Source organism: Ranitomeya imitator, chromosome 10 (assembly GCF_032444005.1).
Source record: "Ranitomeya imitator isolate aRanImi1 chromosome 10, aRanImi1.pri, whole genome shotgun sequence".
Lineage (NCBI taxonomy): Eukaryota > Metazoa > Chordata > Amphibia > Anura > Dendrobatidae > Ranitomeya > Ranitomeya imitator.
In genome coordinates, this window is record NC_091291.1 from 121,583,395 (window position 1) to 121,727,573 (window position 144,179).

The 144,179-nt window shown below is 43.4% G+C and overlaps 1 protein-coding gene across 1 annotated transcript; it reads left to right on the forward strand.

Annotated features, from left to right (window-relative positions):
* Positions 1 to 22,091: 22,091 nt before the first annotated feature.
* LOC138651050 (nicotinamide N-methyltransferase-like) lies at positions 22,092 to 50,699 on the forward strand. Its single transcript, XM_069740991.1, has 4 exons — positions 22,092 to 22,165; positions 22,393 to 22,563; positions 47,625 to 47,832; positions 49,098 to 50,699. Exons 2-4 carry the CDS (start codon positions 22,407 to 22,409, stop codon positions 49,516 to 49,518), a joined length of 786 nt encoding a protein of 261 aa, XP_069597092.1. The 5' UTR covers positions 22,092 to 22,165; positions 22,393 to 22,406; the 3' UTR covers positions 49,519 to 50,699.
* The last annotated feature ends 93,480 nt before the right edge of the window (positions 50,700 to 144,179 follow it).

Sequence of the window (144,179 nt, forward strand, 5' to 3'; positions counted from 1 at the left end):
GATCCAACTTCAGTGGAAATGCCTCAAGCCAAGGAAAGGATGCTCAGTAGTGTGTGGCCTCCACGTGCCTGTATGACCTCCCTGCAACGACTAGGCATGCTCCTGATGAGGCCGTGGATGGCTTCCTGAGGGATCTCCTCCCAGACCTGGACCAAAGCATCCACCAACTCCTGGACAGTCTGTGGTGCAACGTGACGTTGGTGGATGGTGCAAGACATCATGTCCCATATGTGTTCTATCGGGTTCAGGTCTGGGGAACAGGCGGGCCAGTCCATAGCTTCAATGCATTCATCTTGCAGGAACTGCTGACACACTCCAGCCACATGAGGTCTGGCATTATCCTGCATTAGGAGGAACCCAGGGCCAACCGCACCAGCATATGGTCTCACAAGGGGTCTGGGGATCTCATCTCGGTATCTAATGGAAGTCAGGCTACCTCTGACAAGCACATGGAGGGCTGTGCTGCCCTCCAAAGAAGTGTCACCCCATACCATTACTGACCCACTGCCAAAATGGTCATGCTGAAGGGTGTTGCAGGCAGCAGATCGCTCTTCACGGCGTCTCCAAACTCTGTCACGTCTGTCACATGTGGTCAGTGTGAACCTGCTTTCATCTGTGAAGAGCACAGGGTGCCAGTGGTAAATTTGCCAATCCTGGTGTGAGCACAACCCCCATAACTTCAGGCACTCAGACTATCCTCATGGAGTCGGTTTCTAACCGTTTGTGCAGACACATGCACATTTGTGGCCTGCTGGAGGTCATTTTGCAGGGCTCTGGCAGTGCTTCTCCTGTTCCTCCTTGCACAAAGGCTGAGGTAGTGGTCCTGCTGCTGGGTTGTTGCCCTCCTACGGCCCCTTTCACGTCTCCTGGTGTACTGGCCTGTCTCCTGCTAGCACCTCCAGCCTCTGGACACTACGCTGACAGACACAGCAAACCTTCTTGCCACAGCTCACATTGATGTGCCATCCTGGATGAGCTTCACTACCTGAGCCACTTGTGTGGATTGTAGAGTCCGTCTCATGCTACCACGAGTGTGAAAGCACAACCAACATTCAAAAGTGACCAAAACATCAGCCAGAAAGCATTGGTACTGAGATGTGGTCTGTGGTCCCCACCTGCAGTACCACTCCTTTATTGAGTTTGTCTTGATAATTGCCAATCATTTCCATCTGTTGTCTATTCCATTTGCACAACAGCATGTGAAATTGATTGTCAATCAGTGTTGCTTCCTAAGTGGACAGTTTGATTTCAAAGAAGTTTGATTTACTTGGAGTTATATTCTGTTGTTTAAGTGTTCCCTTTATTTTTTTGAGCAGTGTATATATACACTCAGCATTCCATCAATTTTTAACACAACTGTCTACCTCACAAAGTGTGTGTTGAGAAAAAAATACATTGTTTTCACACTTCCACTTCATAATAGTCCAATATTAGAAAAGTGCACGCCACATGGATATAGCATTTCAAAAACCTGACCTGCACATCCAAACATAGACTAAATGTGAACAGGTGCTGAACCCAGAGTCGCCAACTCGCATATAGTTAAGTAAATAAGGCAGCACACTGCAGCGCTAAAACATGCAAACTTGAAAACACGAAATTTGAACTGCATTACTGCACTAGAAATATGAAAAATGAGAGCTTTTAGCGCATAAAAATGGCCAATTTTATGTGTACCTGGTAGCATCTTTACGGCATCTCTCTTATACCAGGTCCTACGCTTGACCTACCTCACTGAGAATTTTAGTCTAAGAAGAGGTTTCACATGTACCCATTCAGATGGAGACGTTTATTCTCAGCGAGGTAGGTCAAGCGTAGGACCTGGTATAAGAGAGATGCCGTAAAGAGGCTACCAGGTACACATAAAATTGGCCATTTTTATGCGCTAAAAGCTCTCATTTTTCATATTTCTAGTGCAGTAATGCAGTTCAAATTTCGTGTTTTCAAGTTTGCATGTTTTAGCGCTGCAGTGTGCTGCCTTATTTACTTAACATGGATATAGCAGTCTGGTGCAAGTGCTTGCTTTTGGCTTGTGAACCTACCTGGCTTTTCATGTCCTTTCTTTTTGGTAAAGGCCAGGGGTATCATTTTTATTTATTTTCTTTCGAAAGTGACACATTTTTAGTTTTTGAACATCTGTTTTAATAGTCTAATTTAGCAACCGTGCATTCCACAACTGGGCTGCATGCCATTGTAGCACGCACGCTTCCGGACGTGAACTTATGTGTAGCAGTATAGCATTTTAGCTTGTCTGTTGCATTGTTGATCAAGCAGGGATGATTAAAAAAAAAGTCAAAAGTTTTTCAATTGTTTTACTTCAGCTGGAAAAAAAAAGGTGAAAGTTATTGGAATTTGTTTAGTTTTTTATTTCAACTTTATTCTTTATCTTTTAGTTCTTCTAGGGAAATCACCACAGTATTGCATTACATTGTTAAAATACAGATATCCAAGAAAGCAGGAGTATAACATAGGAGTGCCAAGATGTTTACGACGGATCGTGGTCTTCAGAAGGTCCCTGGTGGCCGTTGCAACCTATTAGCACTCTGCAATCACCTGACGGGAAGGCTGATCAGCACCCAAATGGATGACCGGCCAGGATCGCTCAAAAATTTGACAGCGACATTTATGGAATTTTGCAGCAGCGATTGGAGCCAGCTCTCATCACTGCTGTTAGCGGCAGATGCCAGTTGTATAACACAGAGCGCTCTCTATGCACCCACCCCTGCTCTGTGACATACTAGCACGTCATTGTGCTATAAGGGGTTAAAATCAGCAGTTGCTGCAGTATTCTTATGTCTCTATAAATTAGGGCTCTCGTTAGCCTGCAGGCTGCTTCATCACATAGCAGCTCTCCATAATACCTGCCACGTGGTTCTCCCGCTTCGCGCTCCTCCAGGCTCTGACATTTTCTACACATTGCACGCTCGCTGGGACCTGCAGCCATCTGTGACCGGCTTCGTGCATTGGATGCCTTTTTTTAATAAAATCTAACATTACAAATTGCCTACAGTACATTACCGGACATGAGACGTTGATGCAGGGATTTATCCCGATCCCCGTATTTAGAGAGGAAAAGGAATTTGTCTTCTTTATGAGGTTTTTGCCTTTTTCTGGATCAGCGTATAAGGATCGTAGGACGGATTTGTGTCTTTTTTTCCAACCTTATCCACTGTGAAATCAGAGTTACACCCAGACCTCAGGTTGGGGAGATGGCTGCTCCTAACGCCTGTCAGCTTGCACATTCATACAGACCCCTTTACACCTCCTGATCAGACCAAGGAATATTGTATCATTGTAACGGAGTCATCTATTAACTACAACCCTATAATAAATCAAATTTTTGAAATTCAAATGTGCCAATTTTGTCCGGTGAATTGCAAGTTCTGCCGTGCCTCCGGATGCCCTGAAATGATGTGTGTAACACTCTGAGGTCTCCTAGGACTGTATCCATCTCCTTTGAAGCTCTTTAATGCAAACACAACCTTACTTGTGACCTCAGCATACTGTACATAGCTATAGGTAAAGGGATGGTAATCGTTCTTCACTGCTGTGCTGTCTCACCTGATCTGTACATTTTATTCCGGTGTCTTATGGTTTTGTCTTCCTAATTCTATGAAAAAGCTCCAAGCTTTGACGTACTCTTGCTAAACAGATTAATCCCAAAAATGACTGCTGCATTCCCTGCCTCAGCTTTTATACAGTCTATAACATACTGCAATACTATATGACGTGTAGTACTATACAGACTATTATAGTCCCTCCTGATTGGCTGTGCTGTACCATAATATGTAATAGCTGCAGTATGAGGAAGCCCGTGAGGCCGCGCCTAAGGTTATGTGATCCCTCTCTGCAACCTTCTGCAGTGTGTGGTGGCAGCAATTTTAGGAAACTGTAATCTCAAAATAAATTAGATTCTAGTTGAATTTTTGGGCCAAATTCAAACAATAGGCCGAATTCAGATTTCAGAAGGTGTGATCCCATTCACAGTCAAGACTCTTACAAGCTATAGTAATGCTGACATAATAGGACCTATTTTTACCCACTTACAACCCTTGATGATCGCGCTACGCTCAGATTGTCATGAATGACTGGATTCTCTCGTGCGCATTCAGTCCTCCACTCCTTCAGCTTTTATGTTATTTGATCGTAGCCAGGAATTGCCCTCAGGTGAAAAATACTTAAGCAGATGTTCTTAAAAAAATATTGAATAACTAGCAGTTTTCTCTTGTCTGTTCACTTACTTACAGAAATGTATCACAGATTGACTCTTTTTTTTTTTGTACAGTTATTAAAATGATTAAAAATGTAGATCAAATTATGGTAAAACTACCAAAGCCCGGGGAAAGAAATATGACTCAGTGTTAACAGAAGCACCAATTACTCTGTGCAATGCGAGAAAGGAAAGTGCTAATGCCCAATGGCACCGAAATAGCCACCGTGATCGGGCAGGAAGGTGAGGTGGCATCTATGGACAGGCACTGCTTTCAATATTAACCTTGTCCTTATGATGTGAATAAAGTTGAAAACTGCGGCAGAGCAGAGAGCCATCGGCTCCCTGCTCCACTATTGCTTTAGGTTTGTGGACTGCAGGGAGGCTAACAGGCAGGGCAATGACATTACATCATGGCGCTGTCTTTACCAGACAGACTGCAGAACAAGGAAGGACTGGGAAGTAGTATCCATCACCGCGGGAGGAGTGGGGTGAGTTGAGTTTTATTGTACTATGTATATATACACATACAAATATATATACAAAGTATACAGTATATATACAGTGGGACAAAAAAGTATTTAGTCAGTCAGCAATAGTGCAAGTTCCACCACTTAAAAAGATGAGAGGCGTCTGTAATTTACATCATAGGTAGACCTCAACTATGGGAGACAAACTGAGAAAAAAAAATCCAGAAAATCACATTGTCTGTTTTTTTAATGTGGCACCCCTAGGGGTATTTGCCACAAAAATAGTTACTGACAGTAAGTACAAATACTAAAATAGCAAGACTGCACTACCACCTCCGGCCAGAAGGGGGAGCTCCAGAGACTCCCCTTGATCCATTCTGGTCTGAGAGAAGAAATGGCAGTTGGGCCAAGGAGCTGAAAGTGAGAGGTCATACAGTTGAATCTCTAACAGCCCTGTGACTGTTACCAGGCCTAAATCACCGGCCTGAGGAGAAGAGGGATAGAGAAAAAGGACATTGTGAGAACCGGGTAGCATTAATCACTACCCAGAACAGGCGCAAAGACGGATACCGGATCCGTGGCTGTATTCATTATATATAATACAGCAACCGGAAAAACGTGAGGTGATATCAGCTTCACTAGGGCCGGATGCAGCAACAGACACAGAGTTCAGCGGTACTCCCAGAGGGGGTAAACCGATAAAAGGACTCGGGTTGCCCGTCGAACCAGGACCCGGAGGGGACAGATTGGGCCGGCAGCCAGTTCACATACAGCAGCAGGGCCACACAGAAATTGCGCACAATAAGAGGCGAAGACCCCGGCAGGGTCAAAGTAACTCAGAGTTCCCATACAGACTCCGGTGACAGGACTGGTTGTAAATCCTTTTATGTTAAAGTAAACTGGTTAAACGTTTCAGTGCCTCAGTCTTTCATTTGGACAATAGCCATCTATCCAGGATCGAGATCGTCACCGCTGGGAGAACCTGCTGCTGATCAAGTAAGTGCCTGTCCCCTCATGATACCCCTTACACTGTGCATTGCCTGAGGCCACAGCACCGGGTCAAGCCACCCGTGACATCCCCCTCAAGAGACAGACTCCATTGGTCCGGTGCTGGGTATCCCGGTCTCCTGGGCGTCACAATTGGCGTCACGAACAGGATCTAGCCAGCCCGTATACCGGGTATTGTGTGCCGTGATTGGAGCCCAAAACTGTGAAAACTGGGATGAAAAATCTTGAAAATTGACTTTACTAAAGAAAAATCCATTCCCCATTGAAAACTATTGAAAGTGACTTTTCCCCATTGGTTATAATGGAGTAAAGATGGCCGCCATCCCCTGAGGTAATCACTTCATAACCGTTAGGCACGAGACTGTTAATTGAGCTACGCCATCACCTGAGCCCCAGTCTAACTGAAAAACTTCAGAATCCGCCATTACAGAGCGCGGTGGGTGGGAGCAGCAGGGGGCGTGTCATTGTGGGCGGCACCAAGCTGAGCGCTCTGACATCAGAGCAAGGGGAAAATCGATCCTGCTGCACAGCGGAACGAATCTACACTATCCCGACGGAAGCGGAGGACCGGAAGGGTCCGGATTAACTAAGGGGGCACAGTATGTCGCAGCACGGAGACGCCGCAGCACTCGGCAACGCTAATGCAGCTGAAAGACAGAGTGTCAATAGAGAGTCCGGCAGCGCAGCGGTGCAAGGAGTGGCGCCCATCATGCCGGTGCTGATGCCATATACCCCGGGTGGCCCATGGCTTCCAATGTATGAAGGTGAGCCTAATACCCTTGACGATTTCAGAGAAAAGATGCTGGCCCATTTTGACATGTTCCCTGTGGGTGAAGTTCAGCGTGTTAGTCTCCTGATGATGCAGTTAAGTGGCCATGCTAAGCGAGAAGTCACAGCATGGGCAGCTGATCTAAAAGGCACTGTTGAACGCATATTTGCTGGATTAAAAGCTACATTTGAAACCACGGCCAGCAGCAAAGCTAAAATACGATTCTTTAATTGCAAACAAAAAGCTAATGAGGGCGTGAGAGACTTTGCCTTAAACCTGCAGGAAGCCCTTAAATCACTTACACTGGCTGAACCCATTTTTAACAACGGAGCGGATAAACTGCTAAGAGATCAATTTATTGAGGGACTCTACACCCCTTCTCACCGGGGGCATGTGAGCATGCTTGTTTTTAAGAACCCTGAATTGACATTTGCCCAATTAAAGGAGAGCGCTATACGTCTCCAGCTGGCAGAGGCACCTCGGGATCAGGATCCTGCGCAACTCATGGCAGAGGCTCCTCAACAACATGGAGTGCCAGTGACATCAGCTATGTCTGGGGCCATTGCTAAGCCCCTGGGGCCCAGTACTAATGAGGCTCTTCAACAAAAGCTTGACTCTTTAGCTGATGTTGTTGCTTCAATGGCTAAAACCATGCAGGAGATGAGAGGACACAAGATGGAGTTGGCAAACTGTAGAGAGGATGTTCCATGGATGAGACCCCGGAGATACCCGACATGGAGAGGACGACCCCGCGACCGCTACCAACCGGATGGACAGCCCATTTGCCGCCGTTGCCAGCAGCCGGGCCACTTTGCACGAGATTGTGATTTAAACGGGAATCCCCTGGGAATGCGGGCCGCTTCGCAGGAATGAACTTTCAAGGCCCAACACCCTGGCACGACAGGTACATCGGAGGACGACCCATTATCCCTATCGTGCTGGACGGAATTCCCCTCAACGCTTTGCTGGACACAGGTTCCCAGATTTCATCTATACCGTATATCCTTTATAAGAGGTACTGGGCTGATGTAGATATTGATAAAGGGCCCTCTGATGTTGAACTAGATATATGGGCCAGTAATGGTAAGTTGGTACCGAAACTAGGATTCAGGGAGATGACCATAAAGATTGGTAAAGTAGAACTGAAGAAACAGGGTATAATTGTTGTTGATGTTGACCGGCGGAACTGTGAACCAACTGTATTGATAGGAATGAATGTGTTAGAGAACTGCTTTTCCGAAGTCATTTCTGTCTTACAGCAAATTGCTGAAACTGCCCAATCCTGCCAGCAGAGAGTTCTCCGGAGGGAAATAAAAGTATTGATGTTAAGGCAACAGGTAGAAGTTGCAGGTGGAGAAATCGGCAGTGTGAGGGTAAGTGATCCAACGTCTATTGTAATCCCACCAAAAACAGAAATGCTGGTATGGTGTAGAGCAGCCATTGGTACTAAGGGACGAGACTATCAAGCCTTAATAGAACCAGTGTACACCGACAGCAGGCCCACTATACTCACAGCACGAGGGATAGTCGAGGTACACCGGGGACGAGTGCCGGTACGACTTTTGAACTGTGGAGAGGAAGAGGTCACTTTGCCAAGGTATGCTACAATGGCAAAGCTATATACTGTTGACAACAATGCCATCACAACCATTGAGCCCTTAGAACCAACCTGTCAGGTGGAAGGCAATGGCTCAGATGGAGAAATGGAGGATTGGTGCCAACAGCTACACGTGGGCATAAATTCAACACCTACCCATCAAAAACAAGGGGTGTATAGGCTAGTGACGGAATATGAACAAGTCTTCAGTAAACACCCATTGGACTTCGGACGGATAGAAGGGGTAGAACACACAATCCCCACAGGTGACCATCCCCCAATAAAAGAAAGATATAGACCCATACCGCCCGCTCACTATCAATGTGCAAAAGATATGCTGAGGGAAATGAAACAGGCCGGGGTAATAAGAGACAGCTGTAGCCCCTGGGCGGCCCCTCTAGTGATTGTCAAAAAAAAGGATGGAACCATGAGAATGTGCGTAGACTACCGGAAGATTAATAACATCACCCATAAAGATGCCTACCCCTTGCCTAGGATAGAAGAGTCCTTAACTGCTTTGAAATCTGCTAATTATTTTTCCACCTTAGACTTAACAAGCGGGTATTGGCAAGTCCCTGTGGCTGAGAGAGATAAGGAAAAGACGGCATTCACCACACCAATGGGTCTATGTGAATTTAATCGCATGCCGTTCGGACTCTGCAACGCATCCGGTACCTTCCAGCGGCTGATGGAATGCTGCCTCGGACACAAGAACTTCGAGACCGTCCTCCTGTACCTAGATGATGTGATCGTCTACTCAAAGACTTACGAACAACACTTAATAGACCTGGCAGAAGTGTTCGAAGCCTTATCCAGGTATGGCATGAAAGTCAAGCCATCCAAATGTCACCTTCTCAAGCCAAAGGTACAGTACCTGGGACACATCGTGAGTTCGGAGGGAGTAGCACCAGATCCCGAGAAAATAAGCGCCATAAGGGATTGGCCAAGACCTACCAGCGCAAAAGAAGTGAGACAATTCCTGGGATTGGTGGGTTACTATCGCAGATTTATAAAAGGATTTACCAAGTTGGCAGCACCCTTGCAAGACACCTTGGTAGGGCAGACGAAGAAACCTTCAAACCGAAACCCTCCTTTTCAGTGGAACGACGAAAGGGAAGACTCCTTTGAACAACTAAAGAAGGCACTAACCGGAGAAGAGGTTCTGGCATACCCAGATTACCATAAACCTTTCATCCTCTACACCGATGCCAGTAATGTGGGACTAGGAGCGGTGCTGTCACAAAAGCAAGAAGGTCGGGAGAAAGTCATCGCCTTTGCAAGTAGAAAGCTCCGGCCTACTGAAAGAAATTCAGAAAATTACAGCTCCTTCAAATTGGAACTACTGGCAGTAGTTTGGGCTGTGACGGAGCGTTTCAAACACTATCTGGCCGCTGCAGAATTTATTGTCTATACTGACAACAATCCGTTGACCCACCTGGACACAGCCAAATTAGGTGCGTTAGAACAGCGATGGATAGCCCGGTTATCTAATTACAACTTCATAATCAAGTATCGAGCAGGTCGCAAGAATGGAAATGCCGATGCCCTATCCCGGATGCCACACTTGAGAGATGTAGAAGAGGAAACAGGGGAGCTTGAAGAAATTGAACTACCAGCCTTCCATCGTCCCAAGGCAAAACATCATCAGTCAAGTACCTATCAGAAACAACAAGAGGTGAATTTTAATCCGTTAGCACACCATAGATGGGCTGACACCCAAGACAGCAATCCGGCTGTGAAGTTGGTGAAGGAACTGTTGACTGAGCAAAGTGCATATCCCTATGAGGATGCCCCAGAAGAGACGCATCAACTCTGGAAAGAGAGAGGCAAAATGTTCCTGTATCAAGGGAAGCTCTGTAGAAGATACATCAATCCGAAAACACATGAATTGGTTTGGCAGATTATTGTGCCTAAACAAGATGTGAAGATGGTCCTCGAAGCTTACCATAATGGTGCTGGTCACTTCGGTTGGAAAAAGTTAGAAGTACTTCTAAGAGAGAGATTTTATTGGGTCGGGATGAGAAAATCAATCGAACAGTGGTGCAGAAATTGTGGCGCGTGCAACCTCAGAAGAAACGATCAAAAGAACCAAAGAGCACCACTGCAGCCCATAATCACCAAACAACCACTTGAACTTGTAGCCATGGACCACGTGAAGTTGACACCAAGCCGGTCCGGCTATGTCTATGCCTTGACCATCGTGGACCATTATTCACGTTTCTTGGTAGTAGTACCCGTAAAAGATCTGACAGCAAAAACAGCAGCCAAAGCGTTCCAAACGTACTTTTGTAGACCCCATGGATATCCGGAACAGGTTCTCACCGACCAAGGTACAGCCTTTGAATCAGAGATCTTCAGAGAATTCTGTAATATGTATGGTTGCAAAAAGATCCGGACGACGGCCTATCATCCACAAACAAACGGCTTATGAGAGAAGATGAACCATATTGTAATAGACCTACTAAAGACTTTACCTGAGACAGAAAGGAATCAATGGCCAGAGAAATTGCCTGACTTGGTGGATCTGTATAATCATGTCCCGGTGAGCTCCACCAACTGCACCCCAGCTTACCTTATGCGTGCAAGACCCGGCCAATTACCAATCGATCTAGAAATGGGAATTCTGAAACCAGACGCAGAAGTTCAAGACTCCAATTGGGATATCATACGGCAAAAGCAGTATCGCCAAGTGCAAGAGAGTGTGGAAAGAAGCCTTCAGCAAACTAGAGAAAGACAAGAGCGAACTTTCAACCAGAATGCTCTAGCGACCCCATTAAGACCGGGTGACCAAGTGCTCAAGAGAAATCGTCGAACCAATAAACTGGACAATCAGTGGGAAGCCGTACCCTACACAGTTTTACCAACAAGAGTGGATAATCCTAAAATGTGTCTCATTAGCAAAAACGGAGGCTTAACATCTGTACTAGTGTCAAGAGACAATCTTAAATTATGTCCGGAAGCATTGAAAGAGCCAGACGTTGTCCAGCCAGAACCAGAAGTTATTCAACCCATACAGGTTCAACCAGTAAAGGAAAAAGAAGAGGAAGTGTATCACACCTGTATAGGAGACTTTCCCAAAACCCTACTAACATACCATGGTGCAGTAGTGGTTCCCATGGTGGCCTTTTACCCAACACCGAACCCAATACCAGAAGTCCCAAGACAGGAAGAGGCTGACCCCGTACTACAGGAGGTTCCAGGCCAGGAAGAACAGATTCCTGGTCAGAGTAATCCCATTCACGGTGGACTTGCCAACTCCATAGTCGTGGAATTATCTTTAGCAGAGCGGGCAGATACTACATCCGCAGTAGACAGTAGTACACCACATGAAGAGACACCGCTATTACGTAGATCACAGCGTAGTACCCAGGGTCAATTACCGGCCAGGTATGCAGATTACCAACTATAAAGCTCATAATGTGAATTGTATATATGTTATGCCGTATATAGTTAAACAGAAAATGTAGTATAGTCATTGCTATCAGTCTGCAACGTTTAAGCCCAGTGCCTACAGAGACTTGTCTGTATGAACTTATTGCATATTCTTGAACTTTTTATCAGCCCGGAGGCACTAAATCAAAGCTCCGGAAAGACTGCTTTTTGAACTTTGCTTTTTGCTCTTTTTGAACTTTCTTTAGACTTTATATTGATAACTCCGTTGGAAAAATGGAACTAAATTCCTGGACACTAAGTACAGTGCCGTTCCTAATACCTTCAAGGATAGAACTGTATTAATGGACGCTATTTGAAGTGACTTTTTACAGAACTCTATTTTTGTTTCCTTGAGTGGTTTTTGTAACTTTTCATTTTTAAGACTCTGTACATATTAATTGTTATTTCAAAATGTTATTGTCCCACAGTCCCGGAGTACTGTTCTTAACTAAGGGGGAATGTGGCACCCCTAGGGGTATTTGCCAGAAAAATAGTTACTGACAGTAAGTACAAATACTAAAATAGCAAGACTGCACTACCACCTCCGGCCAGAAGGGGGAGCTCCAGAGACTCCCCTTGATCCATTCTGGTCTGAGAGAAGAAATGGCAGTTGGGCCAAGGAGCTGAAAGTGAGAGGTAATACAGTTGAATCTCTAACAGCCCTGTGACTGTTACCAGGCCTAAATCACCGGCCTGAGGAGAAGAGGGATAGAGAAAAAGGACATTGTGAGAACCGGGTAGCATTAATCACTACCCAGAACAGGCGCAAAGACGGATACCGGATCCGTGGCTGTATTCATTATATATAATACAGCAACCGGAAAAACGTGAGGTGATATCAGCTTCACTAGGGTCGGATGCAGCAACAGACACAGAGTTCAGCGGTACTCCCAGAGGGGGTAAACCGATAAAAGGACTCGGGTTGCCCGTCGAACCAGGACCCGGAGGGGACAGATTGGGCCGGCAGCCAGTTCACATACAGCAGCAGGGCCACACAGAAATTGCGCACAATAAGAGGCGAAGACCCCGGCAGGGTCAAAGTAACTCAGAGTTCCCATACAGACTCCGGTGACAGGACTGGTTGTAAATCCTTTTATGTTAAAGTAAACTGGTTAAACGTTTCAGTGCCTCAGTCTTTCATTTGGACAATAGCCATCTATCCAGGATCGAGATCGTCACCGCTGGGAGAACCTGCTGCTGATCAAGTAAGTGCCTGTCCCCTCATGATACCCCTTACACTGTGCATTGCCTGAGGCCACAGCACCGGGTCAAGCCACCCGTGACATCCCCCTCAAGAGACAGACTCCATTGGTCCGGTGCTGGGTATCCCGGTCTCCTGGGCGTCACATTAACATTTTATTTGCATATTATGGTGGAAAATAAGTATTTGGTCAGAAACAAAATTTCATCTCAATACTTTGTAATATATCCTTTGTTGGCAATGACAGAGGTCAAACGTTTTCTGTAAGTCTTCACAAGGTTGCCACACACTGTTGTTGGTATGTTGGCCCATTCCTCCATGCAGATCTCCTCTAGAGCAGTGATGTTTTTGGCTTTTCGCTTGGCAACACAGACTTTCAACTCCCTCCAAAGGTTTTCTATAGGGTTGAGATCTGGAGACTGGCTAGGCCACTCCAGGACCTTGAAATGCTTCTTACGAAGCCACTCCTTCGTTGCCCTGGCGGTGTGCTTTGGATCATTGTCATGTTGAAAGACCCAGCCACGTTTCATCTTCAATGCCCTTGCTGATGGAAGGAGGTTTGCACTCAAAATCTCACGATACATGGCCCCATTCATTCTTTCATGTACCCGGATCAGTCGTCCTGGCCCCTTTGCAGAGAAACAGCCCCAAAGCATGATGTTTCCACCACCATGCTTTACAGTAGGTATGGTGTTTGATGGATGCAACTCAGTATTCTTTTTCCTCCAAACACGACAAGTTGTGTTTCTACCAAACAGTTCCAGTTTGGTTTCATCAGACCATAGGACATTCTCCCAAAACTCCTCTGGATCATCCAAATGCTCTCTAGCAAACTTCAGACGGGCCCGGACAATGTACTGGCTTAAGCAGTGGGACACGTCTGGCACTGCAGGATCTGAGTCCATGGTGGCGTAGTGTGTTACTTATGGTAGGCCTTGTTACATTGGTCCCAGCTCTCTGCAGTTCATTCACTAGGTCCCCCCGCGTGGTTCTGGGATTTTTGCTCACCGTTCTTGTGATCATTCTGACCCCACAGGGTGGGATTTTGCGTGGAGCCCCAGATCGAGGGAGATTATCAGTGGTCTTGTATGTCTTCCATTTTCTAATTATTGCTCCCACTGTTGATTTCTTCACTCCAAGCTGGTTGGCTATTGCAGATTCAGTCTTCCCAGCCTGGTGCAGGGCTACAATTTTGTTTCTGGTGTCCTTTGACAGCTCTTTGGTCTTCACCATAGTGGAGTTTGGAGTCAGACTGTTTGAGGGTGTGCACAGGTGTCTTTTTATACTGATAACAAGTTTAAACAGGTGCCATTACTACAGGTAATGAGTGGAGGAAAGAGTAGACTCTTAAAGAAGAAGTTACAGGTCTGTGAGAGCCAGAAATCTTGATTGTTTGTTTCTGACCAAATACTTATTTTCCACCATAATATGCAAATAAAATGTTAAAAAAAAACAGACAATGTGATTTTCTGGATTTTGTTTTCTCAGTTTGTCTACCATAGTTGAGGTCTACCTATGATGTAAATTACAGACGCCTCTCATCTTTTTAAGTGGTGGAACTTGCACTATTGCTGACTGACTAAATACTTTTTTGCCCCACTGTATATATCATTTTTTGTTTACCAAGAGGGCATGGAAGTACTATTCTATAGGGGCACCGAAGGCTGAAATGAGCACCCTAGCTTTGTTTGCAGATTGCGGATAGCATAGGTATGCTTTACTCTCATCTATTCCGTTAAAGGGAACTTCTCGGGTCCCCCATACCCTCCAACCCAGCAGCATTCACATACAGTACATATGACAATTCTTTTCATGTTATCGTGCATATCTCTTTCATGTCCAGAAGTTGAAAAGAGCTAACTTCAGATCTGAACTTCCGGTCATGCGCAGTGCGCCTCTGGAGCCGGGAAGTGTAGACCCAGCTGCGGAAGGCGCAGCGACGTTGCCGAAACGAGGGAGCGAATTTGCGAGATTTGCATGATGCCAGCTCATGCAAATTATGTTATCATGCCCATTAACTTGGAAAAAGGGGCTGACTACTGTAGTCTGGGGAAACTATCGCCCCCCATCGACTAGTCAAAGCCCTTATAAGTATAGGAAAAGCGAAGGTTCTAAATGCTTTTTTTAAACATTAATTAAACTGTATAACATTATTCAAGGCTGGTTAGGCAAAGAATTTAGTCATATGTAGGTGAATGCTGCTGAGTTGGAGGCATGGGGAACCTGGCATTTCCCTTAAGCAATGTACTATGTATGTAGATATACAGTATATATATCTTCAGTTCTACGAGTCTTTTCCTGCTCTGCTGTTTGCCTTTTTTTTACATTTAGCCATTTACTTTCTTAGGAACAGGTTTGGTGGGTGATAATGATAGGCTCGCTGTGTACTCCATCACAACTGTCTGACACATACACCACCATACCTGGGACACAAAAGCTTCCATAGTGATGTACGTTGTTGTTGTGATCCCCATTACTACCTGCTCCTAGTCACATCATATACTACGGAATATTTGCCATTATAAACCTTGTACAGTGTGAGCCTTTGATGCATAGTAATGTCTGTGAGGCAGTGACAGGTGTTATATGCAAGGGACGGTATGTATCCCCCAGGATGCACATAGAAATGTATTAAGACCGCTGGAGTGCATTGCAGTCACAGATATAGCTGTGATTGCAGTGAAAAATAAAAATAAGTTTGGTCTTGGGCAAGCTATTTGTCCAAGGTAGATTTAAAAAAAACCCGGCATGGGCTTTTTTATTTTTGGAGCAAACTACAGGATGGTAGTGGTGCCGACCACTTCCTCCAGGCCTACGGCCACAGATTCCATTTTAAAAACCCTGCAGCAAAGGGTTGGGTGTGTCAGTTTTGGTTTGCAAAGTTGCAGAGCAGATGGCTCTGCAGAGCTCAACCGGTGTAAAGTAACACGGAGCCAAGAAAATCCAAAAGGCCTGGCACCCCTCAGTGTAGTACTGTGGTGCAGTTGCCCACGGCAACCAGTCCCGGATACGTACTGTCTTGATTTCCGGCTCTGATCTGGAGGATACCATTTGTTTTCTGTTTGTGAGTGCGTTGGGCATTAAAGAGACTTTGTTTTGAACTTTTCCTGTAGTCACTGCCTGCCTGTCACACTGCACCAACCCCACTGCACTACACGTCCCACACAGGTATTTCCAGACTAACTGTGGAAAAGGCAGAAATCTCATAGGAGATTAGTAAGGTGTGAGTAACATGCAGCCAAACCAGTACCACCCACAGGAGGTGTGTGGGAGAGAGTGGACCATTGATACAGTTTATGCACATGCAGTCTTTCATATCCTTTGACCAGACTGTGGATAAAGTGTCTTAAAACCATACAAAACTTTTGGGATTCCTTTACAATGCTCCAACAATTACAAATGAATTGATCTGGTGAAATTTGAATTCAAAGTTCTGCAAATTTGATTATTTGATGACATTTGCTATTAAAAACCTTAAAACATTTTGAATATACACTGCTCAAAAAAATAAAGGGAACACTAAAGTACCACATCCTAGATATCACTGAATGAAATATTTCACTTGCAAATCTTTATTCATTACATAGTGGAATGTGTTGAGAACAATAAAACATAAAAACGATCAATGTAAATCAAAATTAATATCTCATGGAGGTCTGGATTTGGAATGATACTCAAAATCAAAGTGGAAAATCAAATTACTGGCTTATTCAACTTCAGTGGAAATGCCTCAAGATAAGGAAATGATGCTCAGTAGTGTGTGTGGCCTCCACATGCCTTATATGACCTCCCTACAACTCCTTGGCATGCTCCTGATTAGGCGGCGGATGGTCTCCTGAGGGATCTCCTCCCCGACCTGGACTAAAGCATCTGCCAACTCATGGACAGTCTGTGGTGCATCGTGACATTGGTGGATGGTGCGAGACATGATGTCCCAGATGTGTTCAATTAAATTTAGGTCTGGGAAATGGGTGGGCCAGTCCATAGCTTCAAAGCCTTCATCTTGCAGGAACTGCTGACACACTCCAGCCACATGAGGTCTGGCATTATCCTGCATTAGGAGGAACCAAGGGCCAACCGCACCAGCATATAGTCTCCCAGGGGTCTGAGGATCTCATCTCGATACCTAATGCAGTCAGGCTACCTCTGGCGAGCACAGGGAGGGCTGTGCTGCCCTCCAAAGAAATGCCACCCCACACCATCACTGACCCACTGCCAAACCGGTCATGATGAAGGATGTTGCAGGCAGCAGATCGCTCTTCACGGCATCTCCAGACTCTGTCACATCTGTCACATGTGCTCAGTGTGAACCTGCTTTAATCTCTGAAGAGCACAGGGCGCCAGTGGCAAATTTGCCAATCCTGGTGTTCTGTTGCAAATGCCAAGCATCCTGCACGGTGTTGGGCTGAGCACAACCCCCATCTGTGGACGTCGGGCACTCAGACATCCTCATGGAGTCAGTTTCTAACCGTTTGTGCAGACACATGCACGTTTGTGGCCAGCTGGAGGTCATTTTGCAGGGCTCTGGCAGTGCTCCTCCTGTTCCTCCTTTCACCAAGGCTGAGGTAGCGGTCCTGCTGCTGGATTGTTGCCCTCCTACGGCCCCCTCCACGTCTCGTGGTATACTGGCCTGTCTCCTGGTAGCGCCTCCAGCCTCTGGACACTACGCTGACAGACACAGCAAACCTTCTTGCCACAGCTTGCATTGATGTGCCATCCTGGATGAGCTTCACTACCTGAGCCAGTTGTGTGGGTTGTAGAATCTGTCTCATGCTACCACGAGTGTGAAAGCACAACCAACATTCAAAAGTGACCAAAACATCAGCCAGAAAGCATTGGTACTGAGATGTGGTCTGTGGTCCCCACCTGCAGTTCCACTCCTTTATTGAGTTTGTCTTGATAATTGCCAATCATTTCCATCTATTGTCTATTCCATTTGCACAACAGCATGTGAAATTGATTTGTCAAACAGTGTTGCTTCCTAAGTGGACAGTTTGATTTCACAGAAGTTTGATTTTACTTGGAGTTATATTCTGTTGTTTAAGTGTTCCCTTTATTTTTTTGAGCAGTGTATAATACTAACCTTGCATAATCATTGCTTTGGTGCAATATCCCAAGTCTTGTGCATGATAGCAGTGCATTTAGATTTTGATATGCATGTTTCAGACAAACAGGGTTTTGGTTATCAAATTAAATGAAATGGTTTATGACTTTAGTGTTACCATCAATCACTTTTTGTTGCCTAAGATATGCCAGGCATACACTACATGTGCTGCATGCAGAGACTCAAAAATATATAAAATGTATCATTTAAATGTGACAGTTTGAAATCCGCTCATTATTCAAATTTGAAAACCATTGATAACAGCTACAGTTGCATTCTGGAATTTCTATTGGATGAGGCTTATCCTGCAGGTATGAGGGTATAGTTACACTTGGATGCAACTATATGCGTTGTAGGAATAAGCATCAGCAATATATCCCAGATTTGGGACCATGTTTAATCAGTTGGGCATTTTAGCAACAGCACTCACCGCCTGTGCAGGAGCTGCTGATTCCTCAAAGACGTTTTGCCATCAATTATTGTGTCGTGCTGCTGTCAGAAACACGGTTCTACCTTTGTCTTCTCTATCTTGAGGCCTGACTGATTATTTTGTAGGTACCGTAATGGGTGCACAATTTATGCAACAAACTAAATAATGACAATAATTTCATGCACTGATTGTTGTTAGCAATGTGGGATGATATATTGCTGCTGAAAACTTGAGCAACAACATACTAAGTGTGTAGACAACTAGGCCAACAACCAATTTCCATTGATGAAGGGATCAGTTTGATCTACAGACAGTGTTGTTCACTGTAACCAAGCATTAATATGTGTGTAAATAAACTCTTGTTTGGCCATTTTGTGTGCCATGGCTCATATATGTTGGGAGACAAACACAGCTGGCCTACTATTGTATTTCACAATGTAAACTAAACAGAAACTATTTATTTTTTTAACTTAATCCAAAAACAATAGCTTATCATTACACATAAAACAGGAAATAGATTAGGTAAGTGCACATAAATGTTATTTTTGACATTTTACATGGTTAATTGAACCCTACAGTTAAATAAGTAGAATCACTTGTAGGTTGTAGGTTGAGGGTTTCGGATTGAGGTTTGGGAGGGGGTGGGTAGGACATATGAGTGGCCCTGAGGGTGTAGCACAGTCTCAGCATTAGTGTCTAAACTTTGGTGCCCATAACTGCGTGGCAGTCAATGGTGTCCATTTTAATAACTCATGTGAACCTAAAATATGGCTGATGTTTCTGTGGAGGTGGATGTGGCTGTTAGTAAGGAGGGTTATACCTTCCATATGGGGGTACATTGCCATGTGGTGCCAAGGGATTGTATGACTCATACACGCTGTGTAATTTTACAATGCAGCCAAGGAGGGGTATACAGTCATTAGGGAGTGTGATGGTTTCCAATACGCTCATCATGGCACAGTGCACAAGTATTTGCATTGTGCAGGGTACTTGGCGCAAGAATAAGACAAAAGATTTGAGAAATTCCTGAAAATCATCCTTGGGGGTGGTATTTCCTAATTTAACACCCACACCTTCCGATCTATTTCTTGGGCGAATTGCTCTTCAGGCTTGCTGCTCCTCCTTCTGTGTTTGCATCCACTGACACAGCTAGACAGTTCGTTCTTACGGTTCTTAAGTTGTTTCTCTCTCAGTTTGGAGGTTAGAAGCAGCATCTGAATTGGGACCAACTTGCCTCCCCAAGGAGGTATCCCTTGCAGACATTTGCTAGGAGCTCGAGGGGCCAGCAACAAGCTCCTCATCCACATCTTCATCGAGATTGTCATCTGTTCTGTTGATAAATCAATAGATGGTTTGAGTTCAACAAATAGAGTGAAAACTATTAGTTAAAAGAAAATATTTTTTGGCATTGCCATCGTCATTCTTAATGGGTGCTCTGCTAATAAGTACTTCTGGATTGCACATAATGTTTGTGTGCAACCATCACATGGCCAGTGTCTTCAAACTAATTCATGGAGGTTGTTCCAGAGGTGATTACAGTCCTCCTATTTCAGATCAAGAGGCAGTGGTTAATATGTGCACCATGCGAAGGTCCACTCGTTTACCAATGGGTTGTGAAAGTCTCGCATTTCACATGCATAGGAAATGAAGAAGAAAATGGCAAATCAGCAGTGTGGTTTGATGCTAGGTAGTCGTGCGGGACAAGCACCATCGCTGTTTGTGCATTTATTTTCCTCATATACAAGTGAGAAATGGATATGAATGTATCTCCAAAAAACATGATGGGAACAAAAAAAAGTATAGACAATGTGCTTTAAAGCAGTCCACCAGAGGCAAAGACCTAAACAGGTGCCATAAAGTAACATTTAATATGCGTGGTCTTCAATAAAAGTATTACTAAAACATTACTAACAGTACTTACTAACGAACAGTACTAAAACATTCCTTATTAGCTTTTCTACATAGGACTGATGCAAATGAGTCCGGCTCCCCCAGGATTGGTCTCCACATCTCCGCCAGTGCAGCTTTACAAAATGGACAGTATACAACATACAAACTGTTTTTCAATATTGCAAATATGAGAACATTTTTTGTATCACAATCATAAGCTAATAGTAAGCAAGCCACACTCATACGTGATGTAGCCAAATAAACCCCAACAATAGGGACTAGATAAATGTTACACATGACTTAATCCTGTTTAAAAATCAATAAAAACACACAATCAAAAATATTCAAACATCTTAAAAAAATAAAAGGTCGATAACAGAAAATTCAAGAGACAAGAACAACAGTCAGTGGCAGATGCCAAATAACACCCAAAATATTTGAAAGTAAAAAAGAAAAGATGCCAAAAACACAGACACACAAGACACAACAGGGACAAAAACAACATAAAGAAGGTGTATGTTGGCAACTACTGTCGTCACTACTACTGCGTCATCCCAATCACCAGGAAAACTCCCTCTATTGATATCAATTAATGTCCAATCATGGTAGCCCTGACACCTGTTATTTCAAAGTTTGGGATGACCCTTCACCAGTGATATCATGGGCTCTACATCTAATGAGGGCATGGCAATGTTTCTGTGCCATAGAGATGCAAACAAATGCAGTAACCTGCTCCAGTCAATTTCCTGAAGCGAAAACATGTGGATACTAGTAGGGCATCTCCCAGACATCTCAGAACAACAGGTCAAATCGGAAAAAGTCAAATCGGAAAAAGTCAAATCGGACAGCATTCACAGATGGCATCTAAGTGATGTCCAACTTATTCACCGACCCATAGACTTGCACTGGAGAGTTTGATCGGACACTTGCCTGAATATCGGACAAGTTTCCATGCTTTTGTATGGACCACTCAGTCCAAGTAAAAATTGAACATAGAGTGTTCTTCAATTCCAGTACTCAAGAGCCACCAACTGGTCATTTTTCAGGATTTCCTTAGTATTTCACAGGTGAGGATTGCATGACATGCACAGCCAATAATTCCTCACCTGGGCAATACTATGGAAAACATGGTCAGGGCCGGAGTTGGGAACACTGAAATAGACCATCATCCGTGAAAAACGGAGAGCACTCATAAGAGACAAACTGATGTCTGAATGAGCATGAAATGTAACAGATTCCACTCCTAATAATCACTTGCAGGTGCCGACTGTTGCAAAGAGCCATCACCCATCTTCTACTTCTAACAATCACTTGCAGGTGCCGACTGTTGCAAAGAGCCATCACCCCGCTTCTACTTTTAACAATCACTTGCAGGTGCCGACTGTTGCAAAGAGCCATCACCCAGCTTCTACTTCTAACAATCACTTGCAGGTGCCGACTGTTGCAAAGAGCCATCACCCAGTTTCTACTTTTAACAATCACTTGCAGGTGCCGACCTTTGCAAAGAGCCATCACCCCGCTTCTATGGCCCAAATCAGAGCAAATTTAGATCCCTGTCATTCAGCACCTTAGATGCAGTGGTCAATGATATATGTGGTATCAAAGTGGTTAGCTAGAAGGGGTAGGCTAGCTCTTGTACCCCCTAAGAGCTAAACCAAAAATAATTGAAAAGGTTATGACTTTCACATTATAACAACACAAAAAATATTATTTATTTCAAGTTTTTAAATTGCGCAAAAGCAGTAAAAAAAGATATAAAATTGGTCCCAGCAAGATCTTACTGATCCATAAAATAAAGTAATTAATTATTTACAAAATAAGATAAACATTAGCAAAAAAATAGAAAAAGAAAGAAAATAATGAAAGAATTTGGTGAGGACAGTGATGATGATGAGGCAGGTTTTTCTGGACTGGGCTGGCCTGTTACCATAACTCACATGAAAGTAGTGAGGTTTCTGATTACAGCTCTGTAAGGAAGGTGGATTCTTACAAAAGTGGATCAGGTTGCAAGGTAAAGCCTGTTTAGCAATTCACAAGCGGAGGATCTGCTGAAGGTAAGGAGATCATGTCATCCCTTTTCCAACACTATGTGTAAAGAAAATGATACTTGCAGATAAAGGTAAGATTCTTAGATGCAGATTACTTAGTAAGATGCAGCTGTTTGTCTGGTCCTGGATCCATCGTGAGGTCTGTGCAGGAGTTGGGGTTCAGCATAGTCTGTACAGTACAGTGTCAGGTAATGAGAAGCAATAAATGGATCTTTCTCACCTTTCACCAACAGGTTTGTAGCAAAGGATGGAGATTGTGCCCACGTCTCATAACCATGTTTATGAAAATAAGTTTAATGCAAAGAAATATCTGGATACCTTCTATGCAGTGGACCCCGAAACCCAGGAAATCGATAAAGAGTCAACATTCTTGCTGACATTTCTGAATAATGTTTTCTCTTCAGGTATGTAAGACTCCAACCAGCCATTCGGATGTTCACAGAATATACTGTCAAGGTTCAATGGGGTTTCTAACCGTAGAAAGTTTGCAGTGTTGTATAAGTGTGCAGTAAGTGTACATTACATTATTACTATGTATACTAGGTGTACATTACATTACTATTATGTGTAATAAGTATACATTACATTACATAACTATGTCTAATAAGTGCACATTAGATTACTACTATGTGTCATAATTGTACATTACATCAGGGGTGGACACTGACAGCTTGGAGCCCCGTTGCAAGAAATGTGTCTAGGCCCTCCTCTATTTATGGCAACAAAGCTACCGGTATATTATATTTATACATATTAGTCCTTAGAACCTCTATTAGAACACATTCAAACAACTGATCTTACCCACAGGCCCACAAGAATCTCATTCAGGGGACAGAATGTTTAGTTCAGAAATATAAACTTTATTAATATATTTTATAAAAACATAAAATACAAAAACTTATGCAAGTACCTCTATTCCAAAAAAGACCTTGATGTGTGCTTAGTAATTGAACCCAACATTGCATAAAAATGCTATATATGTTTTAGGTATCATATTGTATGGTGACTGCTTGAATGTGAGCTCTCTAAAGTGCAAATGTGCTAATAATTTGCGTGCTAGGGTTTAGCTGCAAAAGAACTATCATAGTGCCATGCATAAATATACAAGAACCGGTACATACCGCAACTTCTGTGGCACCTGCCTCAACAGAATATACCCATATAATGCGCACGTACTAAACTTAACAAGATGGTAAGTGTAGAGCACAGAAAAGCATATTCACCTCACTACAGCACGCTCAAGGAAACCCCTACGCGCGTTTCGATCGTATCTTCATCCGGGGGCGCCCCCGGATGAAGATACGATCGAAACGCGCGTAGGGGTTTCCTTGAGCGTGCTGTAGTGAGGTGAATATGCTTTTCTGTGCTCTACACTTACCATCTTGTTAAGTTTAGTACGTGCGCATTATATGGGTATATTCTGTTGAGGCAGGTGCCACAGAAGTTGCGGTATGTACCGGTTCTTGTATATTTATGCATGGCACTATGATAGTTCTTTTGCAGCTAAACCCTAGCACGCAAATTATTAGCACATTTGCACTTTAGAGAGCTCACATTCAAGCAGTCACCATACAATATGATACCTAAAACATATATAGCATTTTTATGCAATGTTGGGTTCAATTACTAAGCACACATCAAGGTCTTTTTTGGAATAGAGGTACTTGCATAAGTTTTTGTATTTTATGTTTTTATAAAATATATTAATAAAGTTTATATTTCTGAACTAAACATTCTGTCCCCTGAATGAGATTCTTGTGGGCCTGTGGGTAAGATCGGTATATTATATTATATTATATATGCATATATATAGCCACACACACATACATGTACTGTATATATTACATAGTCTCCTTTATTATGTATATTACCGTCCCTTATCACACAGTGCCCTCTCTTGTTTTGTACAGCACCATCCCTTACATATCGGATTATATAGAGCCCTGTCTTTATTACATAACATCCTCTTTTGTTAGATATATAATGCAATGATGGCTGATGGAGCATGGGAAAGCCTCTTTTCTCATGGAGGAGCTGATGGACTGGTCATCTGGTCACTGGCTGCTCCATCGGCAGTCATTTTATATCTAACAAGAGAGGGGACTATGTAATAAAAGAGGGCGCTGTGAATAACAATAATAACAAGAATACAAAATGTAAGAGACAGCACTGTACATAACAGCAGAGGAAGCTATATAATAAGGGATGCCACCATATATAACTAGAGAGGATGGTATGCAATAAGGAACAGTGTTATACATAATAAAAGAGGAAACTATGTAACTAAGGACTGTGTTATACATAATAAGTGAGTACACTATATACTAAGGGACTGTGATATAGATAAGTGAGTTCACTATATACTAAGGGACTGTGCTATACATAATAAGTGAGTACACTATACACTAAGGGACTGTACTCTACGTAATAAGTGAGTACACTATATACTTTGACTGTGCTGTACAGAATAAGTGAGTACACTATACACTAAGAGTCAGTGCTATACATAAGTGAGTACACAATATATTAAGAGACTGTGCTATACATAACTGAGTGCACTATATACTAAGAGTGTGCTATACACAATAAGTGAGTACACTATATACTAAGGGACTGTGCTATACGTCAGTACACTATATACTAAGGGACTGTGCTATATATAATAAGTGTACTATATACTAAGGGACTGTGCTATACATAATAAGTGAGTACACTATATACTAAGGGACTGTGCTATACATAAGGCTACATTCCTGTATACGTGTGCAGTGTTGGTGTGCTGCCCGCTTTTACAGATGCATTGAGCATGTCCTATTCTGATCCTCAAAGTCAGATCAGAACAGAACATTCTCTGACCCTCACAGATCTCATTCTCAGATCCGTGATTTTCATGTATGTGTGAATAGACCTATAAAACTTTATGAGCCCGTTTGCCATCTGATTAAAAAACCTGGAAGCACACGGACATTTCACACAAATGTGAGAATGTAGAATAAGGGATTTTAGAAAAAAAAATTATCACTCCAAATCACACAGTGGAGATACAGAATTCTATTTACATCCAGGCACTTACCGCTGATGTCTCGTCTGGTTAGAGTCGCTTTCACCTGTTTCTTCTCCATCTGGTTAGACCTTCATGTTGACATCTCCTAGTCACGACTCGTCTTGTCACAACGATCTTCACAGCCCTGAAAATAACAAGGTCACAATGTATACATACATGTGTCTCCTCCGAATACAAATATGTACCCCACCATTAATATTCTATTAGCCACGCACCACACACATTAGGACATACAGCAGAATTTTCTCCTGCAAATCCTGAACGTGTGCACATAGCCTTAGTCCCTGTCCTGTGCCCCACCTCATTCATTGTAAGCCCTTAATAGTGTCGTAGTTGTTTTCGTTCTGACCCAAATGTCAGCTGACAGATCACCAGTGAGACCAAATTGTGGAATTACGCCCGTCATTTTACAAGCGCGCTTGGAGACAAAGGACACCTCACTCATATTTCTGTGAGCAAGTCACTTTTATCTGAAGCAATAGAGCAAGAAGCAATATTTTATACCATTTACAATAAATGTAACTCCCCCACCATCACCCAGGGTCATACTGACCTTTATTCTCTCACGTACCAAATAACATGTTGTGACTGAATATTGAGAACATACATGATAAGAAGTGTAGTCTCCTTGAAGCGGAGACACTAAGACTACTGCATCAACAAATTCTAGTAATTCTAGCAATTAAAGGCAAAAGGCACTTGAAGGCAAACTATTAACCCTTCTATATCAATTTCCCCTTTTTGTAAATGGTATAACCTCCGCCACCGGGTCAGCTGATGTCCACAAAGGAGCTACTGTCTCATGGGTCTAGTACCCATAAGGGGGCTTTCTACCTGCTTCGCCCATCCACCCTCAGTGTGGACATTCGCCTCCCCTGTCAGCAGTGGCTACACAAGGCCTATGATACACTACAGAAGGATCAGCCTTAGATTTTTTTTTTTTACATACACTCTTCGATAGCTTAGGTAATACATATATTAGCGCTTTTATGGCTACATAAAACAATAAGCAAAGGAACAAAATTTGCATATAAGTCTGTAAAATACCAAAAATAATCCATCCCGCTAGGCCGCTAAGCCAATTGGCTGGATTTAAAAAGGAGTCTCTATATTGTATTAGTCTCATTAAGAGCCTTAAGGAACCTAGAAAATCTGAATCCAAGTCTCATTGTATATGTGATGTGGTGTTAATACCTTCCTTGGCTCCAGGGGTAAGGCTAAGTACAGCATAGTCCTTGCAGATACTGGGCTGTGTATGCAGATCCAACAGTCCAGCAGTTTTTGTCCTTCCGCGTCTTTTATAAGAAAAGCAAGATGTTAAATAAGTTGTTATCCTTGTCAACATTTAAAAGTGTATCCAGTGTCTCTGTAAGGTGCAAACATCCTACCACTGCCAGCAAGGTGATTAGGAGGACAGTCATTCTGCTGGTGGAAAGATCTTTTTGCAGTGACTGGCATGGATCCAGCTGGGCTTTCCCTCAAGTTTCCCTGAGGTGAATGTGGTCAGCTGGACTTTAAAACAGGCCGTCAAACCGTGGGTCTAGGCTCCTTCTCACGTGTCTGTGTGTGACCACCAATCACCTGGATTCAGCTGATGTACGTCTGCACTGGCATTAGGATCTGGAATGGATGAAAACACATGTTTATGCACCACATTAAGTCTTTTCTGTAAGGCCTGGACATGGGCTGTCATAGCACCGTGTTGCATTTGTAGCACCTGTGGGAAGTACAGACCAGTCTCTGGCAAACTACCAAACAGGACTTCAAAAGGACACAAGCCTGTCTTTCTATTTGGAGTGTGTCTGACTGACATGAGTGCAACAGGCAAGCACTCTACCCCGCTCTTTCCTGTGTCTGCCATGGCCTTTGATTTTTCAGTTTACGTGTCCCGTTTAGTCTCTCCACTTTCCCACTACTTTGTTGTCTATATGGTGCATGATATGCTTGCTGTACTCCCAGGGCCGGCATGACTTCCCTCGTTATTTCTCCCATTAAGTGTGTCCCTATCGCTCTCTATGGTTTCTGGGACACCATACCTGCAGATCAGCTCTTTCATCAGTTTGTCTGCAGTCGCTTTAGTATTTGCACATTTTACCGGATAGGCTTCCACAGCCTTCTATTGAGGTGTGAGTGGGGCCATGTGTTGCTTGTGCCATAATTAGGAACAGGGACCTTGGTATATACGATTTATCCCATACTCTTTCTGAGTTCAGCTCAGCTCCCATTCTCTCCCAGCGTTCCTTCTCTGTTTGGGCAGCTGGAGGGATTTCAGGACATCTAGGCTCAGTGTGGCTGGAATACGCTGACTTCCCGCCACTGTCCACTGCTCCCTAGGCCGCCTTGCTGCTACTTTAGCAGCCTCGTCCGCCCTTCTGTTGCCCTCTACCTCCACAGAGTCACCGTTCGTGTGTGCTTTTACCTTGACGATGCCAACCTGAACTGGTAACATCAATGCCTCCACTACTAATTATTTCACCAGCTCTGCATTTTTGATGGGCTTACCGGCTGATGTAAGACACGTTCTGCTTCTCCAGATAGGGCAATAATCATGGGATATTCCCCATGTACAATTCAAATCTGTGTAACTGTTAGCGACTTTACCTGCAGCAGCTCTACACGCCTAAGTGAGTGCCTTCAACTCTGCCTCCTGCACCGACATGTGAGGAGGGAGTAGTTCAGCTCGGATTACCTCATGTGAGGATACTACTGCATATCCAATGTAGAAGCGCCCATCCTGGTGGTATCTGGAGCCATCTACAACAATAAAAAACCTCAAAATATGCATTAGGAACAGGTTTTTTCTTCCCACCAACATATGTAAAACCCACTGTCTCCTGACTCATCAGTTCTTATGCAGTCATGTTCGTGTGTCATGTCAACGTCATGTCATGTTCTCTTTCCCACCTGCCAATGCTGTCACCAATTCCCCCTTTTCTGAATCCACAGGCAGATGAGTGGCTGGATTCAGAACATTATGTCTTTTGAGGGTGACGTATTCAGGAATTAGTATTAGAGCACATTCAAGTATGATCTGTCCATCCTTAGACAGGTGTTTTGGTTGAACTTGTATGAGTATGGCATTAATGTCATGTGGGGAACAAATTGTCAAAAAGAAAAAGTCAGTGTGATTGCACATGCCTAGCAGTAATACAGCAGCTCTTACAGCACGGACACACGTAGGAAACCCTCTAATCACTGAATCTAATTATGCTGAGTAATAAGCTATCAGTCTCTGTTTCTCTCCATGTTGTTTTGTCATTACTGTGGTAGCATGTCCACCCTGCTCTGTGCAAAATATGAAAAATAGCTGATCATAGTTTGGAATCCCTAAAGGTACCGTCACATTTAGCGACGCTGCAGCGATATAGACAATGATGCTGATCGCTGCAGCGTCGCTGTTTAGTCGTTGTGTGGTCGCTGGAGAGCTGTCACACAGACAGCTCTCCAGCGACCAACGATGCCAAAGTCCCCGGGTAACCAGGGTAAGCATCGGGTTACTAAGCGCAGGGCTGCGCTTAGTAACCCGATGTTTACCCTGGTTACCACTGTAAATGTAAAAAAAACCAAACAGTACATACTCACATTCCGGTGTCTGTCCCCCGGCGTCAGCTTCCCTGCACTCCTCCGGCATCCTGTGTAAGCGCCGGCCATAAAGCAGAGCGGTGACGTCACCGCTGTGCTCTGCTTTACGGCTGGCCGGCGCTGACACAGTGCAGGGAAGCTGATGCCGGGGGATAGACACCGGAATGTAAGTATGTACTGTTTGTTTTTTTTAACTTTTATAATGGTAACCAGGGTAAACATCGGGTTACTAAGCGCGGCCCTGCGCTTAGTAACCCGATGTTTACCCTGGTTACCAGTGAAGACATCGCTGGATCGGCGTCACACATGCCGATTCAGCGATGTCAGCGGGTGATCAGCGACCAAAAAAAGGTCCTGATCATTCCCAGTGACCAACGATCTCCCAGCAGGGGCCTGATTGTTGGTCGCTGTCATGCATAACGATTTCGTTAACGATATCGTTGCTACGTCACAAAAAGCAACGATATCGTTAACGAAATCGTTATGTGTGAAGGTACCTTAAGGCCGGGGCTGACACAATGAGCAGCTTGAGAGAGTGGAAGGAATCAATTGCTTCTTGGGTGAGATTGTAGGGGTCTGATGGCAAACAGTCATAGAGTGGGTGCATCATTTGTGAAGCAGACCTTATCCAAGGCCTACAGTAGGTCACCAAACCTAGAAAAGTGCGTAGATGCTGGTGTGACCTGGGTAAAGGGAGATTTGTATTGCCTGTTTTCTGTCTTCAGTCAGGTGTCATGTACCTTCAGCAATACAATGTCCTAAAAATGTCACCTTTTGTTTGCAATACTGTAATTTGTCACGTGAGGCCTTGCAACCCTTTTCTGCCCCAAAAAAACACAGCAAGGAAACTGTAGCTTCCTTGCAGGACGTCTGGTCTGGGCAGCAGAGCAAGAGGTCATCAACGTACTGTAATAGTACAATCTGTGGAGGAGGTGAAGAATGCATTTGCCAAAACAGTGATTGTGAAACATTTTGGCGTCGCTGGGATCTGTGACCGTACGGTGTGTGTATTAGGGACAGTTGAGGCCACACTCACTGTAACATCATTAATAGCCCGTTAGTCATGAACTATTCTGTAAGCACTAGGGGAACCCTTGGGTCCTTTTTTCTTAATGGGATATAAAGGGGTGTTGCAGGGGGAATATCTCTGCACTAGAACCCCTGCCTTAACATACTCTTTAATACTCTGCTCAGGGCAATTGATTTGACTAGACTTAAGGGGTATTGTCTTAATCAAAGAGGAGTGGTCCCTTCTTTTAATTTATCATGACAGGGGGAATGGGCAGCCGACCCACCTCAGATTTTCCCCTTGCCCAAACGGTGTCTGGTACCTGACTCTTTTCCCTGTCCTCAGACATTCTGGTGTCAGGTGTTACTTTCACTACTCTATCCATATACACTATTTCTGCTATATTACTCAAGTGTTTATATAAGTCACACATTAATGTCCAAATATTTATACCCGTATTTGATTGGGTAGAGTATCCCTTAAAAAAACTAAATTTGATTCACAAAATGTTACCAAAAGAAAATTATATATACGAATATATATATATAATTATGAAAGATACTGAGTCATAAAACGGGGGCGCGCAATGCCATAGGCCACAGCAAAGTACAATTCTAAGAAAGTAGCAGCCCTATATAAATACATAACTAACAGTTCCAAATACAAAAAGAAGGGATTTGAAAAATACCAAATATCGATACCAGTTGCTTGCGATAAGGTATAAGAAGTGGAATAGACAAATAAACAGTGACTATGGTTTGAGCCAATATAATGAATGGCTAAAAAACTATATATCATATGAAGACAACCTAGAAATACACGGTAACTATACCATCTTGTGTAAAGAAACTACTAAACTGGCAAATGAATGGAATTAAGTGTAACTATAATAGGGCATGATTTACCTGTGGTATAATGTGCACGTGGAAGACCCTGGCGTCCCTCTGCCCCAAGTGTTTATATGAAAGGGGACTTGTGACTGTAATACCCTCATGAGAGTACTGTATAGTGGTCTAGACAGCACTCAACTCTGCTCCCAGAAATTCATAGGGGTATTGTCACTAACAATAAGTCTGTAAGCACCTCTTGGCTGTCTCGTGATTCTAGTCTTATTTGTTTAGTCATAGGGGCTTCAGTCGCTTGTCCCATACCACAGCCTCATCAGTAATCATGTCTGGCAGTATCAAGTCTTTGTGTACCACAGTTCCGGCTGCCCCAGTGTCAGTCAAGAATTCTGTCTCTTTCCCTCCCGGCATTGGTATGGTGGTCATCAAGGCAGGACCAGGTCTGGAGGGGACAAGAACAGGGCACACATTTGTCACTGAGTTGTCAGTTTCCTAGTCTGAAGGTGAAGGAGGTGAAAGATTGGTCTGAGTGTTCATTTTCTCCACAATTCCAGCACTTCACTGTTTCTAAGTCCTTAGGTCCCTTACTACGTCTCTACTGTTTTCCTTGTACTCCAGCATACATGACACGTCGTCTTATTGTCCTAGTTTCTTCAACTCCTGATCAACCTTCACGAGGTCTTTGGATCTACATTTCTCCATTTAGGTCTGGCTGTCTGTACTGCGTCTCGTAAGACTTTTTTTTAATAACGTCAATGAATGTATTTACCAATATTTTAACATCAAGTGGGTTTACTGGACTGTACCCCATGTCTACCCATTTCAGCTGTAACCGTCCAAAGTACATCTCCACACTCTCTCCTTTTTGCTATGTCACGTCGGTCAGGAGTACAGACTGTTCTGATTGTTTCACTGTCGCCCATTGTTTTAGTGACTCACAGTACGTCTCCCCAGACCGTGCAGATTTATCATCCATGCCCCATGCTTGATCTTTTGCCACATCTGTATGTGTCTTAATTATGTGTCCTAATACGTCACCTGCTTTTGCGCTCACCAACTCTCTAGGTCTGCTCAGGTGCACTTATACGTCCATCATATTGTCTTTCTTCGTCTGTAAAAATGGGAAAGGTTGGTTCTCAGGGTCAGCCAATTGTTTTAGCGTAGCTAGCTAGTCAGAGGGCTTCCAGGGATAATACTCCTGTATCTGTCTTACCCTACCTGTTGTGGTTGGTTCTCTGGTGGTGGGGGTGACTAGATGTCTGGTTGGGGGTGACATGACATGCTGGTCTACAGCTCCTTCCCAAAAGGATTACTGTTAGCTTTACTCCCAAAAGTTAATGTCCCCACTAGGGTTGAGCGAAACGGGTCGAAAATATTCAAAAGTCGCCGACTTTTGGCAAGGTCGGGTTTCATGAAACCCGACCCGACCCCTGTGTGGGGTCGGCCATGAAGTCGGCGATCTTTTGAATCTAGAATCGGAATTCCGATACCGATTCCCGATATGTTTAAGATATCGGGAATTGGTATCGGAATTCAGATTTAAGTGTAAAATAAAGAATTAAAATAAAAAATATTGCAATACTTACACCCTGACGCGCCCTGGTACTAACCGGGAACCTTCCTTCCTTAGAATCAGCCTTCCAGGACCTTGCGGTGACGTCGCGGTGACGTCGCGGCTTGTGATTGGCCGCGCGGCCGCCCATGTGACCGCTCGCATGACCAATCACAAGCCGCGACGTCACCGCGACGTCACCGAAGGTCCTGGAAGGGCTGATTCTTAGGAAGGAAGGCTGCCGGAAAGAAGCAGGGCGCGTCCGAGGGTGAGTATATACCTAATAGGAATATACTCACCCTCGGACACGCCCTGATTCTTTCCGGCAGCCTTCCTTCCTAAGAATCAGCCCTTCCAGGACCTTCGGTGAGTATATACCTTTATGGGTTTATGAGAAATCGCTCCTGTCAAACCAATCTAATCAGTTTTTATGAAGAGGTAAGCTATAGGCTGGACAACGGTGAGTCATTGGACGTGGTATATCTCGATTTTTCCAAAGCGTTTGATACCGTGCCGCACAAGAGGTTGGTACACAAAATGAGAATGCTTGGTCTGGGAGAAAATGTGTGTAAATGGGTTAGTAACTGGCTTAGTGATAGAAAGCAGAGGGTGGTTATAAATGGTATAGTCTCTAACTGGGTCGCTGTGACCAGTGGGGTACCGCAGGGGTCAGTATTGGGACCTGTTCTCTTCAACATATTCATTAATGATCTGGTAGAAGGTTTACACAGTAAAATATCGATATTTGCAGATGATACAAAACTATGTAAAGCAGTTAATACAAGAGAAGATAGTATTCTGCTACAGATGGATCTGGATAAGTTGGAAACTTGGGCTGAAAGGTGGCAGATGAGGTTTAACAATGATAAATGTAAGGTTATACACATGGGAAGAAGGAATCAATATCACCATTACACACTGAATGGGAAACCACTGGGTAAATCTGACAGGGAGAAGGACTTGGGGATCCTAGTTAATGATAAACTTACCTGGAGCAGCCAGTGCCAGGCAGCAGCTGCCAAGGCAAACAGGATCATGGGGTGCATTAAAAGAGGTCTGGATACACATGATGAGAGCATTATACTGCCTCTGTACAAATCCCTAGTTAGACCGCACATGGAGTACTGTGTCCAGTTTTGGGCACCGGTGCTCAGGAAGGATATAATGGAACTAGAGAGAGTACAAAGGAGGGCAACAAAATTAATAAAGGGGATGGGAGAACTACAATACCCAGATAGATTAGCGAAATTAGGATTATTTAGTCTAGAAAAAAGACGACTGAGGGGCGATCTAATAACCATGTATAAGTATATAAGGGGACAATACAAATATCTCGCTGAGGATCTGTTTATACCAAGGAAGGTGACGGGCACAAGGGGGCATTCTTTGCGTCTGGGGGAGAGAAGGTTTTTCCACCAACATAGAAGAGGATTCTTTACTGTTAGGGCAGTGAGAATCTGGAATTGCTTGCCTGAGGAGGTGGTGATGGCGAACTCAGTCGAGGAGTTCAAGAGAGGCCTGGATGTCTTCCTGGAACAGAACAATAATGTATCATACAATTATTAGGTTCTGTAGAAGGACGTAGATCTGGGGATTTATTATGATGGAATATAGGCTGAACTGGATGGACAAATGTCTTTTTTCGGCCTTACTAACTATGTTACTATGTTACTATGTTACCTAATAGGAATATACTCACCCTCGGACGCGCCCTGATTCTTTCCGGCAGCCTTCCTTCCTAAGAATCAGCCCTTCCAGGACCTTCGGTGACGTCGCGGTGACGTCGCGGCTTGTGATTGGTCGCGCGAGCGGTCACATGGGCGGCCGCGCGGCCAATCACAAGCCGCGACGTCACCGCGACGTCACCGCAAGGTCCTGGAAGGCTGATTCTAAGGAAGGAAGGTTCCCGGTTAGTACCAGGGCGCGTCAGAGGGTAAGTATTGCGATATTTTTTATTTTAATTCTTTATTTTACACTGAAATATGGATCGCAGGGCCTGAAGGAGAGTTTCCGCTCCTTCAGACCCTGGGAACCATGGAAACCCAATGCACTGCATTGGGTTTCGAGTTTCGGCCGACCCCGACTTTTTTACAGGATCGGCCGATTTCACTCGACTCGACTTTTGAAAAAGTCGGGTTTCGTGAAACCCGACCCGATCCTATAAAAGTAAAGGTCGCTCAACCCTAGTCCCCACTACCCACTAACCACAATCCTGTGTCAGCTTCTTATGTCACTACATGTGATCTTGTCTGGACAGGATACAGTGCAATTCTCTTAGGTTGGGTTGCAGCATGGATCATACAAGTATTTCTCCAGCCTGGGTTTGTCTGACCACAGTGTTTACAAGTCCATCTGTCTTGTCTGGGTCTCTGGTTATACAAAAGTATGACCGTAGCAGTAATGTGTTGGTCATAGTCGGACTTTTGAGCATCAAAACATTCATAATACACCTTACTTCCGTCCTGCTGCACTCTCTCAGATGCCATTTATTCACTTGCTATTTTCTTCCCTTGTCTGTGCCTCTTTGTACATCCAAACATCCACACACTGGCATTTTTGCCTTTTTCAATATTGGTCTCACATCTTTCACTGCTTCCTTTTTCAATCTGTACTACGGTTCTGGATCCCATTGGGGGCCCTGACTGCACACAGAACAAGTTGCCCATGGCTTCAACTTATTCGCTCAGACAACTCACCTCTAAAAATGCCCTTTTTTAGTGTGCCTTGCCTTAACCAGGCGGCCACACGTGACAAGTCAGAGCGAGTGTCAAGATTTAGCGGGAAAGGTTACATCCACCTATTACCCGATAGACCTAAAGGATTTAGCGGGGAAGGTTACAACCACCTACCACCCGGTAGATCAGCTGGCTAGCACAGCTCCATGGAACGGCAAGGTTACGTCCACCTATGTGCCGTAAGCTGACTGTAGCAGGAAGACTCTCTCCTACTACATCAGCCATGCAGTTGGCTACCTCCTCTGTTGATCCTCAATTTGCTATATATACATATCAATTACTCAACTTGAAGCAGGTGAATCTTTTACCGATCTTTCAATCACTTACAAATTTCCTCTAAAATAGGCACAGTCCTTTCACTTTCATTGTCCAACTTCAACTTACGATATTTCTTTCTACTTCAATACATACAGTACTATTGCTTTAAACTCAAATCTTACAGCGCGTACTTCACCAAGGACAGAACATTCAGAGCACAATATTCTTCAGTGCAGCTCTATGCCCCCCCCCCCTTCCTCTGGCCCGCAGCACAAAGAGGAGAAATTACAAGCAATTCGCGCAGGGGTTCGCCCCTCCCATCAGGTATAAACACAGATAAGAGCTTGGTGTCTTAAGGTACCGTCACATTTAGCGACGCTGCAGCGATATAGACAACGATGCCGATCGCTGCAGCATCGCTGTTTAGGTCAATGTGTGGTCGCTGGAGAGCTGTCACACAGACAGCTCTCCAGCGACCAACGATGCCGAAGTCCCCGGGTAACCAGGGTAAACATCGGGTTACTAAGCGCAGGGCCGCGCTTAGTAACCCGATGTTTACCCTGGTTGCCATTGTAAAAGTTAAAAAAAACAAACAGTACATACTTACATTCCGGTGTCTGTCCCCCAGCGTCAGCTTCCCTGCACTGTGTCAGCGCTGGCCGGCCGTAAAGCAGAGCGGTGACGTCACCGCTGTGCTCTGCTTTACGGCTGGCCGGCGCTGACACAGTGCAGGGAAGCTGATGCCGGGGGACAGACACCGGAATGTAAGTATCTACTGTTTGTTTTTTTAACTTTTACAATGGTAGCCAGGGTAAACATCGGGTTACTAAGCACGGCCCTGCGCTTAGTAACCCGATGTTTACCCTGGTTACCAATGAAGACATTGCTGGATCGGCATCACACACGCCGATTCAGCGATGTCAGCGGGTGATCAGCGACCAAAAAAAAGGTCCTGATCATTCCCAGCGACCAACGATCTCCGAGCAGGGGCCTGATCGTTGGTCGCTGTCACGCATAACGATTTCGTTAACGATTTCGTTGCTACGTCACAAAAAGCAACGATATCGTTAACGAAATCGTTATGTGTGAAGGTACCTTTACACACACAGAAACAGAATGCAGCAGTTTTCAGACTTAATCTCTACAAAACATTCATCCTCTCGGAATTAAAAACAGTTTCTCTATACAGGCAGATCACTGCACAACTTGAATAAGCTGATTCCGACCGCGTCTGGCCAGAACACATATAGAAACCTATCCAATATCAAACCATATATAACACGGGTTTCACTGAATCTCAGATGTAAATTAAATGTACATTAAAAATATCCACAACTCATTCATCCTGGACAATTAACAACAGTTAGATAAGTAATGATACTTATGTGATCACTCATACATACATGCTCATTCAGGGATTGTTGTTTCTTTTCCTTTCACTTTTCAGTTGATTTTTACAAGAAGAAAATCCCTTATCTCAATCACTCCACCTAATTCAGCTCAAACTGCGCTGAATAATGTCTTCTGTCACATACAGAGGACCACACCTAACGGGACCCCTAATCAATCAGGGATTTATGTTTATTCCTTATACTCATTTACTCACCTGTCATCTCATTCAGAGTTTCTCATAGACATACATACATACAAGGTTCACACAGCCTGCCTATTTTGCACTTTGGAATTAACACAACTCTATATAACAAAAACTGCAGCAGTGTCTACTGATACTCTGAAAACACTTTAAGGCCAAACAACAAAAACCACGGCCTTATACCAAATACAGCTTCATATAATGTGCTGCCAATCCAAAATGACCAAAATAACAACACTGCACAGAGTCTATCCCAGCTCTGTATTACACACACACACTAAACAAATACACAACCAATTAGGATATTGACAAATAATACAGATAACAATTATCACCATTATTACTCTATTATTCAAATCTCATACGGACATAAACAGACAAAACACAAAACTCACTGGTGATGTGGATTCTTTGAACCGTGTTCGCAGCCCTTTACCCAGAGGTATGGAGAGATTCAGAAGAGAGATTGCAGGTGCAAAACAGATTGTAAGAATAAATTTCTCACCTTGCTGCAGCTGGTGTTTTGCATGTCCAATCTCCCAGAAAGCTCCCACATACGGATTCCGAATAGACTGGTCACACGGCCCCAGTCGGGCGCCAAAACTGTCGTAGTTGTTTTCGTTCTGACCCAAATGTCAGCTGACAGATCACCAGTGAGACCAAATTGTGGAATTACACCCATCATTTTACAAGCGCGCTTGGAGACAAAGGACACCTCACACATATTTCTGTGAGCAAGTCACTTTTATCTGAAGCAAGAAGCAATATTTTATACCATTTACAATAAATGTGACTCTTAATGCAATTTCATGTAGCCCCCACCATCACCCAGGGTCATACTGACCTTTATTCTCTCACGTACCAAATAACATGTTGTGACTGAATATTGAGAACATACATGATAAGAAGTGTAGTCTCCTTGAAGCGGAGACACTAAGACTACTGCATCAACAGATTCTAGTAATTCTAGCAATTAAAGGCAAAAGGCACTTAAAGGCAAACTATTAACCCTTCTATATCAATAGCAACATAGTGTCTTCTCCCACTCCTATATTCATTATCAGGTACTGAGCATCCTCTGCCACCTCACAATCCATTACAAGTCCCTGACAGCGTCTTCTCCCACCTTTCAGTTCATTATGAAGGGTCCTGTGCACCTTGTCGCCTCCTCTCCCACTTCCCAATAAATTTTAGGCTCCCAATACCATCACAATGAATTGTGAGATGGGGGGATGGACACTATCAGAGGCTTAGCACCTTCCTCCACCACCCAATTCATTTTACATCCATATCTAATGTCCTCCTCCCCTGTTCGTAAATCCATTCAAGGTTCCCCTTCCTCCCATTCCAGTCCCCTGCACCAGTCATTGTGTTCTCCCCCTGCATCCCATCATTGTCCTCTCCCCACATCCATCATTACTCTATCTCACACTCCCATCATTGCCCTCTCCCCCACTCCAATCATTGCTCTCCCCATCACCTTATCAATGTCCTCTCCACCACCCCCATCATTGCTCTCCCCATTACCTCTACCATTGCCCTCCTCACCACCTCCATCATTACCCTCACCACCACCTCAATCATTGTTCTCCCCCTCCACCCCATCATTGTCCTCTCCACTACTTCCATCATTGCCTTCACCCCACTAACCCCATCATTGCCCTTTCCACCACCTCTATCATTGCTTTCTCCCCACCACCCCTACAATTGACCTCTCCACCACCTCTATTATTGCCTTCTCCCCACCATTGCCCTTTCCATCACCTCTATCATTGCTTTCTCCCCCACTACCCCCATCTTTGCCCTTTCTCCATCATTAACCTCTCCATCGTTTCCATCATTGTCTTTTCCACCACCACGCCATCGTTGCCCTTTCCACCTCCTCCATTATTGCCTTGTCCCCCACCACCCCATCATTGCCATTTCCACCACCTCTCAATCAGCTCCAATCATTGCCTTCTCCCCCACCATCCTCATCATTGCCCTTTCCGTGACATCCTTCATTGCCTTCTCCCCCACCACCCTCATCATTGCCCTTTCCACCACCTCTATCATTGCTTTCTCCCCGACTACCCCATCATTGCCCTATCCATCATCTCCATTATTGCCCTCTCCATTGCTTCCATCAATGTCTTCTCCCCCACCACCCCATCATTGCCCTTTCCACCTCCTCCTTCATTGCCTTCTCCCCACAACCCCCATCATTGCCCTTTCCAACACCTCTATCATTGCTTTCTCCCCCACCACCCCCATCATCGCCCTCTCCACTACCTACACACACCACTCACCTCTCCTCACGTCACACAAACACACACAAGCACAGCACCACTCACCTCTCTGCACATTCCCCGCAGCACTGTTGTCGCCAGCAGCTTTCTCTCTGACACAAAAGCGTGCTGAATGTTGACATCATCCAGCCGCACTGCTGTGTCAGACAGGAAGCACGGGCAGAATGTGGAGGACGGATCTCTGCAGCTCCGCTCCGCTTACTAATATGTGTAATAAGTGTGTACATGACATTGCTATGTGTAATAAGTGCACATTACATTATGTGTAATAATTGTACATTACTGTGTGTAATAAGTGTACATTACATTACTATTATGTGTAATAAGTGTACATTACATCACTACTATGTGTAATAAGTGTACATTACATTACTACTATGTGTAACACGTGTACATTACATTACTACTATGTATACTAAGTGTACATTACATTACCACTATGTGTAATAAGTGCATATTACATTACTACTATGTATACTAAGTGTACATTACATTACCACTATGTGTAATAAGTGTACGTTACATTACTTATATGTGTAATAAGTGCACATTACAATACTATGTGCAATAATTGTACATTACATTACTACTATGTGTAATAATTGTACATTACATTACTGCTATGTGTATTAAGTATAGAAACAGGAACACATAGGCTACTTGCACAGTGAAAAAGTCGGTATAAAAATGTTCACACACCACCAAGAAACTTGAAGACACAAAAGAGCATAGTAGAACCAAAAACACTCAGTTTAAAAAAATCACAGTAATCCGCAAGTGCTAGTAAAAAGATGTAAAAAACAGGGTATTTGGTTGATACGTTTTTTGCAAAAAATGTATACTAAGCTGCTCCACCAAACGTCAAGGTATACCCATATCAGAGCAGTCCTAACTAACTGATGTATGCAATCCCTGTGTGATGTATTTAAAAACCTGATCATCTGTATATTACCTGTGTGAACAGGGTTCAGAGAGGAAAAATCCATGTGGACATGCTGAGTGGAACAGCTTTTGTGCAGATAGCCACAATAAGTGTACATTACATTACTACTATGTGTAATAAGTGTACATTACATTACTACTATGTGTAACACGTGTACATTACATTACTACTATGTGTAATAATTGTACATTACATTACTACTATGTGTAATAAGTGTACATTACGTTACTACTATGTGTAATAAGTGTACATTACATTACTATTATGTGTAACACGTGTACATTACATTACTACTATGTGTAATAAGTGTACATTACATTACTATTATGTGTAACACGTGTACATTACATTACTACTATGTGTAATAAGTGTACATTACATTACTATTATGTGTAACACGTGTACATTACATTACTATTATGTGTAATAAGTGTACATTACATTACTACTATGTGTAACACGTGTACATTACATTACTACTATGTGTAATAAGTGTACATTACGTTACTACTATGTGTAATAAGTGTACATTACATTACTAATATGTGTAACACGTGTACATTACATTACTACTATGTGTAATAAGTGTACATTACATTACTATTATGTGTAATAAGTGTAGATTACATTACTATTATGTGTAACACGTGTACATTACATTACTACTATGTGTAATAAGTGTACATTACATTACTATTATGTGTAACACGTGTACATTACATTACTATTATGTGTAATAAGTGTAGATTACATTACTATTATGTGTAACACGTGTACATTACATTACTATTATGTGTAATAAGTGTATATTACATTACTACTATGTGTAACACGTGTACATTACATTACTACTATGTGTAATAAGTGTACATTACGTTACTACTATGTGTAATAAGTGTACATTACATTACTAATATGTGTAACACGTGTACATTACATTACTACTATGTGTAATAAGTGTACATTACATTACTATTATGTGTAATAAGTGTAGATTACATTACTATTATGTGTAACACGTGTACATTACATTACTACTATGTGTAATAAGTGTACATTACATTACTATTATGTGTAACATGTGTACATTACATTACTATTATGTGTAATAAGTGTAGATTACATTACTATTATGTGTAACACGTGTACATTACATTACTACTATGTGTAATAAGTGTACATTACATTAATACTATGTGTAATAAGTGTACATTACGTTACTACTATGTGTAATAAGTGTACATTACATTACTACTATGTGTAATAAGTGTACATTACATTACTATTATGTGTAACACGTGTACATTACATTACTATTATGTGTAATAAGTGTACACTACATTACTACTATGTGTAACACGTGTACATTACATTACTACTATGTGTAATAAGTGTACATTACATTAATACTATGTGTAATAAGTGTACATTACATTACTACTATGTGTAACACGTGTACATTACATTACTACTATGTGTAATAAGTGTACATTACATTACAACTATGTGTAATAAGTGTATATTACATTACTACTATGTGTAATAAGTGTACATTACATTACTATTAGGTGTAATAATGTACATTACATTACTACTATGTGTAATAAGTGTACATCACATTACTACTATGTGTAACATGTGTACATTACATTACTATTATGTGTAACACGTGTACATTACATTACTACTATGTGTAATAAGTGTACATTACATTATTACTATGTGTAATAAGTGTACATTACATTACTACTATGTGTAATAAGTGTACACTACATTACTACTATGTGTAATAAGTGTATATTACATTACTATTATGTGTAATAAGTGTATATTACATTACTACTATGTGTAATAAGTGTACATTACATTACTATTATGTGTAATAAGTGTATATTACATTACTACTATGTGTAATAAGTGTACATTACATTACTATTATGTGTAATAATGTACATTACATTACTACTATGTGTAATAAGTGTACATTACATTACTACTATGTGTAATAAGTGTACATTACATTACTATTATGTGTAACACGTGTACATTACATTACTACTATGTGTAATAAGTGTACATTACATTATTACTATGTGTAATAAGTGTACATTACATTACTACTATGTGTAATAAGTGTACACTACATTACTACTATGTGTAATAAGTGTATATTACATTACTATTATGTGTAATAAGTGTATATTACATTACTACTATGTGTAATAAGTGTACATTACATTACTATTATGTGTAATAAGTGTATATTACATTACTACTATGTGTAATAAGTGTACATTACATTACTATTATGTGTAATAATGTACATTACATTACTACTATGTGTAATAAGTGTACATTACATTACTACTATGTGTAATAAGTGTACATTACATTACTATTATGTGTAATAAGTGTACATTACATTACTACTATGTGTAATAAGTGTACATTACATTACTACTATGTGTAATAAGTGTACACTACATTACTACTATGTGTAATAAGTGTATATTACATTACTACTATGTGTAATAAGTGTACATTACATTACTATTATGTGTAATAATGTACATTACATTACTACTATGTGTAATAAGTGTACATTACATTACTACTATGTGTAATAAGTGTACATTACATTACTATTATGTGTAATAAGTGTACATTACATTACTATTATGTGTAATAAGTGTACATTACGTTACTACTATGTGTAACACGTGTACATTACATTACTACTATGTGTAATAAGTGTACATAACATTACTACTATGTGTAACACGTGTACATTACATTACTACTATGTGTAATAAGTGTACATTACATTACTACTATGTGTAACACGTGTACATTACATTACTACTATGTGTAACACGTGTACATTACATTACATATATGTGTAATAAGTGTACATTACATTACTACTATGTGTAATAAGTGTACATTACATTACTACTATGTGTAATAAGTGTACATTACATTACTACTATGTGTGCTAGTTGCACATTACATTACTACTACAACTACTAAGGGTGCATTATTTTACTATTATTTTTTTTAAGTGTACAGTATATCACTACTATGTGTAATAAGTGTACATTACATTACTATTATGTGTAATAAGTGTACATTACATTACTATTATGTGTAATAAGTGTACATTACATTACTATTATGTGTAATAAGTGTACATTACATTACTATTATGTGTAATAAGTGTACATTACATTACTATTATGTGTAATAAGTGTACATTACATCACTACTATGTGTAATAAGTGTACATTACATTACTACTATGTGTAACACGTGTACATTACATTACTACTATGTATACTAAGTGTACATTACATTACTACTATGTGTAATAAGTGCATATTACATTACTACTATGTATACTAAGTGTACATTACATTACCACTATGTGTAATAAGTGTACGTTACATTACTTATATGTGTAATAAGTGCACATTACAATACTATGTGCAATAATTGTACATTACATTACTACTATGTGTAATAATTGTACATTACATTACTGCTATGTGTATTAAGTATAGAAACAGGAACACATAGGCTACTTGCACAGTGAAAAAGTCGGTATAAAAATGTTCACACACCACCAAGAAACTTGAAGACACAAAAGAGCATAGTAGAACCAAAAACACTCAGTTTAAAAAAATCACAGTAATCCGCAAGTGCTAGTAAAAAGATGTAAAAAACAGGGTATTTGGTTGATACGTTTTTTGCAAAAAATGTATACTAAGCTGCTCCACCAAACGTCAAGGTATACCCATATCAGAGCAGTCCTAACTAACTGATGTATGCAATCCCTGTCTGATGTATTTAAAAACCTGATCATCTGTATATTACCTGTGTGAACAGGGTTCAGAGAGGAAAAATCCATGTGGACATGCTGAGTGGAACAGCTTTTGTGCAGATAGCCACAATAAGTGTACATTACATTACTACTATGTGTAATAAGTGTACATTACATTACTACTATGTGTAACACGTGTACATTACATTACTACTATGTGTAATAATTGTACATTACATTACTACTATGTGTAATAAGTGTACATTACGTTACTACTATGTGTAATAAGTGTACATTACATTACTATTATGTGTAACACGTGTACATTACATTACTACTATGTGTAATAAGTGTACATTACATTACTATTATGTGTAATAAGTGTAGATTACATTACTATTATGTGTAACACGTGTACATTACATTACTACTATGTGTAATAAGTGTACATTACATTACTATTATGTGTAACACGTGTACATTACATTACTATTATGTGTAATAAGTGTACATTACATTACTACTATGTGTAACACGTGTACATTACATTACTACTATGTGTAATAAGTGTACATTACATTAATACTATGTGTAATAAGTGTACATTACGTTACTACTATGTGTAATAAGTGTACATTACATTACTATTATGTGTAACACGTGTACATTACATTACTATTATGTGTAATAAGTGTACATTACATTACTACTATGTGTAATAAGTGTACATTACATTACTACTATGTGTAATAAGTGTACATTACATTAATACTATGTGTAATAAGTGTACAATACATTACTACTATGTGTAACACGTGTACATTACATTACTACTATGTGTAATAAGTGTACATTACATTACTACTATGTGTAATAAGTGTATATTACATTACTACTATGTGTAATAAGTGTACATTACATTACTATTAGGTGTAATAATGTACATTACATTACTACTATGTGTAATAAGTGTACATCACATTACTACTATGTGTAACACGTGTACATTACAATACTATTATGTGTAATAAGTGTACATTACATTACTACTATGTGTAATAAGTGTACATTACATTACTATTATGTGTAACACGTGTACATTACATTACTACTATGTGTAATAAGTGTACATTACATTACTACTATGTGTAATAAGTGTACATTACATTACTACTATGTGTAATAAGTGTACACTACATTACTACTATGTGTAATAAGTGTATATTACATTACTATTATGTGTAATAATGTACATTACATTACTACTATGTGTAATAAGTGTACATTACATTACTACTATGTGTAATAAGTGTACATTACATTACCATTATGTGTAATAAGTGTACATTACATTACTACTATGTGTAATAAGTGTACATTACATTACTACTATCTGTAATAAGTGTACACTACATTACTACTATGTGTAATAAGTGTATATTACATTACTACTATGTGTAATAAGTGTACATTACATTACTATTATGTGTAATAATGTACATTACATTACTACTATGTGTAACACGTGTACATTACATTACTACTATGTGTAATAAGTGTACATAACATTACTACTATGTGTAACACGTGTACATTACATTACTACTATGTGTAATAAGTGTACATTACATTACTACTATGTGTAACACGTGTACATTACATTACTACTATGTGTAACACGTGTACATTACATTACTACTATGTGTAATAAGTGTACATTACATTACTACTATGTGTAATAAGTGTACATTACATTACTATTATGTGTAATAAGTGTACATTACATTACTATTATGTGTAATAAGTGTACATTACGTTACTACTATGTGTAACACGTGTACATTACATTACTACTATGTGTAATAAGTGTACATAACATTACTACTATGTGTAACACGTGTACATTACATTACTACTATGTGTAATAAGTGTACATTACATTACTACTATGTGTAACACGTGTACATTACATTACTATTATGTGTAATAAGTGTACACTACATTACTACTATGTGTAACACGTGTACATTACATTACTACTATGTGTAATAAGTGTACATTACATTACTACTATGTGTAATAAGTGTACATTACATTACTACTATGTGTAATAAGTGTACATTACATTACTACTATGTGTAATAAGTGTACATTACATTACTATTATGTGTAATAAGTGTACATTACATTACTATTATGTGTAATAAGTGTACATTACATTACTACTATGTGTAACACGTGTACATTACATTACTACTATGTGTAATAAGTGTACATTACATTACTACTATGTGTAATAAGTGTACATTACTATTATGTGTAATAAGTGTACATTACATTACTACTATGTGTAACACATGTACATTACATTTCTACTATGTGTAATAAGTGTACATTACATTACTATTATGTGTAATAAGTGTACATAACATTACTACTATGTGTAACACGTGTACATTACATTACTACTATGTGTAATAAGTGTACATTACATTACTACTATGTGTAACACGTGTACATTACATTTCTACTATGTGTAATAAGTGTACATTACATTACTACTATGTGTAACACGTGTACATTACATTACTACTATGTGTAATAAGTGTACATTACATTACTATTATGTGTAATAAGTGTACATTACATTACTACTATGTGTAACACGTGTACATTACATTTCTACTATGTGTAATAAGTGTACATTACATTACTACTATGTGTAACACGTGTACATTACATTACTACTATGTGTAATAAGTGTATATTACATTACTACTATGTGTAATAAGTGTACATTACATTACTACTATGTGTAACACGTGTACATTACATTACTACTATGTGTAACACGTGTACATTACATTACTACTATGTGTAATAAGTGTACATTACATTACTACTATGTGTGCTAGTTGCACATTACATTACTACTACAAGTACTAAGGGTGCATTATTTTACTATTATTTTTTTTAAGTGTACAGTATATCACTACTATTTGTATCACTATACCATATATTCTGCGCCCGTAGGCTTCAGCAGCTGATGGACACTCAGTGTATAAACCCTTGTTATTACTCCTTTTACTATAATTGTTTGGCTACAAACATTCCCAACTGAGAAGCCCTAAGAGAAGGACAGTGGTTGGGGCTCAGGTGAAGGAAGAAACCTTTACCATATCTAATATACCTACATGTGACTTTACTATAGGATCCTCGGCTCCACCGCTGGAAGGATAAAGGCAATGGAGGCTATAATAATGGGGTTAGGGTCCCGTGTAGGATTAGCCCCTTCACAGTGGTCACAGAACAATTCGAGATGGGGGTAATAGAGGAAGAATTCTGATATGACCGATTACTAATTATCAAGCATTATATCAATGAGGGAAATGTTATATATTATTTGTATTCAGCTCAGTCTTTGAGCAGGACACCAAGGTTTTGATGAAATTTATGTTTTTTTATACTAAATGTTCTACAGTTTCTTACAATGCATTTGCATAATTTTTAGATTTCGCCTGGCACACAAAGTTTCAGTGACTCCTTACTACAGACACGTGCCGCCCTCCATTGCAGCCAGATCTTCATTCATGACTTCTGGGACCCAGTCCTCAAGAAAGATGGGGGTTCCAGGAGGATGGGGGACTTTGATCTTTTCGATACATATGGCATTTCCTCTTGATAGATGCCCCATTATTTATTAAATGTTTACTTGATCATTTGCAGTGATTTAATTTGCAACTCCGTAAATGAGATCTTCATTTTTTCCCATCAGGTCGCGCTAAAGGACAAAGTCTCATCGAGATTGGTGCCGGTCCCTGTATATGTTACTCCATTTCTGCATGTGAAATCTTTGAAAAGATCTATCTGACTGATTATTTCCAAGGGAACCTAGACGAAACCAAGAAATGGCTAAATAGTGAAAAGGATGCTTTTGATTGGTCTCCTTATATCCGATTTGTATGTGACCTTGAGAATAACGGGTAAGTAATGCACAATGGTAAAGCGGCAAAAGAAAAGCCCGTTTCGCCCTGTATGTTCTGCTGAGAGGTAGAGATATCCCAATTATAATGGAGTCCAAACATATCCCTGGATGCATCTTCTTCTAACCGTGGTACAATGCCTTCATAACCACGGAACATTATATAGACTTAGATATGTGGAGAAAAGTATTAGGACGCCTCCATATTATACCTTCTGCTTTCATTCCATCCCTATCTAAATCCATAGACTCTGATGACCTTCTTGACAGGAGGCCGGGATTACAATCTCCATTATAGGTTGGGGCGGAGGTCCTGGCTCTGTGCTCATGTTTTACCCTCCATGTCTGTATGGACCTCGTGCATTGGGCACAATCATGGGGAACAGAAAAGGGCGAATCCCAAACAGTTCCCATAAAGCTGAAGATACAATTGTCTACAATGTCTTGTGGTGAAGCATTAAGATTTCTCTTGACTGACGTAAAGGGCAGAGGCCGCCCCCTGATAACAGCTCATAGCATTATCCTCCTCCACGACACTGTACAGGGGGCACGATGCAGTCAGGGGGTAACGTCCACCTGGAATTACCAAACCCAGACTCCTCCATCAGACGCAGATAGAGAAGTGCGATCATCCGTGGTGATGGTCGGCCATGAATCTCAGAGCGGGGGCGCAGTGTACCTGAGGAGGTCTGCAGTTATGGGGTTGAGAGGCCGGAAGTTATAAAACGGGGACTATGGGGCTGGATGTAAAACACTGGGAGACGATAGGGCCAGATAATATATACTGGGGCCAAGGATTTGGATGTTATATACTGTGTGGAGAAGAAATGAAACCAGATGTTATACATTGGGGCAATGGGGCTGGACAAATGGACAAGCGATCAGCGCTACAATCCTCTGACGATCAATTATTCCTTATTTATCAGATGATCGCCGGCCATGTTTACACAGGCAATGATGGGGAACAAGCACTACTATGAAGATTCTTTCCCATTTATTGGCCCATGTTTAAGCATCTTTTTCACTAAATTATTACAATTCCCCAGTAGGGACAAAACGGGACTAGGAGATCACATATTGACCAAGGTTATCAGATATCTGACAGCAGTTGATTTCCTGCTCCCCAATAATAGAAGCACCCAATTCCAGACAAAGCCCATGGACGATGAATGTGCATAAACTTGTATTGGTGAAGTCGGATAAGATAAATGGATACAATGGTTTATTCACCCAACTGCTAAAGTATTCTCCAACTTTCCATTCCAGGTCAACCCCGGAAGGAAAGGAAGACAAGATACGACGCAACGTCTCTCTGATGAAGTGTGATGTCACCTTGAGTAACCCATTGCAACCCAATTCCCTTCCACTGTCAGACTGCGTTTTAAGTATGAGCTGCCTTATATGCGCTTGCAAAACTTTAGTAGACTTTAAAATTGGCCTTAAGAACATTGTATCTCTGGTCAAACCAGGAGGACATCTGGTCATGACTGACTACTTAGGAGCGTCACATTACTTGGTTGGAGAGGAAAGGTTTACACTTTTGTCAATTGATGAAGACTTTGTCCGAGAAGCGGTGACTGAAAGCGGCTGCAAAATCGAAGAGTTTCAAATATTTCATGATATTACCATTCCAAAGGAGCTGTTCGAATGCAAAAGTGTATTCTGCCTGCTTGCCCAAAAAGTTTAGGGCCTCTGGAAGAACGGAGGCAGAAATTTGGTGTTCGATTTACCTTATGTATCTAGGAAGACACATTTATTAATTTAACAATTTATTCCCAACATTAAAAGTCCAGAGGATACAAAGTCCCGAGAATGGGGCTGCAAAATGCCCCATCGGATTGGTGGCGCAACTCATTGGTTGTCCTTGGGACTGTCGGAAACTTTTTTCCAGCAGTCCCAAAAATGATGAATAAAGAATTGGTGAAGACGTGCAGCCTCCCTTGAATTCTAGTTGGGCCATTTAGATTGGTGCAGGTCCCACCTGCCGAACACCCCTGAGATGTAAGTTATTCCTATCCTTTACGTTGGTGATACTTTTTTTTGTTGTTGGGAGCCACCCTTTACAGTTATGTTTATTGATCTACCAATGTAGCAAACTCCAATTTTTCAGCCCGTTGGGATTATATTGTAGACAGCAATCTCGATAGTGTCCCAACTGAAAAAGGAGTATCAACAAGTGGACCCCAAACGCTGCAAATTACATAAAGGAACAGACTCCTCGCTGCTGCTCTGGTCTCAGTGTACTGGCTGCAGCGTTGTCGTCACTTTGATGATGCACATCACCGCCGCAGCCAGTCACTGAACTTAGCTCCTGTGCCACGGTAGATGACACGAGCCACCGAGCTCAATGATTGGCTACAGCGGGGATGTGCACCGTCCATGTGATGTCACTAGAGATGAGCAGATCAGGAAAAATTTGAATTCACCCACTCGCGCGGATTCGATTCGCAGAGGAGTTATTTTCCGCCAGTTGACTGTCTATTACTATACTCTAGAGTCTCTGCAGACACCAGAGCATAATAAACATAAGATGTAAAACAATACTTATACTCACCTTACCGCTCCTGTGTCACCGCATCATCTTACCAGCGCACTCAATCCCCAACAACATGATATTCTTGGGGTCCATTTTCCTAAAACCCATTAAATCCATCAAGTATTGTAATACCAGGTGTAACCTCATGGTGCGATGTTTGGAGGAATAAATGTGCAAACTGACAAATTTCATAATGAATACTCTGCTGGCGGAAAGGTTTTAGGGCAATAATGGACATTTCTGCTGTGCTAATTATTGTACAATGTGGTCTTTTTCTCTGCCAGGTCCAAAACGAAAAAAAAAATAAATGGAACATCCAGATTTGTTGTTAATTTGAAGCAAATAAGTGTATATTATGTGTATGAATAGAAACTCGTCCCTATTGAGCTTTTTCATGCTACATTTGCTGGATGAGTCACATGAGGTCTCTCGGTACTTCTTATTGCCTAAGTGACCGAATCAAATTGTAAGTATAATGTATAACGCGGATGAGGATTGCAACGCAAAGCTCGGACTGGCCGCCGACTATCCCGACCAAAGTGTGAAAGCATTAGTGATGAGCGAAAGTCCTGGGATAAGGTGTTATCTGAGTATGCTTAGGTGCTGAGTATCTTCGGCGCGCTTGACTAATATGTTCAAGTCCCCATGGCTGCATTTCTCCCGGCTGTTTGACAGCTGAAACACATGCAGGAACTGCCTAACAAACAGGAAATCCCTGCATGTGTTGCAGCTGTTGAAGAACTGCGAGACATGCAGTCACGGGGACTCGAACATATTAATCATGCCAAAGATACTCAGCAAAGCATGCTCAGATAACACCCTATCCCAGCACTTTCGCTCATCACTAGACAGCGTGTATTTTTGTGCACAGTCACGGTCAGGTTGGAAGAGCCGACGGCTAGTCCGAGCATTGCGTTGCGATCCTCGTCCGAGTTATACAGCCGTATGACTTCTCCCTAAGGCTGGGGCTGCACCGCTGGGACTTTGGGTGAAACACAAGGTGCATGACCTGAACTGCACTGCAATGAAGCAACGGAAGATAGTGAACCTCGGCGATGCAGAGTCTTAGCCCTTGTGAAAGGGTGACTTGGCGAAGTGGCGCACAACACTAAAATTGCACGGTCACATATCAACATGGCATCTAATGATTTCCTAATGATACAAGAATGTTTGGTCAGTGCAAAGGACCGGAACGTGACATTCTTTCCAAAGACCATACAAAGCACCAGGAGCCATCCCGGCATCTACATAGGAAAGGGTTCTTTACAGTTAGAGCAGTCAGACTGTGGAATGCCCGACTATAAGATTTAGCAATATCGATACTCAGAATTATAAAAGGGCTGGACGCTTTTCTCATACCTTATGAGCTATAAATAATTTGCTGTGTTTTATTTATTTTGGGGTACAATTAAGGTCCTACTTATTCTTTTGTGAAATTCTGAAAGATTTTAGAATCTCCCGATGTGCTCGAGTTTTTTTTTTTTTCCAGGATTTTTTGGACCAAATCTTTTCCAAAATCCTCCTCCAAAAACTATTTCTATTGAGTCTACGGGAACCCCACTTTGCTGTTCATATGACAAGTTTATGCCACTTCTTTGAAGAAAACCTCTCCATATTAGAACATTGCAATGAACATTATAGGAAAAATGAAAACTTTTCCCAAAATTTAAGGAAAAGGGAAAAGTCCTCATAAAACTTTCCAACAAAGAACATTTCCTGAAGTTGTATTTGCTTGGTAAACAATGTTTTTAAAAGCCTAAAAAAAAAAAGACTTCACGTGAACACAACCATAAGGTTACTGTACACAATTCAAAGATTTCAAACCACTATAGATAATATGCACTAGTTTTATTTTGAGCATTCCTTTGCCACATAGTTTTGGCTGTAACTAAAGTTTTCAGCTTCACCACTTGATGTCAGTGTATTTCCACTATGAAATAACAAAAAACGTGCTCAGCGCTCGTATCCTCAGCCCCCACAAGATGTCGCTCACACCTTTTCTATTCTCCTGTGTTGTAATCAAGCGTTTGGGAATTTGGCGTATTTTTTTTTTTTTAATTTACGTGAATGAAATAATATAATTTTAAAAAGTTCACATACTTATGGCATAAAATGTCATTCATTTTTGTTATATAAATATTACACCAATTCTGCATTGTATATTTGGAAGATGGAAATAATTCACGATAAAGTTTTTCTTTTTACCACTCGTCTGCTGTACCTCTTGAAAATGAGCAAATTGGTTCAAATTTGCCTTGAGTCTCCCCAGATATTGGATAGTTGGGAAGTGGTAAAAAAAAAAACTTTTTCATTGGCCCGGACCTCAATTAACCCTGCTCCAATCTTTTTGTCTTCTCCTATCCGGTCACCAGTGCGATCTCTTAGATCATGACTGGAGCTAAACCAGAAGCGACGACGATGTCTATGAAGTGACCGCACAGGGGTCCGGAGAGAAGAAAATGAACAGACCAGGTGGGACAAGTGAAGGCCGGGTGATTATAATTAATTTTATATTGTTATTATGCCTGGAGAGATCTGACAACATAATCTGACACATATAAATTGCATCAAATTGATTTTAATATCGTCATATCCGCTTCTAAGTAGAGAAATGAAGAAGGAAAAGAACTGAATTGCTGACCTTGTAAATAATGCCGCCATTTCATTCGCTTAAATAATACTACCATGCATAACACCAATAATCTCACCAACACTAGTTATACATACATGCTAGCCACCTTAGGGAGAGACCCAAGTTGGGCTAAATGTAGCGGGACGAAAGAGACCGAAAAGCCCTCTACTTAAAGGAAATACATAGTGGATGCTTTCCTGAAACGGAAAGTACTTGCAAGCAGCATAATACAAAGAATAGCAGGTTTACCCAGAATCCTTTGCAGTAGGCAGAGCTATGCAAATCATCTCTTTCCACCCCTGTCTAATCCACAGCGCTTGGAACCGCCAAGCGTGCAATGCTGCGGATTAGTTTCTAAATTTAGAAACTAATCCGCAGCATTGCACGCTTGGCGGTTCCAAGCGCTGTGGATTAGACAGGGGTGGAAAGAGATGATTTGCATAGCTCTGCCTACTGCAAAGGATTCTGGGTAAACCTGCTATTCTTTGTATTATGCTGCTTGCAAGTACTTTCCGTTTCAGGAAAGCATCCACTATGTACAACACTAGTTATTTCACTAACACAAGAAAAATATCTATCTATCAGTATATATAGTACGCACTATATTATGGGTTACAGTAGCCAGGACAATACAGTACGTTATGACACTATCAGAACACAGAGATGAAACTAAATATAATATCCATGCAGCGTTCTATTATATACACTGTCCTTAATGTTCTTATTATCTCGCAGGTAAACGACTGTTAATGCCTTTATGTCTCATTTTAACGGACGCCACTCTGAGTACTAGGCCTGTCCCCAATGTAGTCTCTGTAAGCTCCGTTGATTGTTAAACTGGTCCTATCTGGGGTCACCGGTATTTCCCGCTAGGCCGAAAGTCATGTAAGTCAATGGGTATACAGTGTGCGTATCGCACTGGCCGTCTCCATTCCCTAAAGTATGGCCCCAACTCACACCCTGTACCGTTCATCTAAGCTGGAAGTTACGGCCGACAGGAAGTCCTCTGCTACAGCTGGATCATCTCCCCAGCCTGGTTCATATGGTCACAGTCTTCTACTTGCGCTGCTCACGCTCTTCTACTTGCACTCCTTATGCTCTTCTACTGGCACTCCTTATGCTCTTCTACTGGCACTGCTTATGCTGGTGTACTTACGCTGCTGACATTCTTCTACTGGCACTGCTTACACTTTTCTACTTGCGCTGCTTACACTCTTCTACTGGCATTGCTTACGCTCTACTGGCACTGCTTCTGCTCTTCTACTGGTGTAATCAGTGCCAGTAGAAGAGCGTAAGCAGCGCAATTAAAAGAGAGTAAGCAGCGCACGTAAATAAGATAAGTAGCGCACGAAAAAGAGCGTAAGCAGCACCCATAAAAGAGCATCAGCCGCGCAAGTATAAGAGCACCAGCAGCGCCAGTAGAAGAACATAAGCAGTGCTAGTAGAAGAGCATAAGCAGCGCTGGTACAAGAGCATAAGCAGCGCCAGTAGAAGAACGTAAGCTGCATCAGTAGAAGAGCGTCAGCAGCACCAGTAGAAGAGCGTAAGCAGCGCCAGTAGAAGAGTGTAAGCAACGCTAGTAGAAGAGCATAAGCAGTGTCAGTAGAAGAGAGTCAGTAGTGCCAGTAGAAGAGCATAAACAGTGCACGTAAAAGAGCGTAAGCAGGAACCCCAAGAGTGGAAGTGCATGTTCCCGGGGAAGAGACTGAAGACGACACCTAGTTATAAAAGACCAGGCCAGGTAAAGAATGGAAGAGTTGGTGCCAGAACCTGACCAAGCAGGTTGTGTGGCCACGAAGAGGCCTTACAGCCACGATCGCCACAGAAGACTCTGAGAGTGGTCAGATGCTGGAGAAGGCCTTAGCTGTGAGGAAGATCAATGCCCAGTGCCAGTAGAAGAGCGTAAACTGCGCCAGTAGAAGAGCGGAAGCAGTGCCAGTAGAAGAATGTAAACAGTGCCAGTAGAAGAGTGTAAGCAGCACCAGTAGAAGAGCATAAGCAGCACCAGTAGAAGAGCATAAGCAGTGCCAGAAGAACAGCGTCAGTAGCACCAGTAGAAGAGCATAAGTAGTGCCAGTAGAAGAGCATAAGCAGCGACACTATAAGAGCATAAGCAGTGCCAGTAGAAGAGTGTAAGCAGCGCCAGTAGAAGAGCGTAAGCAACGCAAGTGGAAGAGCTTAAGCAGTGCCAGTAGAAGAGCATCAGCAGCACCAGTAGAAGAGCATAAGCAGTGCACGTAAAAGAGCGTAAGCAGGAACCCAAAGAGTGGAAGTGCATGTTCCCGGGGAAGAGACTGAAGACGACACCTGTTCAAGTGACACCTGTGTTGCAATTACTAGTTACAAAAGACCAGGCTGGGAAATGAATGGAAGAGTTGGTGCCAGAACCTGACCAGGCAGGTTGTGTGGCCACGAAGAGGTCTTACAGCCACGATCGCTACAGAAGGCTCTGAGAGTGGGCAGATGCTGGAGAAGGCCTGAGCTGTGAGGAAGATCTATGACCAGTGCCAGTAGAATAGCATGAGCAGTGCCAGTCGAAGGGTGTAAGCAGTGCCAGCAGAAGAGTGTAAGCAGCACCAGTAGAAGAACGTAAGCAGCACCAGTAGAAGAGCGTAAGCAGTGCCAGTAGAAGAGCGTCAGGAGCACCAGTAGAAGAGCGTAAGCAGTGCAAGTAGACAAGTGTAAGCAGTGCCAGTAGAAGAGCATGAGCAGTGCCAGTAGAAGAGTGTAAGCAGTGCAAGTAGAAGAGCGTAAGCAACGTAAGTGGAAGAACTTAAGCAGCGCCAGTAGAAGACCATAAGCAGTGCCAGTAGAAGAGCGTAAGCAGCGCCAGTAGAAGAGCATCAGTAGCGCCAGTAGAAGAGCATCAGCAGCACCAGTAGAAGAGCGTCAGCAGCACCAGTAGAAGAGCGTCAGCAGCACCAGTAGAAGAGCATAAGCAGTGCACGTAAAAGAGCGCAAGCAGGAACCCAAAGAGGTCAGGCCAGGTAAAGAATGGAAGAGTTGGTGCCAGAACCTGGCCAGGCAGGTTGTGTGGCCACGAAGAGGTCTTACAGCCACGATCACTACAGAAGGCTCTGAGAGTGGTCAGATGCTAGAGAAGGCCTGAGCTGTGAGGAGGATCCATGCCCAGTGCCAGTAGAAGAGCGTAAACAGCGCCAGTAGAAGAGCGCAAGCAGTGCCAGTAGAAAAGTTAAAGCAGCGCCAGTAGAAGAGCTTAAGCAGCACCAGTAGAAAAGCATAAGCAGCACCAGTAGAAGAGCATAAGCAGTGCCAGTAGAAGAGCGTTAGCAGTGCCTGTAGAAGAGTGTCAGGAGCACCATTAGAAGAGCATAAGCAGTGCCAGCAGCAGGGCATAAGCAGTGCCAGTAGAATAGCATGAGCAGTGCCAGTAGAAAAGCGTAAGCAGTACAAATAGAAGAGCATGAGCAGCGCCAGTAGAAGAGCAATAAGCAGTGCAAGTAGAAGAGCATCAGGAGCACCAGTAGAAGACCATAAGCAGCGCCAGTATAAGAGCATAACAGTGCCAGTAGAAGAGTGTAAGCAGCACCAGTAGAAGAGCATGAACAGCGCCAGTAGAAGAGCATAAGCAGTGCCAGTAGAATACCATGAGCAGCGCCAGTAGAATAGTGTGAGCATCGCCATTAGAAGAGCATAAGCAGTGCCAGTAGAAGAGACTAAGCAGCGCCAGTATAGGAGCATGAGCAGTGCCAGTAGAAGAGTGTAAGCAGTGCCAGTAGAAGAGTATAAGCCGTGCCAGTAGAAGAGCTTAAGCAGCACTGCTTACACTCTTCTACTGGCACTGCTTACATTCTTCTACTGGCGCTGATTACGCTCTTCTACTGGCACTGCTTACACTCTTCTACTGGCGCTGCTTACGCTCTTCTACTTGCGCTGCTTACGCTCTTCTACTGGCACTGCTTATACTCTTCTAATGGTGCTGCTCATGGTATTCTACTGGTGCTGCTCATGCTACCAACTCTTCCTGCTACTATAATTTGTTTTTTACTTTCACTTTTGCCTTTGACCAGCAGATGGTGGTGTTCCCTTGCAGTTACTCAGCTAAGCATAAACTGTACTTGACTTCTCTCTTGTCCATCTCCTTACATTATATCTATTTTTTTAAAATAACATTGTAAATGAAAATTAGAAATCTTGAAATTCTCACAATAGCAACCAGGGCAATCTTAAACTCATACTGCCTGTCCTTATAGCTTTCAACAGTTTCATTGCCATCAGAGGGAGGATCGCAATGACTGATAACACCTTTATATACAGTAGATAACACAGGATCCACCATTCACAATAGGTGATGTCACAGCTCACCTCCTCCTCCTGTACAATAACTGATAACACCTCTATATACAGTAGATAACACAGGATCCACCATTCACACTAGGTGATGTCACAGCTCACCTCCCCCTCCTGTACAATGACTGATAACACCTCTATATACAGTAGATCACACAGGATCCACCATTCACACTAGATGATGTCACAGCTCACCTCCTCATCCTGTACAATGACTGATAACACCTCTATATACAGTAGATCACACAGGATCCACCATTCACAATAAGTGATGTCACAGCTCACCTCCTCCTGTACAATGACTGATAACACCTCTATATACAGTAAATAACACAGGATCCACCATTCACAATATGTGATGTCACAGCTCACCTCCTCCTCCTGTACAATGACTGATAACACCTCTATATACAGTAGATAACACAGGATCCACCATTCACAATAAGTGATGTCACAGCTCACCTCCTCCTCCTGTACAATGACTGATAACATCTCTATATACAGTAGATAACACAGGATCCACCATTCACAAAAGGTGATGTCACAGCTCACCTCCTCCTCCTGTACAATGACTGATAACACCTCTATATACAGTAGATAACACAGGATCCACCATTCACAATAAGTGATGTCACAGCTCACCTCCTCCTCCTGTACAATGACTGATAACACCTCCATATACAGTAGATAACACAGGATTCACCATTCACAATAGGTGATATCACAGCTCACCTCCTCCTGTACAATGACTGATAACACCTCTATATACAGTAGATAACACAGGATCCACCATTCACAATAGGTGATATCACAGCTCACCTCCTCCTCCTGTACAATGACTGATAACACCTCTATATACAGTATATAACACAGGATCCACCATTCACAATAGGTGATGTCACAGCTCACCTCCTCCTCCTGTACAATGACTGATAACACCTCTATATACAGTAGATAACACAGGATCCACCATTCACAATAGGTGATGTCACAGCTCACCTCCTCCTCCTGTACAATGACTGATAACACCTGTATATACAGTAGATAACACAGGATCCACCATTCACAATAGGTGATATCACAGCTCACCTCTCCTCCTGTACAATGACTGATAACACCTCTATATACAGTAGATAACACAGGATCCACCATTCACAGTAAGTGATGTCACAGCTCACCTCCTCCTCCCTTCGCAATGAACTTTTCACACTCTCATTACATGTTTTGTTACAAAATGTTTGGGCAAAGTCATTCAATTGCTGCTAATGTACATGTGAATTTCCTGAAATAACAGGAAGCTAGAGTCTAAAGAGCCCTAGTGGCCAATTTGAGTATTGCAAGATTTCTAATTTACTCATTTTAATACAGAATGTGATATGAAATTTGTAAATAAATACATTGCATGCAAAAACCTGATTTAATCAATAAATCTTTTTTTTATCAAAGCTTTGCTTTATCAAAATAACTAATTGCGCCTTATAAACAGTGTTAGGACAAAGGTGTCCGGCTGCACATCCCAGTATTTATCATACCATATTGTCATCTAATGGTAAACTGATTTTTGCTGCATCCATGGAATGAAGAGTCTATAATCGTTAAGTCATTTTTTGTAATATGTAGATATTTTGCTAGTAGTATTTTATCTTTGTACTAGATATATTAGCAACTTGCAAGGCTGTTGAATGTGAAAGAAATAGCTAGGTCTTTCTTGGAAATCTCTGTGACATTTGTATGTGTCGCTATAACTGTTGTCTTGCATCACTGCTGCTCTTACAGTAAAGAATCCTCACCTGTGATTATGGTGTAGCCATTTTGTCTCTAGACATAGAGTATACTCCCTAGTCATTGTTGCAAGCTGTCCCCATCAGTGTGAGAGAGATGGCTAGGTCTTTCCTCTAAGCTTCTGTAGCATTTTTTTGGAGCATATCAGTGGCCATCACTGTTGTCTTGCAGCACTGGGATCTTGAGCACAAATCCAGCCAAGGACACAATTGGAAAATGCTGCTCTTACAGTAAAGAATCCTCATCTGTGATGATGGTGAAACCATTCTTAACCTAGACATAGAGGATCCATGTCAATGTTGCAGGCTTAGCTGTATAAAAAGGAAAACATCACTGTACAGTCCAATTATAAATTATAATGTATGATGTTTGTAGATCACTCCTAAATCATCTTATTTTCCAAACTGAACTTCTTTTTGATAACTTGCCTTAAAGCAGCACTCCAGTGTTTTGTTTTCTTTCAGAGGTGGAGTGGAGCTTTAAACATAATCCCCCTGACCTGGTTCTTATACTCACCTTCTGGACCTTTACCTCTACCTGACGCCGCTCCAGTCCAGTGGCGCCTTCTTGCGTCAGTAGTCAAAAGTTGCGTGACAAGCTCTCAAAATCCAGAACGAGGCTCTCATAGACTTGTACTGAAAAGTGTATTAAGTAAATACCCTGCAGTAAATAAATAAACAAAAATAATATAGGGTACTTAGTTAACATAATTTTGATTTAAAAAAAAATGCAATAAAACATCCCACCACTTCACGGTGACCCTATTGGGACGGTCCTACTCCTAATACTAAAACCTTACCGTTTGTCAAGTGACATGCATGTGGATAAGGGGTGGGACGGACCGAGCCCACCATTTTTTTAATCAAAATTATGTTAACTAAGTACCCTATATTATTTTCGTTTATTTATTTACTGCAGGGCATTTACTTATTATGTTTCTGTCTTTGGTATTGTCTGTTCAGTGTCCAGTGTGAACGTGCGCTTGCATGCTGCATGCACATGACTTTGTATCCAAGTTCATTTCTTTAGGTTTTCTTTTCAGTCTGTTTGCACCAAGTGCATATAAAGGTGTGACCTGCCTTTTGTTTGAGCTGGACATTATATTGACGTGGTTCCCCATGCGCTTACAAGCACACCAGTTTGTATCCCAGTTCATTTCTTTAGGTATTTTTGTTGTATTGAAAAGTGACCTCCGACGCGCTCCAGCAGGTCACCTATCGCCGCAGACAGACTGGAGCGACGCTGGAAAAGAATGCAGAGGACTTTAGGTGAGTATGAGACATGGGACATTGGAGTTACATTTAAAGCACCACTCTGGCAATGCAATAAAAAAAACGCTGGAGTGGTGCTTTAATAAAGTTGGCTGCCCTCTCCTGCACCTCCTCTGTTACCTATGTATTGGTACATATTGTACACGGCAAATTGTACACGGTTTCAACAGGGAACCTCCGCCATGTTTGGCTGAAGGGACCGTGTTCTTTTCTTTGAATGCCTCTTTTTTTTGTCCTGTAAATTCTATGTTGATGCCTTTGCCCATAAAGCTCTACTTTTGTCTCATCTGACCAGAGAACATTCTTCCAAAACGTTTTAGGCTTTTTCAGGTAAGTTTTGGCAAACTCCAGCCTGGCTTTTTTATGTCTCGGGGTAAGAAGTGGGGTCTTCCTGGGTCTCCTACTATACAGTCCCTTTTCATTCAGACGCCGTCGGATAGTACGGGTTGACACTGTTGTACCCTCAGACTGCAGGGCAGCTTGAACTTGTTTGGATGTTAGTCGAGTTTCTTTATCCAACATTCGCACAATCTTGCGTTGAAATCTCTTGTCAATTTTTCTTTTCCGTCCACATCTAGGGAGGTTAGCCACAGTGCCATGGGCTTTACACTTCTTGATGACACTGCGCACGATAGACACAGAAACATTCAGGTCTTTGGAGATGGACTTGTAGCCTTGAGATTGCTCATGCTTCCTCACAATTTGGTTTCTCAAGTCCTCAGACAGTTCTTTGGTCTTCTTTCTTTTCTCCATGCTCAATGTGGTACACACAAGGACACAGGACAGAGGTTGAGTCAACTTTAATCCATGTCAACTGGCTGCAAGTGTGATTTAGTTATTGCCAACACCTGTTAGGTGCCACAGGTAAGTTACAGGTGCTGTTAATTACACTAATTAGAGAAGCATCACATGATTTTTAGAACAGTGCCAATGCTCTTGTCCACCCCCTTTTTTTTATGTTTCGTGTGGAATAATATCCAATTTGGCTTTAGGACAATTCTTTTTGTGTTTTTTCATTTATGACAAATTAAATTAAGATAATAATACCAAATAATTTGTGTTTGCAATCACTTTCAGGAAGAAAATTAGTATTATAGTGATATAGTGATAGTGAGTGGCTGCTCACTATCCCCAGTCCCACACGCCCGGTGCCTCGGGGTGATCCTCGACTCTGCCCTCTCTTTCAAGCCACATATCCAAGCCCTTGCCTCCTCCTGTCGTCTCAAACTCAAAAATATTTCCCGGATCCGTGCTTTCCTTGACTGCAACACTGCAAAAACGCTAGTGCATGCCCTTATCATCTCCCGCCTCGACTACTGCAACCTCCTACTCTCTGGACTCCCCTCTAGCACTCTGGCACCACTCCAATCCATCCTACACTCTGCTGCCCGACTAATCCACCTGTCCCCCCGCTATTCCCCAGCCTCTCCCCTGTGTCAAGCCCTTCACTGGCTTCCTATCGCCCAGAGACTCCAGTTCAAAACCCTCACACTGACATACAAAGCCATCCACAACCTGTCTCCTCCATACATCTGTGACATGGTCTCCCGGTACCTACCTACACGCGACCTCCGATCCTCCCAAGACCTCCTTCTCTACTCCCCTCTCATCTCTTCTTCCCATAACCGCATCCAAGACTTTTCCCGTGCTTCCCCCATACTCTGGAACTCTCTACCCCAACACATCAGACTTGCGCCTACCATAGAAACCTTCAAAAAGAACCTGAAGACTCATCTCTTCCGACAAGCCTACAGCCTGCAGTGATCCTCAACCTACTGAACAGCCGCACAGCCAGCTCTTCCCTCTCCTAGTGTATCCTCACCCACCCCCTGCAGACTGTGAGCCCTCGCGGGCAGGGTCCTCCCTCCTTATGTACTCGTGTGCCTTGTTATCTGCTCATGTTTAATGTATTTGTCTATATTTGCCCCGTATTCACATGTAAAGCGCCATGGAATAAATGGCGCTATAAAAATGTATAATAATAATAATAATAATAATAATATTATCTGACAGAAATGCAGGGATGTCAATACTTTTGGCCATGACTGTATGGTCATTCATAAGAGGTGTGATAGATTGATTCACTCGGCTGCTTTCAGAGGTAGACACAGGAACGCTTCTTGGGTTAAGCTTTTGTCGTTTTATTAAAACATGGCATAAACCGTTGCAAGATTTAACAAAAGTAGAGTCCATGTGCCTACAGGATTCACCCATTCAGGATACAGTAAGGCTGTGTGCGCACGTTCAGGATTTTTTGCATTTTTTTCGCGGTTTTTCGCTATAAAACGCGATAAAACCACAAAAAAAGCATACATTAAACATCCTATTTTTAGAATGCAATCCGCAATTTCGTGCACATGTTGCATCTTTTTCTGCGGCGGAATGACATTCTGGAAAAAAAACGCATGTTCATTCTTTGTGCGGAATTGCGGGGATTCCGCACACATAGGAATGCATCGATCAGCTTACTTTCCGCATGTGGCTATGCCCACCATGCGGGAAGTAAGCGGATCATGTGCGGATGGTACCCAGGGTGGAGGAGAGGAGACTCAACTCCAGGCCCTGGGAACCATGTATCTGTAAAAAAAAAAAATTAAAATAAAAAATCGTGATATTCTCACCTTACTGTCTGTCTGGATCGTAAATTCTTAGCTGAAGTCTGGTGGGACCAGGATCAGATGTTTACACGGAGCCCGCTCCAGCTACTGTAACGTCTTCTCTGTGTCAGCAGTACATTCGGCCATCATTTATTTGGTACATTTAAGAAGATCCATCAGTGGTGCGGAAATTATCGTGAAATTTGGGATAAACCACCCACAATTCCAAGAAATGCCCTCACCTGCTTCTTGGAAAGCAGTTGTGGCCACTTCTGAATTGCCTCAACCTCATTTATCTATGGCTTGATTTAGTCTCTCCTGGCAATATAGTCTAAGTACTTCCCTATGGCACATTTTCTCAGATTTATGGTAAAGCCTGCTTTTCTCAGAGCATCCAGAATCGCCTGTACCTTTGGTAAATGACTACTCCAGTCAGGGCTGAAGGTAGCTGAGGCCCCCTGCAATCAAAGGACATTCTGGTGTATTGAAAACACCCATCAGGTGTCAAGAAAGCTGTCTTCTCCATGGCACTCTTTCACATGGTCAGTAGCCTTTAGTCTAGTCGAGGGGTGTGATGTACCTCACGGGTCCAAGTCTCTCAATGAGTTCATCAACACGGGGCATCAGATTCGCATTAAAACTGGACATCTCATTCAGACTGCGGTAGTTGTTACAAAACTGCAATTCCCCGTTGGGCTTCAGTACAAGGACAATAATACTTGACCATTCACTTTTTTACACCTCTATCATGCCAAGGTCTAGCATTCTCTTCACTTCATTTGATATTACCTCACAACATGCTTTGGGAATTCTATAGGGCTTAAGGTTCACCCTTACATGCAGCTCTGTCAAAACGCCATGCTCCATCACCTGTGAATGCTTTGGCAACTCCGAGAACAGGTAACGGTTCTGCTGCAGCAGTTTGCGACACTGTTGCTTCAGGGTCGGTGATAGTCTCTGCAGTTGTGACATCCTCCACTTTGGCTTCAGGACGGGCTCCCAGGCAAGGAGCTTCAAGCGACTACCGATCTCAACACGACTTGAGCAAGTTCACGTGGTATTCTTGATGCGGCTCTTTGTCCTGGCTGGTGTACTGTTATGATCTGGTAATTCAGTACCACAATGGACATAGAAGTCAGAGCACATACAGTGACCTGACAATAACCCAAAAACATAGAACGAGCTCTGAGACGTGGGAACTCTGCTGACCGCAATCCCTAATCCTCTCCAAACACACTAGAGGCAGCCGTGGATTGCGCCTAACGCTCCCTATGCAACTCGGCACAGCCTGAGAAACTAGCTAGCCTGAAGACAGAAAATAAGCCTACCTTGCCTCAGAGAAATACCCCAAAGGAAAAGGCAGCCCCCACATATAATGACTGTGAGTTAAGATGAAAAGACAAACGTAGAGATGAAATAGATTTAGCAAAGTGAGGCCCGACTTTCTGAACAGAGCGAGGATAGGAAAGGTAACTTTGCGGTCAACACAAAACCCTACAAACAACCACGCAAAGGGGGCAAAAAGACCCTCCGTACCGAACTAACGGCACGGAGGTACACCCTCTGCGTCCCAAAGCTTCCAGCAAGCAAGAAAAACAAAAAGCAAGCTGGACAGAAAAAAACAGCAAACAAATAGCAAAAGCGGAACTTAGCTATGCAGAGCAGCAGGCCACAGGAACGATCCAGGAGGAAACAGGTCCAATACTAGAACATTGACTGGAGGCCAGGATCAAAGCACTAGGTGGAGTTAAATAGAGCAGCAGCTAACGACTTCACCACATCACCTGAGGAAGGAAACTCAGAAGCCGCAGTACCACTCTCCTCAACCAACGGAAGCTCACAGAGAGAATCAGCCGAAGTACCACTTGTGACCACAGGAGGGAGCTCTGCCACAGAATTCACAACAGTACCCCCCCCTTGAGGAGGGGTCACCGAACCCTCACCAGAGCCCCCAGGACGACCAGGATGAGCCATATGAAAGGCACGAACAAGATCGGGAGCATGGACATCAGAGGCAAAGACCCAGGAATTATCTTCCTGAGCATAACCCTTCCACTTGACCAGATACTGGAGTTTCCGTCTTGAAACACGAGAATCCAAAATCTTCTCCACAATATACTCCAACTCCCCCTCCACCAAAACCGGGGCAGGAGGATCAACAGATGGAACCATAGGTGCCACGTATCTCCACAACAATGACCTATGGAATACGTTATGAATGGAAAAAGAATCTGGAAGGATTAAGAACCTCAGAAATCCTATACGGACCAATGAAACGAGGTTTAAACTTAGGAGAGGAAACCTTCATAGGAGTATGACGAGAAGATAACCAAACCAAATCCCCAACACGAAGTCGGGGACCCACACAGCGTCTGCGATTAGCGAAACGTTGAGCCTTCTCCTGGGACAAGGTCAAATTGTCCACTACATGAGTACAAATCTGCTGCAACCTGTCCACCACAGTATCCACACCAGGACAGTCCGAAGACTCAACCTGCCCTGAAGAGAAACGAGGATGGAACCCAGAGTTGCAGAAAAACGGCGAAACCAAGGTAGCCGAGCTGGCCCGATCATTAAGGGCGAACTAAGCCAAAGGCAAAAAGGACACCCAGTCATCCTGATCAGCAGAAACAAAGCATCTCAGATATGTTTCCAAGGTCTGATTGGTTCGTTCGGTCTGGCCATTAGTCTGAGGATGGAAAGCCGAGGAAAAAGACAAGTCAATGCCCATCCTAGCACAAAAGGCTCGCCAAAACCTCGAAACAAACTGGGAACCTCTGTCAGAAACGATATTCTCTGGAATGCCATGTAAACGAACCACATGCTGGAAGAACAATGGCACCAAATCAGAGGAGGAAGGTAATTTAGACAAGGGTACCAAATGGACCATCTTAGAGAAGCGATCACAAACCACCCAAATGACTGACATTTTTTGAGAGACGGGAAGATCTGAAATAAAATCCATAGAGATATGTGTCCAAGGCCTCTTCGGGAGCGGCAAGGGCAAAAGCAACCCACTGGCACGAGAACAGCAGGGCTTAGCCCGAGCACAAATCCCACAGGACTGCACAAAAGAACGCACATCCCGCGACAGAGATGGCCACCAAAAGGATCTAGCCACTAACTCTCTGGTACCAAAGATTCCAGGATGACCAGCCAACACCGAACAATGAACCTCAGAGATAACTTTATTCGTCCACCTATCAGGGACAAACAGTTTCTCCGCTGGGCAACGATCAGGTTTATTAGCCTGAAATTTTTTGCAGCACCCGCCGCAAATCAGGGGAGATGGCAGACACAATTACTCCCTCTTTGAGAATACCCGCCGGCTCAGATAAACCCGGAGAGTCGGGCACAAAACTCCTAGACAGAGCATCCGCCTTCACATTTTTAGAGCCTGGAAGGTACGAAATTACAAAATCAAAACGGGCAAAAAACAGCGACCAACGAGCCTGTCTAGGATTCAACCGCTTGGCAGACTCGAGATAAGTCAAGTTCTTATGATCAGTCAAGACCACCACGCGATGCTTAGCTCCTTCAAGCCAATGACGCCACTCCTCGAATGCCCACTTCATGGCCAGCAACTCTCGATTGCCAACATCATAATTTCTCTCAGCAGGCGAAAACTTCCTGGAAAAGAAGGAGCATGGTTTCATCACCGAGCAATCAGAACTTCTCTGCGACAAAACAGCCCCTGCTCCAATCTCAGAAGCATCAACCTCGACCTGGAATGGGAGCAAAACATCTGGTTGACACAACACAGGGGCAGAAGAAAAACGACGCTTCAACTCTTGAAAAGCTTCCACAGCAGCAGAAGACCAATTGACCACATCAGCACCCTTCTTGGTCAAATCAGTCAATGGTTTAGCAATACTAGAAAAATTGCAGATGAAGCGACGATAAAAATTAGCAAAGCCCAGGAACTTTTGCAGACTTTTCAGAGATGTCGGCTGAGTCTAATCATGGATGGCTTGGACCTTAACAGGGTCCATCTCGATAGTAGAAGGGGAAAAGATGAACCCCAAAAATGAAACCTTCTGAACACCAAAGAGACACCTTGATCCCTTCACAAACAAAGAATTAGCACGCAGGACCTGAAACACCGTTCTGACCTGCTTCACATGAGACTCCCAATCATCCGAGAAGATCAAAATGTCATCCAAGTACACAATCAGGAATTTATCCAGGTACTCTCGGAAGATGTCATGCATAAAGGACTGAAACACTGATGGAGCATTGGCAAGTCCGAATGGCATTACTAGATACTCAAAATGGCCCTCGGGCGTATTAAATGCAGTTTTCCATTCATCGCCTCGCTTAATACGCACAAGATTATACGCACCACGAAGATCTATCTTGGTGAACCAACTAGCCCCCTTAATCCGAGTAAACAAATCAGATAACAACGGCAAGGGGTACTGAAATTTAACCGTGATCTTATTTAGAAGGCGGTAATCTATACAAGGTCTCAGCGAACCATCCTTCTTGGCCACAAAAAAGAACCCTGCTCCTAATGGCGATGATGACGGGCGAATATGCCCCTTCTCCAAGGACTCCTTCACGTAACTCCGCATAGCGGCGTGCTTAGGCACAGATAAATTAAACAGTCGACCCTTTGGGAATTTACTACCAGGAATCAAATCGATAGCACAATCACAATCCCTATGTGGAGGTAGGGTATCGGACTTGGGCTCATCAAATACATCCCGGTAATCAGACAAGAACTCTGGAACCTCAGAAGGGGTGGATGACGAAATAGACAGAAATGGGACATCACCATGTACCCCCTGACAACCCCAGCTGGACACAGACATGGATTTCCAATCTAATACTGGATTATGGACTTGTAGCCATGGCAACCCCAACACGACCACATCATGCAGATTATGCAACACCAGAAAGCGAATAACCTCCTGATGTGCAGGAGCCATGCACATGGTCAGCTGGGTCCAGTACTGAGGCTTATTCTTGGCCAAAGGCGTAGCATCAATTCCTCTCAATGGAATAGGACACTGCAAGGGCTCCAAGAAAAATCCACAACGCCTAGCATACTCCAAGTCCATCAAATTCAGGGCAGCGCCTGAATCCACAAATGCCATGACATAATAAGATGACATAGAGCAGATCAAGGTAACGGACAAAATAAATTTTGACTGTACTGTACCAATGGTGGCAGACCTAGCGAACCGCTTAGTGCGCTTAGGACAATCAGAGATAACATAAGTGGAATCACCACAGTAGAAACACAGCCCATTCAGATGTCTGTGTTCTTGCCGTTCAACTCTGGTCAAAGTCCTATCGCACTGCATAGGCTCAGGTTTATGCTCAGATAATACCGCCAAATGGTGCACAGATTTACGCTCACGCAAGCGTCGACCGATCTGAATGGCCAAAGACATAGACTCATGCAGACCAGCAGGCATAGGAAATCCCACCATGACATCTTTAAGGGCTTCAGAGAGACCCTTCCTGAAAATAGCTGCGAGCGCACCTTCATTCCATTGAGTGAGTACGGACCACTTTCTAAATTTCTGACAATATACCTCTATCTCATCCTGACCCTGACACAGAGCCAGCAAATTTTTCTCTGCCTGATCCACTGAATTAGGTTCATTGTACAGCAATCCGAGCGCCAGGAAAAACGCATCGATATTACTTAATGTAGGATCTCCTGACGCAAGAGAAAATGCCCAGTCCTGAGGGTCGCCACGTAAAAAAGAAATAATGATCCTAACTTGTTGAACTGGGTCACCAGAGGAGCGAGGTTTCAAAGCCAGAAATAGTTTACAATTATTTTTGAAACTCAGAAATTTAGTTCTATCTCCAAAAAACAAATCAGGAATAGGAATTCTTGGTTCTAACATAGAATTCTGAACCACAAAGTCTTGAATATTTTGTACTCTTGCCGTGAGCTGATCCACACATGAAGACAGACCTTTAATGTCCATCGCTACACCTGTGTCCTGAACCACCCAAATGTCTAGGGGGAAAAAAAGGCAAAACACAGTGCAGAGAAAAAAAAATGGTCTCAGAACTTCTTTTTTCCCTCTATTGAGAATCATTAGTACTTTGGGCCTCCAGTACTGTTATGATCTGGTAATTCAGTACCACAATGGACATAGAAGTCAGAGCACATACAGTGACCTGACAATAACCCAAAAACATAGAACGAGCTCTGAGACGTGGGAACTCTGCTGACCGCAATCCCTAATCCTCTCCAACCACACTAGAGGCAGCCGTGGATTGCGCCTAACGCTCCCTATGCAACTCGGCACAGCCTGAGAAACTAGCTAGCCTGAAGACAGAAAATAAGCCTACCTTGCCTCAGAGAAATACCCCAAAGGAAAAGGCAGCCCCCACATATAATGACTGTGAGTTAACATGAAAAGACAAACGTAGAGATGAAATAGATTTAGCAAAGTGAGGCCCGACTTTCTGAACAGAGCGAGGATAGGAAAGGTAACTTTGCGGTCAACACAAAACCCTACAAACAACCACGCAAAGGGGGCAAAAAGACCCTCCGTACCGAACTAACGGCACGGAGGTACACCCTCTGCGTCCCAGAGCTTCCAGCAAGCAAGAAAAACAAAAAGCAAGCTGGTCAGAAAAAAACAGCAAACAAATAGCAAAAGCGGAACTTAGCTATGCAGAGCAGCAGGCCACAGGAACGATCCAGGAGGAAACAGGTCCAATACTAGAACATTGACTGGAGGCCAGGATCAAAGCACTAGGTGGAGTTAAATAGAGCAGCAGCTAACGACTTCACCACATCACCTGAGGAAGGAAACTCAGAAGCCGCAGTACCACTCTCCTCCACCAACGGAAGCTCACAGAGAGAATCAGCCGAAGTACCACTTGTGACCACAGGAGGGAGCTCTGCCACAGAATTCACAACAGTGAACCTTGTAATTATCCTTGCCCAGTTCTTCCACCACCTAGTATGGGCCTTGCCACTTGGCTAGGAACTAGTTGCTATCAACCATGGGGATACGCAACAGCATGTGTTCCCAAGGCTGGAACTGCCTCAGTTTTGCTGATCAATTGTACACCCTTGCCTGTGCCTTTTGTGCCTGGAAAAGATGTGCCTTCATGATAGGCATCACTTTTGCCATCCTCTCCTGCAACTGGATGACATGCTCTATGATGCTCTGGAGTGGCGTGACCTCAGCTTCCCAGGTTTCCTTAGTGATGTCTTCGAGCCCTTGCGGATGTCAACCATACAGCAGCTCGAACAGAGAGAAGCCAGGGGAGGTTTGAGTAACTGCTGATAGAGAAAAGCAGAAACGGAAGCAGATAGTCCCAGTCTTGACAATCCTTTTCAAGGACCTTCTTGAGCATGGCCTTTAAGGTCTTGTTGAAACACTCTACTAGGACATCTGACTGTGGATGATAGACTGAGGTTTGCAGCTGGGTAATCTGGAGAACCTTACACAACTCCTTTATCACCTAGCTCATGAAGGAAGTTCCCTGGTCCATCAGGGTCTCCTTTGGCAGGCCCGTCCTATCAAAAATATGGACATGTTCCCTGGCTATACTTTTGGTAGAGGAGTTCCTTATTGGTGCTGCTCCTGGGTATCGGGTCGCATAGTCCATGCCCACTAGGATGTATATATGCCCCCATGCAAACATAACTAAGGGACCTACTAGGTCCATGGTGATTTTCTTAAATGAGACATTTATCACAGGTAATGGGACTAGGGGACTTCGGAAGTAAGAAGAGGGAGCGGTTATCTGGCAGGCGGGGCAGGACCTACAATAATTTAGCATTTCCCGGTAACATTTCTGCCAATAGAGCCTCTGCATTATCCTTTCCTAAATTTTCTCTACAACCAGATGTTTCCACAAAACTTGCTAATGGGCCATGCCTAAAACCCTTTGCCAGTAGGGTACTGGAACCAACAGCTGCTCCACTATCTCACCTACCCTCAGTTTGGTCACCCGATATACAGTAATAACTCCACATTAACTGCAAAGTGTAGGAACCTGGTGTCTGCGCCCGGCTCTTGAGCAACCCCGTTACTGATGGTAACATTGTCAAAAGCCCCCTTTAACGTGAGGTCCCTAATTTGAGCAGTTTCAAAGTTCTCTTCGGACACTTCCAAGGCAGGGAGGTGGGGCTCCTCGGTCACCGCTTAGTCTTCCTCTCCAGCAAGCATACACAGGGGAAAAACCTCCATTTTTGATTTCGATGAAGTTTCTTCTCAAAGGAATTGGCTTTTGTCTGACACTCGGTACAGCCCCCTTTTGCCACAAGTCCCAAAATAAGGAAGTATCCCATCCCAAAATGACTGGATGTATAAAGTCCTTTACTACCCCGACCTCATGGGACTTGGTACCGCAGTCTGTTCCCATGGTTACTCTTGCCACAGGGTAGTTCTTGATGTCTCCATGTATGCAGCGGATGCCGACAAACTTGTCAGGGATCAAATGGTAGGGAAGTGGAGTCCAAAAGTCCAAGTACCAGTTCCCCATTAACTGACATGGTACACTCCTGGTCCAACATTAGACTCGGGCAAGCAGAGAAAGTAAGCAGTCACACTAAGGTGCTCAAAAAATGCTCAGATAACATAACTAAGGTGCTGCTGCTCGAGTAGAGTGGCTGCTTGCCCATCATAAGTCTGGACCTTGAACAGCCTTCCCGCGACCCCTTAGGGTCAAGGTCCAGACTTATGATGGGTAAGTAGCCACTCTACTCGAGCACTACATGTTTAGACAGTACATCAGTGTACTGCATAACCTTGTATGACACTTTCTTAGTGATGCTATCTGAGCACTTTTTTGAGCACCTTAGTGTGACTACTTACTTTCTCTGCTTGCCCAAGTCTAATGTTGGTCCTACAGTCTTCCCTTAGTTTACCTGCATGTTTTCTCCTTCCCCCCACTGATTATTGTATCATGTTTAATTTGATTTTTGTCAGATTACTTAATAAAGGTCATTTTTGTATTTTATTATTTAATGATGTCTTTGCTACGCCTTTTTTTCAGTTGTTTATGATGTTCTCTTTATGGTGGCTTTTTTTCAGTAACAGTGTGGTGGTATCACTCAGTCACTATGTGGTTGTACTATACAGTGATAATGAGATGGTATTATTTCTCAAAACTCAGTGCTATTGTTCAGTTTTGCACACAGTTTATTATACAGTAACCATACACCTTATTCTTCACTTACTATGTGGTGGTAATATGTGGTCACAGTGTGGTGGTTTTAATTCTGATTATATAGTTCTATTGTTCATATTAGCACACAGTTTATTATACAGTAACCATACTATGTGGTGGTAATATGTGGTCACAGTGTGATAGCATTATTTCTGATTATATAGTTTTATTGTTCAGCTAAGTACACAATTGTTAACACAGTAACCATACGCCAGCATTATTAACTTACTATGCGGTGGTAATATATGGTCACAGTGTGGTGGCAACATTTCTCATTATACAGTGCTATTGTTCAGCTTAGCACATAGTTTATTATACAGTAAGTGTATGCCGGCATTGTTCACTTACTATGCGGTGGAAATATGTGCTCACAATGTGGCGGTATTATTTATTCTGTGTACAATGGTTTTATTGGTAATATTGGCCTTGGTAAACTGGGTTTGTTCAGTAACAGTGGGGTCATATAAAGGCTTTATATAGTGGAATTATCTAATAATACAAGATAGTTATCTGGAAGCATATTATTATATATTGTATTATAACTATCTAGTTTTGATATTTTTCAGTGGCAGGAGAAGAGAGACAAACCATATACCATAAGACGTGTGCCTTTGGTCTCTATGGACTTAGCTGTGACAATTAAAAAAGTTTGTTCTTTGTTGTCATTTGCTTTTGTTTCTCTTAACTTTTTTTTTGGGGGGTGGGGGGGAGTTCAGTTGTTTTCAGCTTTTACAACGGCAGCTTCCTCTGATCGACCTGTTTTTTTTTCTTCTGCAGAATAAATGCATCCTAAAAACAAATGTAGTTCATTTTGCCTAATGTTTAGTTTGTTGCCTGTATTATGGCAGACACTATTATGTAGCCAGGAGTTTAAAGCCCATTTAAATAGTAATATTACATGCAATATGTGTCAAATGCCATTGTTATATATTGCCATATGCTTTTCCTATTTGTAAAGAGCAAAGTACTAAATAAAAGGTAGAACATAAGCTCAATAGCCTAAAGACTACAGCACTTGTAATTAAGAAGGAAGTGATTTTGTGAGTAGAGCATCTGATAGTAAAACTGGCTGAGCAGATATGAGCCTACAATACAGCAAGCAATGTAACACGTCTGTGTAGATAAAGCACTGCGAGCTTCACATAGAAGGATGACCTCTAGAAGGACACATTCCCAGTCATAGGTGAAGGGTATTTGCCCCAGTGATGGCCAATATCTACCATTTGCCATTCCGGAACCATCCTTTAAATTTAAAGGGAATCTGTCAGTAGGATCAACCCTCCTAAGCGGTCTATACGGGCATGTAGGTCGTAAGAAGCTGAATAAAATGATACCTTGATATTTGCGATCCGATGTCTTGTTCCAGAGAAATCCGGATTCTCAGGGAGATCTATGTCCGGTCCATAGATCTTAACAACTCATTGACATATTAAGAAAACTGCAAATTTCTCTGGAATAAGACATCGGATCGCAGATATCAAGGTATCGTTTTTTTCAACTTTTTATGACCTAGAGGTCTATATAGACAGCTTAGTGGGATTTATGCTACTGACAGATTCCCTTTAAGCTCATAAAAATGTCCCTAAAATGATAGAAACATATTTGGAATATCTACTGGCTAACACGGTACAAAGAGATACATCTTTCCTGTATCTAAAATGATAAAATTATCTGGAATATTTACTCTTTCCATTGAAATGATTAGAAAATGAACCCAGGCAAAAATTATAGCCTTAATATAATTGTAGGAATTTTTGTAGTTACTGTACGTGATTAAGAAACAGACACGTAGGTGTTATGGTTTCTGTTTAGTTTTAATGGGATGGCGGATGAAGAAATTCAACATTTCCGACTTTTTTTCAAGACCATCACTAAGTAGATAGCTTGTTCCATCACCTAAGGGCTCGATCAGTTGGGCGCTTTAAACATCTGTGGGTCGCATATGGAAACTGCACTGACCAATGTAAGTCAATGTGATGGATGTTTTTTTTTTTGCACACAGTCTGAGTGTAAGAAGTCGCAGCACGCTCCACTTTGATCCATTGATCCATATTCCAGACTAGAACCCCCAATTAAAAAAAAAATCATTGGGTGCGCAAAAAAAGGAGAATACATATGGGTTATCATCCATATGTCATGCATTTTTCACCTATTACCATAATTAAGAAAGGAAACTGGATCTGACCTTTATTACTTATTGTGTTCATATAAAAACCTGCTGCCATGCGTATGTAGAAAACGGACCTATAAATTGCACAGGGACCTAAAAGACAGACGTATCAATGCCATATGGATATTAAAAATGGCCATGAAGAGTGCAATATGAATGTAAAGACGTTTTTTTCCCCAGGACGAAAAATAGAAGATTTTTGATATGCTCATCTGAACCAGACCTAAATGAGATCTATGAGAAAGTCTAGAGGTGAATTCATAGAGATGAACAGTGGCTGGAGATAATTTGCAAACAATTGTTGATGAAATGCGAATAAAAATATCAAAAACGTAATCTGTTTCCAAATCTGACCTTACTGGCTGATCAACTGGAAGGTTATCTTGAGGAGTGCAAGGATGTTTAAGTGACTTGTCAATTTACACCAAAGAAGATCTGGACATAGACTTCAACAAAAGCACATTGACCATGTCGAGAAGCTCCATGGATCAAAGTATCTGGAACATGATCTGAGTATTAACAACGTTTCCTTTCCTTTGCGGTAACCCAACAGTAAAGGAATTCCTCGTGATAGTAGATAAGGGTTTGCTTTATTAGCCAGTGAAGGTAAAGCCTGTAAATTGTTCTTTTGTGGAACAAGAGAAGTCATTGTAATCGATAACTCATGGTCATCTTGGTTAGTGGTGAACAAGTAGCATAAAAGATGTAAGACAAGGTATACAGATCCAGAATTGACCTATCCTCACTTTCTTTTGGGTCTTTCAATTATCTTGTATCTTACCAAGGGCAAACTAGAAAGTGACACCATGTGGTTGGTCCCATACCAGTCCCATACCATGTGAGCTGTGGTTGGTCCCATAGCATATCAGCTGTTAGTCCCAAAACATATATAAACTCGTTAGAAAAATGTCCATAGGACAAGGGAGCATAATAATGTTTGTGAACATATAATCCCTTAAAACAGTGGTCCCCAACTCCAGGCCTCGAGGGCCGCCAACAGTGCAGGTTTTCAGGATTTCCTTAGTACTGCACAGGGGCAACCCCTGTGCAATACTAAGGAAATCCTGAAAACCTGCACTGTTGGCGGCCCTCGAGGCCTGGAGTTGGTGACCACTGCCTTAAAACATTCAATTTTATTTTTATTCATTTTGATCCAATACCATATCAGCCTTGATTGGTTCCACATCATATCAGCCACGGTTGGTTCCATAGCATGTCCTCTGCAGTGGTCCAATACCATATCAGCCGTGGTCGGTTCCATATCATGTCAGACATGGTTAGTTCCATACCATATCAGCCGTGGTTTGTCCCGTACTACATCAGCCATGGTTGGTCCCATACTGTATCAGCCGTGGTTGGTCTTATACTGTATCAGCCATTGTTGGTCCCATACCATATTATTATTTATTATTATTATTATTTATTGTTATAGCGCCATTTATTCCATGGCGCTTTACATGTGAGGAGGGGTATACATAATAAAAACAAGTACAATAATCTTAAACAATACAAGTCATAACTGGTATAGGAGGAGAGAGGACCCTGCCCACGAAGGCTGACAATCTACAAGGGATGGGTGAGAATACAGTAGGTGAGGATAGAGCTGGTCATGCAGCGGTTTGGTCGATCGGTGGTTACTACAGGTTGTAGGCTTGTCGGAAGAGGTGGGTCTTCAGGTTCTTTTTGAAGGTTTCGATGGTAGGCGAGAGTCTGATGTGTTGTGGTAGAGGGTTCCAGAGTAGGGGTGATACGCGAGAGAAATCTTGTATACGATTGTGGGAAGAGGAGATAAGAGGGGAGTGGAATAGGAGATCTTGTGAGGATCGGAGGTTGCGTGTAGGTAAGTACCGGGAGACGAGGTCACAGATGTATGGAGGAGACAGGTTGTGGATGGCTTTGTATGTCATGGTTAGTGTTTTGTACTGGAGTGTCTGGGTAATGGGGAGCCAGTGAAGGGATTGACAGAGGGGAGAGGCCGGGGAATAGCGGGGGGACAGGTGGATTAGTTGGGCAGCAGAGTTTAGAATAGTTTGGAGGGGTGCGAGAGTGTTAGAGGGGAAGCCACAGAGCAGGAGGTTGCAGTAGTCAAGGCGAGACATGGCATGGGCATGGACTAGGGCATGGACTAGGGTTTTTGCAGATTCTTGGTTGAGGAATGAACGGATTCGTGAAATATTTTTGAGTTGAAGTCGGCAGGAAGTGGAAAGGGCTTGGATATGTGGTTTGAAGGAGAGATCAGCATCAAGGATTACCCTGAGGCAGCGAGCTTGTGGGACTGGGCAGAGTGGGCAGCCATTTACTGTAATGGATAGGTTCGTTGGGGGGGTCGCGTGAGATGGGGGAAAGATGATGAATTCTGTTTTGTCCATGTTAAGTTTCAGAAATCTAGCGGAGAAGAAGGATGAAATAGTGGACAGACATTGAGGGATTCTGGTTAGAAGGGAGGTGATATCTGGTCCAGAGATGTAGATCTGTGTGTCGTCAGCATAGAGGTGATACTGAAAGCCATGAGATTCTATGAGCTGTCCCAGGCCAAAGGTGTAAATGGAGAAGAGCAGGGGCCCAAGGACTGAACCTTGTGGGACTCCGACAGATAGAGGGCGAGGTGAGGAGGTGGTGTGTGAGTGGGAGACGCTGAATGTCCGGTCTGTTAGGTATGATGAGATCCAGGATAGGGCCAAGTCTGTGATGCCAAGGGATGAGAGGGTCTGTAATAATAGGGAATGGTCCACTGTGTCAAAGGCAGCCGACAGGTCGAGGAGGAGGAGGACAGAGTAGTGTCGCTTGCTCTTGGCAGTTAAGAGGTCATTGGTGACTTTAGTTAGGGCAGTTTCAGTGGAATGGTGTGACCGGAAGCCAGATTGTAGGCGGTCAAAGAGGGAGCAAGAAGAGAGATGGGAGGACAGTTCAAGGTAAACGTGTTGTTCCAGTAGTTTGGAGGCATAGGGGAGAAGTGATATAGGGCGATAGCTAGATACAGAGAAGGCTTTTTGAGGATAGGTGTGATGGAGGCATGTTTAAAGCTTGAGGTGAAAACACCAGTTGTTAGTGATAGGTTGAAGAGATGGGTTAGGGTTGGGATGAAGACTGTGGTGAGGTTTGGGATGAGGTGTGATGGGAGTGGGTCAAGTGCACAGGTGGTGAGATGCGATCTTGAGAGTAGAGTGGAGAGTTGATCTTCTGTAATGGTGGAGAAGTTGGTTTTGGAGGTGGAGGGCTGGGAAATTGGGATATCAGCCATAATTGCTCCCATACCGCATCAGCCATGATTGGTCCCATACCGTATCAGCCGTGATTGGTCCCATACCATATCAGCCATGTTTGCTCCTATACCATATCAGTCATGGTTGGTCCCACACTATATCGGCCATGGTTGGCCCCATACCATATTAGCCCTTGTTGGTCCCACACCATATTAGCTGATGTTAGTCTCACAACATATTAGCTGTTGTTGGTGCCCCACCATATCAGCCATGGTTGGTTTCCTAGCATGTCAGGTGTGGTTGGTCCCATACCATATCAGCCATGCTTGGTCCCAAAGCATATTTGCTATAGTTGGTCCCATACCATATCAGCCATGCTTGGTCCCATACTATATTAACTGTGGTTGGTCTCATGCAATATCAACTGTGGTTGGTCCCATACCATATGAGCCATGGCTGGTTCCATACTATATCAGCCATGGTTACTCCCAAGCAATATCAGCCGTGGTTGGTCCCATATCATATCAGCCATGGTTGGTCCCATACTATATCAGCCAATGCTTGGTCCCATACCATTTGATGACTACCTTTCCCAGAGAAACAACGGCGGTGAACTGACCCAATATTTATAAAGAGAGGGAAAAATTCCATGAAACCAATTTACTAGTCTACTCTTCATCATGTGTTGGCATTCAGGTAAGATGTGCATGATGCAAAAATGATTTGGTGAAAGCCGACTTCCTTTTTATGGAAACCTAGTACCAAAAAGAACTAAAATGGGAAAGAATATTTCAGACGTATTTAGCAATAGGTACAAGTGCTAACGTATTTGGAGATTGTCTGTCAACTGGAATTTTTTGATAAGACTTAAATGAAGTTGGAATATTTTTGGGTGCTGGATCCCATTTAGATGATGAGGAATCGTACATCAGGCAAAAGAACATGCATTATATTGGGGGTCTATATGGACCCCTTTCTTGTGTATATCCCACCACTTCCAATCAAAAAGGTTGACCTTTTTCTCCTTCATTCTCCAGTCCAATCTGATTGTGGCCCGAGAGGCCAGAACATGACTTCCACAATGTATCTCACAGGTGAGACGTCGCAGATTAACCTCTCTGATGCCATTTACTGCTACGATCAGATAATAAATCCTCACTGTGGTTTTAAGAGTGACCTTCCCGTCCTGATTTCTAAATGTTCTGAGTACATTCTGTCTCCTAGTAACTAACACAATATGCTTATGTGAAATTCTACGTGTCCAATGAAAGCAGAGGATTGGGCAACAAACGCAAACAAAATAGCAATTTTTGTGTGTTTGTTAATATGAAAGATTTCGACAATGATATAAATGAAATTCAATGGAGCTAAAGGACAAAGGAAGGCAGAGGACTAATTCATACCCATCAAACTGGAAATAAGAGGAAGAACATCTATAAAACCGATGTGGTCACAGAGAAACAAAGGCATTTGTGTATTATCAATATATTACTACTAGGAAATAATACAGATGTGTCTACCCTTACCCCTTCTTAAAATTTTGATAGGGTCTCTAATTTGTTTTATGATAAAATTAAATTATTATTGCGATATAAGGGGTAATGTTTATCCTTTGTGGAGAGTTAGAAGCCAAGCCTGGCATGTCAGAGTGAGGAGACTTATAGGCCTTGCATGCTCCTCTGGGAAATTAAATGTGCAAATTGCTTCTTCAAAGAAAAAGAAGACATGAACTCTAGTGCCACTTATTGGAAGTAGCAACAGGTGCCACTAAAGTTCTGGTCCTCTTCCTCTCTGAAGAAGAAATTTCCATAATATATTATTGCAAAACTACTGTCAGGCTGTAAAAAATCCACGAAGAAAGGCCCAAAATATTGAATTTTTGCTAAAAAAAAACAGCAAAAAACCCAACACATGACGTAAAACCACTTTTCAAGGGTTGTTCCAAGGGATGTGTAATAATTATCAGATCTGTGCGATTTGAACAGATGGGACCCCCATCAATCCCAAGAACAGGGCTCTGAAATATCCAATCAGAATGATGTTTGCACAGCCACTGCTCCACTGATCCACTATAGGACTGCTGGAGATAGCCAAGTGCTCGTCTCATCTAAGACAACACAACAGTGTTCACATACATGCAAAATTGTTGTGCAGATACAACTTTTTTTTGTCCGGCTAAAAAGCGGATTTCAACTGGATCAGTTTTTTTTTAACACTGAAGTCTGTGAAGAACAGATCCATTAAACAGAGTTTATGGCTTATTGTGGTTGGATAGGCAGATGCTCCAGTCTCTGATTGGGAACTCTGCAGCTCCTTCAGGGTTACCTTTGGTCTCTGTGCTGCCTCTGATTAATGCCCTCCTTGCCAGGGCTGAGAGTTTTGATGAACGACTGTCTCTTGGCAGGTTTGATGTGGTACCATGTTTTTTCCATATGATGATAATGGATTTGATGGTGGTCCCGGCGATCATCAGAGACTGGGATTTTTTTTATAACCCATCCCTGACTCGTTCTTCTCAACAGCTTTGTCCCTGAGTTGTTTGGAAATCTCCTTGGTCTTCTTGGTGCTGTTTGGAAATCTTCTTGGTCTTCATGGTGTTGTTTGGAGATCTTCTTGGTCTTCATGGTGCTGTTTGGAGATCTTCTTGGTCTTCATGGTGGTGTTTGGATATCTCCTTTGTCTTCATGGTGTTGTTTAGCGATCTCCTTGATCTTCATGGTGCTGTTTGGAGATCTTCTTGGTCTTCATGATGGGGTTTGGAGATCTTCTTTGTCTTCATGGTGTTGTTTAGCGATCTCCTTGATCTTCATGGTGCTGTTTGGAGATCTTCTTGGTCTTCATGGTGGTGTTTGGATATATCCTTTGTCTTTATGGTGTTGTTTAGCGATCTCCTTGATCTTCATGGTGCTGTTTGGAGATCTTCTTGGTCTTCATGATGGGGTTTGGAGATCTTCTTTGTCTTCATAGTGTTGTGTAGAGATCTCCTTGATCTTCATGGTGCTGTTTGGAGATCTCCTTGATCTTCATGGTGTTGTTTGGAGATCTCCTTGATCTTCATGGTGTTGTTTGGAGATCCCCTTGGTCTTCCTGGTGTTGTTTGGAGATATCCATGGTGTTATTTGGCTAGTGGTGCCTCTTGTTAATGGTGTTGAAGCCTCTGTGGGCTTTCAGAAAAGGTATATATATATACTGACAGACATGTGACACTTAGATTGCACACGGGGGTGGGGGGGTCCTGTCACTAAGCATGGGACTTATGATGGTAATTGCTTGCACCAGAAAAATTTAGGGGCTGCATAGCAAAAGGGGTGAATACATATGTTAAATTTAAGTTATTTGATGCCATTAATATAATTTGTGCCCATATTTTTCTCACTTCACATCATCAACTTAGACTATTTAGTGCTGATGCATCACACACAAATCAGATTACAAAAATATTTACTCACAGGTTGTAATGTAACAACATAGGCACAAAGACAATGGGGCAAATACTTTTGCAATCATATATATATATATGTTAATGGCAGAAATTACTTAGCACTATATATATATATATATATATATATATATATATATATATGCCTTGTCCATAAAACACCAGCTACAAAACCCATAGAGGAGCTATAGTAAAGTGTAGCGTGCACTATTAATAGTAATGGTGGAAATCATTTAGGAGCTACAAAACCATTGAAATCCCACATGTTCAGTTCTGCACATAACTACAAATTAGTAATAACAGAGGTTTGACACGAATTCAAAAGAGGAAAAAACAAGTTTGGATCAGGTGAGGATCTCGGCAGATGTATATAAACCGGCATTAGCACAAATTCCCTGCAACTATGATAAATGCGTACATATTCCCAGACTGCGCCGCACAGAAAATCACACCAGCCTCCATAAATCGCTGATTTTTTTTTTCCCCCCTTTTAATTCCCCATTTTCTGACGAGTCGAGAAGAGCTGTGAAACCTTTTGCCCTTGAGACTTTAATATTATTTGTTAACATTTTTTATGATGCCAAATGGTCTGTGTTAGAATGGGTGTCGTTCTTTAGCTGCAGAACCATATGGCAGAGCAAGTAATAAATAAAGTATTGTGATAGTTAATGAACCTAATTGCTGGCAATGGCTTTAATACTAGGGATGTGCTGCTGAGAATTTAGCACCGCATTAAACATGCGACAGAACTCCTCTGACTTCTGAGGCTTAATTTAAGTTCTATATTGCAAACTAGAGAAAATAATTCTCAACCCTCCTGCTGGAGTAGCAACCTGCTGGTAGACTGTGATTATACGGAATTACTAAAATCTCAATCAATTTTATACACACTATTAACACTTGCTGTGCTGCCAATATTTTTTATTGACTTACGCTGGTTACTGCCTAGATAATGTTTTAGACACTATTGTGCCATAATTTATCAAAGTGCAAATAAATGGCACCAGATTCACCCCGGAAAACGCGCTTTAGAGGGTTTTATGTCCCTTTTTTTTTTAGCTTTTTTTAATATAATGTATACTAATAATTTTATATATCTATATATATATCTATATATATAATTGTCTAAGGGTTTTTCCGTCTGTCTGTCTGTCTTTCTGTCTGTCTGTCTGTCTGTCCTGGAAATCCCGGCTCTCTGATCAGAGACTGGCACAGCATCGACGTAGAAATCCCGCGTCTCTGATTGGTCGAGGCCGCCAGGCCTTGACCAATCAGCGACGGGCACAGCGACGATGATGTCATAAAGGACGTAGACATCCCGCGTCTCTGATTGGTCGAGGATTGGTCTGTCTGTCTGTCTTTCTGTCTGTCTGTCTGTCCTGGAAATCCCACGTCTCTGATTGCCTCAACCAATCAGCGACGGGCACAATCTGCCGAGAATTCTGGAATCATCATTGTCCATATACTACGGGGACATGCATATTCTAGAATACCCGATGCGTTAGAATCGGGCCACAATCTAGTCTATATATATAATTGTCTAAGGGTTTTTCCGTCTGTCTTTCTGTCTGTCTGTCTTTCTGTCTGTCTGTCCTGGAAATCCCGCATCTCTGATTGGTCGAGGCCGCCAGGCCTCGACCAATCAGCGACGGGCACAGTATCGACGTAGAAATCCCGTGTCTCTGATTGGTCGAGGCCGCCAGGCTTCGACCAATCAGCGACGGGCACAGCGACGATGATGTCATAAAGGACGTAGACATCCTGCGTCTGATTGGTCGAGGCCGCCAGGCCTCGACCAATCAGCAACGGGCACAGCGACGATGATGTCATAATGGTTGCCATGGCGACGATGATGTCATAAAGGTTGCCTTGACCAATCAGCGACGGGCACAATCTGCCGCGAATTCTGGAATCATCATTGTCCATATACTACGGGGACATGCATATTCTAGAATACCCGATGCGTTAGAATCGGGCCACAGTCTAGTATATATATATATAGTTTTATACTGTATCTCGTTAGTAAATGATTTATGAATTAACATATACGACATTATGAAATTAGGGACGTTTGAGCACTTAATAATAGACTCATTTCTGGTGCACAATTTAAGGTGCCCAATAGTCCTCATTTTGCAAGGAAATTCCAAAAATCAGACAAAAAAAAAGTCTGAGTTTTGCCATTTTAAATGGTGGAAAAAAAAGTCCAAAGTTTGTTAAAAAAAATTGCGTTGTTTTCCCCGAGACTGGCAGCGTCTCCATTTTTCGTGATCTGGGGTTGGCTGAGGGCTCACTTTTTGCGTGCCAAGCTGATGTTTTTAATGATACCATTTTGGTGGGGATACGATATTTTGAGCGCAAGTTATTGCATTATTAATTCTGGTGTTTTGACTTTTTTTTCACTACACCGTTTAGCAATTGGATTGATTCTTTTTATAGCTTGATAGATCCGGCGATTCTGAATGCGACGATACCAAATGTGTGTATTTTTTTTATTTTTTTTAAATTGTTTTATTTCGAATGGGGTGAATGGGAGGTGATTTGAACGTTTAGATTTTATGTATTTTTTTAAAATATTTTTAAAAACTTTTTTTTTTTTTTTAACACAATACACACACAAAAAAGTCATTTAATTGTAAAAATCACTCCCCAACATTTACCCTCTTTTAACCATTTATTCTACCGCTGGGTAGAAAATATGGCAAAACTTCCTTTATTGCTCCATCCAGTCAAATCAGAATTTTTGTTAAATTACAATAGATGTGCTTGGGAGATGCAAGTAAGTGATCAATACTGGACTGTTGGAAGAGACATCGAGAGCTTTAAGTTTGTGACTTAGAGGTTGCAAAATACTTGTCTTGCCCTGGGCATTGGCAAAACTCCCAGTACCACTGGGTCATACCCACTACATTTTATGTATCTACAGGACAAATCATAGCGACTGTGGTTGTAATGGAACAACACATGCACCCAACCCGTACAGATGTTACTACGTTATTACGGTAATGTTATTAACTGGACAACAGTCAAAAAGCAATCACACTAAATGCACCATGCCGGCCGTAATTGTGACAGATTTTTCTTACCGCCAACTGCTTGTTATCCCGAACCACAGATGGGAGACTTCATGCAAACTCTTGGGCGACAAAGTTCTCGGGAGCCCCTCTTTGCTTTTGCTTTGAAAAGGTGTATCTTTTATATTTTTTAGGGCTTTTTTTGGTGGTGCTGTACTTTTTATTTGTACCTTTACAGCGTCCATGCGACAACAATAACAGCAATGTTTGTATTGCGCTTTTCTCACAATGGGCTCAACGCGACTTTCTGATCCCTTTTTACCACATTTTTTTAGGGGTGGCAAAAAAATGGAGTTAGTGTCCTAAATTTCTCAGCATTGAGGACACCATTAATCCTGACTAGATTTCCAACTCCATTTGCTGAAAAGCAACTCCAAATGTGCAAGGACCCTCCCTTGTGCTTTACTGGTTCCTGCAGACCCTCATTATTCTCCAGCCTTCTGTTACAGCCAAATTTTTCACATCTTGACACACGAGTCCAGAACCCCTGTAGCCATTTTTCTGCACCTTAGTTCCTATGTTTTTGCACAGATGAATTACTTGGCCATTTTTCCATGTAGAAGGTCTCGGTTTTTGGCTGCATTTCTTCCATGAAGACCCTTATAGCCATAATTTTCTGAACAGTAAATGGTGTAGCTGGGTCCCACTGGTTGCTCCCAGTACTGAGTTGATGGCACTGCTGGACATCTTCTGATTTCTAAGTGAAGTAAACATTATGTGTCTTTCATCTGCTGCACTAAGTTTCCTTGGCTGACCACTGCACCTATGGTCCTCAACGTTGCCCTTTTCTTGGTGTCCTCAATATTGAGAAATCCAGGCAAATACTTATCCATCATGTAATACCATCAGGAAGCGTCAGATTGGTTCAAAATTTATTCTGCAGCAGAACAAAGACCTCAAACATCCAGCCAGTATCATTAAGAACGATCTTCAAGGAGTTCACAAGTGATGATATGGCCACCATGGAGCGCTGATCTCACATCATCTAGTCTTAAGAGGCAGAAGGATCTGTACAAGCCTCATACACAGAAGATCTGTGATCAGTTCCCCAAGATGTTTGGAACAACCTCCTGCTGAAATCCTTTAAAACTATGCATTTACCGAAAAGATTTAATGAAGGCGACGGGCAGTGAAAAATATTGATGTGATTTAGATTTCTCTTTTGTTCATTCTCTTTGCATTTTGTTAATTGATAAAAATAAAATGTTAACACTTCTATTTTTTAAAGCTTATTAGTTTGCGGCATTTTTCCCCACACCTGCCTAACACTTTTATGGGCCTCATAGGACAACATAAAAAAGGTTTCACAAGTGTGATAGTCACAGTCTGAGTTCATCCACAAATCTCCTGTCCCGAATTATATTATATATATACACACACACACACAGGAGTGGAGTACAGTATCTTTGCATCAGACATGGTACGTTAATCTGATATTTCCTGCCTGACTTTTTCATTTGGTTGTTTGGTTTGACATATACCGAAATAATTGGCATTAGATAGATCAATTTAAAAAACAAACAAACATGTTTTGCCATGCGCTGTTGGGAGATGATTATGCTACGTGTGTCTACAGAAGAGACCAAAATTTGGACACACCTCCTCATTTAAAGATTTTTCTGTATTTTCATGACTATGAAAATTTTACATTCACACTTAAGGCATCAAAACTATGAATAATAATAATAATAATAATAATCTTTATTTTTATATAGCGCTAACATATTCCGCAGTGCTTTACAGTTTTGCACACATTATCATCACTGTCCCCGATGGGGCTCACAATCTAAATTCCCTATGAGTATGTCTTTGGTATGTGGGAGGAAACCCACGCAAACACGGGGAGAACTTACAAACTCCTTGCAGATGTTGTCCAAGGTGGGATTAGAACCCAGGACCCCAGCTCTGCAAGGCTGCAGTGCTATCCACTGAGCCACCATGCTTAACACATGTGGAATTATATATTTAACAAAAAAGTGTGAAACAACTGAAATTATGTCTTATATTCAAGGTTCTTCAAAGTAGCCACCTTTTGCTTTGATGACTGCTTTGCACACTCTTGGCATTCTCTTGATGAGCTTCAAGAGGTAGTAACCAAGAATGGTCTTCCAACAATCTTGAAGGAGTTCCCAGAGATGCTTAGCACTTGTTGTCCCTTTTGCCTTCACTCTGCTGTCCAGCTCACCCCAAACCATCTCGATTGGGTTCAGGTCTGGTGACTGTGGAGGCCAGGTCATCTGGCGTAGCACCCCATCACTCTCCTTCTTGGTCAAATAGCCCTTACACAGCCTGGAGGTGTATTTGGGGTCATTGTCCTGTTGAAAAATAAATGATGATCTAAACGCAAACCGGATGGAATAGCATGCCGCTGCAAGATGCTGTGGTTGCCATGCTGGTTCAGTATGCCTTCAATTTTGAATAAATCTCTAACAGTGTCACCAGCAAAGCACCCCCACACCATCACACCTCCTCCTCCATGCTTCACGGTGGGAACCAGGCATGTAGAGTCCATCCGTTCACCTTTTCTGCATCGCACAAAGACACGGTGGTTGGAACCAAAGATCTCAAATTTGGACTCATCAGACCAAAGCACAGATTTCCACTGGTCTAATGTCCATTCCTTGTGTTCTTTAGCCCAAACAAGTCTCTTCTGCTTGTTGCCTATCTTTAGCAGTGGTTTCCTAGCAGCTATTTTACCCTGAAGGCCTGCTGCACAAAGTCTCCTCTTAGCAGTTGTTGTAGAGATGTGTCTGCTGATAGAACTCTGTGTGGCATTGACCTGGTCTCTAATCTGAGCTGCTGTTAACCTGCAATTTCTGAGGCTGGTGACTCGGATAAACTTATCCTCAGAAGCAGAGGTGACTCTTGGTCTTCCTTTCTTGGGGCGGTCCTCATGTGTTGTGAATTCTGCTTTTGGGCTCCCTCCGGTGGTTGTAGGTGGTAATGCAGTTGTCCCTGGCCTGCAGTCCTGGACAGGTGTATCTGCTGATTGCAATTCTGACTGGGGTATTTAGGTTTGGAGGACTCATTAGTCCTTGCCAGTTGCCAATGTTTCTTGGGAAGTGTTGGATCTCTGTCTGGCTTCTCCTGCTTAGCTGCCAATTCAGCAAAGATAAGTGTCTGTTTCTTTTTCTATGGCACACAAGCTGTGCGCTTGTTTTTTGATTGTATTCCTGCTCTGAGTGTAGGAGTCTCTGGAGTTGCAGATATAAGTTCCACGTCTTTAGTTAGATGGAGGAATTTTTTGTATGATCTGCTGTGGATATTTTTGGAAGGGTTTTAATACTGACCGCACAGTACACTGTTCTATCCTTTCCTATTTTAGCTAGAGTGGCCTCTTGTGCTAAATCCTGTTTTCTGCCTGTGTTTGTCTTTCCTCTCCTACTCACAGTCAATATTTGTGGGGGGCTGCCTATCCTTTGGGGTTCTGCTCTGAGCCAAGGTAGTATTCCTATTTCCATCTATAGGGGTATCTAGTCCTCCGGCTGTGACGAGGTGTCTAGGGTTTGTTAGGTACACCCCACGGCTACTTCTAGTTGCGGTGTTAAGATCAGGATTTGCGGTCAGTATAGTTACCACCTACTCCAGTGAAAGTTTTCATGCTGCTCCAAGGTCACCGGATCATAACACTCATGTGAGCCAGTTTTTTTGTAGCGCTTGATGGTTTTTGCCACTGCACTTGGGGACACTTTCAAAGTTTTCCCAATTTTTTGGACTGACTGACCTTCATTTCTTAAAGTAATGAAGGCCACTCATTTTTCTTTACTTAGCTGCTTTTTTCTTGCCATAATACAAATTCTAACAGTCTATTCAGTAGGACTATCAGATGTGTATCCAGCAGACTTCTGCACAACACAACTGATGATCCCAACCCCATTTACAAGGCAAGAAATCCCACTTATTAGACCTGACAGGGCACACCTGTGAAGTGAAAACCATTCCCGGTGACTACCTCTTGAAGCTCATCAAGAGAATGCCAAGAGTGTGCAAAGCAGTCATCAAAGCAAAAGGTGGCTATTTGAAGAGCCTAGAATATAAGACATAATTTCAGTTGTTTCACACTTTTTTTGTTAAGTATGTAATTCCACATGTGTTAATTCATAGTTTTGATGCCTTCAGTGTGAATTTACAATTTTCATAGTCATGAAAATACAGAAAAATCTTTAAATGAGAAGGTGTGTCCAAACTTTTGGCCTGTACTGTATATGTGGATGTCCAATAGCTGAGATGGGATTTGTAGCCTCCTCCGTGGTTCTATATGTGGCTATCAACTTTGCATCTCGTGAGAAATTGCAATTCTTAACAAAACATACAGAAGCATCTGTAGGAAGCAGCAGGAGCTCAGGCAAAGCTACAAGGAATGTAACGGAGGGCAAGCTTATGGTAATGTAAAGTACTTACATAATTACATTATTATATCAAGTGTCAAATGAGAATGAAAGCTGAATATATCATTTAAGTAACCCTCACTGGTCTGTGTTTGGTCCTTTCTGTTCTCCGATCATCAAAACACCCATCTTTATCCCGGGACTGTTCCCGCACCTCAGTCCTGCTCAGGTGAACTACCAGGTACAGACAAATGGATGATGGCACTCTGACAACCCAAAATTCAGATTATTAGTGATAAATAGAGATTACAGGATCTCCTGAAAATCGTCTCGGGCAGATTCTCTCCATTTTGCTGTCAAATTCGATTCAGTCTGAATAAAATTGGTCCAAATTGACAGTGCTTTGAAGGCAAATTTAAATATCCTGCCCGGTTTCTCCAGACACCAAACGTTAATAAATAGTTGGAAAAAGGTTATGATATAATAAAAAATGTATCAATTCTAGCACTGGTGGACACAGTCAGAAGGCGCTCCTGTGCAAGAACAACATATGGGCCCTTTTCAGCCCAATAGATCAATATAATGCACAAATCCGCCTGCTTTGGAGGTGTAAATGGGCCCTCTTACCTCTTGGGCCCCTGTGCACCTGCACAAGTTGCACCAATAATGTGTCGACTCCTGTATTCTAGGCCCTCAACTGTCCGAATACTGCCTCCGCCACTTTCGTCGTTTTCTTCCAGCACTGAGAGCAGTGATTGGCCTCGCGTGGGTCCTGCCATCATTTTTTATGTCAATGATGTGCATTGCCCCTCCAAGTGATGCACATCATCGGCATGAATGAAGTGCACGGCCCTTGTGAATTGCATCGCCATGTTAGGCGAAGCACTGGCCTCAGCACCACAAGGGATCACCAAAAGAACCGACAACTGTCATGGAAGACGGGGGAGCTTGGTCGGCAGCCGAGGCAACGTAAGGAAAGCTGAGGACCGAGATCAGGTGATATTTAACCCCTTCCTAATCCTTGAAAAAGAACAGCAAAATGGCCTGCCACTTGGCTAGCCGGCATTTTGCCAAATTTGATTAAATCGATTCCTAAACATTTCGGAAACACCAAAATCCAACATTTAGGGGAAATTCACAACAAATTACATTTTTTATGGATAAATTCACTCATCCTTAGTGGTAAATCATTAAAAATCTCTATTTTAGCCAGAGAAATAATTTTCAATATCATACAATACATTGTATAAGAACCATAACATCTTGTGCCGATTACACTAAGAGTTATAATGAGCCATTACCAGTATGGTGTAAAATATGCCAGCACCATAACGAACATGTGGATGATATTAAATAATAATATTTCTTGTAGATCCATCCAGTAGTAGAAAACATAGAAATAGAGACGGAATCATCCATCACTATAGTGAGACAACGATGGGAGCAGCCGATAGATAATATCGTAGAATCTCCTCTTTGGTTGTACTAAGTCTTCTTTTCTAGCAGAAAGTTCTATTATTCTCATTTTCTAACTACCTTTTGTTATAATTCATCCTGGCAACTAAAGCTATTGTTAGTAACTTAATGAATTAGCCAGAGAGTTTTAGGCGACTGGAGACCGTTCCTTCAAAAAAAATCAGAAATTCCTAGAATTGTGACACTGTCACCCATTACACGTGAAAAAAATGTCCACCTGGCAACCAAAGAGTTAAACCCGCCCTGCTCTCTCCGGAAAGGGACAATTATACGGATATGTCTGATATCAGTGCACAGCTCGGCGTGTTCGTTTCCAGACTGGTACACGGTGACTGGATATAATTATAGGTGCCCGCGTTGTATTTGTGATAACCAACCATTTGGGCAGTCCCATTGGGAAATCATTGCCTCCACAAACTCATATCCTCTCGTCTGGCTGAGCTCTTGTCCATCTGTTTCGATGGCCCTATGCCCGCTCAGCAAGTCATTCACATCATTGCCCTGGGGCACCAATGCCACTTAACAATGGCTGCAGATAGCCAGCCTCATTTGCACTGCTAATGCCATGCCGTTTCCAAGAGGCAGGACGGCCCGTGCCAAAACAGGCAGCTGGCACTGTGTGTTCTTTTCCTATGGAAACAACCATTCAAGAGCCATAAACCTGCTCCCTATTTGTCGTCTGATTTCTTAATGAGCATTTTACTCATGAAAAAGTACCTTACCAAGATGGATGGTTCCCCACTGTGACTATAATAGCTATTCCAGTAAATATTTTTTAAGGGAAAGCTTGCAGGCTTGCGACGGGGTGACTGGGTGCCTCAATGAAATGGCTTTTGGCACCAGGATCCATGCTGCAAATTGTATCCGAACTGAAGGAACATAAAGACAACGGCTTTAAAGGGCCAGACTGGAGTACAATGACACGCTAGACAGATTAGCAACGCACCCGTCTAATCGTCCCGTTATATTATACATTTTTTTAAACTGTATTTTATTATGCAAATATTTGTTGATTCAATGTAACCAATGTCATAATTAAGGTCTAAATTAGGTTTTCTGAGATTATTAAGAAGCACATCAATTAACAAATCTATTAACCTTGAATAATGGGTGTAAATTTTGGGGTATTTTAATTTTTTTAATCCTATTTATGACAAATATTAAATAATCTGATAAATGAGGATTATCAGTTGACTGTCAATCGTGGATGATATTGTTTGCAACTGGCAAATAATCAAGTATTTGCATTAGTGAGAAAAAAGATTTGCAGTGTCCGGGTACGGCGTGCAGTTCGGTTCTCGATGGCAGCCGGACCAAGGCAGTCTTCACGTCTGCCGCCCAGCATCCTTGGCACCTCTGGTATTTACTATGCACCATAACATCTTGACGTCAGAGGGCCAAGTATACGCCAGAGACACTTAAGATGCTGGGTTGAGGATGCCACATACAGAAGTGAAGACTGCCTTGGTCATAGAAGACCGAACTGGACGCCAGAACAGGGCAGAGTAATGGTTACTCAACTGTAGTTAAAATAGTTTACACAGGGTTTATACAGGGTTTATACAGGGTCATTAAAGGGTTGTATGGCCTTAGATTGACGTACGACTTGCAGCCTATGAGACTGCAGACATCTGAATCCTCATATTCTGCACACTGTGTGCTGTGAGGATTCCTACATGGTGGAGTCGCGACATTTCAACACCACTGAGGTCAACCCTCAGAACCAGTGATTGACCGCATCGGTCCCGTGTCCTGTCAACATCACATCACAGGAATCAAGGACCATGGAAATGTCATCATGGAAACTACAAAGGTAAGGGGGGCTCACATGGGAAGCGTAACGAGTGCCAGTCAGCCATATAACAAGTCCACCAAGACTCACTATATTGCCACATCCAAACAGTATTGGGCCAAATGATCACTAATACGATAACTAGGTCTTCTGATAGTTTGGCATGATTAAGCATGATTAAGCACTAATTAAATGACCTGATCAGCCAGACCGGGGCCATCAAAGAGAAATGATTAGGAACAGAGTGAATAAAAAGACTAACAGAACCCTGGGAGTAACATGGAGTAGCGATGTGGATCAATGGGACCTTCCCTGGTCGTCACTCCAATACTGTGCATCGTTTGTGATTACTAGACCTCTCCACCTAGTAACTAGGTCTCACGAGTTATCATGATGATACAGGTACCTAGTAATCACAAGAGATGCTCAGGATTCCAGTATTGGAGTGCCGGCTGAAGAAGGTCATGCTATCCTGATTCGGCACCAATGTGGAAACCCCTTTTATTCAAAAGACCTATCAATAATAACTCTACAACTGAAGCTTGGGCTGATAAATGGCAAATGAGCTTTAATGGGGATAAATGTAAGGTCATGCACTTGGGTAGAAGTAATAAGATGTATAATTATGTGCTTAATTCTAAAACTCTGGGCAAAACCGTCAATGAAAAAGACCTGGGAGTATGGGTGGATGACAAACTCATATTCAGTGGCCAGTGTCAGGCAGCTGCTACTAAGGCAAATAAAATAATGGGATGCATTAAAAGAGGCATAGATGCTCATGAGGAGAACATAATTTTACCTCTATACAAGTCACTTGTTCGACCACACTTAGAATACTGTGCACAGTTCTGGTCTCCGGTGTATAAGAAAGACATAGCTGAACTAGAGCGGGTGCAGAGAAGAGCGACCAAGGTTATTAGATGACTGGGGGGGTCTGCAATACCAAGATAGGTTATTACACTTGGGGCTATTTAGTTTGGAAAAACGAAGACTAAGGGGTGATCTTTGTTGTGAATTCTGTTGTCGGGCTCCCTCCTGTGGTCATGAATGGTACTTCGGCTGGTTCTGTCCATGGACTTCCTCTGGTGGGTGTTTCTGAGTTTCCTTCCACAGGTGATGAGGTTAATTCGTTAGCTGGCTGCTCTATTTAACTCCACTTAGATCTTTGCTCCATGCCACCTGTCAATGTTCCAGTATTGGTCTAGTTCACTCCTGGATCATTCTTGTGACCTGTCTTCCCAGAAGAAGCTAAGTTCCTGCTTGTATTTTCTTTGGTTTGCTATTTTTCTGTCCAGCTTGCTATTTTTATTGTTGTCTTGCTTGCTGGAAGCTCTGGGACGCAGAGGGGGCGCCTCCGCACCGTGAGTCGGTGCGGAGGGTCTTTTTGCGCCCTCTGCGTGGTCTTTTTGTAGGGTTTTTGTGCTGACCGCAAAGCTACCTTTCCTATCCTCGGTCTGTTCAGTAAGTCGGGTCTCACTTTGCTAAATCTATTTCATCTCTGTGTTTGTATTTTCATCTTTACTCACAGTCATTATATGTGGGGGGCTGCCTTTTCCTTTGGGGAATTTCTCTGAGGCAAGGTAGGCTTTATTTTTCTATCTTCAGGGCTAGCTAGTTCCTTAGGCTGTGCCGAGTTGAATAGGGAGCGTTAAGAGCAATCCACGGCTATTTCTAGTGTGTGTGATAGGATTAGGGATTGCGGTCAGCAGAGTTCCCACGTCCCAGAGCTCGTCCTTTATTATCAGTAACTATCAGGTCATTCCGTGTGCTCTTAACCACCAGGTCCATTATTGTCCTGACCACCAGGTCATAACAGTACAGGTGGCCCAAAGTACTAATGCATCTCAATAGAGGGATAAGAGAAGTTCTGAGACCATTTTTTTTCTTTTCAGTGTGTTTTGTCTCTCTTTTCCCCTTTACCTCTGGGTGGTTCAGGACACAGGTGTAAACATGGGATTCAAGGTCTGTCCTCTTGGATGGATAATCTCACTACAAGGGTACAAAACATTCAAGATTTTGTGGTTCAGAATCCGATGTCAGAGCCTAGGATTCCAATTCCTGATTTGTTTTTTGGTGATAGATCTAAGTTCTTGAATTTCAAAAATAATTGTAAATTGTTTCTTGCCTTGAAACCTCGCTCCTCAGGTGACCCTGTTCAAGTAAAGATCATTATTTCTTTGTTACGTGGTGACCCTCAAGACTGGGCATTTTCCCTTGCGCCAGGAGATCTGGCATTGCGTGATGTTGATGCGTTTTTCCTGGCGCTTGGATTGCTTTATGACGAACCTAATTCAGTGGATCAGGCAGAGAAAATCTTGCTGGCTCTGTGTCAGGGTCAGGATGAAGCGGAGATATATTGTCAGAAGTTTAGAAAGTGGTCTGTGCTCACTCAGTGGAATGAATGTGCCCTGGCAGCAATCTTCAGAAAGGGTCTCTCTGAAGCCCTTAAGGATGTCATGGTGGGATTTCCCATGCCTGCTGGTCTGAATGAGTCTATGTCTTTGGCCATTCAGATCGATCGACGCTTGCGTGAGCGTAAAGCTGTGCACCATTTGGCGGTATTATCTGAGCATAGACCTGAGCCTATGCAATGTGATAGGACTTTGACCAGAGCTGAACGGCAAGAACACAGACGTCGGAATGGGCTATGTTTTTACTGTGGTGATTCCACTCATGTTATCTCCGATTGTCCTAAGCGCACTAAGCGGTTCGCTAGGTCTGCCACCATTGGTACGGTACAGTCTAAATTTCTATTGTCCGTTACTCTGATTTGCTCTTTGTCATCCTATTCTGTTATGGCATTTGTGGATTCAGGCGCTGCCCTGAATTTGATGGATTTGGAGTATGCTAGGCGCTGTGGTTTTTTCTTGGAGCCCTTGCAGTATCCTATTCCATTGAGAGGAATTGATGCTACGCCTTTGGCCAAGAATAAGAATCAGTACTGGACCCAATTGACCATGTGCATGGCTCCTGCACATCAGGAGGATATCCGCTTTCTGGTGTTGCATAATCTGCATGATGTGGTCGTTTTGGGGTTGCCATGGCTACAGGTTCATAATCCAGTATTGGACTGGAAATCTATGTCTGTGTCCAGCTGGGGTTGCCAGGGGGTACATGGTGATGTTCCATTTTTGTCTATTTCGTCTTCCACTCCTTCTGAAGTTCCAGAGTTTTTGTCAGATTATCGGGATGTATTTGATGAGCCCAAAGCCAGTGCCCTACCTCCTCATAGGGATTGCAATTGTGCAATTAATTTGATTCCTGGTAGTAAGTTTCCTAAGGGTCGATTGTTCAATTTATCTGTGCCAGAACATGCCGCTATGCGGAGTTATATAAAGGAATCCTTGGAGAAAGGCCATATTCGCCCGTCGTCATCACCGTTAGGAGCAGGGTTCTTTTTTGTGGCCAAGAAGGATGGTTCTTTGAGACCTTGTATTGATTGCCGCCTTCTTAATAAAATTACAGTCAAATTTCAGTATCCTTTGCCGTTGCTGTCTGATTTGTTTGCTCGTATTAAAGGGGCTAGTTGGTTCACCAAGATAGATCTTCGAGGGGCGTATAATCTTGTGCGTATTAAACAAGGCGATGAATGGAAAACAGCATTTAATACGCCCGAGGGCCATTTTGAGTACCTGGTTATGCCATTCGGGCTTTCCAATGCTCCATCAGTATTTCAGTCCTTTATGCATGACATCTTCCGAGAGTACCTGGATAAATTCCTGATTGTGTATTTGGATGATATTTTGGTCTTTTCGGATGATTGGGAGTCTCATGTGAAGCAGGTCAGAATGGTGTTCCAGGTCCTTCGTGCGAATTCCTTGTTTGTGAAGGGGTCAAAGTGTCTCTTTGGAGTTCAGAAGGTTTCATTTTTGGGGTTCATTTTTTCCCCTTCTACTATCGAGATGGACCCTGTTAAAGTCCAGGCCATTTACGATTGGACTCAGCCGACATCTGTTAAGAGCCTGCAAAAGTTCCTGGGCTTTGCTAATTTTTATCGGCGCTTCATCGCTAATTCTTCTAGTGTTGCTAAACCGTTGACTGATTTGACCAAGAAGGGTGCTGATGTGGTCAATTGGTCTTCTGCAGCTGTAGAGGCTTTTCAGGAGTTGAAGCGTCGTTTTTCTTCTGCCCCTGTGTTGTGCCAGCCAGATGTTTCGCTCCCGTTTCAGGTTGAGGTTGATGCTTCTGAGATTGGAGCAGGGGCTGTTTTGTCGCAAAGAAGTTCTGATGGCTCGGTGATGAAGCCATGTGCTTTCTTTTCTAGAAAGTTTTCGCCTGCTGAGCGTAATTATGATGTTGGTAATCGAGAGTTGATGGCCATGAAGTGGGCATTCGAGGAGTGGCGTCATTGGCTTGAAGGAGCCACGCATCGCGTGGTGGTCTTGACAGATCACAGGAATTTGACTTATCTTGAGTCTGCCAAACAGTTGAATCCGAGACAGGCTCGATGGTCGTTATTTTTCTCCCGTTTTGATTTTGTGGTTTCGTACCTTTCGGGCTCTAAGAATGTGAAGGCTGATGCCCTGTCAAGGAGTTTTGTGCCTGACTCTCCGGGTGTTCCTGAGCCGGCGGGTATTCTCAAAGAGGGGGTAATTTTGTCTGCCATCTCCCCTGATTTGCGGCGGGTGCTGCAAAAATTTCAGGCTGATAGACCTGACCGTTGCCCAGCGGAGAAACTGTTTGTCCCTGATAAATGGACTAGTAGAGTTATCTCTGAGATTCATTGTTCAGTGTTGGCTGGGCATCCTGGAATCTTTGGTACCAGAGATTTGGTGGCTAGATCCTTTTGGTGGCCGTCTTTGTCACGGGATGTGTGTTCTTTTGTGCAGTCCTGTGGGACTTGTGCTCGGGCTAAGCCCTGCTGTTCTCGTGCCAGTGGGTTGCTTTTGCCCTTGCCGGTCCCGAAGAGGCCCTGGACGCATATTTCTATGGATTTTATTTCGGATCTCCCCAGCTCTCTCAAAAGATGTCGGTCATTTGGGTGGTTTGTGATCGCTTTTCTAAGATGGTCCATTTGGTACCTTTGTCTAAATTGACTTCCTCCTCTGATTTGGTGCCATTATTTTTCCAGCATGTGGTTCGTTTACATGGTATCCCGGAGAACATCGTTTCTGACAGAGGTTCCCAGTTTGTTTCGAGGTTTTGGCGATCCTTTTGTGCTAGGATGGGCATTGATTTGTCTTTTTCCTCGGCTTTCCATCCTCAGACAAATGGCCAAACTGATCGAACTAATCAAACTTTGGAAACATATCTGAGATGCTTTGTTTCTGCTGATCAGGATGATTGGGTGTCCTTTTTGCCGTTGGCTGAGTTCGCCCTTAATAATCGGGCCAGCTCGGCTACTTTGGTTTCACCGTTTTTCTGCAATTCTGGTTTCCATCCTCGTTTCTCTTCAGGGCAGGTTGAGTCTTCGGACTGTCATGGTGTAGATACTGTGGTGGATAGGTTGCAGCAGATTTGGACTCATGTGGTGGACAATTTGACATTGTCCCAGGAGAAGGCTCAACGTTTCGCTAACCGCCGGCGCTGTGTGGGTCCCCGACTTCGTGTTGGGGATTTGGTTTGGTTGTCGTCTCGTTATGTTCCTATGAAGGTTTCCTCTCCTAAGTTTAAGCCTCGTTTCATTGGTCCGTATAAGATTTCTGAGGTTATCAATCCTGTGTCATTTCGTTTGGCCCTTCCTGCTTCTTTTGCCATCCATAATGTGTTCCATAGGTCGTTATTGCGGAGATACGTGGCGCCTGTGGTTCCATCCGTTAATCCTCCTGCCCCGGTGTTGGTTGAGGGGGAGTTGGAGTATGTGGTGGAGAAGATTTTGGATTCTCGTGTTTCGAGACGGAAACTCCAGTACCTGGTCAAGTGGAAGGGTTATGGTCAGGAAGATAATTCCTGGGTTTTTGCCTCTGATATTCATGCTGCCGATCTGGTTCGTGCCTTTCATTTGGCTCATCCTGGTCGGCCTGGGGGCTCTGGTGAGGGTTCGGTGACCCCTCCTCAAGGGGGGGGTACTGTTGTGAATTCTGTTGTCGGGCTCCCTCCTGTTGTCATGAATGCTACTTCGGCTGGTTCTATCCATGGACTTCCTCTGGTGGGTGTTTCTGAGTTTCCTGTTATGATAAGGTAATTCAGTACCACAATGGACATAGAGGTCAGAACACATACAGTGACCTGACAACAACCCAAAAACATAGAACGAGCTCTGAGACGTGGGAACTCTGCTGACCGCAATCCCTAATCCTCTCCAACCACACTAGAGGCAGCCGTGGATTGCGCCTAACGCTCCCTATGCAACTCGGCACAGCCTGAGAAACTAGCTAGCCTGAAGATAGAAAATAAGCCTACCTTGCCTCAGAGAAATACCCCAAAGGAAAAGGCAGCCCCCACATATAATGACTGTGAGTTAAAATGAAAAGACAAACGTAGAGATGAAATAGATTTAGCAAAGTGAGGCCCGACTTTCTGAACAGAGCGAGGATAGGAAAGGTAACTTTGCGGTCAACACAAAACCCTACAAAAACCACGCAAAGGGGGCAAAAAGACCCTCCGTACCGAACTAACGGCACGGAGGTACACCCTCTGCGTCCCAGAGCTTCCAGCAAGCAAGAAAAAACAAATAGACAAGCTGGACAGAAAAAACAGCAAACAAAATAGCAAAGTGGAACTTAGCTATGTAGAGCAGCAGGCCACAGGAACGATCCAGGAGGAAACAGGTCCAATACTAGAACATTGACTGGAGGCCAGGATCAAAGCACCAGGTGGAGTTAAATAGAGCAGCACCTAACGACTTCACCACATCACCTGAGGAAGGAAACTCAGAAGCCGCAGTACCACTCTCCTCCACCAACTGAAGCTCACAGAGAGAATCAGCCGAAGTACCACGTGTGACCACAGGAGGGAGCTCTGCCACAGAATTCACAACAATAACCCCCCCTTGAGGAGGGGTCACCGAACCCTCACCAGAGCCCCCAGGACGACCAGGATGAGCCACATGAAAGGCACGAACAAGATCGGGAGCATGGACATCAGAGGCAAAGACCCAGGAATTATCTTCCTGAGCATAACCCTTCCACTTAACCAGATACTGGAGTTTCCGTCTTGAAACACGAGAATCCAAAATCTTCTCCACAATATACTCCAACTCCCCCTCCACCAAAACCGGGGCAGAAGGATCAACAGATGGAACCATAGGTGCCACGTCTCTCTGCAACAATGACCTATGGAATACGTTATGTATGGAAAAAGAATCTGGAAGAGTCAGACGAAACGACACAGGATTAAGAACCTCAGAAATCCTATACGGACCAATGAAACGAGGTTTAAACTTAGGAGAGGAAACCTTCATAGGAATATGACGAGAAGATAACCAAACCAAATCCCCAACACGAAGTCGGGGACCCACACAGCGTCTGCGATTAACGAAACGTTGAGCCTTCTCCTGGGACAAGGTCAAATTGTCCACTACATGAGTCCAAATCTGCTGCAACCTGTCCACCACAGTATCCACACCAGGACAGTCCGAAGACTCAACCTGCCCTGAAGAGAAACGAGGGTGGAACCCAGAGTTGCAGAAAAACGGCGAAACCAAGGTAGCCGAGCTGGCCCGATTATTAAGGGCGAACTCAGCCAAAGGCAAAAAGGACACCCAGTCATCCTGATCAGCAGAAACAAAGCATCTCAGATATGTTTCCAAGGTCTGATTGGTTCGTTCGGTCTGGCCATTAGTCTGAGGATGGAAAGCCGAGGAAAAAGACAAGTCAATGCCCATCCTACCACAAAAGGCTCGCCAAAACATCGAAACAAACTGGGAACCTCTGTCAGAAACGATATTCTCTGGAATGCCATGTAAACGAACCACATGCTGGAAGAACAATGGCACCAAATCAGAGGAGGAAGGTAATTTAGACAAGGGTACCAAATGGACCATCTTAGAGAAGCGATCACAGACCACCCAAATGACTGACATCTTTTGAGAGACGGGAAGATCTGAAATAAAATCCATAGAGATATGTGTCCAAGGCCTCTTCGGGACCGGCAAGGGCAAAAGCAACCCACTGGCACGAGAACAGCAGGGCTTAGCCCGAGCACAAATCCCACAGGACTGCACAAAAGAACGCACATCCCGCGACAGAGATGGCAACCAAAAGGATCTAGCCACTAACTCTCTGGTACCAAAGATTCCAGGATGACCAGCCAACACCGAACAATGAACCTCAGAGATAACTTTATTCGTCCACCTATCAGGGACAAACAGTTTCTCCGCTGGGCCACGATCAGGTTTATTAGCCTGAAATTTTTGCAGCACCCGCCGCAAATCAGGGGAGATGGCAGACACAATTACTCCCTCTTTGAGGATACCCGCCGGCTCAAATAAACCCGGAGAGTCGGGCACAAAACTCCTAGACAGAGCATCCGCCTTCACATTTTTAGAGCCCGGAAGGTACGAAATCACAAAGTCAAAACGGGCAAAAAACAGCGACCAACGAGCCTGTCTAGGATTCAACCGCTTGGCAGATTCAAGATAAGTCAAGTTCTTATGATCAGTCAAGACCACCACGCGATGCTTAGCTCCTTCAAGCCAATGACGCCACTCCTCGAATGCCCACTTCATGGCCAGCAACTCTCGATTGCCCACATCATAATTTCTCTCAGCAGGCGAAAACTTCCTGGAAAAGAAGGCGCATGGTTTCATCACCGAGCAATCAGAACTTTTCTGCGACAAAACAGCCCCTGCTCCAATCTCAGAAGCATCAACCTCGACCTGGAATGGAAGCGAAACATCTGGCTGACACAACACAGGGGCAGAAGAAAAACGACGCTTCAACTCTTGAAAAGCTTCCACAGCAGCAGAAGACCAATTGACCACATCAGCACCCTTCTTGGTCAAATCGGTCAATGGTTTAGCAATACTAGAAAAATTGCAGATGAAGCGACGATAAAAATTAGCAAAGCCCAGGAACTTTTGCAGACTTTTCAGAGATGTCGGCTGAGTCCAATCATGGATGGCTTGGACCTTAACAGGGTCCATCTCGATAGTAGAAGGGGAAAAGATGAACCCCAAAAATGAAACCTTCTGTACACCAAAGAGACACTTTGATCCCTTCACAAACAAAGAATTAGCACACAGGACCTGAAACACCGTTCTGACCTGCTTCACATGAGACTCCCAATCATCCGAGAAGATCAAAATGTCATCCAAGTACACAATCAGGAATTTATCCAGGTACTCTCGGAAGATGTCATGCATAAAGGACTGAAACACTGATGGAGCATTGGCAAGTCCGAATGGCATTACTAGATACTCAAAATGGCCCTCGGGCGTATTAAATGCAGTTTTCCATTCATCGCCTCGCTTAATACGCACAAGATTATACGCACCACGAAGATCTATCTTGGTGAACCAACTAGCCTTCTTAATCCGAGCAAACAAATCAGATAACAATGGCAAGGGGTACTGAAATTTAACCGTGATCTTATTTAGAAGGCGGTAATCTATACAAGGTCTCAGCGAACCATCCTTCTTGGCTACAAAAAAGAACCCTGCTCCTAATAGCGACGATGACGGGCGAATATGCCCCTTCTCCAAGGACTCCTTCACATAACTCCGCATAGCGGCGTGCTCAGGCACAGATAAATTAAACAGTCGACCTTTTGGGAATTTACTACCAGGAATCAAATCGATAGCACAATCACAATCCCTATGCGGAGGTAGGGTATCGGACTTGGGCTCATCAAATACATCCCGGTAATCAGACAAGAACTCTGGAACCTCAGAAGGGGTGGATGACGAAATAGTTAGAAATGGGACATCACCATGTACCCCCTGACAACCCCAGCTGAACACAGACATGGATTTCCAATCTAATACTGGATTATGGACTTGTAGCCATGGCAACCCCAACACAACCACATCATGCAGATTATGCAACACCAGAAAGCGAATAACCTCCTGATGTGCAGGAGCCATGCACATGGTCAGCTGGGTCCAGTACTGAGGCTTATTCTTGGCCAAAGGCGTAGCATCAATTCCTCTCAATGGAATAGGACACTGCAAGGGCTCCAAGAAAAACCCACAACGCCTAGCATACTCCAAGTCCATCAAATTCAGGGCAGCGCCTGAATCCACAAATGCCATGACAGAATACGATGACAAAGAGCAGATCAAGGTAACGGACAGAAGAAATTTTGACTGTACTGTACCAATGGTGGCAGACCTAGCGAACCGTTTAGTGCGCTTAGGACAATCAGAGATAGCATGAGTGGAATCACCACAGTAGAAACACAGCCCATTCAGACGTCTGTGTTCTTGCCGTTCAACTCTGGTCAAAGTCCTATCGCACTGCATAGGCTCAGGTTTAAGCTCAGGTAATACCGCCAAATGGTGCACAGATTTACGCTCACGCAAGCGTCGACCGATCTGAATGGCCAAAGACATAGACTCATTCAGACCAGCAGGCATAGGAAATCCCACCATGACATCCTTAAGGGCTTCAGAGAGACCCTTTCTGAAAATAGCTGCGAGCGCACCTTCATTCCATTGAGTGAGTACGGACCACTTTCTAAATTTCTGACAATATACCTCTATCTCATCCTGACCCTGACACAGAGCCAGCAAATTTTTCTCTGCCTGATCCACTGAATTAGGTTCATCGTACAGCAATCCGAGTGCCAGGAAAAACGCATCGATATTACTTAATGCAGGATCTCCTGATGCAAGAGAAAATGCCCAGTCCTGAGGGTCGCCACGTAAAAAAGAAATAATGATCCTAACTTGTTGAACTGGGTCACCAGAGGAGCGAGGTTTCAAAGCCAGAAATAGTTTACAATTATTTTTGAAACTCAGAAATTTAGTTCTATCTCCAAAAAACAAATCAGGAATAGGAATTCTCGGTTCTAACATAGAATTCTGAACCACAAAGTCTTGAATATTTTGTACTCTTGTCGTGAGCTGATCCATACATGAAGACAGACCTTTTTTTATCCATCGCTACACCTGTGTCCTGAACCACCCAAATGTCTAGGGGAAAAAAAGGCAAAACACAGTGCAGAGAAAAAAAAATGGTCTCAGAACTTCTTTTTTCCCTCTATTGAGAATCATTAGTACTTTGGGCCTCCAGTACTGTTATGATAAGGTAATTCAGTACCACAATGGACATAGAGGTCAGAGCACATACAGTGACCTGACAATAACCCAAAAACATAGAACGAGCTCTGAGACGTGGGAACTCTGCTGACCGCAATCTCTAATCCTCTCCAACCACACTAGAGGCAGCCGTGTATTGCGCCTAATGCTCCCTATGCAACTCGGCACAGCCTGAGAAACTAGCTAGCCTGAAGATAGAAAATAAGCCTACCTTGCCTCAGAGAAATACCCCAAAGGAAAAGGCAGCCCCACATATAGATTTAGCAAAGTGAGGCCCGACTTTCTGAACAGAGCGAGGATAGGAAAGGTAACTTTGCGGTCAACACAAAACCCTACAAAAACCACGCAAAGGGGGCAAAAAGACCCTCCGTACCGAACTAACGGCACGGAGGTACACCCTCTGCGTCCCAGAGCTTCCAGCAAGCAAGAAAAAACAAATATACAAGCTGGACAGAAAAGACAGCAAACAAAATAGCAAAGTGGAACTTAGCTATGCAGAGCAGCAGGCCACAGGAACGATCCAGGAGGAAACAGGTCCAATACTAGAACATTGACTGGAGGCCAGGATCAAAGCACCAGGTGGAATTAAATAGAGCAGCACCTAACGACTTCACCACATCACCTGAGGAAGGAAACTCAGAAGCCGCAGTACCACTCTCCTCCACCAACGGAAGCTCACAGAGAGAATCAGCCGAAGTACCACTTGTGACCACAGGAGGGAGCTCTGCCACAGAATTCACAACAGTTTCCTTCCACAGGTGACGAGGTTAATTCGTTAGCTGGTTGCTCTATTTAACTCCACTTAGATCTTTGCTCCATGCCACCTGTCAATGTTCCAGTATTGGTCTAGTTCACTCCTGGATCATTCTTGTGACCTGTCTTCCCAGAAGAAGCTAAGTTCCTGCTTGTATTTTCTTTGGTTTGCTATTTTTCTTTCCAGCTTGCTATTTTTATTGTTGTCTTGCTTGCTGGAAGCTCTGGGACGCAGAGGGGGTGCCTCCGCACCGTGAGTCGGTGCGGAGGGTCTTTTTGCGCCCTCTGCGTGGTCTTTTTGTAGGGTTTTTGTGCTGACCACAAAGCTACCTTTCCTATCCTCGGTCTGTTCAGTAAGTCGGGCCTCACTTTGCTAAATCTATTTCATCTCTGTGTTTGTATTTTCATCTTTACTCACAGTCATTATATGTGGGGGGCTGCCTTTTCCTTTGGGGAATTTCTCTGAGGCAAGGTAGGCTTTATTTTTCTATCTTCAGGGCTAGCTAGTTCCTTAGGCTGTGCCGAGTTGCATAGGGAGCGTTAGGAGCAATCCACGGCTATTTCTAGTGTGTGTGATAGGATTAGGGATTGCGGTCAGCAGAGTTCCCACGTCCCAGAGCTCGTCCTTATTATCAGTAACTATCAGGTCATTCCGTGTACTCTTAACCACCAGGTCCATTATTGTCCTGACCACCAGGTCATAACAGATCTTATGTTAATGTATAAATATATGAGGGGACAGTACAAAGACCTTTCTGATGATCTTTTTTATCATAGACCTGAAACAGGGACAAGGGGGCATCCTCTACGTTTGGAGGAAAAAAGGTTTAAGCATAATAACAGACGCGGATTCTTTACTGTAAGAGCAGTGAGACTATGGAACTCTCTGCCGTATGATGTTGTAATGAGTGATGCATTACTTAAATTTAAGAGGGAACTGGATACATTTCTGGAAAAGTATAATGTTACAGGGTATATACACTAGATTCCTTGATAGGCGTTGATCCAGGGAACTAGTCTGATTGCCGTATGTGGAGTCGGGAAGGAATTTATTTCCCCAAGGTGGAGCTTACCACACATGGGTTTTTTTTTTGCCTTCCTCTGGATCAACATGTTAGGGCAAGTTAGGTTAGGCTATGGGTTGAACTAGATGGACTTAAAGTCTTCCTTCAACCTTAATAACTATGTAACTATGTAACTATGTTATCCCCATTTCTACCATATTAATATGAGACTTACGGCAGAGACTTGTAATTCCTTCTAAGCTTTAGGCCTCACTCACACATCAGTGTATCACATACATGTTATAATCAGTGTTTTTCAAGAGTGGAATATATACTCATTATGGTCTTTGGAGTTGTTCAGTTATCACTTGACCGATTGTCAGCAAAAAAGTATGTAGACGTGTACATTTTTGGTCCAAGTCACGGATCAAAGTCACCCATTCAAATCAATGGATCCATGGAAAAAATGGACAGTGCACCGATGACATCTGAAGGCCAACCAAGTGATGCTCGCTTTGAAATATATAATACATAGGAGAAGATTGGTATTTTATTTCTTTTCATACAAAAAAACTGATGAATGATGGTAAAAAGGGCCAAAAATGGATGAAAAATCAGATCCAGCACGCTGGTGAAAAACGATCCGTTGCTTCTCATACGCAAAAAAAAGTAATGGATGTCTGAATTGATGCCTTAGGCTGTAAAAAAAAAGGAAGCAAATGAACACGTAGTTTTGTTCAAACATCACTCAGTGGCACGATAAGGAGCCTGATAAAACCACTTTGTTTGTATTTGAAGGTTGAGATGAGCACATCTATCACCGCTCATCACAAAGAAAAAAATTATAGAGACAAATAAATATGGAAATTCATGGAAAGCTCACATTTCTTCCACTCTGATGATTACTACTGGCAACACTGAACAGCTAAATGAGACCCCCTGCTGTAGCATCAAGTCCTCAAGTGCACTAACACTCCAGCTTTTAGCAGCGTAACCCCCATTATATTCTACTCTACATTAACCGAGCATCCCATCAAAATATCAACATTCCCGTTCAGACCATGCCCTCCGAATGCATCATTAAGGCAAAACTTAGTTAAGAATTCTCAGACTTATTACCCCTGAGGGGTCCTGTAGCTGGAGTATAACACTTCCAAGCCACAGGTAAGTTAATGGCATGTGATGTTGGGTGGGCATAAAAAGGGAATTGAATTATGAAAAGGACACCGTGAAGCCCCTGGAGAGCCGCAACCAATGAATTCTACACGTGCTCTTCTACCTTGATGGACTTTCAATTTGTGGAGTATTTTAATGTTTACAATTGGATGATTTCATCATACACTCATGGGATTCATTTTGGGGAACTCGTCATGCTTATCCCGTTTCTAATATTGCCTCCCACTTTTCACGTGAAAAAAGATCCAATGCTTAGAAAAGGAAAGGCTCACATACAGTATGCTGCAAAAAGACTTTTGAAGAAAAAATAAGTTGGTTTTTTTTTTTCATTCCTGAAAAAAAATCCTTCCTGTATATTGATGTACGTGTAAGTTGTCAACCAGAGATCACTCCACAGGAGTACTATTACATTGGGGTGATGATGTGGGTGTGGAACGCCCTCCACATGGGTGGGGTACTCAGTATTGTGGCCAGTACGTAAAGGAATGTGTTGCGGCGACCCGGTCCGTGGCCCTGGGTGCCCATGTTAAAGGGACGGTCTTTAAAGGGGTTTTTGAAATAAAGGAAAGTTCGTGATGCCACCTGTGGTATTCAGTCAGGGGTGACCGAAGCTGTTTAAATGGGTCCTCTGGGGTGATGTTATAGCAGCCAGATGGTATAACTTCCCACAGGTGAAGTAGGTCCCCAGGGCTCCCGTGTGTAGATGGAGATGGTGTAATAAGAAGCAGAGGACACAAGGTTGCAGTCTCTTTACCTCTTTACTGAAGCAATTCAGGTAGCCACAGTCCAGGGTACCGGATTACAGGTGCTGGTCCGGCTGGCTTGGAAGCAAGCTGGGATTTCCCCCTTACCAGGTGGGGTTAGAAGCCTTCCCTTTAGTGCTGTAGTGTAGTTCCTTGCTGCCTATAGCTGTCCAACAAGGTCCTAACGAGTTTTCTGTCCTTTGTGTTAGTTGGACACTAACCTGTATGACAGGTGGCTTGAGCCCTTTCACAGGGTGTCCATCATGACCTGGGCCCTATGTGCCACTGTGTTTTCAGGTGTTAGGGTGGGCAAGTGACCTGTAGTTCAGTTGTCGAACCGGTTTCTGCTGTGAGTCTTAGAGCCCCTCACAACCTCAGTGTTCCGGCCACCGGTGTCTGCGCTCTGTCTAAAGGTAGCTAAATTGCAGCTATTCTCTGATCTTAACTTCACCTTTGCCTCATTTCCCTTTCAGTCTCTTTATCAGTTGCTCTGTTCTGTCTTTCCTTCCCAGGAGCTGCACAGCTCCAGCTTTCATTCCTCACACGTCGCTCTCCTCTCACCAACTACTAACTCTTCCTAACTGCCTAGCCACGGCCTAGCAACTGACTCCTCCAACCGACCAGAGAGAGCAGCTCCCCCAAAGTCAGATGTAGAGCTCCCCCTTCTGGCCTGAAGTCAGAATGGTGTTGTATATGCTGATCTGTTAAATGGATCCTTCCCTGCTTGCAAGTGTGACATCACTCTCCCTGTGAGGAAAGCAATGCCACTGTAACAACCGGTTACCTGGGGTGTTACAGATGCCTATGTGATTGCCATTGATATGGCAAGTGTGGGTTATGCACCTTTCTCAGTTATCAGACAAGACTCTGTTCCCTTCCTCTATTGCCACCGCTCTTTGCTGTGCTCCATATCGGGTTCCACAAGTTGCCTGGCAAAGGCAACTGACTCCAACATCCAAGACCTTTTTAGGCACTCATATGTCTGAGCATTAAGTAGCTTTGTGCTCAGGTACTTTGTACCTTTGTGTTAGTCCAGTTTCACCGTTTTGAATTTGCTCTTTGACCCAAACCTGCAGTGAACACTTCATCTGCTGTAATCATAACAAGCTCTTCTCTATGCTTGTTCACAGTGTGTCCACGTTCCGTACACTGTGGCATCAGAGTGTGTCCTCATTCCGAACATTGTGGCATCAGAGTTTGTCCACATTCCAAACACTGTTACTTCAGAGTGTGTCCACATTCTGAGTACTGTGGCATCAGAGTGTGTCCATGTTCCAAACAGTGTGGCATCAGAGGGTGTCCACATTCCGAACACTGTTACTTCAGAGTGTGTCCACATTCCGAACACTGTGGCATCAGGGTGTGTCCACATTCCAAACACTGTGGCATCAGAGTGTGTCCACATTCTGAACACTGTGGCATCAGAGTGTGTCCACATTCTGAACACTGTGGCATCAGAGTGTGTCCACATTCCGAACACTGGCATCAGATGGTGTCCACATTCTGAACACTGTGGCTTCAGAGGGTGTCCACATTCCAAACACTATGGCATCAGAGGGTGTCCACATTCCGAACACTGTGACATCAGAGGGTGTCCACATTCCGAACACTGTGGCATCAGAGGGTGTCCACATTCCGAACACTGTGGCATTAGAGGGTGTCCACATTCCGAACACTGTGGCATCAGAGGGTGTCCACATTCCGAACACTGTGGCATCAGAGGGTGTCCACATTCCGAACACTGTGGCATCAGAGTGTGTCCACATTCCAATCACTGTGGCATCAGAGGGTGTCCACATTCCGAACACTGTGGCATCAGAGGGTGTCCACATTCTGAACACTGTGGCATCAGAGTGTGTCCACATTCCGAACACAGTGGCATCAGAGTGTGTCCACATTCCGAACACTGTGGCATCAGAGGGTGTCCACATTCCGAACACTGTGGCATCAGAGTGTGTCCATATTCCAAGCACAATGGCATCAGAGTGTGTCCACATTCAAAACACCGTGGCATCAGAGGGTGTCCGCATTCCGAACACTGTGGCATCAGAGGGTGTCCACATTCTGAGCACTGTGGCATCAGAGGGTGTCCACATTCCGAACACTGTGGCATCAGAGTGTGTCCATATTCCAAGCACCATGGCATCAGAATGTGTCCACATTCAAAACACCGTGGCATCAGAGGGTGTCCGCATTCCGAACACTGTGGCATCAGAGGGTGTCCACATTCTGAACACTGTGGCATCAGAGTGTGTCCACATTCCGAACACTGTGGCATCAGAGTGTGTCTACATTCTGAACACTGTTACTTCAGAGTGTGTCCAAATTCCGAAAACAGTTACATCAGAGTGTGTTCACATTTCCAAACACTGTGGCATCAGAGTTTGTCCACATTCCAAACACTGTGGCATCAGAGTGTGTCCATATTCCAAACACTGTGGCATCAAAGGGTGTCCACATTCCGAACACTGTGGTATCAGAGGTTGTCCACATTCCGAACACTGTGGCATCAGAGGGTGTCCACATTCCGAACACTGTGGCATCAGAGTGTGTCCACATTCCAAACACTGTGGCATCAGAGTGTGTTCACATTCCAAACACTGTGGCATCAGAGTGTGTCCATATTCCAAGCACCATGGCATCAGAGTGTGTCCACATTCAAAACACCGTGGCATCAGAGGGTGTCCGCATTCCGAACACTGTGGCATCAGAGGGTGTCCACATTCTGAACACTGTGGCATCAGAGTGTGTCCACATTCCGAACACTGTGGCATCAGAGTGTGTCTACATTCTGAACACTGTTACTTCAGAGTGTGTCCAAATTCCGAAAACAGTTACATCAGAGTGTGTTCACATTTCCAAACACTGTGGCATCAGAGTTTGTCCACATTCCAAACACTGTGGCATCAGAGTGTGTCCATATTCCGAACACTGTGGCATCAAAGGGTGTCCACATTCCGAACACTGTGGTATCAGAGGTTGTCCACATTCCGAACACTGTGGCATCAGAGGGTGTCCACATTCCGAACACTGTGGCATCAGAGTGTGTCCACATTCCAAACACTGTGGCATCAGAGTGTGTTCACATTCCAAACACTGTGGCATCAACGTGTGTCCATATTCCAAACACCGTGGCATCAGAGTGTGTCCACATTCCGGACACTGTGGCATCAGAATGTGTCCACATTCCGAACACTGTGGCATCAGAGTGTGTCCACATTCCAAACACTGTGGCATCAGAGTGTGTTTACATTCCAAACACTGTGGCATCAACGTGTGTCCATATTCCAAACACCGTGGCATCAGAGTGTGTCCACATTCCGGACACTGTGGCATCAGAATGTGTCCACATTCCGAACACTGTGGCATCAGAGTGTGTCCACATTCCGAATACTGTGGCATCAGAGTGTGTCCACATTCTGAACACTGTGGCATCAGAGTGTGTCCACATTCCGAACACTGTGGCATCAGAGTGTGTCCACATTCCGAACACTATGGCATCAGAGGATGTCCACATTCTGAACACTGTGGCATCAGACGGTGTCCACATTCCGAACACTGTTCCATCAGAGTGTGTCCACATTCCGAACACTGTGGCATCAGAGGATGTCCACATTCTGAACACTGTGGCATCAGATGGTGTCCACATTCCGGACACTCTTACATCAGAGTGTGTCCACGTTCTGAACACTGTGGCATCAGAGTGTGTCCACATTCCAAGTCATCATGTGCAACCACCAGTCATATAGACAGTGAATGGAGCAGTAATGATCAGGTGCAACCACCAGTTCTATAGACAGTGAATGGAGCAGTAGTGATCATGTGCAACCACCAGGCCTATAGACAGTGAATAGAGCAGTAGTGATCAGTGCAACCACCAGACCTATAGACAGTGAATGTAGCAGTAGTGATCTTGTGCAGCCACCAGTCCTATAGACAGTGAATGTAGCAGTAGTGATCTTGTGCAGCCACCAGTCCTATAGACAGTGAATGGACTAGTAGTGATCATGTGCAACCACCAGTCCTATAGACAGTGAATGGACTAGTAGTGATCTTGTGCAGCCACCAGTCCTATAGACAGTGAATGTAGCAGTAGTGATCATGTGCAGCCACCAGTCCTAATGACAGTGAATGGAGCAGAGACTGCACATGTTCACCAGTCATGTACAGTCTACCCACGCCCATGGGGTGCTTCTATCTATAACGATTAGCAATATCACATAGACCCATCAATAGGATCACACACCAAAAAAGACGCAACATGACCCCCCATTCATCCCTACAATAAACTAGCTTTCCACAATTACAGATGCAAAGAGGTTAAATTTTACCCATAGGGCTGCCCAAAAAAAAAACAGTTTATTCGCTTTCTTTGGGCAGGTGTGAATAATCAGTTACATTATCCGTCCTACTTCTCAGGGGAATATTTCCGACTGCAGAGTAAATAACTACGTAGGAACACTACCTTACTTTTAAAACTCAAGGCGATTATTAAATGCTGAGCTGAAATATGGGCCTCGGGATTTTTTTTTAGATATTTCCAGGGAGATTAATTCTAGGGGATGTTTCTTTGCAATTTTCGCTAGAAATCTTCCATAAGTCTTAACCACTTCCTTCCATTCCAAAAGGTTTCGAGCCTGGAGGAAGATATTGATAGCTGCCTATTTTCTTGTTGACCATCTGATGGGCGTCTCCAATTATATGACATAGCTATGCCAGGGGGAGAAGTGGTCACTGGTGCCAAGATGGAGCCCCACGTTCATTCCTTTTAAATGACAGAGAAGGCGCTTTTGAAGATCTGGAACGCCGCTCAGTAAACATGCCCGGAAAAGCCGATGCCAGGAGGCTTCAGACTTCCTGCCGTAGGGACATCACGGTCTATTTGAGTTCTGTGTTTGCATGACCTGAATTGATTATCCTGCCTGGTAATTTGTTGACTTGCTTAACATCCTAAATGTGTGGTGGGCGCACTTAACAAGTAGGCAAGAACGCAAGCTATTTAAAGCGGATTGCCTGCATGTATCCTTTGAGGAAGAACACCTGAACGCCATTAAAAGGACGGACTCAGTGGGTCCTGATTGGCATGGATTTCGCGTCACGCAAAGTTGGCAATACTTCACCTTCTGTTCTGGCAGTCGGAGAATGTGGACTACTTCAAGATGGCAGGCATAATTCTAACCGGGAGTGTAACAACTACAAACACATGAACATTTAATATTATAAATCCACCAGATGGGTTTTTAAGAAGGGGTGGGTCACCTTCGATTATTAATTTTACAAGTTTTCACCAGAGAGAGTCACCCACAAAATACAAACGGAAGCAACCCATCTACCTTGGATCTGAAAACTTACTCTACATTTCATTGTGTAGTCCACCTTGCCCTGTGCTCTTTGTTTGCCTCCTGATGCCGCCCATGCTCATGTATATATTTTTTTTTTATAAAGCGCCAACATATTCCGCAGTGCTTTAGGCCTCTTTCACACTTCCGTCGTTTGGCCAACGTCACATTGCATCGTTTTGGAGAAAAAAAAAGTTGCCCGCAGGATGCCTTTTTTCGCCATAGACTTGCATTAGCGACGCATCATGCAACGGATGCGTTGTGTTTTTGAGGTCCATGTAACGTTTTTATCGTCCGTCGGAACCCGCCATTTCCGAAACTCCGCACCCTCCTCCTCGGAATTCATAATGGGCAGCGGATGCATCTGAAAACTGCATCCGCTGCCCACGTTGTGCACTATTTGCACAACGTCCGTCGGTACGTCGGGCCGACGGAAATGTGACAGAGGCCTTACAGTTTGACCACATTATCATCGCTGTCCCCGATGGGGATCACAATCTAGATTCCCTATCAATATGTCTTTGGAATGTGGGAGGAAACCGGAGAACCCGGAGGAAACCCATACAAACATGGGGAGAACATATAAACTCCTTGCATTCCTTTCAAGATGGCAGCAAAGTGGCATGGGGCGTGAGGTGGTGAGGCTCAACCATGCCTCTCCTTCATATCCTTTCCCAAAGCGCAGGAAAGGCAGGAAAGGCAGTAAAGGCATGCACTCCCCCTCATACTTCAGTGACCATGTTGGAAGCAGGAGGAATGGAATGTCAACATGAGTGGAGGATCAGGAGGCAAATGGAGTGCGTCAAGGTAGAGTTACTATACAAATTAAATGTAGACCTAGCCCAAAATTATAGTGCAGTAATCATTGCCTTTACTGTCCAGAAAAGGCCATTTACTCAATATTCAAATTAACGTATTCTGTGCACTCTTATGGTGACTGAGCGCTCAGTGAATTCTTGAAGTGACTAAGCACCCAGTGCACTGTTGTAGTGGCAAAGCATTCAGCAAACTCTTTCGGTTGTTGAGTGCTCAGTGCACTCTTGTGATGGCTAAGTGCTCAGTGTACTCTTCTGATGGTTGAGCGCTCAGTGTACTCTTGTGGTGGTAAAGCCCTAGTGCACTCTTGTGATGGTTGAGCGCTCAGTGCACTCTTGTGATGGCAAAGTGCTTAGTACACTCTTGTAATGGCTAAGTGCTCAGTGTACTCTTGGATGTCTGTCTGTGGATGGATACCATGTTTTGGCATAGGTGGTTTTCCTTGTGGATGCTACCCTTCCCATGGTTGTTCCTTCCCGGTGAAAGACCTGGCTATTTAGTGCTTGCATTGAGAAACACGTGATGGTGTCTCCGCGGCTTTTCTACATGCATTTGCATATTTCCCATAAGGGATGGGGGCAGTGTTCTGGATCACTGCATTGAGAAACACGTGATGGTGTCTCCGCGGTGTTGGATGTTTTGATCTCCCCGATGTCATTCATCCTTATGTTTATACTCAGTGCACTCTTCTGATGGTTGAGCGCTCAGTGTACTCTTGTGATGGTTAAGCCCTAGTGCACTCTTGTGATGGTTGAGCGCTCAGTGCACTCTTGTGATGGCTGAGTGCCCAATGCACTCTTGTGATGGTTGAGCGCTCAGTGCACTCTTTTGATGGTTTAGCGCTCACTGCACTCTTGTGGTGGCTGAGTGCCCAATGCCATCTTGTGGTGGTTAAGCGCTCAGTGCACTCTTGTGATGGTTGATGTTAGAATCTGTTTAGTTTGTGACTATCCGCCATTTTCTTGTGGAGTTCTGGCTGCTGGTCTTTTTCCTCTGGTGCTGGGTTTGTCTTGGGTCAGGTGTTTGTATCACTCTTTATTAACCAGCACCTGCCTCCCAGTCCTTGCTGGACAACAGTGTTAATCTACTTGAGCTCTAGCTTTGTGTTCTGTGTGTGTTGTTTGTGCAGTGCTGGTACCTCTGGTTCTGCTAGCCTTAGTTTCTGTTTCCTATTGGTTTCTGCAGCCTTCTCTGTGTTTTTTTTTATCAGGATAGGAGGTGACCCGTTTTTGTACCCAGTCCTTAGTTCTTTTAGGGAACCCCTTCCCCTTATCTATAGGTCTTCGCTTGAGATTAACCTAGCATCGTCGGTGGGTCTATTCACTAGGAATGGGTCGTCCACTCCATCGTAGGGTTTCAGCCTAGTAATAGTGCAGGGTCAGTTTTCCCCTTTATAACTTAGTCCTGTGTTGCAGATGAGTAACAGTTGAGAGCTCAGTGCACTCTTGTGATGCTAAGCGCTCAGTTTATTCTTGTGGTGGATGGAATCTCAATGTACTCTTTTGGTGGTTGAGTGTACTATTGTAATGGCTAAGCGCTCAGTGTACTCTTGTAATGGCTGAGAGCTCAGTGCACTCTTGGTGGCTGAGCGCTCAGTGCACTCTTGGTGGCTGAGCACTCAGCGTACTCTTTTGGTGGCTGAGAGCTCAGTGCACTCTTTTGGTGGCTGAGAGCAAAGTGCACTCTTTTGGTGGCTGAGCACTCAGTGCGCTCTTATAGTGGTTGAGCACTCAGTGCACTCTTGTGATGGCTGAGCGCTCAGTGCACTCTTGTAATGGCTGAGAGCTCAGTGCACTCTTGGTGGCTGAGCGCTCAGTGCACTCTTGTGATGGCTGAGCGCTCAGTGCACTCTTGTAATGGCTGAGAGCTCAGTGCACTCTTGGTGGCTGAGCGCTCAGTGCACTCTTGGTGGCTGAGCACTCAGCGTACTCTTTTGGTGGCTGAGAGCTCAGTGCACTCTTTTGGTGGCTGAGAGCAAAGTGCACTCTTTTGGTGGCTGAGAGCTCAGTGCACTCTTTTGGTGGCTGATTGCTCAGTGCACTCTTGTGGAGGCTGAGAGCTCAGTGCACTCTTGTGGAGACTGAGAGTTCAGTGCACTGTTGTGGAGGCTGAGAGCTCAGTGCACTCGTGTGGAGGCTGAGAGCTCAGTGCACTCTCTTGGTGGCTGAGAGCTCAGTGCACTCTTTTGGTGGCTGAGAGCTCAGTGTATTCTTTTGGTGGCTGAGAGCTCAGTGCACTCTTTTGGTGAGAATGGGGCAAAAATGGAGATAGGCGAGTACAACACTCAACTATCTCCATCAGACCAATGGACAAGGAGTAGAGTGACAGCTCACGTGGGCAACGATCCACTCAAATGGGGCCGTCACAGCCCCGTTCTCAGGTTTGGTAGGGATCTCAGGTGTGAGACCCCAATTTATCAACTAATCTATGGATAGACGGCAACTGACATATATAGTACAACGCCTTTAAAGGGGTTTTCCAATTTTAGAAAACTCCTACAGCTTTTTCTTTTACTCAACTTCCCTGGATCCAGCAATGAGTCTCCGCTTCTGTTCCCAGTGTCTGTTATTGTTTGTCATGTCGACAGCGCTGCAGCCAATCAGTGACCTTAGCAGCTCTTAGTGGCAGGGTTGCATAGCTCAGCAACTGTCGACGTGATGTCAGCGCCGCAGAGACAATAACAGACACCAGAAGCGGCAGGGGAGACTCAACCCTGGACCTGGTGTGGGGGAGAAAAGCACTGTTTTTTTTCCCAAGAAACAAACTAGGCAAGGGTTTTACAAAAACATTTTTAATGTTAACTCATCACGTGCAGGCTGACACCGGTCTCCATACATCTACATTCTGCTGACGATACTTGTAAGAAACTCAGCATCAGGTGATTGTTATTCATGCAATTTCTGTACCATGGCTCCAAGGCGAAGCTTCACTTTAATTGCAAGTGGAATAAAATCTTTAAAAATTAAGCAGGAATCAATAAAACATTGTGTAGGATACGGCACAACATATAATCCGTAGATTAAACTCCAGGGTTTGGGGTTTTTTTTGCAGCATAAAGATTGACAGATACAAACCATATGCATCAACAGAACAAAGATATGATGCAAAACACAAAATAGCTTAGGCGTGCATCTAAAATTCACAAACTCTGCCTTTTATGTGTAATTCCCCAGGCCGCCGTTGTGTCAGAAAACGGATCTTTTCATGAATTTCCCAATAAATTATTTAGAACATGCCTGCTTCATATACAGTACACATTGTAATAGTGGCGGCTTGTAATTTATGTATACCTGTTCGTCTCCCAAAATAAACATCATTTGCATATTCTTTTTTATTTTTAATGCACTGGAGACATGAATACGAATGGAATACAATATGGGAACGCCTTGTATTACGGGCGAATACATGGAAATGCGCATCATGTACGTACACTTAGAAGGGTTTATACATGGTTATTGCGCCAAAAAAATAACTGCACTTTATGCGGTCTGCAAATTTCTATGTTCGGCAGTCGATGGGTCGGAGCTTTAATGGTTGTTAATGAAATTGCATATGTTATATATTGCACTCTTTGTGGTTTTAGTATCCCACATAATGAAAGGTTATTCCTAAAAACTCATCTACTCCCTAATGGAACAGTGGATAACTTGCTAGGTGTCTAACAACTGGGACCAGGTTGGCTCGGACTGGCCCATAAAAGAACAGATAAATTCCCAGGTGGGCCTTCCTGAAGGAGTGGCACCCTATCCCTTCTTATGAACACTTCTGTGCTCTGTAGCCCCGTCCTGCATGGAGCAAAGGTGCGAATGTGTGATCTTTGTTCCAAAAATAGCTTAGTTCAGTTACCCGGTCCTGTTTAGACCCATCACCTTCCAGCGCTACAATCTCAGTGTCACATGGCTAGTCTTCCTCTCCTAGGACCCATCTCTGTCCATCTGTCACTTATGCTCAGGATATTGCTATCCCTTCTTTTCAGTCTCCTCTCATTTAGGGTCACCCTTGAATGCGACAATTTTCACCTTGGACCTTTTGGACCAAACACTAAGCACTCCGAGCCCTATCTAACTTTACTAACAAGGAATTGTCACTTTCCCTTTAGCTCATCCCCTTCCACCGTGGGCTTGTCCCAATTATTACCTCTAACTATTCCTATAGTCAAATTACACGTTATTAATGCATTAAACTATTCACATTACACAACACTGTTCACATGACATATCATTAACGCTTATCATATTACACACACATCAACAATAAAACTTGTCTCTTCGAGGGGGAAACGTTGGCAGCATGTCCATATCCTTACAACTGCATGCACTGAATAAAGGCATAAAATAGTATCAAGGCTAGGAGAGAGTACTGAAATTGGAGGAACCGAGGTGCTACATCTACAAGTAGACAAACCCAAGTAGGGTACCTTCCTTCTGGACTGGAAATGTTTGGTCCATGTGCTGCTCAGGCCTACTTTCTAGTGTTAGCCCAAACGTTGGTGGAGTACATACACACTCATACACAATGTAAAGTGACAGTGACCACTAAATTTGGGTTGCCTCCACTTGACAAAAAGAAAAACTTTTGGTTTTGCATTGAACTAGTTCGTGAAATCCTAGTATTGAGGCCAACCCCTTACATAGGGACACCATCAATAATATTTGATCGTTTAGATCAGTGGTTCCCAACTCCAGGCCTCGAGGGCCGCCAACAGTGCAGGTTTTCAGGATGTCCTTAGTATTGCACAGGGGTTGGATTCCAACCCCTGTGCAATACTAAGGAAATCCTGAAAACCTGCACTGTTGGTGGCCCTCGAGGCCTGGAGTTGGGGACCACTGGTTTAGATGGTTCAGTGGAGAATTATTAGGAATGCTTCGACCAATGGGGGCATCATATGTGTGAATGTAGACCCTGCGACGCCCTGACTAGTACCGGGCCACAATGCATTTCGCAGGAGAGTTTTCATATTTGATCCCGAAGGTTAATTCTTCATAAATCAAACTCGTCAATGGACAGCTCCAAACATGATGTAGATCCAGCTCTGGAAACACTCCAGAAACACCGGGCGATCATGACTTTTTTCTAACCTTAGGTTTTAACATATCTAAAATAACAGAAAGCAGCTTCTAGAATCCTACCCTATAATTAGCTCTATAGAAACGAGAGTCGCATGGGGTAAACGACTTAGTTCTTTAATTCACTGCCAGCCAAACAAAACACTTACAGTCTGGTGACAAACTCAATGGGCCTCGCGTATAAGAAAGTGTTATCTGCAGCCGCCATTCACATTCAGGGGCAATTTCTTTCATTGCACTAGAAATATATTAATCAGACTGGTCGCTATTGCAATGCGATCGTAGGATCTGGTCGGTTACCAGGAACATTACACCGATATTATATGTTTTGCCATGTTAACCCCAGCTAAAAAAAAAATATTCTCCTGCCATACTGAAACACTGGAAGAAATAGACATGAATATTTTAAAGGGAATCTGTCAGTAGGATCACATCTCCTAAGCCGGCTACATGGGCACATAGGTCATAGAAAGCTGAATGAAATGACACCTTGATATCTGCGATCTGATGTCTTATTCCAGAGAAATCCACGTTTTTTTCTTAATATGTAAATGAGCCGTTAAGATCTATGGGCCAGACATAGATCTTCCTGAGACTCCGCCTCTAGAGCTTTTTGTAAATGAAAGGGGACATCACCAGTGTAATGACTGGTAATGACTGACAGTTTCCTTTACTGGTCTACATGTCTCACTGGTACCCAATAAATCACAGTACCAATACAGAGTCAAAACTTATAATAGTGCCAGTGCAATATCCCCAAAAATATCTGTAGCAGCAGAATGCTTTCAATAAATAATAGTGCCACTAGAGTGTTCATAATGACTAATAGTGCCAGTAGAGTGTTCCCAAAAAATAAAATGTCCCCAAATATATACTAGTGACAATGGCGTTCCCCAATAAATAATGCTAGTAGAGTGTCCATTTTGAATAATGCTATCATTAGAATGTCTCTAATAAATAAATGGTAATATGAAAGAAAAATACTATTTTACACAATGGAGAAGATTGCATGAATCAGACTCATATGCCCCCAATAAATAATAATGCTGTAAAGTGCCCACAATAAATATTTGTAAAGTGCCCCGATAAAAAAAAAATAGTGCTGCCAGAGTGGCATAAAATTATAAAATAATTGTGAAAAGATAGTTGACCCAATAAATAATAATGCTAGTGGAATGCCCATAATAATCAATAGTGCCAGTAGATTGACCACAATGAATAATAGTGCGAGTAGAGTGACTGACCACAATTAATAATAGTGTCAGTAGAGTGCCCCAATAATCAATAGTGCCAGTAGAGTACCTAGACTGAATAATGGTGTTGATAGAGTCTGCAATAATTAATACTGCCCTTAAAATGTTCTTAAGACATTCCAGGGACACCTGAGTGTCCCAATAAATCATCCCACAGTGGATATCTCCCTTTTTTAAAATTGCAGTTAAAAAGACCTATAATTCTAAATCTGAAGCAGGTAACGTGTAGGATATTTGATCCACATTTAAATTACTGTATACTGCTGTGTGTGTGCCTCTGTTTTTTCTAATTCACTTATAATAAGAGGTGATGCAGTGATGACATCAGCTGTTACAGCTGTCAGTGACGACATGAGCGGTTACAGCTGTCAGTGACAACATCAGCGGCTACAGCTGTCAGTGATGACATCAGCGGCTACAGCTGTCAGTGTCAACATGAGTGGTTTCAACTGTCAGTGACATCAGCGGTTACAGCTGTCAGTGACAACATCAGCGGTTACAGCTGTCAGTGACAACATCAGCGGTTACAGCTGTCAGTGACAACATCAGCGGTTACAGCTGTCAGTGACAACATCAGCGGCTACAGCTGTCAGTGTCAACATCAGCGGTTACAGCTGTCAGTATCAACATCAGTGCTTACAGCTGTTAGTGATGACATCAGCAGTCACAGCTGTTAATGAAGACATCAGCGGTTACAGCTGTCAGGTACAACATCAGTGCTTACAGCTGTCAGTGACAACATGAGCGGTTTCAGCTGTCAGTGACATCAGCAGTTACAGCTGTCAGTGACAACATCAACAGTCACAGCTGTCAGTGACAACATCAGTGGTTACAGCTGTCAGTGACAACATCAGTGCTTACAGCTGTCAGTGACAACATCAGTGGTTACAGCTGTCAGTGATGACATCAGCGGTTACAGCTGTCAGTGACGACATCAGCAGTTACAGCTGTCAGTGACGACATCAGTGCTTACAGCTGTTAGTGATGTCATCAGTGGTCACTGCTGTCAGTGATGTCATCAGCGGTTACAGCTGTCAATGACAACATCAGTGCTTACAGCTGTCAGTGATGACATCAGCGGTCACAGCTGTTAATGAAGACATCAGCGGTTACAGCTTTCAGTGACGACATCAGCAGTTACAGCTGTCAGTGACGACATCAGTGCTTACAGCTGTCAGTGATGACATCAGCGGTCACAGCTGTTAATGAAGACATCAGCGGTTACAGCTTTCAGTGACAACATCAGTGGTTACAGCTGTCAGTGACAACATCAGTGGTTACAGCTGTCAGTGATGACATCAGCGGTTACAGCTGTCAGTGACGACATCAGCAGTTACAGCTGTCAGTGACGACATCAGTGCTTACAGCTGTTAGTGATGTCATCAGTGGTTACTGCTGTCAGTGATGTCATCAGCGGTTACAGCTGTCAGTGACAACATCAGTGCTTACAGCTGTCAGTGATGACATCAGCGGTCACAGCTGTTAATGAAGACATCAGCGGTTACAGCTTTCAGTGACGACATCAGCAGTTACAGCTGTCAGTGACGACATCAGTGCTTACAGCTGTTAGTGATGACATCAGTGGTTACAGCTGTCAGTGATGACATCAGTCGTTACTGCTGTCAGTGATGTCATCAGTGGTTACAGCTGTCAGAGATGACATCAGCGGTTACAGCTGTCAGTGAGGACATCAGCGGTTACAGCTGTCAGTGACAACATCAGTGGTTACAGCTGTCAGTGATGTCATCAGCGGTCACAGCTGTTAATGAAGACATCAGTGGTTACAGCTGTCAGTGACAACACCAGCGGTTACAGCTGTCAGTGACAACATCAGTGGTTACAGCTGTCAGAGACGATATCAGTGGTTACAGCTGTCAGTGACATCGTAGCTTCTTATTTTCATGGCGATTTTGTTATATTTATCTAATGATTTCATTGATCAATTGTGATGTCCTCATACAACTAAGAAAAAGCTAATATCCCGAATCATATTATTGGTGTACAGAGAGATAGATAGATAGATAGATAGATAGATAGATAGATAAATAGATAGACAGATAATAATTAAAGAAAAATTGGCAGCACTACCAAAAAAAACAGGTGCAATAAAACCTGTAAAGGTGATGTCCAAACCTCCAAAGTAGAAAATCAGAAAAAAATAGGCAGCACTCCAAAAATCAAAATGAAAAACCGTGGCTTTACTGATCCATTGGCTGCTAATGGATCAGTAAAGCCACGGTTTTTCATTTTCATTTTTGGAGTGCTATCCAATTTTTTGGATTTGAATACAATAGGTTTTGGTGATAACCTTGGGAACTCTGCACCCATTTTTACATGAAAAGTGCTGCTTTTCTAGTGTAGACAGATCAATGGACAGACATACATATAGATAGATAGAATAGATAGATGATAGAGAATAGATAGATAAATAGATAGATAATAGATAGATGATAGGTAGATAATAGATAGATGATAGCTAATAGATAGATAAATAGATTAATAGATAGATAGGATAGATATGAGATAAGAAGAGACAGAGCACATCCTTTATCATAAATTCAGAGCCCCCTGCGAGAACTTTAAATAAAGTGTTTAATATTCCGCCAGCACAAATGACTCTTCTAAATGGAGAGAACGCCATTTACAAGCATAACATGCTTCAAGGAGGACAGAGAAGCAAAGCCCGGTTCTATGAACGAATCATCCTGATTGAAAGGCACAGAGAGGATTAAATGCTGTGTATAAATACACTTTACTATCACAGTAGGCTGTGCGTTAAGAGGAAGCGACTGGAATATTTTTTTTATGGTGATGCAGATCAAGTGAAAAGACAGAGAATAAATAAAAAGGAAAGATAATTATTTGATGGAGTTCTTTTCGGATGTGCCCCAGCAGGGAAGGGACTGGATGCTTAGTACTGCAGACTGCCAAAGCATTAAAAGAAGCCGTAAATTGTCACAGGAGAAAATTGAAGCCGGGAGATTGAAGAGATTCAGGCACTAGTCATGTTATTTCCATTTGACTACGCATTTCGCAGACTTTTTTTTTACATACTAAAGAAATCACTGCAGTGTGAAATGCAGCAGTATTTCACAAAGATATCCAATTTCTTTCTTTATGTGGTGACTGCCTTGGTCCGGTGTCAAATAATTGGGCCATTTGTAGAGACAGATGAGAGATTGGAGTTAAAGGCGTTATATAGGGCTTTAAATATGACAGCGAGACATGCTCGTACTATTATGTGATTATTTGACTGTCAAGTGATGGTTTTGTAGACACTGTAATGACCATTATAAGTAATGTCCTCTACCTACAACTATTCCCATTAATCCTTATAGGGCTCATGATCTCTGAAGAACTATTTCCGATTTGTCTATGATCCTCCTCCTATAGTTCCAAGCAATAAAATGCTTATTAAAACAGATTTCAGTAATGTTCTTCCCAGGGGCGGATTAAAGGTGCAACGCTACTGCCGGCGCCCCTGCATGGTTCCCCTTCCCCCTTCCATGCAGGGATGCCATACCATCGCAGCCACAGTCACCTCCTTGTTTCATGTGCACTGAATTTCGGAGGCGCACCTAGTGCGCTTGCTACCCTACTATTAAAGGGGCAGTGTGTACACATTGTAAATACCCCCAGACAATAGCTGGTAGGTATCTATGTATAAAAGGCAACCTCCCCAATAGACAGGTGCCTGAGCAATGTGGTCCCATTATTGTGTTAAAGTGCAACTTGTGAGTTGCCACATCCAGTCCTGATCCTGAACCCCTGGTCCTTGTATGGCCAGGGCCCAAACCTGAACTACTGGTCCATGTGTGGCCAGTGCTTGAACCCGAACCTCATGGCTAGGATTAGTACCTGGTGTCTATCTGCAGCTCAAGTCTTACTCCACCATCAGGAGATCCAGTCAACACCAGGTAGCTGCTTAGCCATGCCCTGTCCTAGGTAAGCCTGGATTCATCTCTGTACTGCCCAGACGTTCAACAGTATTATACATATATATACACATATACATATGTTCAGGAATGAAGATAACAGCTAACAACTGTTAAACAGTGGATGTTGCTTAGGTTGCTATACACAATAAGAGAGGGCACTATATTCCAATGGATGGCACTATACTTAAGAGAAGATACTATTTAATAAGGGACAGCACTATACATAATAAGAGAAAATACTATGTAATTAGGAACAGTGCTATACGTAAGAGAGGATACTATATAATAATGGATGACACTATAAATAATAAGAAGGGGCACTATGTAATAAGGGATGGAACTATATTTAAAAAGGGAGGAAACTGTGTAATAGAAGACAGTGTTATACTTGATAAGAGAGGACATTATGCTATAAGGGACATCGCTATATTTAATAAGGGAGTACACTATGTAATATAAGATCGCACTACACATAATAAGAATGGACACTATGAAATAAGAGATGGCGCTTAATATATTATAATAATAATAATATAATTATATTATATTAATATATAATGGAGGACCCTAAAAAGAATTATACATAATAAAACAGGACACTATGTAATAATGGATGGTGCTATACATAAGAGAGTAAACTATATAACAATAGATGGGGCTATATATAATAAAGTAAGACGCTATGTAATGAAAGACAATGCTAAAATAATAAGCAAGGACTCTATGCAATAATGGACGGATGATGATGCATAGCATATCATAAGAGAGTACACTATATAACAATGGACAGTGCTATACTTACAGCAATGAGAGAGTACACTACATGTATAATAAGGGATGATGCTATACATAACAGAGCACACTATATAACAATGGACAGCACTAGACATAATTAATATTTACATCCTCCCTTATTAAGTAACTAGCTATTGAACCCATTCTACGCCCGGGTGGTGAGCATTTTTATTGGTATATGGTCTCCATCCTGTCATGTGCTGCTCCATCCTGCGTCCCCATCCTGTCATGTGCTGCACCCATCCTGCGTCCCCATCCTGTCATGTGCTGCACCCATCCGGCGTCCCCATCCTGTCATGTGCTGCACCCATCCTGCGTCCCCATCCTGTCATGTGCTGCTCCATCCTGCGTCCCCATCCTGTCATGTGCTGCACCCATCCTGCATCCCCATCCTGTCATGTGCTGCACCCATCCTGCGTCCCCATCCTGTCATGTGCTGCACCCATCCTGTGCCCCCATCCTGTCATGTGCTGCACCCATCCTGCGTCCCCATCCTGGTATGTGCTGCACCCATCCTGCATCCCCATCCTGTCATGTGCTGCACCCATCCTGCGTCCCCATCCTGTCATGTGCTGCACCCATCCTGCGTCCCCATCCTGTCATGTGCTGCACCCATCCTGCGCCCCCATCCTCTCATGTGCTGCACCCATCCTGCGTCCCCATCCTGGTATGTGCTGCACCCATCCTGCGTCCCCATCCTGCATCCCCATCCTGTCATGTGCTGCACCCATCCTGCGTCCCCATCCTGTCATGTGCTGCACCCATCCTGCATCCCCATCCTGTTATATGCTGCACCCATCCTGCGTCCCCATCCTGTCATGTGCTGCTCCATCCTGCGTCCCCATCCTGTCATGTGCTGCACCCATCCTGCGTCCCCATCCTGTCATGTGCTGCACCCATCCTGCGTCCCCATCCTGTCATGTGCTGCACCCATCCTGCGCCCCCATCCTGTCATGTGCTGCACCCATCCTGCGTCCCCATTCTGGTCTGTGCTGCACCCATCCTGCGTCCCCATCCTGCGTCCCCATCCTGTCATGTGCTGCACCCATCCTGCATCCCCATCCTGTCATGTGCTGCACCCATCCTGCGCCCCCATCCTGTCATGTGCTGCACCCATCCTGCGTCCCCATCCTGTCATGTGTTGCACCCATCCTGCGCCCCCATCCTGTCATGTGCTGCACCCATCCTGCGTCCCCATCCTGGTATGTGCTGCACCCATCCTGCATCCCCATCCTGCGTCCCCATCCTGTCATGTGCTTCCCCCTACCTGCGTCCCCATCCTGTCATGTGCTGCACCCATCCTGCGTCCCCATCCTGTCATGTGCTGCACCCATCCTGCGTCCCCATCCTGGTATGTGCTGCACCCATCCTGCGTCCCCATCCTGTCATGTGCTGCTCCATCCTGCATCCCCATCCTGTCATGTGCTGCACCCATCCTGCGTCCCAATCCTGTCATGTGCTGCACCCATCCTGCGTCCCCATCCTGTCATGTGCTGCACCCATCCTGCGTCCCCATCCTGGTATGTGCTGCACCCATCCTGCGTCCCCATCCTGTCATGTGCTGCTCCATCCTGCGTCCCCATCCTGTCATGTGCTGCACCCATCCTGCGTCCCAATCCTGTCATGTGCTGCACCCATCCTGCGTCCCCATCCTGTCATGTGCTGCACCCATCCTGCGCCCCCATCCTGTCATGTGCTGCACCCATCCTGCATCCCCATCCTGGTATGTGCTGCACCCATCCTGCGTCCCCATCCTGCGTCCCCATCCTGTCATGTGCTGCACCCATCCTGTGTCCCCATCCTGTCATGTGCTGCACCCATCCTACGTCCCCATCCTGTCATGTGCTGCACCCATCCTGCGCCCCCATCCTGTCATGTGCTGCACCCATCCTGCGTCCCCATCCTGGTATGTGCTGCACCCATCCTGCGTCCCCATCCTGTCATGTGCTGCACCCATCCTGCATCCCCATCCCGGTATGTGCTGCATCCATCCTGCGTCCCTATCCTGTCATGTGCTGCACCCATCCTGCGTCCCATCCTGTCATGTGCTGCACCCATCCGGTGTCCCCATCCTGTCATGTGCTGCACCCATCCTGCGCCCCCATCCTGTCATGTGCTGCACCCATCCTGCGCCCCATCCTGCGTCCCCATCCTGTCATGTGCTGCACCCATCCTGCGTCCCCATCCTGGTATGTGCTGCACCCATCCTGCGTCCCCATCCCGTCATGTGCTGCACACATCCTGCGTCCCCATCCTGTCATGTGCTGCACCCATCCTGCGTCCCCATCCTGGTATGTGCTGCACCCATCCTGCGTCCCCATCCTGTGTCCCCATCCTGTCATGTGCTGCACCCATCCTGCGTCCCCATCCTGGTATGTGCTGCACCCATCCTGCGTCCCCATCCTGTCATGTGCTGCACCCATCCTGCGTCCTCATCCTGTCATGTGCTGCACCCATCCTGCGTCCCCATCCTGTCATGTGCTGCACCCATCCTGCGTCCCCATCCTGTGTCCCCATCCTGTCATGTGCTGCACCCATCCTGCGTCCCCATCCTGGTATGTGCTGCACCCATCCTGCGTCCCCATCCTGTCATGTGCTGCACCCATCCTGCGTCCCCATCCTGTCATGTGCTGCACCCATCCTGCGCCCCCATCCTGTCATGTGCTGCACCCATCCTGCGTCCCCATCCTGGTATGTGCTGCACCCATCCTGCGTCCCCATCCTGTCATGTGCTGCACCCATCCTGCATCCCCATCCCGGTATGTGCTGCATCCATCCTGCGTCCCTATCCTGTCATGTGCTGCACCCATCCTGCGTCCCATCCTGTCATGTGCTGCACCCATCCGGTGTCCCCATCCTGTCATGTGCTGCACCCATCCTGCGCCCCCATCCTGTCATTTGCTGCACCCATCCTGCGCCCCATCCTGCGTCCCCATCCTGTCATGTGCTGCACCCATCCTGCGTCCCCATCCTGGTATGTGCTGCACCCATCCTGCGTCCCCATCCCGTCATGTGCTGCACACATCCTGCGTCCCCATCCTGTCATGTGCTGCACCCATCCTGCGTCCCCATCCTGGTATGTGCTGCACCCATCCTGCGTCCCCATCCTGTGTCCCCATCCTGTCATGTGCTGCACCCATCCTGCGTCCCCATCCTGGTATGTGCTGCACCCATCCTGCGTCCCCATCCTGTCATGTGCTGCACCCATCCTGCGTCCTCATCCTGTCATGTGCTGCACCCATCCTGCGTCCCCATCCTGTCATGTGCTGCACCCATCCTGCGTCCCCATCCTGTGTCCCCATCCTGTCATGTGCTGCACCCATCCTGCGTCCCCATCCTGGTATGTGCTGCACCCATCCTGCGTCCCCATCCTGTCATGTGCTGCACCCATCCTGCGTCCCCATCCTGTCATGTGCTGCACCCATCCTGCGTCCCCATCCTGGTATGTGCTGCACCCATCCTGCGTCCCCATCCTGCGTCCCCATCCTGTCATGTGCTGCACCCATCCTGCATCCCCATCCTGGTATGTGCTGCACCCATCCTGCGTCCCCATCCTGTCATGTGCTGCACCCATCCTGCATCCCCATCCTGTCATGTGCTGCACCCATCCTGCGTCCCCATCCTGTCATGTGCTGCACCCATCCTGCGTCCCCATCCTGCGTCCCCATCCTGTCATGTGCTGCACCCATCCTGCGTCCCCATCCTGGTATGTGCTGCACCCATCCTGCGTCCCCATCCTGTCATGTGCTGCACCCATCCGGGGGCCTGAGCAGGCGGGGACACCGGCGCGCTGTGGGGGGTCAGGTGCCGGTATCGCCGCCAGCTCAGGCCCCCCAGCACTTACTATATTCACCTGGCCCCGTTCCACCGCTGCGCGCCGCCATCTTCCCAGTCTCCTGGCTGTGACTGTTCAGTCAGAGGGCGGCGCCGGCACGCATTAAGCGCGTCATCGCGCCCTCTGAACTGAAGGTCACAGGCCGAAGACTGGGAAGATGGCGGCGCTCAGCGGTGGAACGGGGACAGGTGAATATGGCCGATACCCTCCTGGCTGTCCCTGCTTCTCTGTTGGAGATCGCGGTGTGCGTTCAGTGTGAACGCATACTGCTATCTCCCGGGAGCGTCACTCTGTGAGGCCCAGACTGCGCCGGCGCTTGCGCCAGCGCAGTCTATAAAGGCTTCGGACAGAGTGACGCTCCCAGCGTTATATTATAGATATTTGTTTAGGAAGATTTCATCAATTTATTGGGTGTCCTGTATGTGGTTAACAATTTCCAATATTGGGGTCACATACTTATTTTGATTTTGGTTCTTTGGTTTTGTCCTCAGCTAGTTTTCCTTTTCTCTTTATTCTTTATAGGGAACCGGTGGCCCTGGCAGGGAACACCAGATCCATGTATAGACTGTAATAAACAAGCCCCCAACCATGGAAGCTTTTTTTTTAATTACCTGTATTATTATTTATTTATTCTAAATAAAGGAAGAATATTTGAAATCCTTTATATAGTTCAAGACGGGAACTTACTGTAATTCTGCCTCCATAAACTTTTTGCACATATAAAACATAATCACATGTAAGATAACTGAGTGCACGCACCCTGGGGACTAAAATGTAATGCCTTTTCTTTTAGGATTTATATAGAGATTAAAGAGAAGGAAAAAAAATAGAATTAAATTGGCGCATAAAGTGTAACATATTTGTTTTCATGCGGAACGCAAAATCTTCCCTTACACTTCATTTATCAAATATTATATAATAATGATAAAATATAAAGAAAAAAAGTAAAAAATAAAAGGTACAGGTAAAAAGTTATAAAATCCTAGCAGCTGCAGACGGACACCTTCAGCACTTTCCAGCAATGCATTGAGTGGCGCTACATGTCAGCAGGTGTTCTTTGACCTTTCACCTTTTCTAGTAACCAAAAAGAATCAATATAAGGCTACTTATAACCCTGCTCACTTTGGTTGAAAAGCGGCTGAATAAGACAATAGACCTTCGTAAGACGTTCTCACAGGAGCTCTGTAAGGAGTGATGAAAGTCGACCTAGAAAACGGACATTTTAGTTTTTTCCCCCAATTGTTTTTGCTTTTTCATTCAGTTTTAGACTGGTCCACATCTCCCCCCCCTTCTCTGTTCACATCGACTCCATGGGACTTTAGGCAACTTCAGTGACCTCATGAGACCAGATGGTTTTGGTGAAAAAAAAAAAAAAGATGCTGAGCTGACGAAACTATTAGGAAGAAGTTATCCGAGACTGATGTAACGTTACCTTGGCAATGTCTTTGTCTTGTCTCCATAAATACAGAAAGGTTGTGTTATTAAATCCCAACAATTATCCATTAACAAGTTTACAGTCAGGATTTGGGGTAGGAATATAAAGAAATATTTTTGCATAATATTTAATTTAAAAAAAAATTGCAAATTTTGTAACTGATTACAAAGTAATGAAAAACGTAAAAAATGAACACTCATAAAGGTTACAAATAAACACTCCGAAGGTCCCGATCATACAGCTCTACTCTTGTACTGCATATCCATCAATCTGGAGGTACTTTTGACTTTAAAAGTTTAGTCCCATTAAGACTACCCATGTTCATAAGCCTTATAGAGGAGAGTCCCCCCCAAAAATAAGCAAAGTGGAGAACTGCTACAGAAAACATGTAGTCGACAGTTGGGTGTCACCTACTAGACAAGGAATCCTCAAATGGGACAAACTCTTTCAGAATGGCTTTCAATGTAAACTATTTTATATTTATGTAACATTCAGATATTTTCGTAATCAATCCCTTTTAGAGAGGGACGGAGAATCGTTGAGGTCCTAATTTCTTAAACCATGACTTCCAAATAATCAACTGAAACAATGGGACTTCATTTTGGATAAGTCTCAAAAAAAATTTTTCTACCCTGCCTATCTCCTATACTGTAGAAAAGTGCTACATATAAATTGGGGGAAACCATGGAATGTTGTCGTTTCACATAGTGAGTGTTTCTGAAAGTTATTACTTGTAGTATTTATTTAATTATCTTCTTTACTTGCATGTGTTAACATCTTATACCCAAAAGCTTAGATGCCATTCTCCTCTTAGCAACTTTTAGAAAACATTAACACTTGCCCTAAAACTTGTTGTACACTGGGCAAAATTAATCATGGGATTTACGAATCCAGAGCCTTCCCTTAATAGAAGAAAACCTCATAAACGATGGGATCATGGGAAAACCAGATCCTAAAAGGAACAAAAATATAAAGATAAAACTGCTACTTCACTTTTTTGTATCCAGTCCTTGCTAAGGTCTTAAGAAATTCAAATCTCATTAACAAGTTCTGATTACATCTGTAGGATGAACCATGCAATGAACTGCACTGGTAACAAAATTAAATTAAGAGTAGACATGTTTAGCAGCTTTACCTCCAAAAATATTGCATAGGAATCACAGAGTTACACCTCAATTAAGTTGTCCCTGTATTTTCAGCAACTTGATCTCATTTGATAGTGTTTGAAATTAAGACAAATCTGCTAATCATTTTTTGTAAAAATGATGCTGTTTTCTAGATGTCATCATTGTTACTTGCTGTCCCCTGCCTGTTGTCAAGTGCAATCTATCTGGCAGCAGAGAAATGGAGTACAGGAAGAGGAGTTGGGTCTTTGTCTCTCTACAGAAAGAGGGGGACCGGGTCTTTATCTCACTACAGGAAGGGGGATGAGTCTTTGTCTATCTACAGGAAGTGGGGTTGGGTCTTTATTTCACTACAGGGGTTGAGTCTTTTTTATCTACAACAAGTTGGGGAGGGTCTTTATCTCCCTACAGGAAATGGAGCCAGGTCTTTGTCTTTTCGCTGAAAGGGCAGGTGGATCTTCATCTTTGTACAGGAAGTAGATGTGGGTCTTTATCTCTCTGTGTAAAGTGGAGGTGGGTCTTTGTATGTATAGGAAGTGGAGGTGGGTCTTTGTATTTATAGGAAGTGGAGGTGGGTCTTTGTATTTATAGGATGTGGAGGTGGGTCTTTGTATGTATAGGAAGTGGAGGTGAGTCTTTGTATTTACAGGAAGTGGAGGTTGGTCTTTGTATTTATAGAAAGTGGAGGTGGGTCTTTGTATGTATAGGAAGTGGAGGTGGGTCTTTGTATGTATAGGAAGTGGAGGTGATTCTTTGTATTTATAGGAAGTGGAGGTGGGTCTTTGTGTTTACAGGAAGTGGAGGTTGGTCTTTGTATTTGTAGGAAGTGGAGGTGGGTCTTTGTATTTATAGGAAGTGGAGGTGGGTCTTTGTATGTATAGGAAGTGGAGGTGGGTCTTTGTATGTATAGGAAGTGGAGGTGGGTCTTTGTGTTTACAGGAAGTGGAGGTGGGTCTATATATTTATAGGAAGTGGGTCTTTGTATGCATAGGAAGTGGAGGTGGGTCTTTGTATTTATAGGAAGTGGAGGTGGGTATTTGTATTTATAGAAAGTGGAGGTGGGTCTTTCTATGTATTGGAAGTGGAGGTGGTCTTTGTATTTATAGGAAGCGGAGGTGGGTGTTTGTGTTTACAGCCAGGAAATGGAGGTGGGTCTTTGTGATTACAGGAAGTGGAGGTGGGTCTTTGTAGCTATAGGAAGTGGAGGTGGATCTTTGTATTTATAGGAAGTAGAGGTGGGTTTTTGTATGTATAGGAAGTTGAGGTGGTTCTTTGTATTTATAGGAAGTGGAGGTGGATCTTTCTGTTTACAGGAAGTGGAGGTGGGTCTATGTATTTATAGGAAGTGGAGGTGGGTCTATGTATTTATAGGAAGTGGAGGTGGGTCTTTGTATGTATATGAAGTGGAGGTGGGTCTTGCATTTATAGGAAGTGGAGGTGGGTCATGTTTAGACATGTTTAGGAAGTAGACATGTTTAGCAGCTTTACCTCCAAAAATATTGCATAGGAATCACAGAGTTACACCTCAATTAAGTTGTCCCTGTATTTTCAGCAACTTGATCTCATTTGATAGTGCTTGAAATTAAGGGTACCGTCACACAGTGGCATTTTGATCGCTACGACAGCACGATCCGTGACGCTCCAGCATCGTAACAATATCGCTCCAGTGTCGTAGACTGCTGTCACACTTTGCAATGTATGACGCTGGAGCGATAATTTCATGACGTATGTGCGATATAGAAGCCGTTGGTTACTATGCGCACATCGTATACAATATCGTACACACCTTTGTTACACGATGCGATCATGCCGCCACAGCGGGACATTAGACGACGAAAGAAAGTTTCAAACGATCTGCTACGATGTACGATTCTCAGCGGGGTCCCTGATCGCAGGAGCGTGTCAGACACTGCGAGATCGTAACTATATCGCTGGAACGTCACGAATCGTGCCGTCGTAGCGATCAAAATGCCACTGTGTGACGGTACCCTAAGACAAATCTGCTAATCGTTTTTTGTAAAAATGATGCTGTTTTCTAGATGTCATCATTGTTACTTGCTGTCGCCTGCCTGTTGTCAAGTGCATTCTGTCTGGCAGCAGAGAAATGGAGTACCGGAAGAGGATTTGGGTCTTTGTCTCTCTACAGAAAGAGGGGGACCGGGTCTTTATCTCACTACAGGAAGGGGGATGAGTCTTTGTCTATCTACAGGAAGTGGGGTTGGGTCTTTATTTCACTACAGGGGTTGAGTCTTTTTTATCTACAACAAGTTGGGGAGGGTCTTTATCTCCCTACAGGAAATGGAGCCAGGTCTTTGTCTTTTCGCTGAAAGGGCAGGTGGATCTTCATCTTTGTACAGGAAGTAGATGTGGGTCTTTATCTCTCTGTGTAAAGTGGAGGTGGGTCTTTGTATGTATAGGAAGTGGAGGTGGGTCTTTGTATGTATTAGAATTAGAGGTGGGTCTTTGTATGTATAGGAAGTGGAGGTGATTCTTTCTATTTATAGGAAGTGGAGGTGGGTCTTTGTGTTTACAGGAAGTGGAGGTGGGTCTATATATTTATAGGAAGTGGAGGTGGGTCTTTGTATGCATAGGAAGTGGAGGTGGGTCTTTGTGTTTATAGGAAGTGGAGGTGGGTATTTGTATTTATAGGAAGTGGAGGTGGGTCTTTCTATGTATAGGAAGTGGAGGTGGGTCTTTGTATTTATAGGAAGTGGAGGTAGGTCTTTGTGTTTACAGGAAGTGGAGGTGGGTCTATGTATTTATAGGAGGTGGAGGTGGGTCTTTGTATGTATAGGAAGTGGAGGTGGGTCTTTGCATTTATAGGAAGTGGAGGTGGGTCTTTGTATTTATAGGAAGTGGAGGTGGGTCTTTCTATATATAGGAAGTGGAGGTGGGTCTTTGTGTTTATAGGAAGTGGGTGTTTGTGTTTACTGGAAGTGGAGGTGGGTCTTTGTGTTTACAGGAAGTGGAGGTTGGTCTTTGTATGTATAGGAAGTGGAGGTGGGTCTTTGTATTTATAAGAAGTGGAGGTGGGTCTTTGTATGTATAGGAAGTGGAGGTGGGTCTTTGTATTTATAGGAAGTGGAGGCGGGTCTTTGTATGTATAGGAAGTGGAGGTGGGTCTTTGTATTTATAGGAAGTGGAGGTGGGTCTTTGTATGTATAGGAAGTGGAGGTGGGTCTTTGTATGTATAGGAAGTGGAGGTGGATCTTTGTATTTACAGTAAGGTGGAGGTGGGTCTTTGTATTTACAAGAAGTGGAGGTGAGTCTTTGTATTTACAGGAAGTGGAGATGGGTCTTTGTATGTATAGGAAGCGGAGGTGGGTCTTTGCATGTATACGAAGTGCAGGTGGGTCTTTGTATTTACAGGAAGTGGAGGTGGGTCTTTGTTTTTGCAGGAAGTGGAGGTGGGTCTTTGTATTTACAGGAAGTGGAGGTGGGTCTTTGTATTTACAGGAAGTTGAGGTGGGTCTTTGTATTTACAGGAAGTGGAGGTGGGTCTTTGTATTTACAGGAAGTGGAGGTGGGTCTTTGTATGTATAGGAAGTGGAGGTGGGTCTTTGTATTTACAGGAAGTGGAGGTGGGTCTTTGTATTTACAGGAAGTGGAGGTGGGTCTTTGTATGTATAGGAAGTTGAGGTGGGTCTTTGTATGTGTAGGAAGTGGAGGGGGGTCTTTGTATTTACATGAAGTGGAGGTGGGTCTTTGTATTTACAGGAAGTGGAGGTGGGTCTTTGTATTTACAGGAAGTGGAGGTGGGTCTTTGTATTTACAGGAAGTGGAGGTGGGTCTTTGTATGTATAGGAAGTTGAGGTGGGTCTTTGTATGTGTAGGAAGTGGGGGTGGGTCTTTGTATTTACAGGAAGTGGAGGTGGGTCTTTGTATTTACAGGAAGTGGAGGTGGGTCTTTGTTTGTATAGGAAGTGGAGATGGGTCTTTGTATTTATAGGAAGTGGAGGGGGGTCTTTGTATTTACAGGAAGTGGAGGTGGGTCTTTGTATGTATAGGAAGTTGAGGTGGGTCTTTGTATGTGTAGGAAGTGGAGGTGGGTCTTTGTATTTACAGGAAGTGGAGGTGGGTCTTTGTATGTATAGGAAGTGGAGGTGGGTCTTTGTATTTATAGGAAGTGGAGGGGGGTCTTTGTATTTACAGGAAGTGGAGGTGGGTCTTTGTATGTATAGGAAGTGGAGGTGGGTCTTTGTATTTATAGGAAGTGGAGGGGGTCTTTGTATTTATAGGAAGTGGAGGGGGGTCTTTGTATTTACAGGAAGTGGAGGTGGGTCTTTGTATGTATAGGAAGTGGAGGTGGGTCTTTGTATTTATAGGAAGTGGAGGGGGGTCTTTGTATTTATAGGAAGTGGAGGGGGGTCTTTGTATTTACAGGAAGTGGAGGTGGGTCTTTGTATGTATAGGAAGTGGAGGTGGGTCTTTGTATTTATAGGAAGTGGAGGTGGGTCTTTGTATTTATAGGAAGTGGAGGGGGGTCTTTGTATTTACAGGAAGTGGAGGTGGGTCTTTGTATGTATAGGAAGTGGAGGTGGGTCTTTGTATTTATAGGAAGTGGAGGGGGTCTTTGTATTTACATGAAGTTGAGGTGGGTCTTTGTATGTGTAGGAAGTGGAGGTGGGTCTTTGTATTTACAGGAAGTGGAGGTGGGTCTTTGTATTTACAGGAAGTGGAGGTGGGTCTTTGTATTTACAGGAAGTGGAGGTGGGTTTTTGTTTTTGCAGGAAGTGGAGGTGGGTCTTTGTTTTTGCAGGAAGTGGAGGTGGGTCTTTGTATGTATAGGAAGTGGAGGTGGGTCTTTGTATTTATAGGAAGTGGAGGGGGGTCTTTGTATTTACAGGAAGTGGAGGTGGGTCTTTGTATGTATAGGAAGTGGAGGTGGGTCTTTGTATTTATAGGAAGTGGAGGGGGTCTTTGTATTTATAGGAAGTGGAGGGGGGTCTTTGTATTTACAGGAAGTGGAGGTGGGTCTTTGTATGTATAGGAAGTGGAGGTGGGTCTTTGTATTTATAGGAAGTGGAGGGGGGTCTTTGTATTTATAGGAAGTGGAGGGGGGTCTTTGTATTTACAGGAAGTGGAGGTGGGTCTTTGTATGTATAGGAAGTGGAGGTGGGTCTTTGTATTTATAGGAAGTGGAGGTGGGTCTTTGTATTTATAGGAAGTGGAGGGGGGTCTTTGTATGTGTAGGAAGTGGAGGTGGGTCTTTGTATGTATAGGAAGTGGAGGTGGGTCTTTGTATTTATAGGAAGTGGAGGGGGTCTTTGTATTTACATGAAGTTGAGGTGGGTCTTTGTATGTGTAGGAAGTGGAGGTGGGTCTTTGTATTTACAGGAAGTGGAGGTGGGTATTTGTATTTACAGGAAGTGGAGGTGGGTCTTTGTATTTACAGGAAGTGGAGGTGGGTTTTTGTTTTTGCAGGAAGTGGAGGTGGGTCTTTGTATTTACAGGAAGTGGAGGTGGGTCTTTGTATTTACAGGAAGTGGAGGTGGGTCTTTGTATTTACAGGAAGTGGAGGTGGGTTTTTGTTTTTGCAGGAAGTGGAGGTGGGTCTTTGTTTTTGCAGGAAGTGGAGGTGGGTCTTTGTATTTGCAGGAAGTTGAGGTGGGTCTTTGTATGTATAGGAAGTGGAGGTGGGTCTTTGTATTTATAGGAAGTGGAGGGGGGTCTTTGTATTTACAGGAAGTGGAGGTGGGTCTTTGTATGTATAGGAAGTGGAGGTGGGTCTTTGTATTTATAGGAAGTGGAGGGGGGTCTTTGTATTTACAGGAAGTGGAGGTGGGTCTTTGTATGTATAGGAAGTGGAGGTGGGTCTTTGTATTTATAGGAAGTGGAGGTGGGTCTTTGTATTTATAGGAAGTGGAGGGGGTCTTTGTATTTACATGAAGTTGAGGTGGGTCTTTGTATGTGTAGGAAGTGGAGGTGGGTCTTTGTATTTACAGGAAGTGGAGGTGGGTCTTTGTATTTGCAGGAAGTGGAGGTGGGTCTTTGTTTTTGCAGGAAGTGGAGGTGGGTCTTTGTATTTGCAGGAAGTGGAGGTGGGTCTTTATCTCTGCTCTTGCTTTCCTGTCTGGGAAAATAAATACAAACATAACAGAGAGATGGGCTTTCAGGTCAGGGCAGGCAAGCCACTGGACAATAGGAGGTGCAATACTTGAACCTACAGTTCAGGCAGAATAACGATGTGGTTGACAAGTTAGAGAGAAAGAGAAAAATTCCCTACACATATTAGATTGGTATGTGCACCAAAAGTATTTAACCTATTGGAGAGGATGAGGGGGATGAGGGCAGCAAGGCCATATTTTGTTACAGGTTTTGTGGGAGATGACAGATACACTACAACATACAGTACCAATATCAAGACTCTCAGAGTTACCAAAAAATATTCACCCCATGGGTTTCCATATATTAGAAAATCTGTGAGCCATTGTGCATAGAAATGGGAACAATATATTCTCCTGTAGAATACTTGTATCATCAGAACACATGTAACAATGTACAGGAATATAATATTGTCTCTACACATCCGTTTCAAATTTACCTGTTTACATCCTGATTTCAGAAACGTTTCATCGTCTACATTATGACAGTCAGAGTAACTAAATTCACAGGTAATATTACTTTTAATGACTCCAGTGGTTTCTTTATTTCTACTTTAAAAACTTTTTGCAGTGCGACACTGACGAGTGGAGGAAAAATGCATTGTATCATGTGAGGAGACCGACAGAGGGAGCTGTTGCCTGCACGGAATGCCAGGTTTACAGGACGCACAGATAAAATGATTTTCTGTGCATTTACAGAAAAAAATCATCATTTATCCATTAGAATGCACATGTATATATGAAAGTATTGTGACTGACTGACTGACATCTTGATAGACAATAATGTATTGCTGAAGATTAATGGGAGGATTATTACATAAATTATGCTTTTCTCAGTTATACAACACAAAGCTAAAAACACTCAGTTGTCCTTAGATGATCTTAGTGCTAATTGATTAAATAGGTACATACATTTCTCAATTTTCTTTAGGACAGGACTGATGTTTTTTAAAGGGACTTGTCATGTCAAAAAATGCTATTAATCTGCAGATATGGGGTTAATCGTCTGGTTAATGGTGTTCTAAAACATGCTGTGGCCACAACACTGATAGTTTGGTTACTGCCAGAAAATTAACTATTCCTCCAGGCAGCCTCTAGCTTTCAGTCATAGAGAAGTAGCGTGGCTTCACCGCTCAGTACATAGTGAGCGGCAGCTGTAATCGCACCTCGGTATTGACTGACAGCTGTCTCTGCAGCACTTCAGCACAGAGTTGCTGCTGAATATAATAATGCTATATAAGAAAACAAATTCTAAACTATGTTCAGCTTAAAGAAGTACAAGGAGTCTTCCCGGCTACTGGGAGAAATTGAATTTTACTCCTCCAGACAGCCTCCGGCTTTCAGTCATAGAGAAGTAGCACGGCTTTACCGCTCAGTACATAGTGAATGGCAGCAGTAATTGCACCTCAGTACTGACTGACAGCCGTCTCTGCAGTGCATCAGTATAGAGCTGCTGAAGAATATAATAACTATAAAAGAACACAAATTAAAAACTATGTTCAGCTTAAAGAAGAAAAAGGAGTCTTCCCGGCTACTAGGAGAAAATGAACTATTCCTCCAGGCAGCCTCCAGCTTTCAGTCATAGGGTAGCGGCTCAGCTTCACCACTCAGTTCATAGTGAGCGTTGGCTATAACGTTGCCCCAATACTGAGTGCCAACGGTCTCTGCAGCACATCCATGCTGAGCCTATGTAGAATATAATAGCGCTATACAAGAAAACAAATTAAGAAATATGTTCAGCTTAAAGAACAAGAATTGATGATCTCAAGATCATCAGGTCTGTCTGGGATTACGGTACATGAAGAGAAAGAAAGATTTCCAAACGCGACATCCACAGAAGATCTGTGGTTAGTTCTCCAAGATGTTTGGAAGATCTTCTGCTTTGAGTTTCTTAAAAAATATGTGTGAAAGTGTACCAATTAGTAAACTGATTAAAATAAACTATTAATAACATTTGTATATATGATTTCCACACCTGCCTAAAACATATGCATGGTGCTGTACCCTTTGAAACCATATACTGGGATGGCCACCCTTGAAATTGTTCCAGAAAATTAAGTATTTCTCCCAGATAATCATTGCAGTTACACGTTTTGTTATATACATTTAATTCCTTTGTGCGTATTTTGTACAGGCTTGAAACAAAGTTGTTTACCCACAATTTTGGAAAGGTGCCAAAAATTTTGTCACACTCATTTTGGGGGCTTTGTGTAAAATTATGTCCAATTTGCCATTTTGCTCTATGATTTTTGTGTTGTTCCAATACACACAAAATACATAAACGTGTGTAATTGCAATAATTTTCTGGGAGAAATACTTTATTTTCTGGAACAATTTCATTGGTGCTAACACTTTCGGCCATGACTGTGTATTTGTGACAAATGTGTCAAGAGTCAAGACTGAAGATGCCTGGAGGAGGAAAAATGCATTTTCATCATTATGAGCTGTCCTCAAATGCCTCACGACTCAGTGCTACATGCTTTCTGACTTGTTTTAAGAGGTTTATCTCATGAATGCCACCCTAGTAAATGTGCCCTTCTAGGGTAAAGGAAAGTCATAGAGGGTCTTCTCAGCCCTTGCCACCCCTTCTATGAGCCAGGACTGAAGCAATATGTATGAGCGGCACCCGTTCTGGAAACTCGCGATGTCTTTCTATTAGAAGTACACTCACTCATCTGAATGGCGGCCATGCAGTTCTATCTTTCGACTGCAGTGGCTGCGGATGGCCCAAGGGGCCACATTTTCCGATGTGTTGTGTATAATGAAACATTTATTTAACAGATAGATGTTGTTGATGTAAATCCTGATGGACATCAAGAAATAAAATCTGGACATGTGAGACTGGGTGAATATAGTGTGAAATATGTTTTGTAATGCTAAATTCAAGAGGATCCAGTAAAATGAAGGGGACTAAAGAAAGGAAAAAATGAAGGGGTCTGGTCTTCAGTCTGTAGAAAGGAAATGTAGCAACTCTGCTGGCATCACGTCATGGCCTCCCATCTCTCACACTATCTTACCCACTGCTCCAGGTCATGTTGCGGTTTCTGTTTCTAGCCAGCGCCATATTCCGTGCCTCTGTCCTTTGCATGCTTCCTGGCTGTGTGTATAGGGGGCGGTGCCTGAACTCTCTGGTTCTTATAGGAATCAGGTTCACCTGTCTAATCTGTTCCTGACCAATTACCAAGAGGCCTCCAGTATTTAGTGCAGCTCCACCCTGTGGACTGGGTCTGTGCAATGTGTTAGCTCAGTTTGTGTTTAGCTTCTGAGTTTGCCAGGCCTTGCTCTGTGTTACTCCTTCTCTGGAGGCTTTTCTCCTTGCCTTGCCTTGATCTTGTTGTCCGCCCTCCAGGAGGCAATAATATCCTGGTCCCTGTGTCTTTGTCCTTGTGTCTTGTTCCATTGCCTTGTCTGTACTTAGTCTTATCTCGGTCTCCTTGTCTGTGGCTTCCTTCCTTGCTGTGTCTTTTCTTGTGTTCTCAGTCTGCTTTTGCTCCGCACTCTTGCGGCTCTGCCTGCTCTGTAGCTTTGTGGCTTTACCTCTGCTCCGCACTCCTGCAGTTCTGCTCTGTTCTGCTCTGCTGCTTCAGCAATCTCTTGCTGCAGCTCCTCTCCACATTCATTGTGGCTCCGCTCTGCTTAGCCTCTGCAGTAATCTCTTGCTGCAGCTCCTCTCCACATTCCTTGTGGCTCTGCTCAGCTTCTGCGGCTGCAGTAATCTCTTGCTGCAGCTCCTCTCCACATTTCTTGTGGCTCTGCTCTGCTTAGCTCATGCGGCTGCAGTAATCTCTTGCTGCAGCTCCTCTCCACATTCCTTGTGGCTCTGCTCTGCTTAGCTCCTGCGGCTGCAGTAATCTCTTGCTGCAGCTCCTCTCCACATTCCTTGTGGCTCTGCTCTGCTTAGCTTCTGCAGCTGCAGTAATCCCTTGCTGCAGCTCCTCTCCGCATTCCTTGCGGTTCTGCTCTGCCGATGCAGAAATCTCTTGCTGCAGCTCCTCTCCATATTCCTTGTGGTTCTGCTCTGCTTAGCTTTTATTGCTGCGCTATCCCTTGCTGCTATACCGCTCCTGTCCACAGCCTTGCGGTTCTCTTCCTGTGTGAACAGGTCCCAACCTGTTCCTTCATTCTCCTTTCCTTCTGGATTGTTTCCTTTCCTGCACCTCCTGTGTGAACAGGTTCCTACCTGTTCATTCATACTACATATCCATACCTGCACCTCCTGTGTGAACAGGTCCCTACCTGTTCCTTCATACACCACACCTTCATACACCATTCCTGCCAGTCCTGTGTTCCTGCCGTCCCTGCCAGCCCTATGTTCTCTGCCGTGTTCCTGCCAGCCCTGTGTTCTCTGCCGTGTTCCTGCCAGCCCCGTGTTCTCTGCCGTGTTCCTGCCAGCTCTGTGTCTCATCCGTGCTCATCTGCTAGTCCTGCCTGATGCCCGTACCAATCCTAGTGTTCCTGTCTCCCAAGTGGGATCAGCAGCCACAGCCAGACACCACCCTGGAGTAGCACCTGGCAGCTGCCTGCTGCACAAGCCTGTCCTCACCATCAGAGGCTCCAGTGAAAACCCAGGCAGCTGTCATAGTCACGCCCCTTCCAGGATAGTCTGATTTGTGGCACAGTGGGGCCACAAACCCCCGAGCTCACGCCCACCAGTCAGGGCGTGAGCGTGACAGGAAAGAACAAAGGTTCTGGTCTTGTGTCTGCAGAATAGAAAGAATGAAGGTGTCTGGTTCCGTGTCTGTAGAATAAAAAGGATGAAGAGGTCTCATCTTGGGTCTGTAGAAAGGAAAGAATTGAAGTGGTCTGGTCTTGAGTCTGTAGAAAGGAAATAATGAATTGCTCTGGTCTTAGTTCTGTAGAAAGGAAAGAATGAAGGGCTCTGGTCTTGGATCTGTGGAAAGGAAAGAATGAAGGACTCTGGTCTTGGTTCTGTAGAAAGGAAATAATGAAGGGATCTGGTCTTAGTTCTGTAGAAAGGAATGAATGAAGGTCTCTGGTCTTGGGTCTGTAGAAAGGAGGAAAAAATGAAGGAGCCTAGTCTTGGATCTGTAGCAAGGAAAGAATGAAGGGCTTTGGTCTTAGTTCTGTAGAAAGGAAAGAATAAAGGGCTCTGGTCTTGGGTCTGTAGAAAGGAAAGAATAAAGGGCTCTGGTCTTGGGTCTGTAGAAAGGAAAGAATTAAGGGCTCTGGTCTTGGATCTGTAGAAAGGAAAGAATGAAGGTCTTTGGTATTCGTTCTGTAGAAAGAAAAGAATGAAGGGCTCCGATTTTGGGTCTGTAGAGGAAAGGATACAGGGCTCTGGTCTTGGGTCTGTAGAAAGGAAAGAATGAAGGGCTCTGGTCTTGAATCTGTAGAATAAAATAGATGAAGCGCTCTGGTCTTGGATCTTTACAAAGGAAAAAATGAATTTTGTCTGAGATATGCATAAATATGGGGTCTAGTTTACGGTCTATATAGATGGGCATCAGGTGGATTTGTGGGTCTGTATACATGAAGATCTCTTGTGGGGTCTGGTATTTGTATGCAAAGTGGTCTGCATATAGGGCATCTTGTTTCTCTATAAACACTGTCTTTGGGTCTGTATACAGGGAGTCTGTTGTGGGGTTTGTACACATTGGGTCTGGGCTAGGTTCTGTACAAATGGGTGCTCATGTCACACGGACCACTTTTTGTCAGCATTTTCAGAATGTCACTGATGTCCCTTCTCAAAAGTTCGTCTCTGAGGACGAGCTGCAGGATGGCTTCTTGATCCATCTCTAGGATATGCGACCGGCTGCTCCGGCTTCCAGCAATGTCTTTACTTTTGTGAAACAAGAGCTGGAATCTGGATGGTTCTTAAGGACAAAACTGACAGGTCTCAGTTCAATAGTTTTGTTTATTGTCGCATACATCTCTGCAATTACATCAGCATTAAATGAGCTGAAAATACTTCCCATTGCGCTAGACCATGAATTCTATATTTTTGAATATTTTGCTTGTGATCCTACGTGCCTATAAGCGGACTCCTATATGGAAACTTTGACATAATCCCCATCATCAAGGGTGGTTAGGATGCACATAGTTGAGGATGGATATTACTGTATGAAAGCTCTTCAATTCAACTGAATGTTGAGAGGACATATCTCCAGCTCAAAAGTGTCCAGTTTTTGCTCTTATACTATTCTTGCTGCTCCCCTGAGTATTTATTTTTTTTAATTTTTTTGTAAATCCACCATATGATTCAAAAGATATGGGTTTTTACATTCAATGCAACTTTTTATGATCTTTAGCAAGAGTTTATGGAAATAAGGGATCCTCATGGGCAGGGCTTTAGGCTCTTCTGCATGATTACCTTTTGAGCCACGCCCTATGGAAAAATCCATAATGTAAAAGGTTCGTATCTCTGGATCCGTATGGCGGAATTTTAAAAAACAAAAAACAGAAGACTCAAGGGATCCGCGGAAATAAAATAAGCACAGACACTGACCACTTATGAACTGTTGACAGGTCGTCTTTAAAAAACAAAAGATCTGCTTAGCACATACTTTCTTATAGCTTAAAACTATATCAGTCTTTTAAGGTGGATTGTGAGTGTACAAGGAATAACACTATTTCATTACATCACTTTTATCCTGCATTTTTCACCAGTTATATCATTGGTTTGACAGATCAATAGACAGATGGATGGATAGATAGATAATAGATACTGTAGATAAAATACACCCTGTTTTCTTGTAGATAACATATATGATTTGTCAGATGGTGTGACAGCTACATACTGATTTGTATACATCTATATACTGGCATACGCTCTCATCCATCGCAGCTGTAATAAACGCACCTCCAAATTAGTAGGTTGATGTCCTGGAATGAGGGTTTACACGGACTCTAATTTAGGAGCAATTGTGCACAAATTCCAAAAGCCTCCAGAGATACTATTTGAAGCAGCAATGACACAAGGTCACCTTAGGGCTGTTCTGAGCTGTTGATATGTCACATATGGTTATAATGACAATTATCCTGCATGAGGCAGGTCACGGATAGGTTAAAGGGTTAACCATATAGCCACAAGGCATTTTATCCAACGAAAAAAAAAAAACTTCTCTGTTTCTCCCACCCAGCGCACAACATCTGTCACCGCACGACTTTCCGCTCACTGCCGGCGACTTGGATTCATTTAGAATAAATAGCCGGTAACTTGGTTATGGGGAGTGATGGACAGAAGGAGAACTGCCAGGATTTGGGCGCTTTTCAATTCTCATTTCTGTCCTACCTGGGTTTTTGGCTGCAGAGAAATTCTAAGAAACCTGTGAAGTTGGCAGTAAATAAAGTTCCTTCTTGACCCTTACTCGTCCAGACCGTTGACAATAGATAAGGAGCCCTCAGCCCACCCAGTCTGACCAGGTTACTTCCTGGCGTAAAAGCTTGGATTCAGTATTTTCAGTCGTTTACTAATGGTGAAACTTCCAGGACCTCATCTGTGCTACATAATGCCATCACCAGACCTGATCACAAGTACATGGGCCAATAATTGGCCAAACAAGAGTTAGTAAGATCCCTCGATCTCGTTTGATCGTCTTTTAACCCCTTCAAGCTGCAGCCACTTTTCATTTTTGCACTTTAGTTTTTTCCTCCTCTTCTAGAAAGGGTCATAAAGTTGTTTATTATTTTATCATCCCTATAGCCGTATGACTGCTTGTTTAATGCCGGACAAGTTTTCTCCGATTTTCCGATGCAGGCGGTCACTTGACTGCATGTTTGAGATATTCATTGATGTGGTCACGTGTCCATTAGATGTACTTGGCCATGTTCACTTCTACTGAGTGAAGTTGCTTATGTTTAGTCGAAATGTGGCCGGAAGTATACTTACAGTCACGTGACTGCCGACTCTCGCCTCTGGCATCAAAGACTCCTGAAAGTGTGTGATGCAGATTTTCATCCCAAACCTGGACAACCCTTTTAACACAGGTATTTAAAGGACCAATCAGCAGCGATCAGAGTTAGCTCCATTCGCTTTTGTTAGTGGGAAGTGTTGGCTGTGTAACAGAGATGGCGCCTGTTGTGAATGGTGCAGGCTC

Bases quoted from the DNA above. Each gene is read 5' to 3' on its own strand.
- LOC138651050 (XM_069740991.1), top strand. From the start codon at position 22,407: ATGGAGATTGTGCCCACGTCTCATAACCATGTTTATGAAAATAAGTTT. The intron at 22,564-47,624 runs GTATGTAAGACT...TTTTCCCATCAG, and splicing joins GAATAATGTTTTCTCTTCAG to GTCGCGCTAAAGGACAAAGT. The intron at 47,833-49,097 runs GTAAGTAATGCA...TTTCCATTCCAG, and splicing joins TGTGACCTTGAGAATAACGG to GTCAACCCCGGAAGGAAAGG.